General features: G+C 43.4%; 10 protein-coding genes and 1 pseudogene across 14 annotated transcripts; 5 read left to right on the forward strand and 6 right to left on the reverse strand.

Annotated features, from left to right (window-relative positions):
* The first annotated feature begins 5,996 nt into the window (after positions 1 to 5,996).
* LOC102714009 (probable ribose-5-phosphate isomerase 1) lies at positions 5,997 to 7,181 on the forward strand. The gene has a single exon (XM_006653196.2). The coding sequence runs from the start codon at positions 6,065 to 6,067 to the stop codon at positions 6,908 to 6,910; it is 846 nt and encodes a 281-aa protein (XP_006653259.2). The 5' UTR covers positions 5,997 to 6,064; the 3' UTR covers positions 6,911 to 7,181.
* Positions 7,182 to 14,350: 7,169 nt separating this feature from the next.
* On the reverse strand, positions 14,351 to 21,666 carry LOC102714286. The gene is made up of 11 exons (XM_006653197.3): positions 21,364 to 21,666; positions 20,283 to 20,383; positions 20,057 to 20,198; positions 19,569 to 19,730; positions 19,402 to 19,486; positions 18,150 to 18,874; positions 17,957 to 18,065; positions 16,199 to 16,254; positions 15,907 to 16,013; positions 15,733 to 15,820; positions 14,351 to 14,962 (listed from the first exon to the last, which is right to left on the reverse strand). Exons 1-11 carry the CDS (start codon positions 21,565 to 21,567, stop codon positions 14,771 to 14,773), a joined length of 1,971 nt encoding a protein of 656 aa, XP_006653260.2. The 5' UTR covers positions 21,568 to 21,666; the 3' UTR covers positions 14,351 to 14,770.
* Positions 21,667 to 24,864: 3,198 nt separating this feature from the next.
* LOC102721725 (dnaJ protein ERDJ2) lies at positions 24,865 to 30,829 on the forward strand. Its single transcript, XM_015836764.1, has 10 exons — positions 24,865 to 25,098; positions 25,199 to 25,294; positions 26,213 to 26,333; positions 26,423 to 26,529; positions 26,638 to 26,855; positions 27,245 to 27,422; positions 27,524 to 27,643; positions 28,758 to 28,844; positions 29,627 to 29,737; positions 29,861 to 30,829. The coding sequence occupies exons 1-10, from the start codon at positions 24,913 to 24,915 to the stop codon at positions 30,680 to 30,682; spliced, it is 2,046 nt and encodes a 681-aa protein (XP_015692250.1). The 5' UTR covers positions 24,865 to 24,912; the 3' UTR covers positions 30,683 to 30,829.
* An 8,526-nt stretch (positions 30,830 to 39,355) lies between these two features.
* LOC102722006 lies at positions 39,356 to 43,655 on the forward strand (annotated as a pseudogene).
* A 10,332-nt stretch (positions 43,656 to 53,987) lies between these two features.
* LOC102714555 (wall-associated receptor kinase 5-like) lies at positions 53,988 to 59,257 on the forward strand. The gene is made up of 5 exons (XM_006653198.3): positions 53,988 to 54,029; positions 54,260 to 55,172; positions 55,795 to 56,268; positions 57,476 to 57,625; positions 57,703 to 59,257. The coding sequence occupies exons 1-5, from the start codon at positions 53,988 to 53,990 to the stop codon at positions 58,950 to 58,952; spliced, it is 2,829 nt and encodes a 942-aa protein (XP_006653261.3). The 3' UTR covers positions 58,953 to 59,257.
* Positions 59,258 to 60,466: 1,209 nt separating this feature from the next.
* Positions 60,467 to 63,898, reverse strand: LOC102714826 (mitogen-activated protein kinase kinase kinase 1-like). The gene is made up of 8 exons (XM_040523045.1): positions 63,873 to 63,898; positions 63,246 to 63,336; positions 63,075 to 63,137; positions 62,795 to 62,952; positions 62,416 to 62,491; positions 62,262 to 62,321; positions 61,569 to 61,676; positions 60,467 to 60,803 (listed from the first exon to the last, which is right to left on the reverse strand). Exons 1-8 carry the CDS (start codon positions 63,896 to 63,898, stop codon positions 60,612 to 60,614), a joined length of 774 nt encoding a protein of 257 aa, XP_040378979.1. The 3' UTR covers positions 60,467 to 60,611.
* LOC121054181 lies at positions 63,765 to 64,501 on the reverse strand. Its single transcript, XM_040523164.1, has one exon. The coding sequence runs from the start codon at positions 64,289 to 64,291 to the stop codon at positions 63,944 to 63,946; it is 348 nt and encodes a 115-aa protein (XP_040379098.1). The 5' UTR covers positions 64,292 to 64,501; the 3' UTR covers positions 63,765 to 63,943.
* Positions 64,502 to 68,559: 4,058 nt separating this feature from the next.
* On the reverse strand, positions 68,560 to 70,618 carry LOC121054180. The gene is made up of 2 exons (XM_040523163.1): positions 69,409 to 70,618; positions 68,560 to 69,322 (listed from the first exon to the last, which is right to left on the reverse strand). The coding sequence occupies exons 1-2, from the start codon at positions 69,646 to 69,648 to the stop codon at positions 69,086 to 69,088; spliced, it is 477 nt and encodes a 158-aa protein (XP_040379097.1). The 5' UTR covers positions 69,649 to 70,618; the 3' UTR covers positions 68,560 to 69,085.
* Positions 70,619 to 77,900: 7,282 nt separating this feature from the next.
* On the reverse strand, positions 77,901 to 82,831 carry LOC102722290 (NADH dehydrogenase [ubiquinone] 1 alpha subcomplex subunit 2). Its single transcript, XM_006652106.3, has 3 exons — positions 82,537 to 82,831; positions 82,332 to 82,438; positions 77,901 to 78,114 (listed from the first exon to the last, which is right to left on the reverse strand). The coding sequence occupies exons 1-3, from the start codon at positions 82,620 to 82,622 to the stop codon at positions 78,008 to 78,010; spliced, it is 300 nt and encodes a 99-aa protein (XP_006652169.1). The 5' UTR covers positions 82,623 to 82,831; the 3' UTR covers positions 77,901 to 78,007.
* A 3,000-nt stretch (positions 82,832 to 85,831) lies between these two features.
* Positions 85,832 to 104,541, forward strand: LOC107304047 (rac-like GTP-binding protein 2). Of its 4 annotated transcripts, XM_040523173.1 has the most exons (7): positions 85,832 to 85,923; positions 86,011 to 86,285; positions 86,381 to 86,468; positions 86,567 to 86,620; positions 87,178 to 87,265; positions 91,632 to 91,730; positions 101,017 to 101,058. In XM_040523173.1, exons 2-6 carry the CDS (start codon positions 86,247 to 86,249, stop codon positions 91,663 to 91,665), a joined length of 303 nt encoding a protein of 100 aa, XP_040379107.1. In that variant the 5' UTR covers positions 85,832 to 85,923; positions 86,011 to 86,246; the 3' UTR covers positions 91,666 to 91,730; positions 101,017 to 101,058. The 4 variants fall into 4 exon arrangements, 3 of the variants coding, with proteins under 3 accessions (XP_040379107.1, XP_040379108.1, XP_015691761.1); XM_040523174.1 differs by lacking the exons at positions 91,632 to 91,730; positions 101,017 to 101,058 and adding an exon at positions 104,514 to 104,541; XM_015836275.1 differs by lacking the exons at positions 91,632 to 91,730; positions 101,017 to 101,058 and adding an exon at positions 89,740 to 90,119.
* Positions 93,941 to 95,928, reverse strand: LOC107304070 (4-coumarate--CoA ligase-like 9). Of its 2 annotated transcripts, none has more exons than XM_015836407.2 (2): positions 94,418 to 95,928; positions 93,941 to 94,340 (listed from the first exon to the last, which is right to left on the reverse strand). In XM_015836407.2, exons 1-2 carry the CDS (start codon positions 95,860 to 95,862, stop codon positions 94,109 to 94,111), a joined length of 1,677 nt encoding a protein of 558 aa, XP_015691893.2. In that variant the 5' UTR covers positions 95,863 to 95,928; the 3' UTR covers positions 93,941 to 94,108. The 2 variants fall into 2 exon arrangements, with proteins under 2 accessions (XP_015691893.2, XP_015691892.2); XM_015836406.2 differs by having other exon boundaries at positions 93,941 to 94,355.
* Positions 104,542 to 142,790: the final 38,249 nt, after the last annotated feature.

Here is a 142,790-nt window from a genome sequence, read left to right on the forward strand (position 1 = left end):
TCGAAGGAGAGAGATGGGGTGGGAGGAGGGCTGGCGCGCCTAGGGGAGGTTGGCCGGACGGCGACGGCGTCGGTCTGGCCGAGCGGCAGCTGGTTGGGGGTGGCTGGAGAAAATTCATTTTACATTATTAACGGTCAACGAAGTCTTTTCTCATTAGCATTAATCTCTACCAAAAAAATCTAAAAATAATTATATTTTAAAACGGATGAATAACCTCTAGAAAAATACAAACATGCAATAAAAATATCTCCAAATTCACCCAAATGGCTAGCAGTATTCATTTGATCAACTCAAACAGAACAACTTTATCCATTTTCTTGTTGCCGTCCCTAAATGAAATGGTTGTGCTCTTGAATACTCAGTCGTAGAAAGTACAAGGTATAATATTCAAATCCATGCGGTGTCAACAAATTTCTTGGTAGAAAGTGGGAGGATCCAGCAGAAGCGACGCTTTTCAAATGCTTGTTTAGTCAGACAAATCAGGACGGATATTCAAAGTAATATTCTGGTCGAAGCATCGGTCCATCGTCAATGTTGACGATTTCCTTGATCCATTAATTAAGGCTGAGTTTGAGCGAGAAAGATGAGATTAGTATGCAAAGCGAGGTGAAATGTATCATTAGCGCATGATTAATAAGGTATTTATTATTTCAAACTTAAAAATTAAATTAATGTGATTTTTTCAAACAACTATTCTCTATAAAACTCTTAGTAAAAACCCACATAGCCCTCCCCTCCTATCGCTCGGTATACTGGCAGCACCGGTCCTAGAGGTGAGCGCTGCAGCCGCTCTGGACCCAAAATTGCGGAGGGCCCTTCAAATTTTTTAAGTAACATACGCAATATTTTCTATATAAGTATTATTTTCAAATACAATTTAAGGGTTTAGGATAATATATATATATATTGATTATTATTATTATATAGAATGACAAGGATATCTATGTTTAGTTTTCATGTCGGGGTTTTAAAAGGTCAGGATCGGCCCTGTTTATTGGGAGAGCTAAGTCTTCCCGATTTGTTACGTTGGTGGGGATGGTAATTTTTGAATGTCTAAAGACCGTTGAAACCAGTTTTTTTAACCTAGAAAGCCATTTTTTTAATATTAGGATGTACATCATTCTTCTGATGCTGATGGTCGTAATAATCTAGATTTCCACCCTTATATAGGCCTCAAGGACAAATGGAGAGTATAATTATATACACGTCACCACGTAAGCACGCTAACGCCAGCGCGCACACACACGAATGACGGGTTTTTTTAATATTTTTTGGACCATTTTACTTTTTTAGTTTCAAACTCATGGATCTTTTAGTCACATCATCATATTTTGTGTGACCAAATAATAATAACACCAGCGAAAATAATATAATAATATTATTTAACCACGTCAGCGAATGCATACATATATCCACTAAACAGGTATATGCGTGTGAACTTCTTGGATTGATTATGCTCATGCCAAATCAATCATATCAACCATAGATGCGCAACCACAAATTGCATCTGTATCATCTCATGTAAATTTAATTATAAGTCGTAATGTTTATTGGTGATTAAAAGATCATTTATAGAGAACTTTTATAGATGTGTGTTCTCTGTAAAAGGGTTATTTAGTTCTCTTGCTACCATAGTATGTGTAGACGAGAGTATGTTTGGTTGGCTACACGCTCATCAAGCAAGGCTCCACTCATACAAAATTCACCCCAAATCGAGGCCCATAATACAGAAAGGCCGACAACCAATGGGCTTAACGACGATGGTACCGGATAAGAGGAATAACGATAATAATTCATTAAACAATTGGAAGTCTAAAAGCTACTTAGTGCTCTAGTGAAAATCCAGTGGTGATTTGTCTCTTCTGACCTTTGAGTTGTGATTTTGACGGCAATAACCTAGTTGCATATATAAATGAAATTTTTGCCTCATCTTAATGCAAGAACATAGTTTATCAGATAATCGAGGTCTTAGCAAAGCGTGAATCACGCTATGTTATGGTCTGGATCTCTGTTCCAGGCAACATGGATCAGGCTGTCAAGCCTTCTTGATTGGATTCAAGCATCATGAATCATGCAAGGCAACCAAGAGACATGATTATATATCGCATGATGGTCATTCTTTTTTTTTCTATTTCTTTTTGCAAGATGATTTTTCTTCAATTCGAAATTCTTCTGGCAAGCATTCCACACAGATGTACAACTGTTAGTAGAAAAACGTATTTTTACCTCATCAGATTTGTTTTAACTCAACGGTAACAAGTGGTAAATGTACAGTAACATGTATAAAAGGGGAATCTCAGATGAAAACCTTCAAATAAGTGAAAACATTTAAAAACAGGATGTTTTAATGCATGACGTTGGTAAAAATAAAATAATGAAAAATACTTTTTGGATTAGTGATTAAAGTCTTTATTGTCTTAATAAGCATAACAATATTGTATCTCCAAATAAATGTTTTCTAAGACCATGTTTGTTTCAGCTTAGAATTATGTAGCCTAGATTATTGAGTTAATTACTATAGGTTAGATTACTATAATTTGAAGTATGTAATAGATGGTAAGGTCGGTAATTATTTGTGTTTTTAGCCGACCAATAATTTCAGAAAAACATTTAGAGAAACTTATTAGATTATAATATTTTGAGCTCTAGATTATATAAAAGCTATCACAACAGCTTTAGATTATTTTATAATCCAGATTACAACAGTTATAAGCTAAAATAAGCCAGGCCTAAAAGTCTACCAACAAAGGAAAGAGAAATAAATTAAATATAGATGTTCAAGGAAGAGGAAATTAATCCTTCGGACACCCCAATCGTTTCTTCCAAATGGATGAACAGTGAGTTTATCTCTAAGATTCCAAATCCTACGATTTTTCCTTAAAATCCTAGTACCATCCAATTCATTAGACTTTCTTTATATCCAAACATCGTGTTAGAGAGCATGCCAAATAACTTATTCATCTCATACTCATCTATACAATAGAGGACGAACAATCAAAGACGTGGTATACTTATTAATACAAACTGAATTGGATGAGTTGTTGAATATGCTTTCACTGTGTTATACCCGTTATGACCATTTTTGGCAGCTTATCTAAAATTGATCATTCATATTGTTATTTAAATGATCATATAAAATTGATTCTCTATTTATATTAGTCATCACTCTAACAGAACATCCATATTGCATCTAATATATTTTATTAATATTTTATAATCACCTCATCCCATGTTATTAGTGCTCTATTCTTTTGAAATTGGACTTCGTCTTAAAAATTGAGTCTATGATGTAAAAAAGTTGTTCCAGCATATACTCCATCTCATCCTCCAAAAATAGAGCATAATCCATATTGCAAATAGATATCTATATTTGGATGTTCTCTCTATCTCCTCTCCATATCTCAATATCCAATCTCAAGAGAAGAGAGCATGTAACACCTCGGGTTTTTACCAACCTAAAATGCTACACAAAACCCACTAGATCCCAAACTTCACGGAGTCACGTATATAGATTTTATGTGATGTTTTGGTCTATACGTCAAGGGGGTTCAAACTTGGGAGGTGTTGAGATAAATCTAACGTTAAGATTTGAGTTAAGTGCATAACAATCTTATGATTGATATGTGATGACTGAAATGTTATGCTATCATTATTTTCTAATGCACATATATATTTACTTATTTTCTCGTGCATAATTATTGAACTTGATTTCATATTATTATTCAGATTAATTTTCTTCATGTTTCGAGTTGATAATTAAGTTCCTTATGTTGTTTTCAAGTTTTGTGATTTTGGTTCTTTTTCGGTTAACTCAATCAAGTACCATGCGTAGCCATGTAGTGTTTCAATTGATTTTTTTTCATGATCCTTGTTGTCAGCGTTAGCCCCGCTTTCTCAGCTTACCGGTAATGCTACAAGCATGTCCATGTCTGTCTAGGAACGGAACTACTATTTATTGTATTTGGTGTTTATTCATGTATGCCCGGGATGGGAACTACCGTTGAATTAAATTCCGAATATCTTTTCAAAGAAGAGAATTGATTTGTGTTGCTATCCATTCCTAAATATATAATATATGTTTTTAGTTCCATATCGTACTTGTTGAGTATTTTATACTCACCCTTGAGTATTTTATACTCACCCTTGCGTTTTATTTGGTTTTAGGTATCAAGTACCACCGACATGCATGGGTGAAAAGTAGCACCCTATTACTCGATACTTACACACCTCTACCTCTAATTTTTTTAATATATTATGACAATTTATGTAATGATTAGATGATCTCATATATGTGACTACGTGAAGTTTGGGATCCAATGGGGTTTTTGTGTGCTTTATGTACCATTCTAGGTTGGTAAAAACCCGGTGTATTACAGAATAATAACAATGTGAGAGAAGATTACAATATTAATAAAATACATATATAGGATGTAACGTGGATGTTCTGTTAGAGTGATAGCTAATATGAAGAGAGAATATATGGGATACCCGTACTTGGGGTATTCATATATGTATCTATATATAGGGAAGAGAGTATCGTACAAAGTAGGTAATATTATCTTGTACTAGGTCGGTTAGAGTTTGCTTACATTTGGGTTGCATGCCAAGATTGTTAGGCTCTACTATATCTGAGTCGAGTAGGCTTTATTTTTATCAGATTATGTCTTGATCTATAACCCTATCCCTCGCTATATAAGGGGGACAGGGGCTCCCCTCAAAAGGCACATCATATTCAGATTAGCTATTTTCTAGTTGATCAGATCATTATCGAATATAATCGTCAAGCAGGATTAGGGTGTTATCTCGTATATCGAGAGCGTAAACCGAGATAACCATGTGTCTACATCTAACCATTGATCCTTGCACCTCGTTAGCCATCTCATATATTATTGCTGATCCAGATCGTTGATAGAATCTATTTTAGGTTATCATCTAAATAGCAATATGGATAATCAAATGTAGATGAGCTAATGCGAATGCTCTTAGATACAGAGTGACGAGAGAAAACATCCAATTATAAAGTATCTCTTTCTAATATGGAAGATACTCTATTTTTATAATGAAATATGGAGCGGAGCATATGTGAAAATGGTCTAAAGAGTAACTCCAAGAAACTATTTATTTGACTTATGATATCATTTGAATAGCTAAACATGTCTACTTAATAGCCAAATCTAACAAGTCATTTTCCCATTCAATAGATTTCTATTTGTGGATTCCACATGGTTAGGCCCATAAGTCGTTCTCGTGGTCGTTAGAATTTGGAGGATTGAAATACAAAGTCTGTTAAAATGTATATTAATTTAAGAATATGATCTTTTAATATAAATAACTAAGCATGTGTTTAGTTCCCAAAAATTTTTAAAAGACGGGTCATATCAATGTGTACGGTCACATATTTGAAATATTAAACATAGTCTAATTATAAAATAAATTTTAGATTTTGCGTGAAAACCGCGAGACGAATCTTTTGAGGCTAAGTAATCATCATTAGCATATATTGGTTACTGTAGCACTTATGGCTAATCACGCACTAATTAGATTCAAAAGATTCGTCTCACAAATTTCTCCCATAACTACGTAATTAGTTTTAATATTTATATATATTTAATAATTTATTTAAATGTCTAAAGATTCGATGAAATGCTTTGGAAAAAATTTTGGAACTAAACGTGGGCTAAATTAAAATGCATTTGGCTGCAGGAACAAGGCATATCTCAGTCACTACTAGCCAGCGCAATCCTTTCAAATCTCCGTTCCTGTGTTTCCTAGAAAAAAAAACAAAAAAACAAAAACAAAAGAGAGAAAGAGAGGACAAAACTTTTTCTCCAAAAGATACGAGAAATCCGAAAAATGGTCCCCATATAATTGGTCCCTCCCCTCCACTGCGCTGCGCTGCACTCGCACGCATCCCGATGCCTATAAATCCCGCCGCGTCGCCCGATTCGATTCCCTCCCTATCCCCTCCTCCTCCTCCCCTCCCCTCCCCTCCTTTCCCGCCGCCGCCTCCTCCTCCTCCTCCATTGCCCCCCAAATCCACCTCCTCCTCCACCCTCCCACCCCCATGGGCAGCTTCGCCTCCCCCCTCGACTCCGCCCCCGCCGCACTCACCAAACCCTCCGCTGCGGCGGCGGCGGCGGCGCCCGATTTGCCCAACGGGGTGGCGGCGGTGGTGTCCCAGGAGGAGCTGAAGCGGGTGGCGGCGCACCGCGCGGTGGAGATGGTGGAGTCCGGGATGACGCTGGGCCTCGGGACGGGCTCCACCGCGGCGCACGCGCTCGACCGCCTCGGGGAGCTGCTCCGGTCCGGGGAGCTGGTCGGGGTGGGCGGGGTGCCGACCTCGCTCAAGACGGAGGCCCACGCCGCCAGGGTCGGCATCCCGATGCTGCCGCTCGGGGGGGCGACCGCCGTCGATCTGTCCATCGACGGCGCCGACGAGGTCGACCCGGAGCTCAACCTCGTCAAGGGCCGGGGCGGGTCGCTGCTGCGGGAGAAGATGATCGAGGGGTCGGGGGGCAGGTTCGTCGTCATCGTCGACGAGTCCAAGCTCGTCCCGCGGCTGGGATGCACCGGCGCGGTGCCCGTCGAGGTCGTCCCCTTCGGGTGCGACCACACCCTCGGCCTCATCCGCAAGGTGTTCGACGGATTGCCTGGCTTCAGCGCCAGGCTCAGGACCAAGGGCGGCGGGGGTAAGGACGGCGAGTCGGCGGTGGTGCCGTTCGTCACCGACAACGGCAACTACATCGTCGAGATGTTCTTCGACGACGGCATCCACGGCGACCTCAACGACATCAGCGACCGCCTGCTCCGGATCACCGGCGTCGTCGAGCACGGCATGTTCCTCGGCATGGCCACCTCGGTCGTCGTCGCCAAGAAGGACGGCACCGTCGTCATCCTCCACAGGAAGTAGTCGCCCTGCCCGCCGCCGGCGACAATAAGCCAAGATTTTGCACCGATGCGAGGCGGCTCGGCAGCTGGGCTCCTCCCTCCCCCCAACAAGTATCTATTGCTCTCTTCTTTTCTATGTTGAACTTGATGTACGTCTCCATTTACCATGCTTCCTCCTTTTTCATTGGTGAATCTCCTTTGCGTGATGATGACATGTGTTAAATGCGGTGAAGCTAATAACCTCTTGGACTTTGCTCCATGATAATGATAATATCAAGTCAATTTCTTCGCCATCCACGCCTTTCTCCAACTTGCATTTCTTGAATTTTGCTCCTTAGCCATTGATTGGTCCTATGCATTGGATTTGGATGAAGTCCTGAACGTGGTCACAATTCGAGGCCCCGTTGGGGTTTTATTGGATTTTTGCGAGAATTTCAGAGAAATCTGTTCATTTTTCCTGCATAATTGGGGAAAGTCACACACAAGTCGCGCTTTGGAAACTGAATAAAATGTATTTGTGTGGTGGAAATTTCTTGGTTCGATGGATAATCCAATGTGGAGCTGATGGGAAAAATCTGTAGTTATTCTTCGTAAGATGAATATCCAATGAAAGCGAATGCTTATTTTTCTTTCGAAATTTCTCTCTCCATATATTTACTTATTTAGGACAGAAACTGCTAATGTATGGATAAGCCTGTGGCAAATCTTTTGTACTGAAATATATTTTTATTTCAATTTAAATATATTTTCGAGTTGGAAGCTTGCTGCTTCAGTACATCATCTGCTCTGCAGAACAAAAGCAGCTATTCACTCTGTTTTTTTTTCGAAGAACATTCCTGCGACAAAAGAAAAGAAAATGAACATCTGCATTGCACTCGTTTTCGGCGTGCGCACCATCACCATGCGCCCAAGCAACAAGGAGGCAAGTTTCAGCAGCAGCACGCGAGTGTAAGTTCTTGATAAATAAATTTATTATTGCTCTAATACTAAATCTAAAACAAAAGCTCCCCAAAAAAAATCACTCGTGGTGTTGGCGTGCAAGAGTTGCGATTGCTGCAGATGCGGTCTTCTTCTTGTCCTTGTTGGACGCAACGTTAGTTTGACAAATTGCAAGTTGTAAACTCAACTTTGGACCTACTTATGTCTACACAATTTTTCCTCTTTTTTATCAACGGTGGTGAAGGGATAAAATCATTATGAGTATTCCGTATGGCGATGTCATGTTTGGCCATGGCCTGCTTCGTGTCGTGCCGCAGCACAGAAGACGTTACTAGGTCAAATGCAAATAAAAAGCAAGCTAAACGTGCACATTCCATGCAGATTCGCTAAATTTCGTATTACAAGATCTATAATTATGATCTTTTAATTATAAATAGATTTATTTATAAATTAATATATATTTTGTATAGAATACTATTTATAAATTTAGATAAAATTAGAAAATCTTGTCGTATTAAAATGGACATGGAGTAAATTTAAATATCAACTGAGAATTGTTCGGGCATTTCACGAGATAACATTCGGCGGCCCAGAGACGGGTGCCGACCAGTATGGAGGGAGCATCCTTATCCTCGGTCACGACATCGTGTCGTGTTGTCGCCGGCATCGTCGCTGTGGCGTCCACCGGTCCACGATTGCAGAACACGGGCATATGATATGCGGATCGACATTCGAGTTCAGCCTGCCAGTATGCACCTTTTTTATTTTCTCTTTTCCTTTATGGTAAGGATGAAAAATATTGCGTTGCCATTAGGTACTATTCGGCAGCTACCCCCTCGTCACCCCTGATTTCAGATTTTTTAGAAGTGGAACAACTATGACTTTATGTGCATAATACGGAGTAAACTTTTGTTATACAAAGTTGGTATTATTAAATTCTTGTATATAAGTATTTTGTTAGGATTATATTTTTCATCGTTAGTAATGTAATTGTTTGTCAAAATCTCGTCCTAGCAAATTAAATACCCCACATTTTCTAAAATATAAGGACTTTTGAAGCTAGACAAGGTATTTATAAGAAAGTTGGTAGCATTAAATCGGGAAAGTATGTGATTTGTTGAGAAGAGCAAGTAAGTGAGAAAGTTTAGTCCTCAAAGCTTGTGATTAGTTGAGAATAAAATATATGTATAGAAATTATTATTGCGAGTAAAGTGTACTATGGGCCATAGTTTATTACCCAAGTTTTATTTTGGATCACACTTAAACATATCTTTACACGGGTATATTTGCTATTGTTGTGATGTAGATCATGCTGAACGTTTTCTTCTTGCTAGTTGTAATCTCGCTTTTGGTAAATATACGAACTACATGTAAATAAGAATTTGTCGATATACCGAAGCCGATGTGTATGAGATAGTTGATGTTTTGTAAAAATTGTTTGGGGTGGCCCAAACCATAATATTCTCTCCGTTCCATGTTATAAGACGGTCTTACCTAGATTTATTTATTTGTTAATGAATCTAAACATCCATACAAACATATATATTGATACATAAGTGAATATAGGCAAACCTAAAAAATCTAATTAATTTATCTGGTCAAAAGTGAAAAATAAGTTTTAAGGATGGTTTAAAAGTGAAACACTTAGATAGTAAAATATCACCTAAAATACAGTTTACTCTATTATATTTTTAAAATAAATTTTAAATATTAGAAGTTGCTACTCCATCCTTATTGATTTGTAGGATGCAAACCATGTACAACTATGTAAGCCTTTTTGACACTATTCACAATCATGTTTCTCCTGTCATGGCAGGTACCAATGAAAAAAACCAACACGATTGTCATAGTATATAAGAAATCATCTATAAAAACTATTTTTCACAATGAAAGTGTCTTTGAGTAATAATGGTTTTTCCTTTCTCTCTCCTAACTCTATATATTCCACCAATTGTGAGCATACATATGCGTGGTTTAATTTATGATTTCTTGATGTATTGGGTAAAGAAAAGACTTGTTTTCTTCATAAGAAAAATATTTCTAAGTTTTTCCTTCTTTTTCTTCATTAATTACATTGTCATGTCGTCATTTTGTTTATGTGGCAAGCTATTTAAATAGGAACCACCATTAATACACTACTGCGACCGCTCTTAATCGCTTCCCACTTAAAATTCCCTCAATTTTATCCTCGCCTAGTTTTTTGTCTCTATTTGTCTCTGACTTCCTGATAGATATCATGCTCCGATGCTCTGTTTTCTCAGCATTAATCATGCCAAATAACTTGAAAACCTTTACATTTTAAAACGGATGTACGGTAGAATATTATAAGAGAGGAACAGAGGTGACGATTGCTTTCTCTAGTCGGTGGTGTCCGGCCGTCCTCGGCGGCTCGGAGCCGTCCAACGTCGCGTGGCGTGGTCCCTTCGTGGATGCCGGCCATTCGCGTCACGTGGGCGTGGGGCATCGGTTCCTTCCCCGAACCGAGCAGGCAAAGCAGGTTTTTTTTTTGCCCGTTTCGGGCTTGCGTCCTGTCGCTGGCGGAAAGTTGCTGGGCCTTTGCTTGGTTGGTTGGTTAGGGTAGTGGGCTCAGCTGGTATTCTGGTCTGGGCCATGGCCATGGCCATGGCCTTGTCTGCAATTTTTTGGGCCGATCGTGGCATTGCCTGTAGCCTCGGCCCAGTTATTAGAGGATAAGAGTTCGTTTGCATCTTATTAGGAATAAGTTCATCAAAGCTCCCTTGACTTAATCTCGAATCTTGAGTCTGTCTGAGATCCTTAACACATCGATGTATATCACTGAACTCACATAAACCGTTTAGAAAAGATCACGTGACAATATTGATTCTATTTCTGCTTGATTTCGTTTATGTAACGTATAGTGGGGCCTCACAGGTCAGCAGCGCGACACTCTTCTTCCTCTCTTCTTTGCTTCTGTCTCTCTCACCCATGGGCGACGGCGGTCTGGCTAGGGTGCAGGCGGCAAGCGATGGAGACACGGCAAGAGAGAGCGGAGGTGACTGGCGGCGGCCGGTGTTGCGGCGATGGCAGCGGCTGCTCGGGCTCCAGCTTCGTGGACGATGGCCGGGGCTGGAGGCGGCGGCGGCGGCTGCTCGGGAGGAGGATAAGAGTTCATTTGCCTTCACAATCTTATTATGGAGAAGCTGCTCGTTCATTTTTCTTAATAACGGGATTCATTCGTTTCAGCCTTTACTTTATAAAATCTAAATATAATTATTATAGAGATTGCAAGATAGAACACCATAAATTATAAATTAACAGCTTGATTGAAATAAGAATACTATGATGTAGCCATTGTATTCCTTAAAACTAGTAGAATCAAGTGTCGATGCCAAATCGATCGAATTCTGCTCCTATCACCGTTTGCTTTTTGTGTGTTTCAAATATTATTTTCATAATATTGCATTGGTTTATTTGCTAATGTTACACGCGGTGTTCTCTAATATTCCAGCTAATATTTTATAATGATTCATCCACTACAACTCAATGTTTGATGTACAATAAAAATATATCAATTAAGATTTACCAGTATTCATTTCCTTATTTATTTTTTGGTGTTAGATTTAAGGTTTAATATATGTTTTTGCCTTATAATTATATGTTTCGTGACGAGAGCAAGATGTTTTGATCCTCATAAAAGATTTCACGTGATTATACTATCATAAAACAAAACTAAGTTTTAATTAAAATATTTGTATATCACATATAAAACATAGGGTCATAATAGTTGAAACACTACAAAATACTTACTAAAACATCCCAAAAATAATATTTACAAGAAAAAATTCCTTACATGCCCCTGAAAATTTGCTCAAACCCTTCTATACTTGCAAGGTGCAAATAGAGATGGAATACATATTCTTATGCATCCAAATGGTTCACTTTTTTCCATTTTCTTCATATACTTGTTTGCTAAAAATTTGGCGAGCAAAATAAAAAAAAAACCAATACTTTATATTAGTTGCTTTATTTTCCCCTTATGTCCTTATCTACAACAACCCCAATCTCCAATCAAACTAGTCATAGAAACACCAGGATCTCGCCTCTTACATGCAATGAATAATCAAGTTAAAACAAAAGCAAACAAAGAAAAAGGTATGAAAACAGGATGAAAAGAGAGAACTAAAAATGCATTGGCACATAAATATAGGTCAGTGCAGTATAAGGCCCCAATAGGATTTCAAGAATTTCACATGAAACAGTTCAATTCCCATAGACAGAAATCGTGTATTTAGTCTACACTCTACATAGGGCCTGTCAGCTAGCATGGTAGCACAATACACGGAACCGGTGGCTCTAGAACCAGGTGATGACAAGAGGTGGTGCAAAGCCTAAATATGATGTAGGTACAACAAAAAAGAGCAGGCATATCTAGGATGAAGTGGCTATATTTTCAGTCCCTTTCATTGAAGTGGAGAAGATACCAACAAGAAACACCTGGGTTGACAGTCGAACGAAAGTGACCAGTGTGAGCAGCAACATCGCTAGTCAACTAACCATGCTCAGTTCACATAGTGTGGGTACAGTGAAGATCATCTTGTTCAGCCACATTACAGTGCAATTGAATAGGCATGCTTTTGTGATAATCAATTATGCGAGAGCAAAAGGACCATGAGTGATTCAAAGATGAAACATCCAAACTGAACACTATAAGGGAAAGTTCAGACATCAGGGAAAACACTAATTTGGTGAAGAACTGAACTGAGGGTTGTTTGGTTGGTTAATACGACTACATAGAGCCATGGACTACTGTTATGGGATACAACTATGCAATCTGAACCAACCGGACAATTCTTGTGAAACTAATAGTATAAGAAAAATACCTCCACATAGAAATACAATGTGGAGTAGCTAACAAAAATGGCAGCCAAATTCTTGTTTAAGAAAATATTCGGCAACAGACTAACACAATGCAATAATCTGAACCTAATCATGATCATATTTCTGTTGCAAAAACACGGGCAGTGTTTCATCTATCACTCTACACGTAGCATTTCAATTGTGAGGAACAGTAGTTACATTAGATACGAAGCATACGCCAGTCTCAGCTAAACCTTAGAAGAAATCCTGGAGGCCCCGGCCGGCGAAGAAGCGGTCGGAGAGCTCGGCGAGGAGCGCGTTCACGGAGAGCAGCGCCGCCGTGGAGCCCGCGATGACGCCGAGCACGACGCCCGTGGTGCCCACCACCTTTGCGGGCGCCGGCCACTCGATCTCCGCCATCTCCTGCGCGACGCCGGCCCACCACCCTCCGCCGGCCCCGGCCGCGGCCTCCGCCTCCTTCCGCGCCCGCAGCACCTCCTTCAGCTCCGCCGCAACCGCCTCGGGACTCCTCTCCCCTCCTCCCCCCGCCTCCTCCGCACCGGCCGTCGCGGACGCCTCCTCCTCTTCTCGCTCCTGCCCCTTGCTCTCTGCTGCGCCCTTGGAGGCCGCGGTGGCGAGGCGGCCGCGGCCGGCGGCGGCGGAGCGGGAGAGGGAGATCGACGGAGGGCGGAGGGCTGGGAAGGAAGCGCGCGCGGAGGCGGGGGCGGGGGCAGGGGCGGGGGCGAGGAGGCGGGCGGCGAGTGGGGTGGTGGTCGGCGTGGTCGCCATGGCTCCGGTTTTGGTTGGTCCAGCGGCAGGGGAGGTTGCGTTCGGCGCCGGAGATAAGAGTCGAGGAGATGGAGATGGGAGGTCGTCTCCTCTCCTCGGTGAACAGTCCGATCGCTGATCAACGGTCAGATTGTAGAGAGGGGGGGGGGGTGGGGGGGGGGGGGGGAGGCTTGCTTTTCTGGTGTTTCCGTGAGACGTTGCAGAAAATGAAGGGAAAAGGTACAGGGGAATTGCTAGATTTCATGTGACCGGAATTGAACTTCTTTTGGTGTGTACAAGTTGGTGGGTGGGGATTTTGGTAGAGGCAAAGCTTTTCGTCTTCTCCCGCGTCATGGTTAATATAAGAACTACTGTAGCTTTAAAAAATTTTTATGTCACTAAAACCTAACATAGAAACTTATATAATAGTAACACAAAAATATATGATACATCATTAATGTATGGTGCATTTATCATACACTCACCAATATTTTAAAGCTGTTACATAAACACACATGTGACTGTCAATTTTTAGAACCCGCCTACATCACCTATAGTACTCACTCAAAGCTTATCCTCTTCTTCTATGCCTTTGACAACTCAAACTTTAATAGATGACTTAAGGGCTTAGGTTCTCGAGGCAGGAGCCAGGGTATTGGGGATTGAAGGAAGAACATAAAGATGTTTCTCTATGCTTAGAAGGATAGTTATGGTAGTGGACTGGTGGTGATGGTCAGGTGGTGAGGCGATAGAGGTTTTATTGGAGCTAACAGTGGCAAGCAGTGGTAGGGTAGTGTCGGGACAGGGAAGGTCATATGGTTAGAAGGCGATGGGTGATGGTGATGAATTTAGGAAGTGTCGCCTCCTTGCTTAGAAAAGAGGTAATCAAAGGGCTTGTTTTTGCGTGACGTGAAATAAAGAAGAATATGGACAACTCTACTTTTAAGTAGCAGAGATTACTCCGAACTACCTATAGATATACCGCATTCAAAAATGTTTGTGTTTCATAACTGTGATTTCATTTCATGTTGTCACCAGAATACCTGCTTACATTCGAAAAGAGCTACGGTAGGGCATGTAGGCTCAATGAATTTCAAAAAAATAGTTTTTCAGGCATACTCTACAACTTGTCCAATCAAAATTTGCTCTATAGATTCATTCGGCGTTGCCAGCAATCTCTCCATGACATGTATCTAGAAGCAATTGAAGCCCTCAATATCTTTGTATTTGTGGGCATAACAGATGACAAACATGGTCATTCTTCTCCAGCAAAACTATGAACATTTGCATGTACAATCAACTGCCAGGTCAATGTAGAGTAGGCATATTTTCTTCTAGATCATTGTTGTAGATTTTTTCAGCTAGTAGGGCAACTGGCAGGGGATTTCTCCATCGCAGATTGCTCACGTTTCCACTGCAGGTGATAACTAGGGGTGTGCCTTGGACTCACCCCTTTCTGAATGGGTGGCGAGTTCCAAGACTGTAGAGGCCTCCCAATCGGTTGAACAGATGCCAGAAAACCCTGAGGTGCTTCAGCTTTGCGCATTACCTGGAAATAGAATGTGTTAGCATAAGAATGTTGACCACAAGATGGAACTTCCATCAGGTGCACTACTGTGAATGTAATTCAGTAGTTATGCTAGGCAGATCAAAATTACAAGACATATCTGCTTCTTTAGCACTCAAAATTTGTCCCAAAACATAAAGTTCGACACCTACAATCTCTTTTCAACCAATCACAAATTTCTACAACTAGACCTCCTCGCAAATTTCTACAACTAGACCTCCTCGCCTACTTCCTATTCTCAACCAAGCATTACCTTCTCCCATTTAATTCCACCAACTTTCTCAATACCCATGCCCAGCTCTAAAAAAATCGTATATCCTGGAACTGAGGGAGTACTTAAAAGCGCAGTCGTCTACCTACTCCCATCCCCCACGCCACATGCAGTGTGCCCGTCTCGAGAAAACCAAAACAAACCAGGTAATGAGAAAACCAAGCCGTTGGTTAAAAAAAAACTGTTGGACCTTCATACTCAATCCCCAAACCCAGCCCATTCCGAGTCACAAGAGCCCATAAAATAGCGAATATCTTATCCTAACCCAACATCACGTTGCAAAGCACAAACATCTTAGTATCTGATTAGTTTACATAAATATTATTGTCCAAATGAGCATTAAGATCTAATGCTATGACCATGAAGAAAAATACGTAGGGAAATCATAATACTAAAAGAAATCTTAGGCCATAGAAAAACAGAAAATATAATTTATATACTATGAGGTTGAACATGAAAGCACTCGAAGCAGAGGCCATACTGTGAGAACTCTTGAAAAAAATGATGACCCACTCAATGATACAGCCTTCTCAACAGATTCCTTGTCAAAGAAAGTAACAAATGCAGCCCTGCAAGGATATCAGCAAGAAACCAAGGGATTAACAATAGGCAGCTTATAGATGACACGGACAAAATAGGTTGAAAGCACATATACCCTTTAGGGTGCCCAGTAATTGCATCTGTCAATATATTTATCTTAGTCACAACACCGCACTTCATAAAATGCACTGACAATGCTTCCTTTGTTGCTGCAAAATGCACCTGAAACAATTATCCAGAAGGAATGAGTATGTGTTGCTGAGGTTTCTTTATTTACTTGTGTTTGCTGCTGAGGTTTCTTACTTTAGATTTAACAACTAACTGAACTATATGTCTATATATCAAAAAGATTTACACGGAATACAAGGAATTATGGCAATGCCTAAAGAGATCAGAGTGGTTCTTACATTTGTCACGAGAACAGTTCTGGAATCAGTATCCTCCTCTAGATTAGCATGGGGACCTAAAGGAACACAAAAATGTGATTAGGTTGTAGCTAAATCCGTGATATCTGCAGCATATCAAAATCACAATGACTGAGCTAGCATGTACAAGATTAGTAAGGGACACAATGTTCACAATGGCATTGTTCTAGGCAGGGCGTCAATGTCAATTTTAAGGGTGTGGATAGAGATGGGATTGCATGTCCTGTGGAAATAAAAATCTTTTTTTTATTGCTTAACTGAATTACAATATACAGATTTAATTATATATCCAGGGTATGCCTCACCCATCCTAACTGGGCTCTTAATCTTAATTCTAACTTGACTCTTGTAATCAAAACTCCTTATCATAAATTGATTGATACCTTCCTAACTTAAGAGCCCTAATTTTTTTCAAACAAACACATTCCTAACTACTCTATCTTATCCAACTCTGTTAATCTGTTTTGTTGCTGATGGGCACACCAGCCTTCTTGCACCTATAAGTACAGCGAATAAACAAGTTCATAAAAAGGTATATTGTAAATGAAATTCAAAACCTTCAATCATGGAACAGAATTAAGAGATACATAGTTATTTGATGTAAGTTGTGGAACTGGGACTGCTCTATAGTAAATAATGGACCTTTTTCTTAAAATATATGAAATGTGATGACTTTGCCAAATCTTTTCTATCTTGTCATTATTGGTTCCTTACATTTACTTCAGTACTCTACAATAACCTTCAAGTATGCACTTGACATCATTCAGATGCCCATCATATTTCACAATACCATCTCTGATCCAAGGACTTGCTGAGCACAATGGGTACCACTTTGTAGCACCATTGTCCCCACAACTGAATGTGACCACCTCTAATGATACCTTTTGTGGGTAGTTTCCTGGTGATGGTACCATATGAATTTAGGTGAATCATGTCTACATGGGCACTTGTCCAGAAAGAAGACAGACATAAAAATTTAAGTCATGGGGTCAATTGCAGACCAACTAGTATATTATTTTTTATGTTTTGATAAGTAGTTTGTGTAATTTTATCAGACTTTCACACTCTAAATATAACATTGTGCTTATAAAAATATAGTGAAGATTTTACCAATTGAAAGAAAGACATGCAAAATTTATAGAACACTTCAGCAATAAGTTACTGCCTTCCTCTGTGCTTTTGGAAAAAAAAAGGCATTGCGTATACCTTTCTTGTGGCATACTGGCATGATCAACAAAATTAGAAGCTACTTTGATGTAAAGATGGAAAGTATAGCTTGAGAGAACATTGTCCGCATAATTCAGGCAGGGCGAATAAATTATTATCTGTTTCCTACAGCTATATCCAGTGAGAGATATATTTCTCATGGATATGCCTCTCATAGATGTATAAAGGGTCCCCTCATGTTTTAACTAGAAGTGCCTAGGCCCATGAAATCAGGAGACCATATAAAACCACATATTACAGAATTAATCAAAAATATATTGGAGGAAGAAGACCCAAGGATATTTTTGACCTAGGTGATTATTTGACTATCAAGGGCATTATCAATAACTATTGATCGTTAGAATTGCATATTTCCCTGTAGATGGTTGAAATAAAAACAGCAAGCAATGTTTTACATCTCGACCTGAATAACAGCAGACCCTTTTTTCTACATGATTAATTAGCAAGGATATATGCCTGATATCCAAAGGTGATCTACTAGGTTCCATGAATGAGAAAAACAATATAGCAAACCTGACGATAGAACACCTTGCTTCACATTGTTCATCTGCACTTGCTTAGAACGAAGCTTGAGCACATCCAGTTCCATTTTTTTGAGCTTTAGTTTCATATCCAACATTTCCTGCATTAATAAAGAAAAGGGCAGTTTTAGGTCACTAGAAGAGCCCAAGCAGTGAGGAAGTTACTTAAGCAGATAAAAGCTAACATCTTTTATAGGCTTGTTGCAGCAATTTCCACCATCTTCATGTACAGAAGATCCTGTCTTAGATTGTGCCGGGCTGCTAACTTTCTGACTTGGCAAAACTTCAGTCTCTAAATTCCTCTGTGTAGCTTGTTGAGCCAATTTGCTAGAACCTGATACGTGTCCTTTTGTTGATTTACTCACATGGCATACTGGCTCAGAGACTGTTGTTAGTGAGCTATTCACTTCAGAGGTGAATCCGTTCCGACCTTGTAATGGAACACTTCTTACTGGCAAAGTTGAACTGGACTTTTGGCGGATAACATCTCTAACTTGAAGCTGATTACGCTCTATATCACCAAAATTTATCCGACCAATAAACCTGCTTCTATTAGACTTCTCTGCATGCTCATGTGCTTGTACAGTATCAACGTCTGGATAGCTTCTGGGAAATCTTCTGGAATTTGCTTTATCAAATAAATCTCCTTCTGTACTTGAGTTCATACGGCATCTTAGATCATGCTCAGTAACCATTAACTTCGCCTTCTTATGTAGTCCATTTTGAACATGCATCTCATCGCTTTCTGCAGCATGAATATGATCCTTTATGGCAGGCTTTCCTAGCCTATCCCAAACATTGCCACGTTTTTTCATAGATTCTATATCTAGTTCATCATCAGTTTTTACAGACAAAGGAAACCGTCTTGCAGAAGCATTTCTTCCAAAACACTCTTCATGGTGGAGTTCCTCTGCATTACATTTTTCAACAATAGTATATTGATATGAAAGGGATATATAGCCAACCTCAAACTCTGTAAAGAATGCTATATACTTTTGATTTGAATTCATTACGTATTTTCTCAATAAAAAATTATATAGTACAAAAAAGGAATATGTTCCCCTACTGTTTTAAAGTTAAAAAAGGGAGGAATAGGTTACATCAAGGCAGCTTACTGCCATAGTTAGACTTCATTAGATTAACAACAGAATTTAACACTGGAATCATGCACTTAAATATTATTCTCTCCAGTCAACAGTATGCTTGGTTTCACGGTTTTTGAGATGTGACTTTGATCAAATTTTATATTAGAGTAAGTTTATAAAATCTAACGAAGAAGTAAGTTCATGAGATTATGAAAGTAATTTTCAAATAAAATATGTACATGCCATTTTTGTGATTTCAAAGTGTTTTAGAAGTCATTGAAAATCAAAGTTCAACTAGGTATAGTTTGAAGAGTAAAATTGTCCCAGCATTCAGAGTAGGAAAAATGCTTACCTCGTGCCAATGCTTGTGCAGTCCTTGCGGCTACACCAGACTTCAGTGTGGAGAAACTTCTGGCACTTGATGATCTCTGATCTTTCTGCTCTAAGAGAGAATCATAAACTTAGCTGCCACCTTTCATAATAAAGGAGTTGTTTAGAATCAAGGTATAGCATATTGACCTTCTGATCCTGGCCCTCCCAATAACATTGCTCGTCAACCAACCTTTCAGGAGTAATAGTAACCGTTGAACTAATGCGGCGCCGAGCAACATTTTGTCCTTCACTTGAGTCATGCTTCTGAAGGCCATGATGTTCTTGAGGTGATGAGATATCTGAATTTACCTGATCGATACTGGACGAGTTAGATTGAGACCAAAAAATACGAGCAATTTTCAGTAAGTCCTTCAATGTTCACGATAATTAGAACTTCATATATACAATCAAAAAGTCAAACGCTGTATGGACACCAAGGTACAAAAAGGGGTGTTAACTGGCTTGGTCACCAGTAGCAGAACAAAGTTGGCCAGCGTACATCAAATACAAATTCAAATTTTGTTTGTTAATTTTGTATAATGTTCAGTAAATCTAATAACCCACAGCAACCAATCCAGCCCAGGAAACCTATATGGACACTAATAATCACAAGAGAAATGCAGTAAGATTCTTACAATGCGAGTGTCCTCAGAGAGCACTTTTCTGATCTGAAGATTTTTCTTGCAATTATGATTCTGAATCTCATTTGTCTGATCATGCTTGATGCTAGAATTGTCAACCGATGTTAAAGCCTTTTTACTGAGGTGACCCCATAGCCTGCAAGCCAAAAGAAACATAACTTCACAGAGGTAGAGAAAACAAAAAAATACAGGTAACTGCTTGCACGAACAGACAATATACCATGAAACAAATTTGGCGCTATCACCACCAAGAAAGGCCTCCAAGTCATCACGTGCTTGATACTGATGTTTCCCATTACAGACTAGAACAACAATGTATTCCTTCAGCCAAGGAGGAAAACAAAAGAAACTAATCAATCAGAATGTAACAAGCATAACTAATGAAGCAACTATAACATGGGCAACTCAAACGACAGACATTGTATTGATTCCAAGCATCATTCAAAACTCCCAATTGGCAAACCAGCAATATAAAGAGAGCAACATAGTTAAGTAAGCATAGTGTAATTTTAGCACCTATGCCGAAGCATCAATTTGAAGGTGATAGCTAATGCTGGGGCACATATTATCTTTACCATATTCGAACATAATACTCTTCGTATTAACTCAGTGGAATTTCATGTGCCTAGTTCTCTCACTCTGTTTCTTGTATGACATTTTTGTAATCAGATTTTAGTGCCTTTTTTCAGAAGATCAGAGTTTAATTTGAGTACTTACTGCGGTAAGCTAGACAACTATGAATCTTAGCTCCAAAACAACACATCAACATTTCACCATATACACTTACCACTTTATCATACAAATAGTCTATTTGTCATGAGGGGGGGGGGGGGGGGGAGGGGCGCAAAATAGAGATCAGGGCACATCATTTGACACTAAATTTTCCCTCCACCATTCCGTTTATCTAAAAATTGGAACCTATAGCACCAATTGGCAAGCCCCTTCCCATTTCTGTAAAACCAGGATATCTCACTTTCCAATCCATGTCATATCCTACTTCCCAGTACATTCATGCTGCTTCCCCTATCGCCTCTTAAACCAACAGAGCACCGAACAAAATCAACCACGTCTCCACAATCTACCGGAGACACCTAAATCCCCTTTACCAAAAACCGACAGCCCATTCCGCTCGACTCCGACGAACCCCTTCCGCCGCACCCGCACCGCACGCCCAGGCAGCACGAACCACCACCGCGCCCTAGGCTCCTAGGGTTTCCCACCACCACCCGAGAGGAAAAAGGAGAGCGGGGAGAGGGAGGGAGGGGGGGGTTCGATCAGCCGTACGGTCACGCAGCACGTACCGCGAGGACCTCGTCGGTGTACTTGCCGAGGAAGCGGGGGAGCACGTCGGCGACGGCGGCGCGGAGGGCGGCGGCTTCCGGCGAGCGCCGGTCGAGGCGGAAGGACCGCTCGTCGGCGGCGAAGAGGCGCAGGCTCCGGCGCAGCAGCTGCTCCTCCGCCTCCGCCTCCCGCCCCATCGCCTCCGCCTCCGCCTCCCGCCCCATCGCCTCCGCCTCCCGCCGCCGGAATCTTCTGGTCGCACGCACGCAGCGGCAGTGCGGGTGGTTTTATCGTGCGTGTCAGCCTCCGTTGCCTTGCGAGGCAGAGCGCAGGCGGTGTGCTTAATTTTGGGGGCGAGTTTGGATTAGTTTCGCTGATGTTGACAACATGCCTTTTTATTTTTCTTCTATGTTCTATCCTATTTGGACCAGATGAGATGAAGGCATCGATTAAAGGTGTATCTCTCTTCTTTTTTCTTTTTAGGAAAGGCATAACTTAAATAAAGTTCATTTTCTATCCTAACCACTGAAAGATTTGGTTTTAATAGGAATTTGCTAACAAAATTTCGAAGGAACGATCTCGTCAGTTTCTAACCTTAGGATTTGGGATAAGATTTGGGTTTTCTCTTAGTCTCCGATAACATTCGACGAGCCTAAACATCTAAGAATTAGGCTTTTATGCCAATAAAGGGTAGCATGGTTTCACTTAACTTAGTGGGATGATAGAGCCGATGGTGCTCTACAGCTCTAGCAGTTGTGGCAATGACACCATCGCCTAGGCCATAGAAAATGATAAATGCAGTGGGGCGGTGTTAACAGTGGAGGAGTGGTTAGGCGACGAGGCATCTTGGATGGTGTGGAAGCCATCGCCACTAAAAGACAGAAAAAAAATGTAGGGTATTCGCCACTGCTTGGATGGAAGTGGAGTGAGGAAAGAGGATAAAGTGGGAATAGGAGGGAATGGGGGTCTTGTGGCGCCAGTGAGGCTAGGGCAATGACATGCTGGTACAAGGAGGCAGAGGATGAGAGGAAATTGGCGGGAGGAGGTGAACGACAGTGGCATCCGGAAGTGGAGGAGAAAGAAGGAGATGATTTAGAGAGGTTTTGTATGAATCTTGAAGCAATCATGTCTGTCTAAATAAGTTTGAGAAAAAATCCCTTGTGAACAACAGTAGCACGAAGATGTAGAAGTTGGGCGCCCAACTTTTGGCTTTTGGTTCAAAATAAAGAGATGGAGCCATGTTCAAACTACTCCATAACTATACTTCAAACTCCGTTATTAGAGTTAAATTTACAAGTTAAGAGTTATATGCCATACATGCTCTAAGTAAAATCTAAAGGGTCATAGGGTCCGTCTTGTAAGATCAAGCAGTGATCTATAAGTTTTTGTGATGAACAAATTGATGGTTTGTGAATTAAGTGTTTTTGTGATAATTGATTGGGTAGTCAGACCGCAGGTATATGGCCGGTCAGACCGTTGGAACACCTACGGTCAGACCGTAGGTATGTGGGCGGTCAGACCGGCAGGTCAGCCCCAACAGGTTCAATTTTTTGTGATCTTTTCGGTTTCAGATTTGTTCTTCGTGAATTCGACTTCTAGTTGGTTTCTATATGTATGGATACTGTTGTTTTGCTAACAATGAGTTAAGTCAGAGATAGCTTGGTCTCGGAATATGATTTCTTTGTTTAATTCATGTGTAGGTGTCTTGATGCCTCGGGAAAGTATACCGATGATGGATCGAAAGTCAACTTGGAGATAAGATGACGTCTAGCGATCAGATATCATGCGGGATACTTAAGCTAAAGATCAATGCATGTGGTCAGTGAAGATTCCATATGCATATGATGGAGATATTGTGTGCGTATGAGATATGGAGTTGAATTCAGATAGAGTCCAAATTTGAGAAGATTTGTTATATTAGAGATAAAGATATGTTGGTTACGGATAAGGAAATGTTTTCTACGAGATTGAGAGTCATAATTCGTGCTAGATACGTGGGCTTTGCATAGCCACGTCGAGGTGAGCTTTTTGGTGCCGTTTGTGAGAGAAAATTAGAGTTTAGACTCGATTTCGATATTAGATCGAAAGTTTTTGTTAGGAGTTCTTTTTATGCACTTTGTAATTACTAGTTGATCAATAAAAGTCAAGAAATTCAATTTACATCTTGAAGCATTGTTGATCGACATTTTTCCAGGATCTCGATGGTCCAACCGTAGGCAGGCTGACGGTCTGACCGAAGGTATGCGAGCATCCGACCGGCCACATAACGTCGGTCTGACCTGTGGTATAAGCGCGGTGCGATCGGAGACCTCGGTAAGGCTTTTGTGAAGGTAATCTTTTATTTCCGCTAAAAGATTTGTGTTTTTGTTATACCTACCATTCACCCCCTCTGGTAGTTGTTTTACTCTGTTACAATCCTACACGTCTAACTCTCTTCCCAATCTATATTCTCTTGTTTTCCGCATGTATGTTTTTCTAACTGTTAAACGGTAATACATCCGTCCTATAATAACTTTATTTTTCGATTTTTGTGCTCCAACATTTGACCATTCGTTTTATTTGGAAAATTTATAAAAAACTTAAAAAAATAGTCACGTATAAAGTACTATTCATGTCATGTTTTACTATCCAATAACAAATAAAAATATTAATCGTAAAAGAATTTCAAATAAGATGAAGAGTCAAAATAAAAACTGAAAAATGAACTTAATATGGGACGGTTAATATGGGACGGAGGTAGTATGTTTTTATTTAAAATTTTTCTATATAAAAGTTATTTTAAAAAATAATATAACCTCATTTTTACATGATTTTATATGATTAACAATTAATTAATTACATACTTTTCATGTCGGTTCCTAAACATGGTCATAGGCCCCATTCTTTATCTCTTCTATCTGACCGAGATTCTTTTGTTTTTTGCGAGTGTCTTTTCGAACTATGTATTTTTATAAAAATATTCCATAGAAAAGTTACTATAAAAATCATATTAATCTATTTTTAATTTTTTATAAGTAACAATTAATTAATGGCATACTAATTTTTTTTTCATAACATGCAACCTACCGCGGCCATACTCTACAGTCTAGTCCCACCACACCGGACCGTAGCGGGCCAGGCCTCCACTTCCGGTGCCGTCTCCACAGGTCAAAACCACCACCACATCCTCCACTTCCCTCTACCTCTCACTGACATTGCGTCCCCACCGTCTCGTGGTCCGAGGCGGAGTCCGAGCCCGAGCCGAGCCACCACCGCGTCGTCCTATCCCCTCCCTCTCGCCTCTACCACCGCCTCCCCTCCCCTCCCCGATCTCGCCTCACCTCGCCGCGCCGCCGCCACGCCACCCCAGATCCGCCCCTCCGCTCGCTCCCCCGCCGCCAGATCCGGCGCCGCGCCGCCCCGCGCAGCCTAAGGTGAGCTACCCCTCTCTGCCGGCAGGCCGCAGAAAAGCCTCCTCACCCCTCCCCCCTCCACGCGCGCGTGGGATTCCGGTGGTTTGACATGTTTGCTGCTGTTTGCAGGGGGGGTTAGGTTTATCCGGTGGAGTGGTGAGGCAGCGGTAGGGGACCATGGCGGCCGCGGAGGAGAACAGCTCGCTGTTCCTGATATTCATCCTCACCATGATCGCGCTCCCGCTGGTGCCCTACACCATCATGCGCCTCTGCCGCGCCGCCACCGTCAAGGCCAAGACCATCCACTGCCGCTGCTCGGGCTGCCACCGCTCCGGCAAGTACCGCAAGTCGATCTACAAGAGGGTGGGTCGCGGATGCGCGCGCGCTGTCTCTCTCAGGCGCTTCCTCTCTTCAGGGTTGCGTGTGCTTTGGCGTGACTCGTCTTCTTACCTTGGTCTTGCAGATATCCAACTTCTCGACGTGCAGTAACCTGACCATTCTGCTTCTCTGGATAGTTATGATCTTCCTTGTATACTACATCAAGCATGTTAGCCGCGAGGTATGCAAATTTTTCATTTCTACATCGAGCATGTTTTTCTGTCACTTGCAAATGTATGTTCAGTGAGTTGATTCTGTTGTTTTCTTGTGCAAAATTGACACATAATTATTTCTTCAATTAAGTCTTTTCTTTCAGTCAGAATTGTTCTGGGGTTCTATATTTTTTTTTCAATTTACTTAAAATTGTAGCTGCATGAATTAACTTTAAAAGCGTGTTTATGACATTTAGCTACTTGGAAAAGTCCCCATATTAGCGACATTTGCATACTTGGAGCCAACACCATGATGCTCATGTTTGATCACTTCCAACATCAATGAAATGACAGTTCACCAATTTGATGAACACAAGTATTCCTGGCACTTTGGAGATTGGGATACACTCTAAAGATTAGTATGTCACATTGCTGATTTAGTGTCTGTTGTGACTCTTGCCAAAACCACATGTTTTGTTCAAACTATGATTTGACCTTGCTATTGAATGTTTTAGGTATCATTTAATCATAAATTTATAAATTTATTAAAGAAAGGTTGAATTGGAGGTATTGATGTGTTCTACAACCATCCCCACTTTAGTTCTCTGATGGCTACAGATAAGTGTGTGTACGTCTTCTGTTGTCGTCATCGTTTCGCTTACAATTATAATAAGTATAAGCAAAACAACATGTTATCAATTAAAAAAAATTATGGGTGAAACTTCTACATGCGTGTTCTTATCGTTCTAAAAGTACGATAAAAGCAAATGTTGTAAACGAAACTATGATGACCCCACCCCCCCCCCCCCCCCCCCCCCCCAACACCAAATTGACTCCAAAATTAAGCTCTAAAGTTCAAATTTTTGCATATGCTTATATGATGTTGCCAAAACGATGAGGCCATGTATAAATGCTTAACTGGTCTTCCATGTTTTTGGATTTCTTAGGTACAAGTGTTTGAACCATATAGCATTCTTGGACTGGAACCAGGTGCATCAGAGTCCGATATCAAGAAATCATACCGTAGACTTTCTATCCAATACCATCCTGATAAAAATCCCGACCCTGGTAAAGTTTGTTTCACACTTGATAATCAAGTTACTAAATAAGAAATCTAGCAAGCTTATTTTTTTTCTATCGTGCTTCTTCTTTCCCAGAGGCCCACAAGTACTTTGTTGAATTTATATCCAAGGCATATCAGGCTTTAACTGATCCTGTATCTCGTGAAAATTATGAGAAGTATGGTCATCCAGATGGACGCCAGGTGATATTCACATCATTTATTCTTGACACTTGACTTAAAGTTAGACCTGTACATGTGATGTTTCATGGTGTTCGAGACAAAAATTAACATGGTGAATTTATGGTCCAGGGATTGCAAATGGGCATTGCTTTGCCCAAGTTCTTGTTGAATATGGATGGTGCATCTGGTGGAATAATGCTTCTTGGAATAGTAGGACTTTGCATACTCTTGCCCTTGATGATAGCAGTTATTTATTTGTCAAGATCATCAAAGTACACCGGAAATTATGTCATGCATCAAACTCTGTCCACTTATTACTACTTCATGAAGCCTTCGCTGGCTCCAAGGTATCAGCTAATAAGACCTCATTCTAACATATGTTCATTTATTGTGGGTTAACAGGTTGGCTGGTACAGCATGTAGGATGTAGAAGTACTGAGATTTATTTTTGAGTGAATATAGTCATCATCTGCTATCTTGAGCAATACTTAAATTGGACTGTAGGATGCTTAAAGTCTCTGAATGTGCTGTTTGCTACTAGTTATCTTATTTGAGATTTTGGGTCATGGTTCTTAAAACGTACCAGTGTTCTATTACTTTTTTTTTCCTGCTATTTGAATGTCTGAACCATAGACCAAATGTCCCTGAGCGTCACTTTACTGTTACCAGTTCTAGATATGAAAATGCCTTGGTTTTAACATATCTGACCTGTGGAACTATTGGCTGTATGTTGCAGCAAAGTCATGGATGTCTTCATTAAGGCTGCGGAATATATGGAGATGCCAGTTCGGCGCAGTGACGATGAACCCTTGCAGAAACTCTTTGTAGCTGTTAGGAGTGAATTAAATCTAGACTTGAAGAATATTAGAACAGAACAAGCTAAGTTCTGGAAGCAGCATCCATCTCTAGTAAAGGTTGGTCTTTTTTGCTGCTAAGTGTTACTAGTATGACACAAACTGATCTATGTGATATGACAAATCTTGCAAGCTCAATCACCTGTCATCTACTCTTGCAGATGGAGCTTTTAATTCAGGCTCACCTCACTGGAGAGTCCTTTGCTTTGACACCAGCACTACTAAAGGATTACAGGCACATGCTTGAACTTGCACCTCGTCTTCTGGATGAGCTTGTTAAGGTACTTTCTTGTTGCTTAACCTTCTATGTCTTTGTTATTTTCACAACTTACATGTACTGGACATTCTTGTCCTTGTATCGTGTTTCCTCTTTGCCTTCTATGAATGAATCTATTGCAATTTATAGAAAATCTGAAAACTACATGTACTCTATTCTTGTGTTTTGATAGATCTCTTGACATAATTTTTGTGCACTTTTGTCTTCTATAATTGTCTTGGATAATTGGGTGCTTTTTTTTTGTTGCTTAACCTAGCTGTTGACTCATGATATGGTTAGTACAGCAAATTCAGATGGCACGACTGTGATAGGATGTATATCCAATGTTCCGAACTGACTGACTCAATAACCACATATTATATATTTATCGGCTCATATGGGCTGGTTATCAGTTTGATTCAGTTCAAATTTGCGAGAGTGGCACCACATGAACTGGTTCCACAAATGTGCAATGTCTGGAGCTGATAGTTCTTTCTTATTTTGGGTGAAAAAAAACCGAAAACAATTTGTTTTGACTACTTTTGTCTATAAGTAGGTGTATGCAAACAAACTTGTGTAGTTTACTTCACATACAAATGTAATTAGGCACATTATAATATGTGTTATAGGATGCTTGTGCCATAGCAATGTTTGATTTTTTGACTGGGCTGCTACAGACTGTTGCTGCTAAAGTTACCAAACCTCACAGCATCTAATGATTCAAGAGGTGCTTGAATAGTGAGCGGCTCTACTGGCCATGCCTACTGGATATCCATTGCTCAAGCTCTAACTTTCTAACTTCAGCATATTCATTTTTGCTGTTTAAGAAGCAATCAAATGCCTGAGCCAAAATTTGTGTTACTGAAATATTTATGAACCACACATCGTTAGACTTGTGGTCTTGATGTATCAGACTTATTCATTTGAGTTACACCAATTTCTGAAACACGTATAGGAAAAAGATTTCTTTATCAAATCATTGCTCATTAATTTTACTAGTTTGACGGTTTCACGAGAAACAAATAGCCACCAACTCACAATCCTATGTTGATGTAATTCATTTCTGTTTACATGTGAATGAACATACTGTTTTCTGCATTTGTTTCATGTTTTACAATAATATATTTGCTTGCTTGCAGATTGCATTACTGCCAAGGAGTCCCCATGGTTTTGGATGGCTCAGGCCTGCAATTGGTGTAATTGAGCTTTCCCAAAATATCATCCAGGTATAGTTTGAAGTTCTCCATATGATTTAGCTGCAGCCAATCTGTGGTGAATCAATGTTTCTTGATATGTGCATATATGTTGCTTTTAGTTAAACTTGAGATCTAAATTAATTGCTAATACAAATTGAGAGATTACAATTAGGTAGCTTAAGTTATATATTCATTGACATTTTACTTCTTCATTGACTTGTTGAGAAGGCTGTTTTTTAGTGTTTTTTTACCAGGGTAAGTTATTTAACCTTTTAATTACTGAAAGTGTAATGGCATATGGTAAGACTATGTTGTATGGTTCACTTTTTTTTTGTTACCAAATTGTATCCACTTTGGTTGGGTTCACTTGCTCAGAATATCACTATAGAAAGGCAAATATTCAAGCTTGAATTTCCAGGACAGCAATTTATGTACTTATAGATCCATGCAAATACTTAATTAGTTGGTTTCTTGCCCTACATGGCCAACAGCAGCAATGTTATGAACCTGGACCCAAGATATGACTGCTCATTGAAATCGGATTATAATGCTTAGGAAAACAATTATTCATGTTACGTGAGATTAGGTATTTTTCGCCATATAACTGGTAGTGTGCTTTCAAGTAATCTCTGATGGGTGTGTGCGGTATTTCTTGTGTTCTTTGGCTCACTCTGCTGAAGGTTCCATTTTTTCTTCACTTCATCAAGATGGCATTCTTCTGCATATATTCATTGTTGGTGTATTTAGAGAGGTGTTCTTTTATAAGCTCATTTTAGTTGCAGTATAAAGATTTGTTTGCCTGCATATTGTAGGCTGTTCCTCTCAGTGCACGGAAACCTAGTGGAGGCAACTCTGAAGGAATAGCACCTTTCTTGCAGCTACCCCATTTTACTGAAGCGATTGTCAAAAAAATTGCTCGCAAGGTATTTTTGGTTTTGCCTTCTCAGTGAGCAAAATTAAAATGGCAAGCTAATAGCCTGTCTTTGTTAGCAATTTTTTTTAATTTTGGAAACAGAATAACAAACTGGTTTTACATTTGACTGCAGAAAATCCGTTCATTCCAAGAATTCTGTGACATGCCTGTGGAGGAACGTGCCACATTGCTGACACAGGTTGCTGGGATTTCTGATGAAGATGCTCAAGATGTAGAGCTTGTGCTGGAGATGATTCCTTCTATTGAAGTGGATATTAAATGCGAGACTGAAGGTGAAGAAGGGATACAAGAGGGTGATGTTGTGACCATGTATGCTTGGGTCTCACTTCACCGCCGCAATGGCCTAACTGCTGCTCTTCCCCATGCTCCTTCCTTCCCGTTCCACAAGGAAGAGAACTTCTGGCTGCTCCTAGCAGATGCCGCATCAAATGAAGTTTGGTTATCCCAGAAGGTCAGCTTCATGGATGAGACTACCGCTATTACTGCAGCATCGAAAGCTATACAAGAGACCCAGGAAGCACTGGGTGCAAGTGCAAAGGAAATAGGGATTGCAGTTAGAGAGGCAGTTGACAGAGTGAAGAAAGGCAGTAGGTTGGTAATGGGCAAGTTCCAAGCCCCAGCCGAGGGCAATCACAACCTGACCTCCTTCTGTCTGTGCGATGCATGGATAGGCTGTGACACCAAGACTAGCTTGAAGCTGAAGGTCCTGAAGCGCAGCCGCGCAGGAACAAGAGGTCATGTGGCTGAAGAGGGGCCAGTGACAGAAGATGGCATTGAGGAGGAGGAAGAGGAGGAAGAAGAGGAGTACGACGATTACGAGAGCGAGTACAGCGATGACGAGGAGGACGAAAAGAGCAAGGGGAAAGGTAAGGTCGCGAATGGAGTAGCCCACCAAAAGGCAAACTCCGATATAGAGTCTGGCAGCGATGATTGAGATAGTACCATGAGATGTTCAACCAAAGACACTTGACATCGCGGTTTGCCTGTTTTTTGCCCTCTGTGCACCCCCTTGAAACTTGAACATATCACTCACAACTTATAGAGCAATCGGCTATGGCTACCAAAGTTACCATTTTTGTTATACTGTTGTGTTGGATGAATGAGAAATAGTTGAGAATGGGCTGTTGACAACAATAGGTGACCGAGTAAAAATCCAAATCAAATTGAGCGCAATCCAAAAGAGCCCCCTTTGATTTGTAGGAAAATATAGGAACTTTATAGAATTTAAGTATTATAGAACAATTCGTACTTGATTCTTTAAAACAAAGGTTTTAACAATCCTATAAGATTTCTATGGAACAGCTAATGACAGATTTTGGAGGAAAGTTAAGAAAGATGAGATCCATTTGTATGGAAATTTTCTTGAGCCTACCTCTATATTTTCCGTGTTTTTAGGTGTCTCTTTTTATGCATTATAATTAAACAGTCATTTATGTATTTTTCATATGTTTTTTGATCCCTACGGAAATCCTACGTCATAGTATGGAGATCTCTTTTTTATGCAGTATATTTAAACATTAATTTATGTATTTTTCATGTGATTTTTCAATCCTATTTCTTTGAAATCCTAATTATTAAAATCTTCTTTTTTAACCAGTATATACAAATGGTAATTTTATGTATTTTTCACATGTTTTTCGATACCATTTCTATGAAAATCTTGTTTCAAAGGGCCCTTGGCCCCTTATTATGGGCTCATGTACGGTCAGCTGCTGCCGTTGTATGGGCTTTCAACAAGGCGAGTCAAGGACGAATTTCTGAACGGTAACCGAATTGGTATGAAATTAACATACGTGCAACTGGGTCCTGTTTGCATAGAACCACGATACAATAATGCGCACAAAATCCATGTTGACACAGTAAATAATCACTGGAACAGAGAAGGAACTAAACCTCTGTTTATTATTTCCATCCAGAATGAAAATGAAAAGAAATTCAGAAATGCACTGCGTACAACCAAAGCACACCAGCGCACCTGTAATTATGATGTTTCAAAGAAATAAAGGAAAAAAATACAACCCTATAGTCAAATCAAATTTGAAATAGTAATGAGTTTTGGAACTAATAAGAATACTCCATCCGTCTTATTTATAAGATATTTTGACCATATCATGATTTATTCATAAATCGTTCTATATGTTTTATAGATATTTACACTCATCGTAATCTATGAAAGACCAGACCATCTTAAACACTATTATAAATCTGCGATTATTCCATGTCTCCAAACAGAAGGTGGATCGTTCATTAAAATCGCTTTAAGTTGATTACACAATTCGGCCTTTGGTTAATTTGAACAAAACGCTTCTTTAACTAGAATTGCAGTTAATGTACATGGAATCCGCCTCAAAACATCAATTTCAAATATCCATTAATGAGAAACGTATTCAGTATTTTTGCAAATTTTACAACTTGCACAAGCTGAAAAAAAGTCAGGAACTATCTGACTGTCATTCGTTTGTTTTGAAGAAAAAATCAACCGATTTTCAGTCGACAGCACACAAGTTGCACACCGTTTCTGAATTCTGAGTTTTGACCTGCATATCCTGATGAAATTAGTTTGGCTGATGGCACTCTTCAATCAATAAGGCATACAAAAGGACATACAGGAGAACCAAGTAAAAGAAACCTTGACACACCTTAGGTAAAATTAACGTCGTCGTCATCAGGGAAACATGGACCGTCTGATTTTCCCTCTGGGACATTGAAAAACGTCGGATCAATGAACTGGTGAAACCTCCTCTAGATCCTTTAAGAAACTGATTTTACAACGAGGTCCTTCCATTTCCCTTCTCAAAAAAAAAAAAAAATCATTTCCCCCTCGACGATGGGGCATTTAATTATTTGCCCATGCTACATTAAATCGTTTATCAATTTATCACCCTATCTGTCTGTAACACATGTATCCAGGATAATTAGTCGTAGATATAAAAACGAAATAATAAAAACTAGGTAGCAGAAATAATAAATGCATGTTTTAGTTCAGAATAAATTTATCGGAGTTCAGAAATAATAAAAACTAGGTAGCAGAAATACATGGTGTGCAGTCAAGCTTGATTGTATCTACACGTATTCTTGACGATGGATTCATCAATCTGAACAAGCTCAAAGCTTCCACTTCTAGCGATTAGCTCGGATTAATGGTACCTGTATCGAAAGCGATCGTTTTCTAGATGATATGGTTTTACTTTTTCTGTAGACAGTTTTATTTGTAGCAATGACATTGCTATAATTTTAGGAGTAATCTTGTCATTAATGAATTTCCATGTTTATTTTTGTTAGTATGCATGTAGCAAATAAATATACATGTAGTCCTTTGCATTCGTAGCAATATATGAGCCGGTAGATAAGCAGAACTTGTTATGTGAAATGCACAGGCTACTGACTTGAATCGGTGTGCATGTTTGGCGAGAAGTCATGCCATGTGAAGTGATACATGCACATGTACATGTTCATAATGATCTAAAAACACAAGTTGTAAAATAAACTATGATAAAAAATTATAAAATCTACTTTAAATTTAAAGTTGAAAATTCAAATTATGCTTATAAGCATAAGCATAACGAAAAACATAAAAGTATATTTGTGTACCATAAACGTGGGCTTGGTAAAAAGAATGAATGAAAAACTTACGGTGCTCTCTGCTGGTAACATTAGATAGTATGAAGTTAAAAATCTCAACCGTGTCTTTTATGAGTTTTACTAGTAAAAAAAAAGCTATTATGGTCTAAATTGGTTTTACTAGTGAAGCTGTTTGACATGGCGGTCGTTTTGGTTAGTCCTGTTATCAGCACAGTTGCATTCGTATGGTGCCCATCTTTTCGCTTACTTTACGAATAAGCAAAACAATATATTTATAAAAAAAATAATTTATGAATATACTTTTATATACATGTTCTAAATGATCTAAAAATTAAATTTAAAAAATAAATACGAGTAAAACCCCAAATTATATACTAGATGCTAATGAATCTAGACACATTTATAAATTATATATATTTATCAACGAATGAATTTAGACAATTAATGCTAAAATGTCTTATAATATGAACAGAGAAAGTATAATTTAAAGACAAAAATTTAAATTTTGGCCAAGCGTAGGCAAAGACAAGGGTTATTGATATGCCTCCGAACGTACTGGCTGAACATGAGTCAATTTTACTGTAAAGTTAAGGAAATGCTTCGAGTACAGAGCACCTGACCAGTCAATCAATGGTCGGAAAGTACGCGCATTTTTGTTCACACGTGAAGTTCGAAAATTGTACTGTTCAGATGGTTGGTCTCCTATTTTCTAAAGAGAATTCTCTAGATCTTAAGTGTTTTTCTTCGTCCTTTTTATGTTTCTGAATTTTGTCTCATATTCTATATATGTTCACAAGTTTTTTATTTTGATTCTTTCTATATTCATTTTGTTAGTTGATCTTTAATTCTTCTAAATTAGCTTAATGTGCTTTTCTACGGATGAAAGGTAATATATAAAATAGAAGACCAACCATCTTTTTTATAGGAAATAAATATAAATATATTTTCTATGAGATCTTTTATAAAGGAAATACCCACCTTAGTTTGATTTCACATGTGGCTAATTTAGAATAGAATGTTTCTTAGTATGAAGAAGTTCGATGAGGAACTCGCAAATTTTATAACGGAAGTAGGCCATCACTATTTTCTTTTAAAATACTATATAGATGATTATATTGCCCCTTTATAGCACATATATACTACCTAATTAATTAAACACATACAACTCACTGTGAAAGGAATTTAATTATAATAAAATCAAATAGGGCACAAGGGCATGACAAAAAGTTATCATTAACTTTTATGAGACCTGTTCAAAAAGTGAGAATGTTTGATTCTTAATATAGTTGTTCATAAGGGCATCCGCAATGTCCTTAAAAGTGATTATTATATAATAAATGATCTTATATACGTTGTCTTTATATATTGTAAGGGTGGTCATTGTAGCATTAATGACTAAAATAGTACTTACCCATAAAAATAAATACTCTCACATTCTTTTTTATTTGGAAACCAAGCCACTTTGTTTTCTCCTCCATCGATAAGTACGATAGAACTTGTCATAACTAATGTCACCTATAATGTGTCCCATTCATAAAGGCTACGTAGTCTTTGTACATTACTCATGCCCTGAGAAGGTTTTTGCCAAATTCCATCATCATTAATTAACATGAACAAGTCATGATCAATTTGGAATTATATAGTTATTCCTAAAACAAGAATTTCTCTTTTTGGTAACCATTCTTTGGAAGGCGTGGCAGTCCCATGCATGATCGCCCACTTTTTTCAGTCAGTCAATGATTCTCCAACTATTTGTGACCGTATTTGAAATTGTGATTTTCGATTAGTAAAGGAAGAGCATTTAGGGTGCTACGATCAGTATTATGCTCTTTTATGAATTTTACTGCTAGTGAAAAATACTATAGCGTAAATAGTTTATTGTAGTTGTATAAATAGATATCATATGGTCTAAATTGGTTCCTACCGGAGGAGTGAAGCTGTTTAGAGCAAGTTCAATAGTATAACCAACTACTAGCTTTAATTTATTTATAGTCAATCTAATAATCAATTCATATAAGAGAAGTAGTAGAATGCGGTATACCGTACGAACGGTATAATTAATATAACATGCATCTAGTGAACATCCTGTGGTGGAAACAAATAAGCCGCACACCTCCGCGCTGACATGCCATGCATGTCTCCTCCACGACTCCATGTCACGTGTATCGACGTGCCGCACGCGCCTCCTCCGTGTCGCGGCGCCGCACTTCCTCACTCCGCTAATGCGCATCCGCCCCGTCTCCCGCACGTACGTGCATGCCTTGCATGCCGCCCGTCTTCGCCATTGCCCGTGTCCGCCCGTCTCCGCCATCGCCCGTGTCCACCCCGCCTTCGCCATCGCCGCGTGCCGCCGCCTCCACTATCATCTACCCGCCTTCGCAGACGTCGCGTTGTGCGTCGCCACGTTGCGCACTCGCCGTAGCGTGTCGCACGCCTCCACCGCCTTCGCATTTAGATGCGCCTCACGTACCAGTGCATAGCTGGTACCAGATGATACCACTGGTGCGATTCCAGTTGGTATCATCTGGTATCATAGCGTTGTATGATAAGGGAAGCTAAAAAAGTTACAGGTATCACATGGTACCAGGTGGTACTAACTAGTATCATATAGTTCTAAGTGATATCATATGATATCAGTATGTATCAACAGGTATCAATAAGTATCAATAGGTATCGCTTGATTTTCATATGGAAACCTGGATGATACCGATTAGTATCAACATGTGTCAGATGATACCAAGAAGGTATCAACAGGTATCAATCCATTAGGTATTAAGTGGTATCGTATAGTATCAGAAGGTATCAACAGGTATCACTACATATTATCAACATGTATCATATGTTAATAAGTGGTACCATATGATACTATTTAGTATCAACACGTATCATATCGTGCTACCGAGCTCCTTGCCGTTGCGGATCGCCAGCAGCACGTGCCGCGGGATGATCCGGTTCTTCTTGTTGTCGCGCACCGCGTTCCCGACGAGCTCGAGCACCTAGAGGACGAAATAGAAGAGAAGGGGCAGGCGATCTGAATCAGGCCGGGGTACTCAGCGACGGGGGCATGAGTGTGCATGTGGCGAGCATGTGGGCCAAACCTCGGTGGCGAGGTACTTGAGGACGGCGGTGAGGTAGACAGGGCGGCGAGGTAGACTACTCGAGGACAGCGACGAGGTAGACAGGCGCGGCATGGAGACGCGCAGCGAGGTAGACAGCATGGAGGCGCGCGGCGTGGATGAGGCATGCTGTGGGAAGGAGCAGGCGTGGAGGAGGCATGCCGTGCGAAGGAGCAAATCATTAACTGTCCTGTTCGTATGGGATACTGTACGCTAGTTTTTCCGTTCATACAATAGTTACCTACAAAGCATTAATACATAGTTTCACATATCATACACACACTTTGTATTGTAACACGTGCTACAGCTGGCTATAAATTAGTAGCTTACTAATCTTCTTTCTCCTTTCTTATCTCTTTAAAATATATTTATAGCTAGCCTGCTATTGTAGCTGCCCTAACAAACTGCGGTCAGTTGGGTTGTCCACATGCCTCAGAATGTACTGGCTGAACAAGAGTGAATTATTGGTTTTAATTGACTACCTAAAGTTAAGGAGATGCTTTGAGTAGAGAGCACCTGACCAGTCAATGAATGGTCGGAAAGTACGCGCATATTTGTTCACACGAAAACTTACAAAATTGCGCTGTTCAGATGGTTGGACTTCTATTTTCTTATTAAGAGAAAATTCTCTAGTTCTGAAGTGTTTTTCTCGGTCCCTTTTATATTTCTGAATTTCGGCTCGTTCTATGAATATCGATAAGTTTTATTTTGGTTCTTTTTATATTAATTTGTTATTTGATCGTTAAGAATTTTCAAAAACTAGTTGACTGTGCTCTGATATGGATGAAACATAGTATTATAACTTTCTCTAAATAATTACAAATATATTTTCTATGATATGTTTTACAAATATTTTTATTGAAAATATTCACCTTGTTTTGATTTTCACATGTGGCTAATTTAGAATAGATTATTTCTTAATATTAAGAAGTTCAAGGAGGAACTTGCAAAATTTATAATGGAAGTACGACATCACTATTTTTTGAAGTATTATATAGATGATTATACTGCCCCTCTCTCGTATATATGCACTACCTACTTGATTAAACACATACAACTCGATGTGAAAATATTTTAATTTTTAATAAAATCAAATAGGGGATAAGACCGTAATAAAAAGTTGTCATTAACTTTTATGAGACCTGTCTAAAAAATGCAAGTCTCCATTTTTCACCATCTGATCAATAGTTTGATTCTTGCTATAGTTATTCCTAATTAATTAACATGAACAAGTGATTCCTAATAAGAAATTCTCTCTTTTGGTAACCATCCTTTGGAAGGCATGGGATTCTCATGATCGTCCACTTTTTTTTTCAGTCAGTCAAATGATTCTCCGATTATTTGTGACCGTATCCCACTCTACTGGAGTGCCAGCAAATGATAGAATAGCGTGCATTCTTTTGTAAGATGCATGGTGACTTAATTTGTAATGGAAGTAAGATAATGTAGACGACATGCCACCAAAATCTTCGAAATTAAAAATATGCCAGACATCCAACACAAGTTTAAATTAACGGTGCTATTTAGTTGATGTTCATAATTTACCACACCTGGGGTTAAGCAAGTTTGAACATATTAGATGATTATTTGGTTGAAAGTCACATGTATGGCAACATTTATTTTGTATAATCTACGTCCCATGCATGAGCCAGGGAACTTAAAAAAAGTATGATATAGTTTTACTTTACAAGATAAAATGTGGCCAATATTTTGATCACTCCAACTTTCACATGCTTGCCCAAGAAAATGGGGGAAGTAACCTTAGTATATGAACTATAGTCCCCACATCCATGTTGGGTTAGGTATGGAGGCACTACATTTAAACTAAGTACAGCTACCATATGCATGCACCATTTTCTTTATACATTTCCCTTTTTATTGGTGCAACCGGCCATGTTGTGTTTTTATCTGAGTTTATTTCTAGGCTTTGCTTTTATACTGTACAAACATGTATATAAATTTTACTCATAAATTATTTTTGAATCATTAATAAGCGGTTTCGCTTATACTAATTGAAAGCAAAAGGATGGGACTCTTAGTTTTTACTATTAAAGTTAAATTCCTGTCATAGTGTGCTATTAGTTGATTAGCCATCAGCTTTGCTTTGAGAACCTCATGATCTAATGCTGTATATATTTTATATCTATCATCATCATGATACGCGGTTGATCACGACGTAGACTTTATTCATGGCTTTTCTGTTTCGCAGCTGGGTCATCAACCTTGTGTATGTTGGCTAAGCAGATACGCGCAATTAGATAGGAACAAATGCCAGGAGAGAGAAAAAAACGTGCAGAAAAGTTGTAGCTAGAGAAACTCATGGTTATCAACCACTATGTCTATTTTAACTTGGCTTTTCCAACGAGACTGCAAGGGACCAACCTTAGTACCTACCCTAACCTCATACATTAATATGTCTGTGTCCCTGTACACCTCACAAGTCACAATGGAATAAGGCCTTGTTTTAGTTCCTAATTTTTTTTTCAAAAACATCAAATCGAATTTTTGGACACCTAATTACACAGTTATGTAAAAAATCTTGAGACGAATCTTTTAAGCCTAATTAGTACATAATTAGCTATAAGTGTTACAGTAACCAATATGTGCTAATGACGAATTAATTAGGCTTAAAAGATTCGTCTCGCGGTTTCTAGGCTAGCCGTGAAATTTGTTTTTTCATTCGTGTTCAAAAACCCCTTCCGATATCCGGTCAAACATTTAACGTGACACTTCTCCTAAAAATTTTCTCAATCTAAACACCACCTAAGTTCAGGCTTCCACTAGTCAGTATAGAAGTTATAAATGGAGCACATCGACATTGTCTTTGGCAAACAGTTCATGCTAATCAGTACTGCTCTCTTTCAATCAAATCTGGGAGCACTGGAGGCTGAAAGCTTGTATAGACAGAGATGAGACTCTTGGATGCAGTACTTCCTCTGCTCCTACTTGTGCTTTACTCTGGCCCATATTGTGCAAGCTTCCAATGAAATTGTGAGCCTTCCAACTGCTGCCACGCTTGCTAGCTGCCAAAGAAGCTGTGGTAACCTGAACATCGACTATCCCTTTGGCATTGGGTCTTCCCATTGCTTTAGGCAGCCTGACTTCGAGCTCATCTGCGACAACAGTACACAACCACAAAGGATGTTATTCAGGAATAGCACCATTGAGATCATCGGATTCTCAGATCCTGGTAAGACAGACCATTAACTCTATTCAGGTTAACAAAATTTACTCTTCATACCTGCTAATATATTTGAATTTACCCATGAAGTCCTTTATTAAGAGTTTATTTTTATGGCTCAACTATTTATTACCCAAAAATTACCTTACAGCATTGAGGAGCTATTAAAATCAGGCTTTGTTAAATTTAGATATTGAAATTGTACGACACCGCTTTTCTAAAAATAAAAATTTAGATATTGAAATTGTACTACTCATTAGCTTACTCTCTGTTCATTTTCTCTGTCTCCAGCATATATCGATGTTGCCTTTTCCCAAGTCATCTCCATGAAATCAAATGTCAATGTGTATAACATGTCGTGGGATGCTCCTGGGAAATCTTTCATCCTTGGATATGCCGCAATAAACATCACCGGTTGTGACTTTGATACATACCAGTTGGTGCTCAACCAAAACAAAATTGTGCCGGTGAAGCTTTGTTCGGTCACATGCCCAAATGAAAGAATAACAGAGGCCGTTGCTAGGCAGAATTGCAATGGCACAGGATGTTGCTCCATCAGTGTTAACGCTGATGCTAATGGCTACCAGTTTATGTTCATCCGCCATGGCAAGGGTGAGCTCAAACATGATAACATAAGCTCCTTGTGGAACACAATAAATGTAACAACAGTTCAAGCCTGGATTTCATGGGGAATTCTGGACCAACCGACCTGTGCCAGCACCTTGGATAATATGACCAACTATGCCTGCGTTAGCAGGCACAGCCACTGCATGGATGGCTATGCTTCACCGGCTGTTGGTTACATTTGCTCATGTGATGGTGGGTACCGTGGAAATCCATATATACTGGACGGCTGCTTGCGTGACACAGGTAATTTAGTCATCTGTAAGAACTACACAACGATTGTCAATATGATTTTCTTACATCAGAATCAAAATGGCATTACAAAAAGAGGGAGAAGGTAGATTCTTCTGGAGTGTAGTAAAAGTTAGGGATCAAACACAAGCATACACAGAATATCAAACTTTCTAAGTGTAGGCAGGGCAATATGTAATATTCCCTAACGCTAAATATGTACTCAGTTAATCAGATTTTGCAAGTAATTCCAGTAACTTAGTTGTGCTTCATATCCTAAGTTATTTTATGTTTTGTAGGTGGATTTTCAATTATTTTCCCAAACATATATATTCTCCATTTGATTGCAAAGTTGTGCACATGATCAACCTTTTTTTTTTGTACGAGACATTTACCTGGAATTACTTAAATTAGTTACTACACTACACATTTCAATACTTCTGTGATAACTAGAATTACATACAGAATTGAGCGACTAATATTTTAGGAATTTTACCATGCATGACAAGCAAAAATGAGAATCCCAACAAAGATTCAATGTGTATATTTATACAATATAGCATGTGTATCATGGGAGGATAATAGAAAAAACAAATACTTGGACCATAAGATGCTATATAATTCTGTATAAAACAGTAACTCTTGAATCGCCTAATTACCTTTTTAATACAGGATATAATCCATTCCAACAAAAGAAGAACTGCACCAGAAAGTGTGGAAGCATCGATATCCCATATCCGTTTGGCCTAGAAGAAGGCTGCTCCGCAAGGAAACTATTTCAGCTCAACTGCACGGACATGTCATCATCCAGCCTCCAACTCAATGATATTTACCATGTGAAGTATATAAAAGTCAATGAAGGGATTGTGGGTATCGAGGACACGTCATATTTCAAGCAGGATATGTATCAGATGCATGTACTGAAGGAGCCTCAGCTATATATTGGCTCTGGGGAATCAGCATCCGTCCAATGGGCCGTTGCCAATCTTACTTGTCAAGATGCATGGCAAAACAAATCTGGGTATGCTTGTGTTAGCAACAATAGCAAATGCTTGCCTGTGAACTCAACAAACGGTTACGTTGGTTATCGGTGTGAATGTATGACTGGATTTCAAGGAAAACCATATGTCCAAGATGGTTGTAAAGGTTGTCATTTCTCTCTCTCTCCCTCATACACATACATGCACAAATAAGGGAATTTGTAGGCTTTCCCAATAGTACATGATTGTAATTTAGTCAAATACATGGTATTATATAGCAAAAAATTAATAACCATTAGCCGCTAGCAAATATGAGATTGACAAAGGTAGCAATACTTTTTAAAAAATATATATCTCTGATCTTACCATGATTTTGCAGATATTGATGAATGCATGACACCAGGATATTGTAAAGGAGTATGCCATAATACTATAGGAAGTTATCGTTGCATGCCCTGCCCTGATAGAACACAATATGATACCACGACAATGCAGTGCACCTCAACAAAAAGACAAAATCTTATATTAGGTGAGTCCTATACACTATTGATCATGAAATGGATATGAACATAACACGGTATGGCAACCTGAGCTAATGAGCATACTTACTACAGGTATTGTTATTGGGCTTAGCTGTGGCTTTGGCATCTTGCTTGTCAGCTTAAGCACATTGTTTTTCATCCGTAGATGGAAAAACAACATACAAAAGCAACTACGAAGGAAACATTTCAGAAAAAACCAAGGCCTTCTGCTAGAACAATTAATATCTTCAGATGAAAATGCAAGTGATAAAACAAAGATTTTCTCTTTAGATGAGCTAGAAAAGGCAACAAATAACTTTGATCCTACACGTATCCTTGGTCATGGAGGGCATGGCATGGTGTACAAAGGCATTTTATCTGACCAACGTGTGGTTGCAATTAAAAGGGCTAAGGACATTGAGGAAGGTGAGATCAGCCAATTTATTAATGAAGTAGCTATTCTCTCTCAAATAAATCACCGAAATATAGTAAAACTATTTGGATGCTGTCTTGAGACTGAGGTCCCTTTATTGGTGTATGATTTTATTCCTAATGGTTCATTATTTGGTATTCTACATTCTGGTCCAAGCAGTCATTTCTGTTTGATATGGGATGATTATCTAAGAATTGCAGCGGAAGCAGCAGGAGCTCTCTGTTACCTCCATTCGGCGGCTTCAGTATCAGTTTTTCATCGTGATGTTAAATCCTCCAATATACTTCTAGATGCAAACTACACTGCTAAAGTATCAGACTTTGGTGCTTCAAGATTGGTTCCAGTTGACCAAACTCACATTGTCACGAATGTTCAAGGCACATTTGGTTACCTAGATCTAGAGTATTACCATACCGGGCAGCTGAATGAGAAGAGTGATGTATATAGTTTTCGTGTGGTACTTGTGGAGCTACTACTCAAAAGAGAACCTATTTTTACAACAGTGTCAGGGTTAAAGCAGAACTTGTCCAACTACTTTCTTTCGGAGCTAAAGTCAAGGCCAATCAAAGAGATAGTTGCACCTCAACTTCGTGAGGAAGCTAACGAGGAAGACATAAAAAGTGTCGCTTCTCTTGCAGAAATGTGCTTAAGGCTCCGAAGTGAAGATAGACCTACAATGAAGCAAGTTGAAATGAGTTTACAGTTCTTGCGAACAAAAAGATCGATGTCATGCCATGCTGCGCTAGAAAATGGGGAAGAGAAGCAGTCATTCCTACACACAAGGTCTGAAGTTTGTTATGAGTCATTGGCTATTAACATGGGTGGCAGTGCTAATGCTGAGTCTGGAAATAGCCACAAATGCTATAGTTTGGAACAAGAGTTCGTTTCATCCATTGGACTTCCACGCTAAGTCACTATGAGCTACTTTATATATAATCTGAAATTCAACCTAATTTGTGGAGGAAAAAGATAGGATGTTTTTCAATTATAAACAGGTCTCAATTATGCACATCAGCTTCTCACTCAATATGGTTCCCGATCAAGGATTCAGTATATATCTTGTTTATGGAGTCTCATGGACAGTAAAGTACTCGTGCATGTAGGTTTTTCTTGAGTATTTTGCAAATACCTCTATCATGATGTTACAGAAGTTCTCCCAACGGTAAATTGAGTGATGTATGTATCTAGGTATGATATTGTTGAACGATGATACTAAAAGTAAATAAATTCAACATAAGAGTCAGGATAACACTACTTATGTAGTTCTGCAATTGCTATCTGCAGCCTCCATCGAGGTCTGTCACTTTCTATCTCTACTAGCCTTCTCATTCTTATATACCCTTTCCACAAAACAATATATGATTATTAAAGCAGATAAAACAATCCAATTGATTATTAGGTGCCATTCGAGGTCAGCAATTAAATATGCCACACAAATATATAGAAGACGAACAATTAATCCTATAGGATAAGCATACCTTTGAAATAAGGATCTTTTTACAGTGCACCCAAGTTATTATGGACCCTCCATCCAATATTAATCCAATGGCTAATAATTATCTTAGCTCATAGGGGGTAAGAATTATTTATTATCATTAAATGGCAATGAAAACCAATTATTGTGTTCTAATGAGGAATGAAAGGAAGTTTCCTTGTTGAAAATTTTATGAAATTCAAAATATAGTGCAAAAATAAATTCAATTAGTTAAACTAATGATTTTTATAACTCATTTTCATGATTTTGAATACTTTTTAATATGCTATATGATGAACTTTTATATTGTTCGCCTTCAGTTTAAAACATTCAAATATTTTTTTTAAATGCGTTCAATTTCTATTTACATATCGACAACATATGACTTCAATATATAAATTTGTTCATAATATTCTTTTTGTAGTATATTGATTACATGTGTAGTATATATTTTTCTTGTATTGCATGCATGCACAAGAACAATATACATTGGTACTTTCCTTTGTTGGTTAATATATTTATGGTAGGAAATAATTTTTTTTTTGAAAAAAATAATCTATCGAAATTGAATGGCTAGGATTTGTCACAGCTCTCTTACCTCTCTAGAGGTAAGATGGAGAACCCTAAAACATCTCTTGAAATAAACAAGACAAGCCCATACAGAAGGAATCATGTGCAGGAAGGTGGCATGGCAGCAACCATTAGTCCTTGATCCGGCAATAAGTGAATCTAGAATTGGGATTCAATTTACGCCAGCTAGCTCTCACAATCTTCCTATACTGCGTGCATTTATACATCCTCCAAATTGACAAAATTGCAGACAATTAGCTGAAAAAACAAATATGCATTATACTCGAAATTCTAGAGCATTGCTACAGTGCTATCTATATGGATACTAGTTACTCCTGGCACTGGAAGAAACCTAAAGAAAAAAAAAACATTGTTATCATTAGATCATTAGAGATGCATTTGTAACGAGACTACGAGCACTCCACTCGTGATTATTGGGTGCCATGTTGATCTGAAAGACTCAATATGCCCACGCAAAGAGTGAAATAGCAGCCAAACAATCAAAGCAGATCACCATCACTGGAATCACTGGAATTAAACTAAACATGCAAGTCAAAATGAAAAAAAAAAGAATCGTTCCTCATTTCCCCACCAGAATGGGGAGGAATCTAGCAAGGGGCAGCAGGACATTATACCTATTAACACCCCGACGGTACGAGAGACCGGCAGATCGCCCACCATCCCTACCGGAATCAGATGAAAGGGAGGGAGGGGAGAGGAATGTGGTCGGCGGCCTCGTGGGTCGGTCTCGTGGCGGCGAAGCTGGGGAGGAGGAGGTGGTGGTGGCTGGCGCCCTGCAGCCGGTGGCCACGAGCGAGGAGGAGGAGGAAGAGAGGAAGGGAGAAGGGCCGGCCCAGATGCATACCAACTTTGGATTTGTTTGTTTGTTTTCTCAACCTTTTGTGTTTGAGAATATTTAGAGGATTCGAACTGGGATTTTAGTTTAGTTTTGGAATATGAATTCAGAGGAAACGGGAGAAAATTGATGAGGTAGATCTATAGCAAGCTTTGGATAGATTTAGGGGCTATTTGTTTTCCCATAACTTTTTTTTAAGTCCCTGTCACATCGAATATTTAGACACTAATTAGAAGTATTAAATACATGCCGTTAGGAAAACTCACCCCATATTCTGGACTATTTAGCGAGATGAATATATTAAGCCTAATTAGTTCATGATTAACAAATGTGATGGTAAGTAAATATTTGCTAATCGTGTCTTAATTAGGCTTAAACAATTTGTCTAATAAAATAGTCTTTATTTATGTAATTAGTTTTGTTATCAGTCTATATTTAATACTCCTAATTAACATCCAAACATCCAATGTGACAATGGACTAAAAAAATCTCTGGATCCAAACAGCCACTTAGCTTTTGTTTCTAAGGCACATAGGGCCTATTTGGTTGCCACCTTGGTAGAGTAATCGAGGTAGCTCTATTTGGGTATGTGTCTTTCCTGGATTAACTGACATAGTGTTTGGTTGGTTGTATGTATGAAGGCTATATCTACAAGATGTTGTGGATGCAGTTTGTAAAAATGGTGTTTGGTAGGACGTTTGGACCAGAGTGCAGTCAACTCTTGATAGGTATTTTGAGGTTGCCACGAGGTTTACCACAATTCGTTAGTGAACTATGTCAAATCAATTATCTTTCATTTTCGATACACCGACATACATATCCAAATAGTCTTGTGCAGAGTAGAGGGTAGGAATTGCTATGACAGCAAGCCTAAATTATTGATTTCAACTAAGTGGTTTTTATTAAAAATTAACTAATGTATATATATACGTATCTATATATATTTGTATATATATGCGTATATGTTCCGAAATGATGTATTTGTGCCAGTTCTCAACACTTGCTGAACATCTCGTAACGATAGGTTGGATGTAGTAGGCGATTGCAAATGACAATACAAACATCACTTAACCATAATAATAGCTGATAAAATTATTCCGTAACAAAACACAAGCATGCCCATAATCTAGTTTGCTTAACCATTGCTATTAGATCATTTACACTAATAATCCAGCGTCACAATACACAACTAAATACAACATGTAATATCAATTTATTGTAGACTTAGTGCTGTCGATGGGAAGGAGCTCGTTCGTATCATTCAAATCGCTAGTAATGAGAAAAAAAATTGCAAGATATAATACAATAGTACTGAAATTCTAGAATGGAGTAGTTGGCCTTAAAATTTTGAATCCAGATTCCAAGAGAGGAGATGACCTCAGAATTTTAATAAAGTATTGCATTGCTTGTCATCATTGCAAAATAGAATAGAAATATATTAGAAGAAACAAGAAAATGCAACAGAATGGTGAAACATAGATAAAGGAACATCGTAAGCCATCTGGACAGATGGCAAAAGATCAATAGGATTAGTATTTGTTCTTGTCGGTACTAGAAAATGCAACCGAATGGTAAAATTGAGCACAAGTAAGAATGGAAACATAGATAAACCATAGTCCTAGGCCATATCTTATTGAGCACAAGCAATGCAGAAATTAAAATGGCAACAGATTGTGAGAACAAGGAAATTGTTCTTATCAGGACCAGGAAAAGGGCAACACAATGGTGGATAAACAATAAACCATCATCCAAAGGCATCTCTTTTTGACTAGAAATCATGCAGAAATTAAAATTAGAGGCAGAACAAGTGCTGAAGGGTGATACAAAGAAATAATGGACCAAACCTTGGGCATGACAGGATTGTAAGCACTGCATGTAACCATCAATAATTCTAACCTCTCGACAAGCAAATCAACCAAACATGAAACATTCATTTGAGTAGTATTGGAAAATCAGTAGATCTACCAAGAACAGATCGTAAGCAGTACTAACCTAGCATGGGAATAATAGATCACATGCTACGGAAACAAAGAACATAAATATGGTCACTCAAAATTTAATCTAGAAATATCAACCAGAAGATCTACTAGATCCATGAGAGGATGGTCACCGAGCAGATCCGGCCCCTACTGCTAGGCGACGAGCCGCTGGCACGAGCGCTGCCCTTGGGAGCAGCTCAACAAAACTCTAGCTTTGCACGAGCAATTCTTGGCTCTCGACGACATCAGGAACAGAGGAGGCGGAGAAACGGTGGAGGCGACAACATGTGGTAGATCTGGCTGCTACTGCTCAGCGAAGAGCTGCTCGCAAGAGCATCACCCTTCGAGCTTGCAAACCTAGCTTTTCACACGAGGGAAAGCAACGAGGAGGGGAGCCGAGGGGGTTTTGCCTCCTACGCGAGTGGTGCAGCACTGCACCCGCATATGCAGGCTAGCTGTATGTGATGGGTCAAACTTGCTAGCGAAGCCGGACTCAGTCTGGCACGAAGCCCCTTTTTACATCTAACTGGTCTGGCTGAGGACTGAGCTCAGTCAACCAAACATGTGAAATTTTGTATGCCACATGCGGACCAGATACGGCCCAGACAACCAAACAGGCACACAGTGAGAATTCAAAAACCACTCAAAAGTTACCTAACTCCCAAACCCAAACCCTTGAAAATAGAAAAAAATATTATTTTTCCATGTACTGGGAAAGAGAGAGAGGACACTGTCAGGTGCTCTAATCATTCGGTAGAGGGTAATTAAGCATTTTTGTTATGAACATATGAATTAAGCTGCACTTATCTCAAAGATTTGGATGTCTAAGATTGCTTGTTCATGTGAACCTATGTTCTTAATTTACTTGCAGTCAACAACACTGTCTTGTGCAGAATTTTCGACCATCAGCTCGGGAAACACACGATTGATACAGCTGCGTCCTTGCGTTACGTAGCTTGACTTCTATCGGGCTCAACCGGCCAATGAATTCTTGCTTCCACCAAGGCCGCGTTCGGCAGAGCCAACTGCTCCCTCTATTTTACAATATTTTACGATGTAAGACTTTATAGTCTCATCTTGATTTATATATGGACGTTAAATGAATCTATATATATATATAAATTATATACATTTATCAATTAATAAATTTAGGCAAGACTAAAAGTCTTACAATATGAAACGGATGTACCGGTTAACTAAACTTCATCGTTTTCCGCGCACACGCTTCCCAAACTACTAAACGGTGTATTTTTTACAAAAAAAATTTATAGAAAAATTGTTTTAAAAAATCATATTAATCTATTTTTTATTTTTTTTATAATTACTAATTAATTAATTATATACTAATCTATTGCTACGTTTTTCGTGCCAGGTAACTTAACTTGCCAACCCCACCGGCGAACGTGGCCTAAATCACTCATCATGCATGGGGCAAATATTAATTAGTTCGATGTCACTAGCAGCTACCCCTTCGTTTCGTAATATAAGACTTTCTAATGAATCTAGATATATATATATAAATTATATGCATTCATCTATCGATGAATTTAGATAATATTAAAAAGCCTTATAATATGAAATGGAGGTAGTGCAGATTAGAGATCGATCACAGCAACCATGTCAGTGATGTTTTTTTTGAACAAAGTATATGTACACAGTTTTCTTATATCCGAAATAGAGTAAATGAGTAATGCCCCACGATATTAGAAACGATTTCCTGGGTTTTATTTTTATGGAGACCCCGTTTGTAACATCGAGGGGAGGTCCTATAGATCAAAAATAGGCTGTAAAAAGTAATTTCACGGGACGCCCTCTAGAAGGTCACACAGTCGTCGTCACTAACCGTGTTCTTTTACACGTCAATAAGCATGTTGTTGTATAGATAGAACTTTTTTTTATAGCTATTTAAATGTATAAATAATGTAATTAACTATTACAAAGTTGAAAAATCTATTTTAAAAAGGTAGCATAAATTTTTATATAGAAACTATTTATAACTAATATATCGTTTACCACTTCGGAAAGTTTACATACAAGAACTGACGAAAAGTTTGAGAAAAAGCTAGGAAAAAATCATAGCATAATAGAAACTGATTTTTACATGCGCCCTGCGACTAGCACTCCTTGGTGTATTTTTACTATCTATCTTTTCTTTTAGCCCGTCTTTAAAAATGAGAGGGCCTCGTCAGAAAAAATGATTATTTAATGGTACCGTCTACTGATCAAATATTTAATCAGTGTTATTGGATGATAATATAAAGACATACACCCAAACCAAAAATCTCGTAAACGCCCTACCCCTACCTCCCCCATACATTACGCGGATGAATAAAAAATCAAACGTTTGATCAATAACAAAAGTATTATTTAATTAGCGAAACCATCCTATTTTTATTTTACCCTGTCAAATTTTTATACTGCTGCCCATGTTTATCTAAACGTTCGGACTGCATCAAATCAAACATGCTGCTAATTTGTGCGCTCGTTTAAACGTCTAACCACACAACCATCCATCGGAATCTGTAACGATCAAATGTGAAGGCCCAGAGAGACAGTCTAGAGGGAGGTAAATAGGTGTCCTGAAAATTCTTTCAAATCGCAGCAGTCAGTACAGGGGCCGGACCATCCGGTCGGCACTCTCGGGTTGGGCCGAGAGCTCTGGCCGGACCGTCCGATCAGTGAAAAATACAGACTTGACAGTCTATCTTTTCGGTGATGTTTCTGGGAACATGATGTGATTGTGTGTGTAATAAAACAGCAGAAAGATCGCAGGAACAAACAGACACACGGAATCATAAGAATAAAGACACGAGAGATTTATCCCGAAGTTCGGATCTTTCGATCCTACTCTCCATTGAGGCGCTACTGCGAGCGGGATCTCTCTCGATCCTTTCCCTCTCTTGGCTTCCTCCCACAAGGCCAACACGGGTCTCCGAATTCACAACTAGGGACTAGCAAGCCCTTCGATCGACCGCCATGGTCAAGATCAAGGCGGCTTGCCCAGCCCTAGATTGCAATTCGCTCTACCCTGCAGCCTTCTATGAGAAAGCACAAGAATCCACTATCAATCTTACCTATTCCCTTGCGGATGTTAGGCACCAACCTTCACAACTTGCTCCCAGGCGATCCACACGAATCGGAGGCTCACGGGTGACGTCTATCCGTCTAGGAGATCAATCTCCAAGAGTAATAGGCCACCTTGACTCCACATGCATTCATCAACGCCCAAGAATGAACACTCTATCACTCACTAACCTTAACACTCTCTCTAAGACATGATCCAACGATTAATCTCTCTAGGAGGTGTATTGGGTTAGTGGGGAGGCTTGAGAGGTGCTAAACTTTCCCTAGCAACCAGAAAACTCGAACAGAAAGCCTCACCAACGGCTAGATCTCAAGAGCCCCTTTTATAGGCTGGCGGACGTCACTTAGCCGTTGGAAAAGAAACCTAACCGGACCGTCCGGCTAGGGGGTCGGACCGTCCGGCTGACACTTAGCTCACTCACTCAGAGTAGGGGCTGGACCAAGGTCCGGACCGTCATACCACCGGACTGTCCGGCTGGGGGCCGGACCATCCACACACTCGGCTTGAGCAGGGGCCGGACCAAGGACCGGACTGTCCTGTCACCGGACAAAGGGCCGGACCAAGCAGAAACCGGACCAAGGACCGGACCGTCCTGTCCCTGCTTCAGGAAAAACAACATAGGCTACAACTGGACCTAAACTTACTCCAGGATGCATGCAGAGATTCCAGTGACCCCTCTTAGTAGTACGGAGTTCCTACGACTCAAAAAGAAAAAATGAAATACGCCTTCGAGCGCGTTCGTCTTCGTAGAGCCGTCGCTTCGGGTCACACATGCTCTAAGTTTTATCAAGTAATCCTTCAATCGAATTGATCCTTTAAAATTCTCTGCAATCACAGCTCATTAGCGCACACATGCTTGGCTAGCATTGTCATTAATCATCCAAAACTTCGTTTAGGGGCTAGATGCACTTTCAAAATATAGATAATAAATAATTTTATTACTAAATCTCGAAAGAAAATATATTCACCTTATGAATCTTTTGGCCACGCCATTAACATTAGCGTGGCAAGACAACGCTACCACGCAAAGTATCTGGCGTGACGTGATACGCCACTGACACTAGCATGACAAATTTGTCTTGTAAGTCTGCCATGCCAACCAGCTTGCATGATAGTATTGTTTTGCCACACCACCAACACTAGTATGACCAAAAGGTTTACAGCAAAAATATTTTTTCTTGATGTTTAGTAAATAAAATTACTTATTAAAAATGTTTAAAAAATAAAAAAAATTCAGCGGTTGACAGAAGGCACTTGTGCTACTTAGAGATGTAGGGACCAACTTGGTGCCAGTTAGAGATGTAGGGGCCAGCTACGACCTTACATATATGTACTCGTGTGTGACGGCTTGCAATATAAAGCTCTATACCAAGGGCTATCACAAATAAAGTCATCACAAATGAAGTCATACACAAGACATATTATCTGTGTCGGTTAGGTTTTAATTTGAGGTCGCTGCATATGAAAGGCAAGACATATAAATGTGGGCCTGTTTGGAAAGCTCTTACTGCTGCAGTTTTTCTCATAAACTGTTTATGTTAGAAATTGTCCCAAACGGTCCACAGCTTTTGAGAATATGTAGTTATAGATTTTAAAAAATAAACAGTAAATATTTGTTAATGACGGATTAATTAGATTTAATAAATTATATTGCAATTTTCTGGTGGAATCTAAAATTTGCTTTATTATTAGACTATATTTAATACTTTAAATATGTGTCTGTATAATATATTTGATGTAACAATTAAACCTAAAAATTCTCCCCAACTAAACAGCACCTGTATAGCCACCATTCCACCAACGACTCTCGTGTGACCTTGCTGTACGCGTCAACTTGTGCTGTGTGGCTTTTTGACCAGGCTAGACCTTGACGTACGTCAAGAGGCAGAGCTGCTCCGTGAGAACGATCGGTACCAAACTTTGGGTTCGTACTATGTTTCTTGGATTTTTTTTTTGAAGTTGACAATAATTTAAGGATTCAAATTGGGAGTTGAATTTATTCCCGGAATATGAATTTAGAGGAAACATGACAAATTGATGAACCGGGCTTTACGATTTTTTTTTTTGGGGGAGGGGGTAGATTGAGTATTATTGATTCCTAGGGCACACAAATAATTAAAGTCAATTATCAGGCTGGTGAATATCAACAAAAAGTAGAGCATAATCAATTCAGCGGAATGCAGTTATCATAGGTTGTAGCAACCATTGGTTGAACAGTATGTGGCGCCTGAAGTGGGCAGGTGTTCCACCGTATTGGAAAAATCCAATTATATACCATGCACATGATGTTCCAAGCATAATACAGCATTGACAAACTTTAAGTCCATTACATGCTTTCTTTCTTTTATACCATCACCATACAATCACTTGGCACAAAATTGTTCAATACCCATAGTAACATTTACCAGCCAAATCGCTGAGCCAATCTCACTCACTGCTGTAATTCATGTCTCCAAAACCTTGGTTAATTGGAGATCACCTAGTGCCGTAACCAGATCATGCGCATCTTTATTTATTTATTTTTTAGATAACGGAAGTTTTTATTGAACTCAATCAATTACGTCGACATGATACAAATACACTAAGAACGCTTCCAGCGTCTGCATCTTTACGCCTAGCCAGGGACGGATTTAGCATGGGACGGCGGAGCTTGAGCCCCACTACCTCTGTTAAAGTCATTAAAGCCACTACGAAGAGCTTCTTAAAATTTTATAGCAAAGATCAATAAAAAAGAAGGCTGAAACTCTAACTTATTCAGACCCCATAATCTTATTAGCTAGATCCGCCACTAGGCCAAGCGCCATACGGGAACGGCTCCCCATCAACTGCATTCAAAGCTTGCACACAAGATACACTATCAAGTTCAATAATCGCTGGGTCATGAAACCAATTAGCTGCTAGAGACAGGCCTTCACAACAAGCAGTGAGCTCTGCTTCCTCCAGTGGATGAGCAATGCAGGAGTGATCTCCAGGAGGACAGTTCCACACTTCAAATCAATATCCTGTATGACAACCGCCCCCACTCTCCTAAACATGAACCCAACAAAAAGCTACCATCTACATATTTACCATTAGTGTTACTTCCAGGCAAACTTGGCAAGGTTACTGTCCTGTTAATGGCTTTGCAAAATTGCTAAAAAAATATTTAACTCCCAACACATATTTCAAATGTAAACACGTGCCAAGTGTTCTACTTACCTGTCAGAAGTCTTGTGCATGACCACTATATCAGATCCAAGCTCACACGGCCAAACTCTTAATTAAACTCCCTACTCCATGGGGGTAGAAACTCAGAATACTTGCTTTGCAGCTGGTTGGCACTCAGGTCCTTGGAATGTCAGCATCCAACGGTGACATGGTGGAAAATGTGCTTGCGGAGTTCATATGTTTGCTTTGGACGACTGAAACCTTATACAGATAGAACATTGACTGACCACGAGTCAATTACTGGCTGCAATTGGCTACTTTAATGTGGAAAAAGATGAGAAGATGCTCCCAATATAGAGATCTTGCCCAGTCAGTCGGTCTACTAAAAGGTGGTGTTGAAAGAATAAACCCATGTACAAAAAGAACACAATTTGGTTCACATCAAGAATCAATAATAGTGATGCTGATTGAAGTGACATACCTGATAACGATCCGTATGGCTGTATGTAATCTTGCACTGATCTTGACCAAAAAAAAAGAAAAATTCAAGACTTGGCATTTTGGTTCACACTTCTTAGATGGCACTGACAATTAAAGCAGCAAGACCGTAACCTAGATGTATGAAGCCCATCATTTACCCATTTGCAACACTTCTCCCAGTTTTTCCAATCTAAAGCTCAAGCTCTGAAACTTTTCTAGTCTAAGAAAGCTAAGCCTACCTGAGTGGTGAAGATGAGCACCTTCAGTTCAGCGCTTCCTCTGCTACTGCTTGTTATGTTCGTTGCTGTGAATCCAATGGCGAAATCATCTAGCGTGCCAGGAAATCAAGGTATCAACAGCACCGGTGTTCATGCTGCGGCCACTCTAGGTGGTTGCCCACAGAGCTGCGGCAACCTGACTTTTGAATATCCATTTGGCATTGGCTCCAGCTGCTTCCGGGACCCCGACTTCAATCTCACCTGCGACAACACGGCAACCTCCCCAAGGCTCTTCCTCCAGGATGGCACCACAGAGGTTGTTGACAGTATTGATGTTACTGGATATGGTAGATCCTCAGATTACCTCTTTATGCTTGTTGACGTCGATATATCCCATACTATCCCTATGAGACCAGGTATCAACACTTACAACATGACCTGGAAAGCCCCTGGGAGATCTTTCTCTCTTGAATATGCCATGCTAAACATCACTGGCTGTGACTTTGATGTATACCTGGTTGATCAAAACAGAAATAGCAGCGTAATGCTCTGTATGGTTACTTGCCCTGACGAAGAAATGACGGACATGGTGGCCAGGCAGAATTGCAATGGAACAGGATGTTGCTCAATCTGGTTAGAGGCTAGTCTCACTGCGTTCCAGTTAAAATTTGTCCGCCATAACAATGTTGAGCTCAAGACACACTCTAACCAAAGCCTCCTATGGAACAGAATCAATATAACAACTGTTGGCATGAACCTTGGGTGGAGTATTGTGGATCAACCAACATGCGCCAGAACTAGGGATAATATGACAAACTATGCTTGTGCCAGCAGCCACAGCAAGTGCTTTGATAGCTATGTAACAACTGAGTTTGGTTATCTCTGTGGATGTGAGAGTGGATATTGGGGGAACCCATACATACTCAATGGTTGCCAGCGTGATAACGGTAACTTACCACCCTTTGAAAACTATGTGTGCATGCTCAGAAAAAATATATATACGTGAATAAACATTTATTTGTACCTTTATAGTGATATCCACCGTTGATTTATGAGTTCTGCTATCGGTAGTATAAATAGATATGATCTATTGGATTAGACAAGATGAGCTGTTTAGATTGATTTCTACTACTAATAGAGACCATTCTAAAACAACAAAACATTTTTCGTGTAAGAATTAGAGAAAGGTTTCAACTAAACATAGGCATTGATATGCATAATTCATGGGCACAAGTTCAAACAAAAACTTGTCCAAAACTATGATGCATCTATGTTACGTATATAAACAAGACAAATACATGCACTATCTTCTGTTAAAGAAATACAGTACCTTTGTTCAGCTGTGTAATAGACATAATTTTTTTTTGCATAATTTGTTCTGTGCACATAGTAGAATATGTTATACATCAGTATATATATGTAAAGGTTTTTCTTTTTATGAGAAATGAAGTCCATAGTATAACTTTTATTATACCGACATTAGAAATTAAACCATTTTCTTAAATGAAATAACTATGATATTATATATTCAAACATATGTACTTACTACCTTAATTTCATGTAAAACAGGATATATTCCAGCTCAACAGAAGGCAAACTGCTCACGAATGTGTGGGAACATCAGTGTTCCATTTCCTTTTGGATTAGAAGAAGGGTGCTTTGCAAGGAGGCTATTTCAGCTCAATTGCACAAATGCAACATCCTCCAGCCTCCAATTTGACGACGAACAACAGGTGGCGTATATAAATATCAGTGAGGGTCTTGTAGGCATTAGATATACATCTTGGTATGAACAGCTGGAATTTAAAGTGTATGTAGCTAAGCAACCGGAACTCTATATTGGTTCTGGCAAATCATCCTCTGTGCAATGGGCTGTTGCCAATCTAACGTGCCAAGAGGCAAAACAGAACACCTCTGGATATGCATGTGTTAGCATCAATAGCACATGCTTGGCCGTGAACTCTATCGATGGCTACATTGGTTATAGATGCAAATGTTTACCTGGCTTTGAAGGAAATCCATATGTCCAAAATGGCTGCCAAGGTTCTCTCTCACACACATTCATGCAGTGTTTACATTTACCTGTCAGGCAAAAATTTATATACTTATAACACTAAGATTTCAATAGTGCTACAGAAAAACAATCTTGGATGCTATGCCTTTAATATATGCTGGTTGTGATTCCAACAGTGCTGGTTATACAATTTGATTGCATTTTACATAGTACTGACAAGTACTCCTATACAGGAGCAACTGAGAAAGGCCTAGGCCATAGAGGTTTCCATAAAGACAACGTTATAGTTCAAATTCATATATTATATAATAATTTTGACAAAAAAATGTTATTATGGAAACAGTGCTGTTTATAGAAAAATATATTCAGTATTTTAACTAGCATGCACAATCAACGCATAAAAAGGACAGAGGAATTCTGATTTTTTATCAGCCCCTCCACAGAGATGAATACTATGTAAACTTATAGTTCACATTCCTCTGCATTTTACAAATTGTAGCGAATAGCATTTCCATGCTGTTGTTTTTATATGCCATGCCTTTATGATTCTGTTCGCACCTAAAAGCAGAATCTATTTTTTTCCTTTTTATAGCAAAAAACAGACAAAACATACATGTTGTCAAGCTCTTTTTAATAAAAAGTTCACCTGAATTAATAAAAAATATGATTGTAGCTCCTCCTGTCCTGCTATTAACACCGGAACTCATAGCTCTCTTGGGTTAATCTAGGATTTTTTTTTTTGAACGATTCATCAACCCGTGCTTTTTCACATGCTAGTGCTTGCATCACCTACCTAATATATTTGCAGTCATATTTATGTCAGTATTACCAACATTAAGGGGCATCTACAAATTTTAATCATATTAAATAAAATACCTTGATCATACGAGCCTTAGAAGCGGTAGCTATTGTCCACTATCTTTTTAAAGAACACCTGTAACTATTTTATGTGCATGGCTTCCAATGAAATGCCATATTTACAGATTCTTGCTTTCATTGGAAGAAAACAAATAAAGTGATGCTTGGATTCCAATTGCATCAACTATATGTGTACTCTGATTCAAAATATTAAAGTGATAATTTCATATTAAAGTGATAATTTCAATCCTTTTCATATCCAAAGCATAAGGTGTGGGATTTCTAGGAGAGTATAAGGGAAGTTATATCCAAAGCAGCTGTACCATGTTCCTTCAACGTTTGTCTTATCTTACTAAGTTGATTAAGTTGTGGGTGCAGATATTGATGAGTGCAACACACCAGGCATTTGCAAAGGAGTATGCCATAATACCATTGGAAAATACTATTGCACTGATTGTCCTTATAAAACAAAGTATGATACTATCCAGATGCAGTGCATTTCATCAAAAAGCCAAAATCTTCTGTTAGGTGAGTTATATGCACATGCTAATTTCACAATGAATATGATTTAGACAAATCATGGCATATTAAGGTGCACATTACAGGTATCACTATTGGGCTTAGTGCTGGCTTTGGCATTCTACTTGTGAGCTTAAGTGCAACATTTATCTACCGTAGATGGAAAAGGGACACCCAAAAGCAACTACGTCGGAAGCATTTCCAGAAAAACCAAGGCCTCCTCCTAGAACAACTAATATTGTCGGATGAAAATGCAAATGACAAGACAAAGATTTTCTCTTTAGATGAGCTAGAGAAGGCAACAAACAAATTTGATCCTACACGTATCCTTGGTCGTGGAGGGCATGGTATGGTGTACAAAGGCATTTTATCTGACCAACGTGTAGTTGCAATAAAAAGGTCTAAGCACATTGAGGAAGGTGAGATCAGCCAATTTATTAATGAAGTAGCTATTCTCTCTCAAATAAATCACCGGAATATAGTAAAATTATTTGGTTGTTGTCTTGAAACTGAGGTCCCACTATTGGTATATGACTTCATTCCCAACGGTTCATTATTCGATATTCTACATTCTAGTTCAAGCAGCGATTTTTCTTTGTCATGGGATGACTGTCTACGAATTGCAACGGAGGCTGCAGGAGCTCTTTGTTATCTCCATTCAGCAGCTTCAGTATCAGTCTTCCATCGTGATGTCAAGTCCTCTAATATACTTCTAGATGCAAACTACACTGCTAAAGTATCAGACTTTGGTGCTTCAAGATTGGTTCCAATTGACCAAACTCACGTGGTTACAAATGTACAGGGAACATTTGGTTACTTAGATCCAGAATATTACCATACTGGGCAGCTGAATGAGAAGAGTGATGTATATAGCTTTGGTGTGGTACTTGTGGAACTACTACTCAGAAGAGAACCTATTTTTACAACAGTGTCAGGATCAAAGCAGAACTTGTCCAACTACTTTCTTTGGGAGCTCAAGGTGAAGCCAATCAAAGATATAGTTGCACCACAAGTTCATGAGGAAGCTACCGAGGATGAGATAAACAGTGTTGCTTCTCTTGCAGAAAAATGCTTAAGGCTCCGAAGTCAAGATAGACCTACAATGAAGCAAGTCGAAATGACTTTACAGTTCTTGCGAACAAAAAGGTCAAATTCATGCCATCCTACTCCGGAAAATGATGAAGAGATACACCTGTTGCAACCTATAAGGTCTGAAGCTAGTTGTGAGCAGTTGGCTATTAACTTGGCTCAAAGCACCAACTCTGAGTCTCCAAATAGCCACAAATGTTATAGCTTGGAGCAAGAGTTCATTTCATCAGTTGGGCTGCCACGATAGGTCGCTCAGAGCTGCTATATAATATGAAATTTACACTGGGCTGTGGAGAAATAGGATAAGATGTTTTTCAATTATAAACAGGTCTCAAATGTACGCATCAACTTCTCAAGCAATGTGGTCTACCATTTGTATTAAATACTATCCCTATATTAAAGCACTTACACTGATATTGTAATTGATCATACGTATATTGAGAGGATGCATATACTTCTATCATACATATTACAAAACTTTTATTCCGTGGATAAATTGAGTGACGCATGTATCTACTATCTAGGTGTGAAATGTTTGGAAGAAAGCTACTAAAAATTATATGCATTTCCAACACCTGGGTACCACCACCACCTATGCAGTTTTGCAACAGCCATCTACAGGCTCCATCAAGACCTGGCATTTCTAGCTCTCACAATCTCCTCTACCTATCGACGGATGTGAAACATTACGTGATTATTAAATCTGACAAAACAATGAACGAGCACTCCCCCATGCGATTACTAGGTGACATATGAGACAAACAATTAAGTGTACCACAAAATGGATATGCAGTAGACGAACAGATTAATCAAAGAGTATCGGTATAACTTAAGCAAACAAGACGAGCCCTGTGCACGACGGTGGCGCGGTGGCAGCAACAAATCGTCGTCGATCTGGAGATGAGCAAACCCACAACCGCGACCACAGGGAAGAAAGATGATTGGAAGAGAGGGATCAAGAAAAGGAGGAATCACAAACACCTTTTAATGGAGAAGAAGAAGAAGAAGAAGAAGAAGAACCCATCCCCACCACCGGAGCAGGAACCGGATTAGGAACAGGTTAATACCTAGTCACAGCTCCACCTCCACGAGGGATCTCGCGGCAGCGTGACCGACACACAGGGGACGCTGGCTAGAGCAGATCAAGGCAGCGGACCACGGTTGCTTAGCGGGAGATCTTCGAGCTGATAGGCCGGCGCGGCGGCGGTGGAACGGACGATGAAGTTTCATCCGTAGTTTTCATACTCTGTTTTTAGAACAGAGAATGGGACACATGAGTGGTTGTGATGCTCTAAGTTGCATTAGGAGCAAACTTAAAATATTTAAATAAAGTATATGAGATATATATATATATATATTGATATTTTAGTAGGATAAAAAGATTAAAATATTATGGGACAAGTCCCTCCACCTCTCTCGCTTCATTTTTTAATTTTTGAAACGGTGAGATGGAGGGTGTGGAACCCATTGATACGTGGATCTCACGATATTTATATATGGTTTGACTGATATTTAGATCTAACATATTTATTTTAATATTTAATCTTTTAATTTTGTTTATAATGATTATAGCTTTACACGGGACCGAGTCAAATTAGCCGTATTATAGTGTCATGGTAGCGAAACTGGACTTAATACTGACTTAGAACTTTATTTGCACCGGTTTTGGGAGATTCGTTCTATTTGGTTTTGTGCTTGAGACAAAAATCGAACTCGTTCGGTGGTTAAAGGTGGCAAAATGACCTTTTCTCCATCAAATTGTACGACAATTCAAAATTTATAAAATAAAGTACATTATATACAACGAGAAATAGTGATCATTCATGGGTGGCTATACATCGTAAAATTACTGAACCAGTTTTAGAGCGAAGATCTCTTCATCACTGACCTTATTGAAGTTTTACCGTCAAGATGCCATTATAGACATTATTGACCGTATTGACCTATTCACGAAAGGATGATCGAGCAATTTGGATGCATAAGGTCTATCATCTGGGTTTAGCCTTAAACACTGGCTTATAAAATCACGAGCCTCCTTGGAAAGGTACTCTGGGTTATCTGGTGGCTCCTCCCTTCCGATCTTAAACAAAGCTTGTGTCTGCAGAACAAAAGTTGCAGGAATAGGTGGAAAAAAATATATAACAGTAAAAGAAGAATTTGATATAGTTGGCATGCTTAATTTATCGACCTTAAACTAAGAATTATTACCTGCTCTATTTTATAATGTAGGTCGTAACTAGATTTATATCGATGGTAATAAATATAAACATATATAAAAATAATATACATTCATAAATAAATGAAACTATACAGGAATAGAAAATCTTAGAATATAAAATAGAGGTGGTATATCTTACTTGCTCCGGTTCTATAATACTTGTCATTTTGGGTGGGGCAAAGATCAAATCTTAAGGGCCTATTCGTTTCAAAGGATTTCCAAAGAAAAAGTGTAGGAATGTGAAATCCTATGGAATGTATACTGTATCAACGTTCATTTCAAAGGAATGCATCTAGGGAAAACTATAGGAAAATTTCCAATCACTTCACTATTAGGGGCAAAACATAGGAAAAAAAATCCACTCTAACCCCATTTTCACAGTGCTAAAGAAAAAATCCTATGTTTCTCAATTCTATAGGTTTGCGCATGCATTCCTATCATATTTCTAATTTTTTCTATTCCTATTATTTAGAAATCCTATAAACGGAATAAGCCCTAAGGCTTTAACTATGAATAATTTTTTATACTATTTACTTTTAGAAGTAAGAAGACTATATCTTAAAAGGCACTTCAATCTATATAATAATTATATATATCGTACAAAACAACAAGCAGTAGAACAATTTCTAACGAAGAATAGCTCACCCATTCCAAATTAGGATAAGGATGTTCACGTGTCAACATCTCCAGGACTGTGCAACCCAGACTCCATATATCAGCTGGTGTTCCATACGTCTTTTTGTGACTGACAACCTGAAAGATTCAGTGCGTCCATTTACAATGAGCCAACAGGATTAGGCAGTGCTCGGTATGGCCGTATGGAGCTTGGTCATACGCCGTATGAAAGGTTACACGCCGTACGCAAAATGAGATAGGTCATAAACGTAATATTAATTAAGTATTCCATCTGTTTATCGTTACAAGAACTTTTAACATTAACTAGATTTATATATGTGTTAATGAATCTAGACACATATACAAAATATATATTGATACGTGGATGAATCTAGAAAACATAAAAAATCTTATAACATGGAACGAAAGGAATATTAAAAAAGGTTTGGTACAAATAACTCAATTCAACGGTTTGAGAAATACGCAGTTGCTAGTAGCTTACTACAGATGGTGGTGTCCTTTTCTTAGTAATTACTGCCAGAAGTATGTTAATATACGCAAAGTATTTCAATATATGCCACTGATTGTGAGGAAATATTTTACTACTTTTTTTGTGGACGAAATATCAAAGTAGAAAATAATAGTAAGGTGCCAAAAGAAATCTGAGCATATTTATTCTGTGTCTCCGTGAACCTCATCACACAAGCACGACGGTATATATACCTCGGGTGCCATCCAATAAACGCTTCCTTGGCATGATTTAAGTGCGGTGAATTTGCCAATCTGAATGATAATTGATAAAACAAGTGCAAAACAAAGTCAATAACATAAATACAGTTTCTTTCCTCGACATAAATACATATTTCACAAGGCAGACCTCCTTAGCGAGTCCAAAGTCAGCAAGCTTCACAGATCCATTCGCATGCACCAGTATATTGGCACATTTGACATCCCTACAAGAATTTCAATCCACTATATAAACTACAGGTGTACACAAATATTTGCAAACCAAATTGAGAAATTCACTGAGAAATTTGTTTTTGAAAGAAGCAGTGAGCAATATTTTAGAAATCTCATTTATATAACTTGTTATAAAACTAGCCCCGAAATTAATATCGGCAGCTACAACTTCATGTCCTAATTAGAATCCGACTACCTACACATATTAAACATAAACTCTAACATATGTCACAAATCAGGGATACATATCTAAAATGACTATATAGTACAGAGACATATGAACATTACGTACTTACCGATGAACGATGTTTCTATCGTGGAGGTAACATAACCCATCAAGGATTTGTCTTGTATATCGTGAAACATGAGAATTTCGCAGGCGATATTTCTGATACAAGGATGCAAGAGATCCTTGCGACACTAGTTCAAGGAAGACGTACAGTTTCGAGTCCTCCTGCAGTAGTCACACAATGAACAATCATGAACCTTTGAAAGAAATTATATTTTAGGAATTTGATTATATGCACCAAGCTGTAGTATATATTACTGCAACATATTAATATAAAAGTAACTTACTTTGTCAGTGCCATAGTACTGCACAATATTACTGTGGTCCAGACGACTCAGGAGTGCAATTTCCTAATCAGATGAATGGAAATCAGTAGGTAATTAATCTCAAAATACACCATTTGCGAAGTACCAACAGAATATAATGCAGATATTAAACAAGCATGTAGCGATGCCAACCTGCTGAAGCTGTAAAATGCAGTGTTGTGCATCGCCGTAGCTGCCTTGATCATGCAAGTACACTTCTTTGACAGCAAAGAAGACTCCCTTACTGTGTGAAACATCGTATTAAAAGATGCAGACATATATAGAAGAGAGACTTGTCAAGCATGACATGAGAATATTGAATGTAGAAACAGGCTACAGTAAAGTTTCTTCTCTATTCTGATCAGAATAACAACACTAAAGCTAATTAACATATATTCCCACAAAAGAACAGAGCAGAAAAGAAACACTAGAGCCCCCTTTGAATTGGATGATTGGCAAAGGAATTTTGGAGGATTCAAATTCCTCTAGATATTTTTCTATGTACCTTTTGATTCATGGGAAGAAGATAGGAAATTTTTCATAGGAAAATAAGCAAGAGGGTGGACCTTTAGAAACTTTTACTTGGCTCGTCTTTTCATATGATGTAACCAAAGGTCGGAGAGCTTGCTAATTCAATTCCAACGTTTTTCCTATTTAGCTAGTCTAAGAATAATCTACCCTTTTACCTCTGAAATGTTACACCTGAAAATCTATGCTAAACAAAAATATACGGACAATTTACTTTATACGCTCCAAAAATTCCGTGTGCAAGCTAAGCACATGTGCAGCCAATCCAAAGTGTTCATCGAGTAATCAGAAATCTTTCATCCATGGGAACGGATGCCCTCGAATTACTTGGTGATGCCCTCGAAGACCATCCCGAAAGATCCACGCCCCAGGAAACGGCCCCGACTCCACGACCGGACCTTCCTCCTAACCCTCCCGTCCAGCCGGATGTAGAACATGGACTCGCTGGTCGTCCTCGTCGTCTCCTCGTCGGTCGACTCCGACAGCGAGGACCAGCAGGTCAGGAATTCCTCCGACGACCTCTCCCATGGACGCATCTCCTGATCCGGTATTCTCAACGATATTCTCACAGCATCCTGTTTAGATGTAAGATCGCCGTCGTCCTGCCGGCGCGCAGAAGCATCGGCGGATCTGGTCGCGGGAGCATGGCTGTTCTCCTCCTCTCGCGCCATGTGGAGTGTGGTGGGGGAGAGAGCTAAGGCGTGGGTGTCTCTGAGGAAGAGGGTGAAATTTGGATGCTGGAGTTGGAGTTGGAGCTGCCCATGGTGACTGATGGGTGTTTAGCGGGAAAATAAAAATTTTTACACGTCACGTCGAAAGTTTGATTGGATGTCGAAACGAGTTTTTGGATACAAATAAAAAACGAATTTCATGGCTTATTTAGAAACCGCGGGACAAATCTTTTGAGCGCAATTAATCCGTCATTAGCGTATATGGTTTACTGTAGCATTTATGACTAATCATAAACTAATTATGCATAAAAGATTCTTTTCACGATTTCTTATATAACTGTGTAATTAGTTTTTGTTTCATCTATATTTAATGCTCTATTTAGGCGTTTAAAAAATGTGATATTTTTCGGGAAAATTTTTAAGAAATAAAGAGGGCCTGACTGAACAACAATGTGAAAGCTTGACTTACGTTGGATGACTTTTGGTAACACATGTGCCTGGATATAGAATGAGATTTTTTACTGTACGCCAGAAAATATGTGAGCCAATCATTATAGATTGACCCAAGGGCTAGGCCTGTTTAGTCCCAAAAACTTTTCACAAAAATATCATATTGAATCTTTGGACACCTAAATAAAACATTAAATATATATGAACAGTAAAACTAATTATACATTAATTATACAGTTACGAGGTAAATCGTGAGACGAATTTTTTGAGTCTAATTAGGACGTGATTAGCCATAAGTGCTACATAACCAAAATATGCTAATGACAGATTAATTAGACTCAAAAGATTCGTCTCGCGGTTTCCAGGCAAAATCTAAAATTTGTTTTGTAATTAGACTACGTTTAATACTTCAAATGTGTGTCCAAAAACTTGATGTGATGTTTTTGCAAAAAAAATTTCAAACTAAACAAGGCTTAAGATAAATCTTACCTCTTAAGTGGTAAGATGCATGTCATTTATTATCATTCGAAAGCTTACTATAAATTACTACAAAGCAGGAAGAAACAAATATTTCCTTGTGTGTATGATAAAAGTATTATTAATAATATGCATTAATGTACTAGTAAAATTAAAGTTTTTGAATGGAAATTATAATAACCTGCTTAGTGAAATCTTATTTAATTTTTGTCCGTTCAGTTTATTCTTGAGTTATGAAGTAATTCAAACATTGAGTTATAATTATTTTTGTTTTGACAAATAAAATTTCCATTATAATTATAAACAATTGAAATACAAATGGCATGAGTCATAAATAAATCCATTTTAAATTTTGTAATTTTCTAGATAACATACCATGGTACCATACTATAGTCACTTTGAATTCCAAAACTTTAATATTTTTTTAAAAAAGAGGTACGGTGTGGTGTGGCATGTATATATTGCGTGCATGCATAACATATGAGGGTTATAATTATTGCTTTCCTTGTTAGGCAGTAGTATTTGTGGAAGGAGAGACAAGGATTTCTTTAAAACATAAATCACCAAATAAACAACGGTTAGGATTTGACGATAGAGTCTTAATTACCTCTATAGAGGTAAGGTGGAGCAATCTAAAAGCTCTCGTCGGGGAAAAAACGTAAGAATACGTGCAAACGGAATAGAGGGTAGGATATTTGACCTAACAGACACTACCTTAAAAAAAAAAGGAAAGTCAATTTTGTAGGTCCCACTGTGCTAGCGATTGAATTTGGGTCATCTTTAGTAAGCATGGCCTGAGAAGAGGGCATGGGTCACCCATAAAAATTAATTTTCACGACAGCCTATCGAAAACACCTAGAGAAATAGAGAGAGGTATAACACGAGTGGCTGGTTAAGGATGAGTACACAATGCGATTAAGTTTCTCTCGCCAACCTCCCTCCCTCCCTCCCCATCACTCACCACTCCCTGCTTCGGTTCTCCCTTCGCATCAATGGTAATAATACTAACCATACTAGGATTTTTCAACCTGAATTGTTTCAAACTTGGCTTTATGCAAACCTCAACCCTATTATCATTCCTGGTACTCGTGTGCATTTAAGTACATATCCTAGTTTGGCTTGCTGGGTATAGTGGAGTAGCGGGTGATAGTCAATCTTACTCAGGGGCGGATTTAACATGGGGGCGGCGGGGGCTCGAGCCCCTCTACCCCCGTTAAAGCTATTGGAGCCCCACGAAAACCTCCCCCTTGAAATTTTATAGCAAAGATCAATAGAAACGGAGGTCAAAACTCTATCTAACTTATTCAGACCCCCCTAATCTCGTTGGCTAGATCCACTATTGATCTTACTCAATTTGTCTCCCTTAAAAGAGCTTTTGGAGAAAATATCCTTGATCAAGTCTTGGCTTATACCCCATTTGAGCGCAGGTAAAGTTAGAGCCACAGGCCCACTAGTCCACTTGTCCGTGAAATTGAAACTAGGGTTCCCCTTCCTTCGGAACTAGCGATCTTAGTTGACATGTCATCCCAATAACACCAACATTGGTAAAAAGGAAAGCAATGCAAGGGCGTAGAGGCTAAGCCTAAGATACACAGCCCGGGGAACCAAAGCTTCATACTCACATAATGCTTTGGGCATAATCTATCAAGAGGGGTGTGGAGACATACAAGAGTTATATATAAAAGGAGCATGCACGTGTAACCATTGTTGGATGGGGCCTGGGGCATGGCTGCCCCTCCCCCTTTATATTTTAGTGTTTTATCTTCTTATAAGTAAGAAGAGTGTTCAAGCCTACAAAATATATATATGTAGGAAATACTTGGCACGGATGTCCGAGTGGTACACCGCTAGTGAGTAGGCCATGTCCATCATAACTTCAACAATAGCATCTTCAAGAAGCTCATTTAACCCAACTCGAAGTAATGCCAAAAAACATGGGCGTAGAGGCGGCACCACCAAGACCTATCGGACAATGAACCTAATGCTTGCTCAGGAGTGACGTTGTCCCGTGGACCGCTGGGGGCGGCTAAGGGGTATTAGCAATATTATAGATTGTATACTAAGTATAGTTGTTTGTATTTGTTTCTATGTTTATCCCCTCTAATTGAGGATCATGTAACCTCATGTACACACAGACATACATATATATATATATGGTGGCACTACACAGCGCGCCACAGAAGCGTTGTGCGCTACGAAGCAACGTAGCGCATCACACAGCGACCAACCAACCAACATCCACGTCATCCCCCCTCCCACCCCCCGAACAAAGCTAGTGGAGTTAAAAAATAACTGGCAGATACGAGTGTTGAGTTAAAAAACAACTTATATTACGTGGGGTGTTTACTATGATACACTGTGAAGTTAAAATTTAATTGATGACAATGTGAAAGGAATGTATTGTTTGAGGAGTTAAAAATTAACCGATGACCTCCACAGCTTTTAGTCTCCATGAAGGTTTGTGGAGTTAAAAATTAACTAATGGCAACGTGAAAGAAATGTGTTCTTTTACTGGTTCATTTGTAGTCATTCGATGTGTAGTTAAATCTTAACTATCATTCAGAATGTCTGCGTGAGATTGCTACCTTCGAAAATGAAGTAGTTATTGCGATGTTGTACTTGTTGAGTTAAAAAATAACTTATCGAAGGTAATGACAAAAATACTTTCGTCCATGCTTAACATATGTTTGAGTTAAAAAAAACCAACACACATGCCACTCGGCACCAAATAAACAATTACCTGGCTCAGTAGGCGATAAATTAAAAATTTGCTGTTGTCAATGATGACCGAAACCTTTTCATCATGTTTGAGTTAAAAAAATAACTCATATGTCGTGTTTGATTACAAACATAGCTGGAAAACATCAAGTAAGCAAAAAAAACCTCAAAATATGATAGACCATTCACTTATCACGTCGCATAATATAAAGTTTATCACCCTTATCAATAATAGTAAAAATATATACATTCATCTTACATAAAAAACACATAAACCTAATTATTACTGTGCACACACGCAGTATGTTGTTGGGTCCAAACATTGCTTCCAGATGTTTATGACATATTATACATTCCACAGAAAGCACACAGTCGGTTTCATCTACACCAATCATATTCATTGACCAAAAAGCCCCAAGCGTGTACCACCAAGAACCCTAGCGAGGTGTGTGAAAAACCCGTTGTGGTCGCTGATGCTGTATCTGAAGTTGAGTTGCCGAAAGAGTTTACCTCCGCGCGGTCCTTCTCAATCTCCTCGAGTGTCGCGATCCGAGGGCTCAGAAGCCTGAGAGCTCAGGACTTTGCGTCCGAACGAGCCTGGATCCGCTGCAAGAACAAGAGAGGAAAGAACCAAATGAGAGGGCCTAGGGGAAACAAGTCGGTCAAATACTTACCCGAGAAGCAACGCAGACTCGCGGATGTGCTTCTCCATCAGCGCTAGGTCATCCTCCTCAGACTAGGGGTTGACAATCAAGCTCTCCCGGCATTCGGCCGAAACCTCCCAGGAGAGCCTAAAGGGTTGCACCATCGCCTCACCGAACTCGGTCAGTCGGGGAACCGCCCGAGGGATCTCCTTCGGGGACTCCTCGCTCGAGCTTGGCAGCGGGGTCCTAGGTCGAGTAGGAGGCAGGATCTCCGCTCGAGAAGGGGTCGGGGAGGCTGTCTTCTTCTTGGCCTAGGGTTTCTTCGGCGTCGACATCCGAATCGTTAGGTCGGGGGCTGACGTGGGAGGAGTGGGATTAGTCGGAGGCTGGGCCACGCTCGCCTCGGCTGATGGACCAGCCAGGTCAATGTCGCTGGACCTCCTGGATGTACAAATACTTTGAGAATGCAAGCATTCAAAGAAATAACTATGGGTTTGATGAAGGCTTACCGTGTCCCTTGCCGAAAGAAGAATTGCTTTGTCGGCTTGAAGGACCGGGACGACGGCGTTGGTTTGGCAGCAATCGGTGCGTCGCCTTCTTTAAGAACCTCCAAGACCTCGAACTCGGCGTCCGGGTCACTAGCCAACCTCTGCGACGCTGGCTCATCACTTGACGCCACTGCCGCTCGTTTTTGTTCGGGCACGGCGCGCCTAGGCGAATGTGACGGGAATTGGTGGTTGTCCTATAAAACAAAAAGATGTCATCAGACATCGGAGCTCAACGTGTACGAGTGGAAAACAGAAATCTTCTCGAATAGAGTGCGCTTACCACTGGTGGCTGGAAGCTGGCGTTGAAGGGCCTAGGGAAATCCTCGGCCTGAGTTGGGATGTCTATCCTGGGTGCGCAGAGTCGCCTCACACGAGCGGTGAGATCGACGGACTTGATCATCTCCGGTGATTCATGAGTCGGGTCAGTTTCGCCCATGTAGTCTAAGGCGAGGTGCACTCGGTCTTTCAGCGGCTGGATCTGGCGGCGGATGAAGTGGTGCACAGCCCACACGTCGGTCATTCCTGTCTTCCACACGACGTCGACCAGATCGAACAGCGCCCCAATTTGGGGGGCCTCGTCGGTGGTCGGGAAAAGGGACCACGTCTCCTGGACGACGGAAGCATGGTGACGAGGACAGCACCATGCTGGACATACACGAGACGCCCTCAACTCCAAGCTACAAATTGTCACCAAGATGGACTCCAAGTTCGAGTCGGATTCAGCTGAACTCCCTGCACCAAAATGGCGATATCTCCCTCATCCGGCATCCAAATGTGGTGTTCTTCGATGCGTTGGAACCATGACGATGAGACACTTCTTTTGGTTCTGTTCCTAGCTTGCTTCGTGGATCATTCTGTGTGACCACAACAATCTGCTGTGTCACCTATTTTGGGCCTTTTCGGGCTTTGTATCGTGTCAGGCCTTCGGCCCATGTTGTGGATGCCCCTTTGGTGCACCCCCAACCCTAGATTGCCCTAGGTTAATAAACTCAGCAGCCGCCATCATTTAGACTCGGGTTTTTCTTAGATTAATCTGTCAATAATAGTTTCACCATCATCGGTTTGTAGAACCCCAACTTTTGTGCTTAATCATTCATCTGCATTCCTATTGAGAGTTGCGTTCTTTTGAGTTCTTGCTTGTGTTCTTCGTTTCGCAGGCAAAGATTAGCCTTCTTGGCGAGGTCAACCGGGTTGTGACACGGTTGATAACCAGAGGAGTCGTGGTGCTAAGATTGCAGGGTTCGAGTTTGTTGACTTGAAGCCGAATCAGTGTGTCGTGCTCCGCCCAAAACGTGTTATCCTCACGTGACGGAAGATTGGGCCACCCTAGTTCCCATCATGTGGCCAATGAAGGCAGGAAGAGAATCCAACTGGTTTGTGCAATAGAACCACTTGGAGTGTCATCCCTTCAGCGAGGTGCGCATGGGAATGGTAAACCACAGCTTATTGCACCCCTCGCGCAGCTGAATCCCGGCACCCCCACTACAATGGGCTTTTGCCGGTTCGGCTGTGGTTTTACCATGAAGAGATGGCAGAAGAGATTGAAGTGCGGAGGAATCCCAAGGAAGGCTTCACAAATATAAACAAACAAAGAAATTTGAAGAACAGAGTTGGGTTGAGATGATGGAGCTCGAGTTTGTAAAAGTCGAGCAGGCCACGGAAGAAAGAGGAAACCGGGAGACTAAATCCCCTGTCAAAGAAAGAAGAAAAAATGATGATCTCGACGGAGTGAGGGGGTGGGGAACATCTCACCGGAAGCCAGTCACCATTCGACCACGGGTTACGCCGGGAACAACTTCGCCCTCTCTAGCGTCATCACCTCCCGATCTCTAGCGGTGGATTTTTTCCATGCGGCCAGTGGCAGTTCCACGCCATCATCTTGAGGGGAGGCCATCTAGGCTGATCCTCGCATGAGCGCTAGAATGGGGCTAGAAGCAAGGGCAAAGGAGGCTGTGGAATGGTGGCGACGGAGCGAGGAGAAAGAAGGAGAGAAGTATCCCAGCGCCTATAAATAGGTTGCGCCTCTTGGACTCTTGGGCCCAACGGTCAAAAGGGATTTCAGCCTAGCAATCGAGAATGTCTCATCAAAACCAACGGCTAAGTATTATTGCATCCCTCAAACGGGTTTAACGGACCGGAAATTGAAAAGACTGGTGTTGGTGTAGTGAATACTGTGCCAGTCTCAAGAGTGTGATGGGGTTATGTTTAGCCTAACGGTAACATACATTTCAAAATCTCTTGCAAAATTGGGAATCAACGGTGCACCCGCTATTTGGGTTAGGGTTGTATTTACACAGGCACTTCTTGATAGCTCTCGTGGCACTTAATAGCGCTTTTCAGCCTATGCCTAGTAAACCCGAATATACTCGGTACTAACTACTCAGCTGTAACGGTTAAGCAATTTTCGCAGCAACAACAGATCACTCAACCAGACCTACCTACGTACTTCAGCATTTGCCACGCCACTACTAGCATTGCCAATTTTAGGCTACGCAGAACCTCGGAGAAGGGCGATGAGCAGATCAAGCCGTCCGGCCGGCCCCCGCGATAACACATACAAATTGGTCGATTTGCATCGTCTTCACATGCTGCTTGCAATCACGGAACGTAACTTTGGAAATTTCGGTTATGCCGGTGGGGTCCGATAACCACTACTAGAGAAACCGTTTTTGCAAACGGACCGGAACGATTTTCGCATGCGTTGCCCCAACCGCATGCGCCAATTCGTCTGTGAAAATGCATGTATTTGCATGCGACCAAGGCACCCGCATGCGAAAATCCGATTTTCACATGCGGACGCTTAAGCCGACCGCATGCAAAGAGAAAAAATCACGAAAAAAATAAAATTCCAAAAATAATAAAAAAAGAAACAAACCTAGTGCTTCTGTCGGCTCGAGCTCACGCAGCCGCCGCTTCCGCTCCCGTCGTCGCCGTTGCCAGTCGCCCGAGACTACCGCCGCAGCCACCACCCGAGACCGCCGCCGCCGCTGCCCCCGAGACCGCCGCCGCCACCCGAGACCGTCGCTGCCGAGCACCAGGCACCGAGCTCCACCGCAGGGCGGGGGATCCGGCCCTCCCGTGGACGGCACCGCCGGATCCGCTGCCCTTAGATCCGCTAGCGTCGTTCATCACGTGGACGACACCGCCGGATCCGTTGAGCCGGGCCTCTTGACGACGACGCCACCCGATCCGCCATCGCCGTGTGCCCGCCGCCTGCCGCCGAGTTCCTTCCTAGGGCGGCGGATCCGGCCCTCTCGAGTGGCGTTGTCCGATCCGCCGCCGCACATCGCCATGCCGGCCACCCTAGGTCCACCGTCGAGCGCTGAGCTCCTCCCTAGGGGACGGATCCGGCCCTCCCGAGGACGGCGCCGTCGGATCCGCCACCCTCGTTGTCGGATCCACTGCCCTCATCGCCCGTCGATGCCATCAGGTTGCCCGCTGTCGGTGAGAGGAGAGGAGAGGACATGAGAAGAGAGGAGAGGAGAGAAAGAGGGAGAGATAGAAGATAAAAGGGAGAGAAATAAATGGGTGGTTGAAAAATTTGAAATATTCAGGAGGGAAAGAGAGAGGAGGACTAAAAAGCTACGGGTATTTTTACATGTGGGCCATCTAACCGACCGCATGCGAAAATAGATTTTTGCATGCGGCTATTTAAGAGGACCGCATGCAAAAATAATTATTAAAAATATTAATTTGGTATTAAGTGAACTTCGAGTCGAATTTTAAGATGCTAAATGAACTCATGTGAAAAGTTGTCAAAAGAAAAGTTGTAGAACTCATTGTGATCTACCATTTTCCTTTTGGTCATTTCACCATCCGAGTTTGATTGAACTATATAAAATTTGAATTTTTAAATAGAAGAAAATCAAATATTTTTTGTGTAGTAAATTATTTGAAATGAAAAAAATTGTCAAAAACAAAGTTGTATAACTTATCAAGATCTACAACTTTTGTATTGGTCATTTTTCTATATGACTTTGTTTGAACAGTTTGAATATGTTTCAAATTATGACAACTTCAAACAATATTTTCAAATACTAAATGATTTCAACTGAAAAAGTCATTCATAACAAACTTGTATAACTCATCAGGATTTATAACTTTTATTTTGGTCATTTCTTCATCCGACAAAGTGATTTGCAAGATTATTCATAAAATGTATAGGTCTTATATAGTTGTATAAAAACTATATAAGAGATGTACATTTTATGGACAATCTTGCAAATCACTTTATCGGATGAAGAATAATCAACATAGAAGTTATAGATCTTCATGAGTTATACAATTTTGTTATTGATGACTTTTTCAAATGAAATCATTAACTATTTCAAAATATTATTTGAAGTTTTGAAATTCAAAATTTTAATTGATAAAACAAAGTCACAAGAAAAAATAGCCAAAATAATGCCAGCAAGAACACAGTTACATGAGAGAGCATGGTTTTAGAAACATTTAGGAAAAAAATCATCCAGTTTGGAGTTCATATGAGTGAGATACACTAGTTTCAAATTTTTCAAATTTTATTTTCGCATACGGCTACTTAAGTGGCTCGTATGGAAAAATCGATTTTTCCATGCGGGCGCTTATGTGAGCCGCATGTAAAAATAAGCTCATTTTTGCATGCGGCCCTCTTAAGAGACCCGTATGGGAAAATCGATTTTTCCATACGGACCACTTAAGCAGTTGTATGGGAAAATGATCCTCTATTTTTGCAAACGCCACTAGTTATGGTCCGTATGGAAAAATGAGGAGGCCTCGTACAGAAAAATGACTTTTGTAGTAGTGAACTTTATTATTTTCCAAAAATTTTAAAATTGTCATTTCTATTTTCAGAATTCATACATTTGGTGAGAAAAAGATCGTTATTAGCATTTGAATTTGAAATTTTTTTTCAAAATTTCTGAGAAAATTCCGAATACGGAAATTTCGGTCCCCCCCTCCTCCGGATATAAAAGTGTGTACCAAAATTTCAAACCCCCTGCTCGCAACACCGAGGTTTACTCCCCATCAACGCATCAACGCGGTCTCAATGGCTTCACAATAAGATTAGTTCTCCATCCAATTCCGCACGATAACTAGAATTGATGATCATGTGTTTAAGCTAAGTTTATGAGAGCATCTCCAATAAAAAAACTAAAAATCAAGTCCTGAAAATATTTATTAGAGGCCTCCTAAAAATTAATAGACCTAAAAAATACCCCAACTCCAACAGAAACTGAAAAATTGAATCTTAATAATTAGGTCATATTTGGATCCTTTAGTCCCTACTTTAGTCTATACTATTTGGTTCAAGGAACTAAATGGTGACTAATAAGTAGTTAAAGTACGGACTTTTCAGCACAATCTCCTCTCTTCCAGGTGGTTGGGTGGGACCGGCTGGCTTTTAGTCTCTTTAGTCCCAAATAAGCACCTCATTTATGGACTTTTTCTAGCATCTTCAAATAGAGACTTTTTAATCCCTCATGCCTAGGATTTTAGGGACTATAAGGGCACCTCCAACGCAGCTCTTAACAGAGGTGCTTATAAAAAAAAACCAGGTTTTTATTCCGGCAAGGTTCTTGGAGTAGGAAGCCGATGCTTCACGCGGCGCCGATGCTTCACGGGCGCTCCAAAAAAATTGGTTAAAAGCTGATGGCGTCGGCGCTAGAATCAGTCAACGAACCAGAAAAATTGGAGGAAAAAAACAAACAAGCAGCTACCAAACAAACAGAACGCACACGCATATCTTCAAATAAGCCAACAAACATGCATATATCTTCAACAAATCCGGCAACAAACAAGCAACGGCTAGGACGACTGCATCAAGCTTAATAAAATGATTAAATTCTAGGCTCATCCAGGAAACAAAGAAACAACACAATACTTCACCTGTGAAGCATCTGCTCTCTCCTTTCTCTCCTTTGCACACAACACATGGAATCCTACACAGACACTACATTCATGGAGTTATTGAGTTCTCATTCAGCAAATGAGATGCCAGAATCATGTCCACAAGCACCAAACATTGATGCCTCTATTCCACATAGTCACAAGGCGCCATCTTCTTCACCAAGGATCAAAAGAAGCGCCAAACTAAAAATAAATGTATAAGAAAGGATACATGAATCCACGTTTTTACGCACCCAAGCATAGGTATTCTATAATCATCACCGGCTAGTTCACCATCATTAGACTGCAATATGAGTTGAGACTTTAGATAAAAATACTAGCAGAAATTGATAACCAAGAAAACAATCATAGTTCATAACGAAAAACAGAGGGGGCAGAGCTGCACGCGCACGACCATATGATTATTCACCCGAAAAAACTGAGTTAAGTTTGTAATAGTGTATACTTTTAATTACTCGCACACTTTTTTTTTCCTGAATAACACAAGACGATCTACTGCAACTAAAAATGCAAAGATATTAAATAGAAAACAAAGCCACCTTCACATGGTTTCATCCAGATCCAGTCCGATCCAACCATCTTCCACTTGCAGCACTAGGAGGGGGATGGGGAGGAGAGGGGAGGAGGCACTGTCCAGGAGGAAGGATCTGGCATGGATCCAGCCGAGCTCCGCTTTCTTTCACTTGCAGCTCCAGTTCAAGCAGAGTGTAGAACGTTCGAGAGGAGTAAGTTTTGGCTGTGACAGAGCTGGGTTCAGACAAAATTAAATTTGTAGTTGGTGACAGGGAGAGAGGCAGTAGATGTTGCATTGGAGAGGGTTGGTGGTTAGATGGGTGATACAAATGGTAATCATAATTTTAAGCATTTGTCCAAGTCTCTAGCATTGAACTAAGTAGGCTCTTAAATGCTTAGCTTAATCCTGTTTTAAGCACCTCACTCAGCACCAAGGGTTAGAGTTGCCCTAAAATAGAGGTACTAAACAAGAACCAAACAGGACCTTAGTTATTTGGCCTCCAGTAGTTCATCTCTCGGGTGAGAGGGTCCTGTGGCCGATCAAGTGAGTGAGAGAGGCCCAACAGCGCGCTGCTATATAGGCCGGCACTTTTTAATATAATATTTAAGTTTATTAGAGTGATAAACAGTGTCGAACAGGTTAGCCTATACATGAACTCCTTAGACCAGTTTAGCCACTCCCAGAGGCCCCACGTTATTAGGAAAATAAAAATGAACAAATCTGCCTAATCATAATAGTTCAGGTCCAAATCAGAGCCCATGTCTCACGTCTGTATCAATGGTAATTATTAGAGTAAATTTTGCCGAACTAAAGATATTTTAACCAACTACCGCAAAATTTATATTTAAGAGCATCCCCAACAGCTTATCTAAACTTGGTCCGCTATATCTTAGTTTGGATGGTCATCTAAAATAGTTTCATCATGTATATATTTGTGTGCTCCAGCAGATCATCCATATTAGAGCATCTATATTCTAGTCTATTATATTTTATTGATACATGTAACCATCATGCATTTGTTTCATGTTTTATAGTGGTCAAAGTGGGGACATTTGAGTTTTAGATGATAGAGAGAACATCTAAATATAGATATTGTTTCTCCTGATATAGAGGACATCTAAAAATAGAGGATTGAATAAATGTTCTGTTGGAACACTATTTTTACCCTCCATCCTCTATTTTAAGATAGATGATGTGATAGAAAAGCTGTTGGGATGTTCTAAGCTAGTGAATCACAAAACTACATGTTTAACTTCAAATTTATCATGTAACTACATATTTAAAATATTTTATAATAAAAAGGCAATTGCTATGGAGCTGTCTGCTATTTTATTTTCTTTTCAGCCAAATTTATATCCGTTCGATATATGTCAAGATTCGTGCACCCTTGACCCGATAGAGAGGCGCAACAGTATGCTGCTTGTCCATCCAACCACACGTGTCACGTTGTTGCTACAGTGTAAAATCAGATCCGTGTTTTTCTCCTCCATTCACGTATCAGAGAGAGATTAGCTGGTGCTTCTCAACGATGACGATGCGGCGATGCGACCACGATGCTCCTGCCGTCTCCTCCGGCGAACGTGGAGCCTGTTGCAAAAAATCTGCGTGAGCTATGTTGACGAGTTAAATGGTTATTCGGAGGAAGACCACAAAGGTAACCGTACTTTTCGGTTTTGGTTATGTTTATAAAATAAAAATATAATTTCTAATCTTAAGTTTTTGTTGATTTTTTTTAAAGTTTATTTTATAATCTTTTTCGTACCACTGAAAACACGTATATAAAATTTTTATTTATACATTATTTCTTCTATGTAAATATATCGTTTAGCATTTTTAAGCCGGTGAAAGAGAGTTATGGAACTCGCACTGGTCGGCAAGGTGGCCAACAAGGGAGGCACAATGATTCATTCATGTGGTGAGCTAGATGTTCTATGGTTTGAATGCCGTATCACTTTTGTGTATCCACATTGAGTTAAATAAATACAATAAATTTTGCTAGCCACATCAAAGTCCAACATCTCCCACTTGGGTAAAACATTTAATCAATAAACGCCCATGGCAAAAATTAGTTAGCACCAATTTCATCCAGCTATCTTTTTGGTGGTGGTTATCCTGTTTACGGCCTTGAATTATGACTCAGCCAAACACCCATCGCATGTGCAGTACAGTAGTTCCGTAGGAATAACTACAGCTGTTTATTCAAATGCAACAACGTCAAATTATCGAGAACAGATGTTTTTTTTCGTTTGGTGTCTTTACCCGTTTTAGAAAAAATTAGACCATGGAATCACTACCATTCTTACAACACATACTGGAGGATATACGAAGACCACAAGAAAAGAGTAGCATTCTCAACAGTAGGTTGTAAAGATCAGCACTTAATTCGACATGTCATAGATCATATGAGAGAAGAACAACCACTGCAAGCGTTTCTCTTATTTGGGAACAAATTAAGTTGAAAAAAAAATTATCTCAATTATTTGGATTTAAGCGACCCCCCAGCCTTGGCAAGCTCCTCCAGCTTACTGTCAATCTGTGCTTCTGTGAGGCCATCCAAGCGCACGCACCTCTCCACGCCCAAATCTGATCAGTAGACAAGCACATATTACAATCAAGGGGAAGCAAAAAAAAATGCATTCCAGATAGCAACAGATAATTCTCTAAGGCTTATATGTACTCAATTTAAACTCGATTCCAATAGCTGTTAAGATGTACACGAACCAAAACAAGGAATAGACAGAGATGAGAAAGAAATTATGTCACAATAAGACCGATGAAAACCTCAAGACTTCAACAGTTCAACTCAAGTGTCTTTTCTCCCAATTCTTCCTAGAATGATACATAGTAACAGACCTAAAAAATATACAAGTTATAACTTGGAAAAACAATATGCACTATTAATAATACTAGTAATCTACCCGTGCATTACACCAGACATATAATTGATGATGAACTGCATAAGCCCATAGAGAAAAGAAACGGTTTTTTAAGAGAAACCACTTGATTTTTTATCTGATTTTTATGGAAGCAGTGCTTTTTACGTTACGTGGGGTGGGGAAGTGGACATGCAACTCCACTTTTAAGTAATAGAGATATAAATCTGAAAATACATTATCCTAACAAAACATCCATAGATAACATACAGTCAACAGTCATGCAGAAATCCATCTAGAAAAGATTCCAACACATGTTTTTCCTGAGAGGTGAGAAAATTCTCATCACCAACTGCTTTCATAGAAACAGATCATTGCTCAAATTTAGAGAGCCTAGCTGATAACCACAGGTTGTTTAATAGGGCAAAATCTTGGCCTGCCATAGCATTCCAATCAAGGTTCTAAAAGGATGATAGGTCCCGACGCATCGGATTTTCTCCCTACCAAATTTCTTAGTTACCATTTGTACGACAAACATCAAAATAGTCACAAAGGGTTGTATTTATATTGCAGGGCATAATATACGCTAGACATATTTGTGGTTTCCATAGCTAAAAGCCTCTAAAAAATGAATTTCTGAATAATTGAGCACTGTTTAGTGCTCCCTCTGTCCTAAAATGAAAGTTCTACTATGAAGCATGCAAATTATTAATACTCGTAAACAATATCAAATGGCTATGAGAAAAATAGTAGTATTTATTTATTTTTTTTTCTTCTAACTAGCTGAATGTCCATATGCTTTGCTATGGATAAAAGAAAAGATATTATAATATTGCCTAAAATAAATAAAATATATTTTCCATGAAATATGTTACCCATCCTTTTGCTATTCACCTTATTTTGATTTCACGTGTGGCTAACTGATTATCCATTTATAATTCATTGTTTTTAATAGTAAGCAGCTCAAGGGCTAATTTGCAATACTTACAAAGGGTGTAGGTGTGGACAAACTTCCTTTTAGAGGAGCATAGATATACATTACTATTTGTTCAGTATAATTTATTGCATATTGTTGTTATGGTTAGGGTCATTATTCAAAATCTTGCTTTGGAGATTGTAAAAGGCATAAACAACTTACATTTTTGGGTGTACGGAGTATTTTAGTATTGATCAATTCAATTACAAGTTCCTTTTTTTAACCAGGATGGCCAAATTCGATTACAAGTTTAGACATAAAAACATTTTGGGCCATTTTGTGTTCGGGATAAGTAACTCAGATCTTAATTTTATAATCAACATATGCGGTTATAAATGATGAGGCATATCAGTCTACATCGCATGACCCCCAAATAATATAGTACCGAGCACTATAGCTATATTTATAACAATAAGCAACATAAAGTCAACTCTGCTGGAACTGAAACTCCAAAACATTATATTATATCAAGGTTACTATAACCACAAAGAAGTATGGATCATAATGATGTACTACCCCAAAGAGAGTAAACAGTATTTGAAAGGTCAAGGGTAAAATACCTAGTTGATAGTTTGGGGGGTTAAGTAGTCAACCTGAGATAGTTCAAGGGATTATGTAGACTTATTCCTACATCTATCAGAGTAGAGAGTCCATATGTGCAATTGTGCATATTCCAGTATATACTGGGGGTGTTTCTATGTTTTAAAGCATTGTGGCTTTATTGACTGGGTTAAGGCAATGTGGAGTTGACAAGTCACCACACTTCCTTATCTGATTTCCATCAGATGATTGCACCATTGAGTATATGAAATAGGAAGAGCGATGATGTTGATAGTACAGTTGAGTAAAGTGATGGTCCAGTTCCTAAGAAATGGTTTTAGTAAACATTATTGACTGTTCTAAAACTTGGCTCTACATGTGGGGTCACCACCCCAATTAGGCATTAGATGGTGAGTTCGGCAGCTAAGTATCCTTGGGGGCTCTTCTGGCTATTACTTTAGTGCTCTACCGTCTATGTTTTATGTAATAGGCTCATTAATTGCTTGGAATTCACTAGTCACATTGGACCTAGGCGCCTCTAGGTAGGTCCGGCACTCCGGCCCTGCTGACCCTCTAGCGCCTAGTGCCTTTTGTGAACCATGGTTATTGATTAATCAAGTTGGATGAGGAGATTATTGGTCAAGTTTTAACATAAGCTTATTAGCAATATCATCAAGTTCCCTTGTAAATAAGAATGATCAGCTCTTAGGACTAGTAACATTAAAATACCTTTGGTCATGGTTGTGTAAGGTGGGATTATGAGTTTATAACCCTAACCATCTTAGTGATCCCAGCGTGTAAAAGGAAAATTATCATGACAAAAAATATTCATTTTCTCTTAATTGTTTGCTAGGTTAGCCTAGCTTTGGGCTCTAAACAATAAGCAACCTCCCTGCCTTAATTTTCCTCACCTCCACCACCTGTGGATACCTACAACTATGAGCTTCCAAGTTCTGAAGGTATTGTCAACTCAAAGCCACACTCCTTCCCTCTCACATTATGGTCAAGAAATTCAATCTTCACAACATAGACAACTCCATCAGGATACTCTTCCATCAAGCACTATCATTTATTTATATTCACCAAACAAAAGTTGATGTTTTTGTGATTTTCAAAATAAAGCAATATTTGGGCTTTTAAGCTATCAATTCTGCGAATTGGTCTTTTTAAAACCTAAACTTGGGGCAAACATCCCAAAGCTTCTCTAGTTGCTCTTAGCAATCATGAAGACTATTCAGTTTTGGTTGCAAATGTGTTTATGCCTTAAATTAGAAGTTGATCCTATGTCTGTACTGAATAGTAAATTATACTAGATCCAGATCCAGTGTAAGCAGTAGTTCAACTGAACGATTGCATGCAGCCATGCATAATACCATTTTGGCTGTGTGTGGCAGATAAAAGCAGAACAGAAATAACATTAGCAACTGGCATGGAACATTTTTCTTGTCAAAAACAAGAACATACGAGAGAAACCATGCATCATTCGTTTGAAGAATTAGGGTGATAGGGTCCACAGTAGAGTGACTTGAACAGAATCAACAGATGATATTAACTATCACAAGAATGACTAGCACTAGGATACATTGCTGTGCCCTGTTTTGTTATTCTTCTTCTCTAAACCTTGTTTATTCAGTAACATTGTCTTAACATTATATCATGGAGAAACTTAATGCTCCCATATAGATATTTCCCATTAAAGAAAGCATTCATCCAACCTAGGCCGTGTTCGCCCCAGGGCATAAAGTTAACTTAACCTCCTTATTTTCCACGTGCACGCTTCCTGAACTACTAAACGGCGTATTTTTTGCAAAAATTTTCTATAGGAAAGTTGTTTTAAAAAATCATATTAATTAATTTTATATTTTTAATAATTAATTAATCATGTACCAATCTACTATTACGTTTTCCGCGCCGGGTAAGTTAACTTATCACCCCCTTACGGCCTTGCCCGAACGCGGCCTAATAATATTCCCTCTCAGACATTCACGCATTCTAGTACTCTCTTCTTTTTTTATATGACACCATTAACTTTGATCATTGTCTTATTCAAAAAAATTATATAATTATTAACCATTAATTATGTTATGATTTGATTTATTCCTATAAGAACTTTAGGCATGACTTATAATTTTGTATATTTGAATAAACTTAGACTCAAGCGGCAGATTTAAAAGTCACTGCCGTCAAATTAAAAAAACAGAAAGAGTATTCAACATGAGCAGTGGAACCTTTGATGAGCCACTCCAAAGATAACACGGTCCAGAGCTCTAACCTAGACATTCCAAGCCGCGGAAGGTAAAAAAGGCAATGCCAAGAACCGCTCAAGATGATCTAACCCGACACATTTTCACCTATCAAGGCTGGATCTCGGATTCCATGGGGGGAAAAGACGAGACCGAGGGAACGCGTACCGTAGCGCGCCCACAGCTGGGGCTCGACGCCGGAGCACTCGCGGATGAGGACGGGGAGGGTCGGGTTGCGCGCCTTGATGTCCCCGTAGTTCTTCTTCACGAACTCCCTGCAAAAGGAACCACCACCACCCCATGCCGCAGCAGTCAGATCGGACCTACGATCCCAGAGAGAGACAGAGGCAGGACGGGGAACGGGGCTGTGTACCGCGCGGGGGCGCTGGCGGGGGAGGACTGGCAGAAGAGGAAGCGGATCTCCTTCACGCCCCGGGAGAGGTTCCCTCGCCACGCCATGGCCGCCGCCGCCGCCGCCGCCGCCGCCGCTTCTCCCCCTTAGCTTCGGTTTCGCCTTCGGCTTCCTCCTTTTCCTGGTTGTTCGCTGCTGGGGATCAGAGTTACGGAGGCAGGTTGGATTGGATCCACGCCGTCCGATCTCCAACCGACGGCTGGGAGGGAGTCCGCTGTGGGATGAGGTCACTAGGGTTCGGTCCCTTTACAATGACAAGCTAGCAAACACGATATTATCCCTAACGATGGGTTTGGTTGATGGACCAGGGCCGCGTTAGGCAAGGGGTCTGTTAGTTAACTTATCTGATACGAAAAACGTTGTAATAAATTAGTACATAATTAATTAATTATTAATTATTAAAATAGATTAATATGGTTTTTTAAACAACTTTCATATAGAATTTTTTGTAAAAAATAGACCGTTTAGCTGTTCGGGAAGCGTGCGTGTGGAAAACGAGAGAGATAAGTTAACTAATATGTGGAGCCGAGCGTGGCCTAGGTGGGATAGGTCGGCTCTATTCCTATTTAGTAGGATGAGTTGGTTCTATTTTTCTGTTTGGTTGGTAGGATGGGTTGGACCCTGTTTTTTGTTCGGTTGGAGGGATGGAGTGAACCCATCACCTGTTTGGTTGGAGAGATGAATTTGGGATGATTGGATGTGATTACCTCTCCATAATGAGTTGGTGAGGTTATCTCTCACATCCAAAATAAAATATTTAGTCCTAGGATTAATATATGAATAACCTAAAGTAATTAAATGTATAATTATATATTTAAAATATTTTAAATAATTTCAATAAAATAACATGGACATTTCACAATAATACATGGAATCACATATGTAATTTCACACAAATAGAGACACAGAAATGACAAGATGACATAATTTTGCAATTTAAGATATCACATAATACTAGAAAGTCTTCCACATAATACATCACAGAGTCTTACACATAGCACCAAATTAATGGTTAACGCATAAACCCATATGAGAGTGTACAAATAGTTCATAATAGCAACATAACTCATCTTTCTATGAAGATGGTATCCTACATAACACTAGGAAACTTCTCAGTGATACACATAGCAATCCAATCAAGTTTGTTGGCAAATGGAAGACCATTGAAAGCTCTAGCAATATAAGGATTAGCAACCAAATAATGATAAGGATTAGCAACCAAATAATGATAGTAGAAGGATATGTGATGTTGCTCAAAACCAGGAAGGCTATTCAAGTTGTCCCACAAATCACTAGGCAGTTTATTTCCAACTGTGCTAGAATTTATGATTGCATTTGCTAGTTTGTCACTAGCTCTGTCAAATGCACCAATCAAACCCTTATCATCATGATCATTTGTCTTCTGTCTCTTTGGCTTGCTGGTTGAAGATCTTTCGTCATAGTCTGTTGTAGTAGGATTATCATTCACACCATTTTCTGTACCCTCCACATCTTCATTGCCAAGAACTGAGCTCGAGTCCTTTGCAAATTTTTCTGTAGCTATGGTGCTACCAAAAATGTTAAGCATCTCACCATAGTTGATAAATAGGCCTATTAAATGTTTTAAGCGGTTGATTTTTTTATATACGTTTAATCGTTTGTCTCTTATTTATTTTTTTTAAAAAATATGTAAAACTATATATACACATAAAATTATATTTAACAATAAATAAAATGATATAAAAATAATTAATAATTATATAAATTTTTTAATAAGACGAATAATTAACGTGTATAAAAAAGTAAAGGCGTCAAACATTTAGAATAGAGGGAGTAGTATTTTACCATTGTTTAACTTCCGACGTATTCCCAAATATCTTTGCCAATTAGTCTACTCAGCATAGGTAAAATAAAAAAAAGTCATTAGCACATAATCTACCCTACAGTGGAACAACTCAGTTTACTCATTTACTTAACTCATTGGACAAATCCAACGGACAGAATCATCTGCATCCATCGAACGGCTCAGATCTATTCCTCGCACGCACCTCCTCCATCTCCACCTCCGTGACCGCGTACGCCACCTACGTCGCTACTCGCCATCCCCCTCGGGAGAAAATTGCATATCTACCATCGTAAACGGAGGGATTCGCTAAAATGCCATTATATAAATAGGCTTCACCCAAATACTTTCCAAGTGCTTGTGTGCTTTGCTATTTTACCATTTCTGTTTTTTTCCTATTGTCCCTCCAACTTATTTCATCCATCTGTGTCACACATACACTATATGCTCCTAATTTTTTATCGCACAAGAGCACGCGAGGTTGACGCTCTCTATTTTTTCTCATCGCACAGGACGACATATTTTTTTTATTTGTCAAAAATGAGTAAATAAAAAATACAGTGAGAATGGAGAAAAAATACGCGTGCGACAAAAAAAGAAAATATGCCGTCCTGTGCGATGAGAAAAATGGAGAGCGTCAACTTCGCGTGCCTCTTGTGCGATAAAAAAATTGAAAACAAATAGTGTATGTGTGACATAGAAGGAGAAAATGAGTTGGGAGGGACAAATTAGGAAAAAAACATTAAATTGGAGTTAACAGCTAAAATGATAAAATAGTAAACCGCACGTAGCACTGGTATGATATCTGAGCGAAACCTATTTACGTAATAACATTTTACGGTGGTAGATATGCAATTTTCTCCCCCCTCGGCCGTCGCCTCCGTCAGCCGCCTCCTCTCCCGGCCGCCACCTACGCCACCCCGCCTCGGCCGCCGCCGACCAGCCTCCGTCGCCTCATCGGCCACCCACGCCGGAGGACGCGTACACCGCCTCCTCGGTCGCCCACGCCGGCCGCCGCCTACGCCACCCAGCCTCGGCCGCCGCCGACCAGCCTCCGTCGCCTCCTCTCCCGGCCGCCCACGCCGGAGGACGCGTACGCCGCCTCCTCGGTCGCCCACGTCGGAGGACGCGTACGCCGCCGCCTCGGACGTCTCCGTTCGCCGCCTCCGTCGCCCACGCCAGACGCCGCATACGCCGCCGCCTCGGACGTCTCCTCGCCCACTCCGAAGCCGCCGTCTCGGCCCCCGCCAGCCGTCCCCGCGTCGTTCGCCGCCTCCGTCGCCCACGCCATCGCCCCCGCCGGCCTCTCCATCCCCGCCGTCGCCTCGCCGTCCTCTCCATCCCCGTCGCCTCGTGGTCCCCGGCACCGTCGCGGAGCCAGCACCCCAGCCGCCGCCGGCCTCTCCGTCCCCGCCGTCGCCGAGCCGTCCCCGGCGCCGTCCTCTCCATCCCCGCCGTCGCCGAGACGTCCTCTCGATCCCCGTCGCCTCACGGTCCTCTACATCATGAACTAATAAAATTGTATGGTCAGTCATCAGTTCATCACCAAATTTATCCAAGAGCATATGATGCGGCGGCTCAAGAGCATCACCTCTTTATCGCTCGTTTGCTAGATCTCCGCCACCGTCATTCTGGCCGCAGCTGCATTTGGTGTAAATAGCGTGGAGACGAACCGGAGATTCGTCTCGTGGTTCGTTGCGTTGGTTTGCTTGGTTGTTTTTACTGGCTTCCGCTTTAGATGGGTTGATAAAAAGAAAAGTGTGCATTGGTTGAAGGCTGTTGCGCCACCAGGTTAGTGTAAAAAAAGCACATTGTCTTTTCATGGTCACTGCTGTTGATTTATGCAGGCATGCAGCCTGGAGGTTCGCCAAAAATTCTTGGCTTGAAGGTTAATTTGTTCAGAGAAAGATGTGACCTCTTTTTAAGCCTTGCAATGTTCAGAGAGCGTATGTACCATTTCTGATGTTGCTTCTTGGAACGCAGGATTACATCCCCACAGTGTTCGACAATTTCAATGCTAATGTTTCAGTGGATGGGAACATTATAAACCTGGGATTATGGGACACTGCTGGTAGCTGGTTCTTCCATTGCTCTCTCCTTAGCTGGGATTTTCTTCCTGCTGTTGTCCAAACTCTGAACCTCGATTGTTCTTTTGTTCGATTCATTCAGGGCAAGAGTATTACAGCAAGTTGAGGCCACTGAGCTACAGGGGAGCTGATATATGTGTGCATGCACTACCTAAATACATGATTAGATGTGGATTATTTATTTATCGGTGCCTTCTTATGATACTCTGTTCAAGACTGAAAACACTGATAGAAACTGATAGCGCAAAAACTGTGTTTTATTGAAAATATATGGCTTGTTTCTTATATAGTAATTTCATCAATAGTGTTTCAATACTTGTAGAATTCTTGAATTGCTCCAGCTGCACAATTTGTTACGCCGTGAATTGTTGTGAAAAAAAATTATCGTTTTTTGAATATATTAGCAATCTAATACATCCAATTGGTTGGTGGATGTAGACAGTTACCCCATTTGAGATCTCAACATAGAAATTTACAGGAATAATACTATTTTCTTATAATTCTTTTTTAAGGTGTCAACAATTATCTATTGCTCCAGTTGTTTCTTGCAACAGCCATCTTTGACATATGTGTCAACAATTTTTTGGATTTTTTTTGCTTTGTTAGTCAGAGTATATTGATGCCTACAGGTACAAGCTTTAGTTTCGCTTCGGGCGCTATAATTGATTTAGTTGATGTTGATTGTTTTGACAGCCTGGACCGAGGGATGCACCAATGCAATGCTTCATCAGGAGGAACAAAAAGAACTCAGCCTTCTTTCTTTATCTCAGCTTAACGCAAGGTAAGTCAGCTTGGATAATTTTTGCTTCCATCATGCTTTTGGCCCAATGTTATTATGAATTGTGTGTGGCTTTGTAGACTGAGGGAAAATTTAACCATTTGCCACTCTTACGGGTGGTCTTAATCTCATGTGTCCCACATGTCATAGACACATGAGAGTGGCAAAAAGTTAAGACCACTCGTAAAAGTGGCAAATAGTTAAATGCCCCACTGACGGAGTCAACATGGTTTCCAGATTGTTCTTTTGGTTTAATTAACTATGCCAAGTAGACAAAATAAAAGCATATTAACTGACTTTCGGGTGGTTTCTGTTCTATCACTGATCAATTGCACAATTAAATTAAATCCTGTCTATACTATATCAAATTGGAGTAGGTAGTAGCACGGTTATAAACACAAAAAAAGTTTGTCTGCTAATGTTGTCAAGGTCTTTTCTATGTATGGCTTGTGGGTCATGACATGCGATCTAAATGTACTTAATCTTGTTTTAAAACAAGGACTTTTTTTCCTTCTTTTTATCCATTACAAGTCACAACTTTCTTTTACAGTGACCCTCACACCTACTTTGCTGCCCATCTACATAATTTAAGGGCTTAATAAGGAATATTTGACTAAGTGACTTTGGTCTTTGGTATCGTCTTAAACTCTTATTGGCCATCATAAATTTTGAAAGCATTAACCGTTTAACATACTATAATCGATCAAGTGAGAGGCTAGGTAACCATGATGCTGCGCCACCAATTACACGGTGAACTTTGTATGATCCAAGTATCTGACAAAGTATAACAATCAAAACCTTGTCCATTACTAATAACTTTTTTAATCATTTAGGCGCATTATTATTATGTGCTGCACGTGAATTCCCCTGTTTATTGTTAACTACATGAATTGTGATCGTATACACAAGGGTGCAGTACAGCCTAAACCAAGGAATAAACACAGTACAACCTAAACCAAGGAATATGCACAGCAACTATTGAGTTGATCTTTCCTATGTCAGCTCTCAGAAATATAAGTTAAATTATTAGGTAAACAGAAGGTAACTAGCTATCGCTTCAGGCTACAGTACTATGGACTTCATGTTTTTGAGGGGATGTGTGTGTCAAACCTGATGGGTGCTTATTGATATTAGAAGGTTAGGCACAACTATGTATCTTTGATAAGTTTAAAATTCTAGAATGACTCTAAGCACCCCATGGACCACTTTATTTTGTTGACTGATATTCTGAGTGTGAAGATTGTGAACCTTATCACATGATTGAGAACATGTGGTTATGAAATTGTGATGCGGTCCTCTTGTGTTGGCGGCTACATGAAGGTTTATTTCTTTAATACAATTATTGCTTCTAAGTATCAGACTGCAAAATATGTCCTTCAATTTGTTTGCGATTTTGCTTCCTCACATATTTCTTAAAAAAATATGAATATTGCCTTTTCAGGTACTTCAAATTTATAGATTTATAGAGTAGATTAGAGCAAATGTTCCTGCTGAATGAATTGACTACCTTTCTCTTTGACTATGACATGTTCTTCTGTCCCTTGTCCCTTTTACTGACCCTACATTCTCTCGTTTTTTCGTGCGTACGCTTTATGAACTGTCTACAGTTATGTTTTTTGCGAAAATTTTCTATAGGGAAGTTTCTTCAAAAAATCATATTAATATATTTTTAATTTTTTATAACTATTAATTAATTAATCATGTACTAATCTATTGCTACGGTTTTTGCGCCGGATTATAGTGGTGCAGATGATATGTTTATAGTGGTGCAGATGATATGAAGCTAATGTGTAGGTACTGTCATTCTTTTCTACTAACATGTATAATGGGGTTTTTTTTTCTTTAGTTAGAGGAATTATTGTGAGAGCCACCGACAAATAACTTTCTTGCTTTGAGCACATGTATGTTTGATATATGACTTAAATCAAATTAAAGTGTAATTACATATATTTTGAAAAATTAATTTAACTAACATAAACTTAAATAATGGATGAATATAAATATTATAATACCGTAGCGTTAGCACGGGCATATTAGCTAGTTAATTGATTGGATTGGATCCACGTTGTCCGATCTCCAAGCGACGGCTCGGAGGGAGTCCGTTGTGGGATGAGGCCAGTAGGGTTCGGTCCTTTACTATGATAACATAGTATTTTTGTCCTTGTTTACCCTCTCTATTTTGAGACAACAGGAGATTAATGCAGTCACCTGGCTTTGAAGCATGGATAGCTGTATAAATATAAATTGTTCCCTATGCGTTTGATACATATCAAACACATATCAGATGAATGATATAATCGTAGGGATGGCAATGGGTCGGGTCGGGTACGAGCGGAGCAGTAACATACCCGACCTGATACCCACCCGTCTATACCTAACCTGTACCCGAATTGGCTAGCGGGTAAATTGTTGTACCCAAACCCATGCCCGGGCGAGCTCTGATAGGCCGCTGACCCCCGTCGCTCCCTCCCTGACAGGCGAGTTCTCACCATCCCTCCGTCGCCGGCCTATCGAGGAGATCATCGGCCTGCCGAGGAGACGCTGAGCTGCCGAGGAGACGTCGGCCCATCGCCGACCTGCTGCCTGCTTGCACGTCGGTCGCTTGCCGCCCGCTCGCCGCTTAAAGCCCCAGGCCCCTAGATCTAGAGAGTTGAGACTTGAGAGAATGAGAGGTAGGTGAGAGAATGAGAGCCTGAGCCTGAGAGACAGAAAGAGTGAGAGGTGAGGCCGTGACCTGTGAGCGGTGGCTATGTAGTCTATACAGATTTTGGATGGAGTTAGGCTTTCATTTCTGTGTATATATGATGGGCCAAGTGGGCTAGAACAGAAAAGTCTATTATATATCCTCTATCTAATTTTTGGGTCAGGTACAGGTTATCCGCGGGTAAATTTGTTACCCGGTTGCTACCAACTATATTATCGGGTTGCGGGCAGGTATGCCCACGGGTAAAAACTAGCGCCTATACCCATACCCGTCGGGTCGGATACACGTGGGTACCCATATCCATGGGCACAATTGTCATCCCTATATATTCGTATGGAATACTCCTAATATGTGGAGGTGTTTTTCATGTCCTTCAAATTAAAAATATATTAGTTGAATGATGTATCCGCATAGAGTACTCATAATATACGTGGGTGTTTTTCATGTTTTTTTAAAAGTAAATTCCAATACTTTTCATTGACTTGAAAAATATCATCATTTCAAGTTAGGGGTGAAAATGGGACGGATATTACCCGTCCGACCGTCCGCCCGAATTAATTCGGGACAAATTCAGGTCACCAAATCGGGTATCCGGAAGATAATACGGATTTCGGGTCGGGTTCGGGTATTTTTTCTCGGATACAAATACGGGTTCAGGAACGTGGTATCCGACGGATACGGGTTACCCGGCAAAAAAAACGGGTATTACTCGGTTAAATATCCGGATATAACCCGGATAGTTATAGCCCACCAAAAGCTCATGTTGCATTCACATACAATTAAAATCCAGTAATAAGAAAACATTATTCTAAGTGTTCCATATACATGTACATTAATTTTACTTCCTGTTCATATATACTACCATACTAATGATATAATTTAATGAATCAATTATATTTCCTTACAAGCTTTGCTAATGCTAGTTGTTACTTCCATGATATAGTTGTATTTAAGATTTATGGAATAGTTGAATAGCTATTATATGTGATATATATAGTTGTTGTTTTGATTTGATATCCGAATAAGTATTCGTAACTGAGATCACTCGTATCCGTCTTAGTACGTATCCATTTCGTATTTGTGCCCGATATTATCCGTCTTCGTATTCGTATTCGACAATATTCGTATTCGACCCGATCCCGAAAAGAAAATATGGGTTAGGATACGGGAAAGATGCTATCCGGCCATACCCGGCCCGGTTTCACCCCTATTTCAAGTATATGAAAAATCTTGCTTATAATAATCAAATAACCAGTCCATCCATCCTAAATATAAGGCATGGATATCTTTTAAAAATTCAACATTAAAATAGAAATATACTACTTTATCTTAGCATAAAAGTGAAACCAACACCACGGTCGTTTTGCTAAAATTAAGCATAAACAGAACAACTTATTAATGATAAAAAATAACTCATGGGTAAAACTTTTATATATATTGTTACAATCTAAATAAATGTTAGATAAAAATCCTCTAGCGGGGCTCTAGCACCCTCCATGCTGGATCTCCCGTGAAAAATACGGGGGAAGAAGAGGGGGACCGAAGGAGGCTCAAGCTAATCAGCACCTCAACTTTAGGATGCTGAATATGTCACCATACACCCCTTATCCGCTAAACCATAAATATCCTTTAAGGGCAAAACCACTTTTTATGTGATTTTTACAGGCTTCGAACAGTCCGGTACTGCAGTCCATCGTAAAGACAAGCTTCGATCAAACACATTGATGAAGCAACCAAGAATGTAACGAGTACTCAAAAGGAAAGGTAACTGAGACGATCATAAGCTATTTCTTGCGACTTACCTTCCGAATTATGAATATGAATCTGAGCTCAAAAAATGGACGTGATGCGGCAACGAAGCTATTCTGAGAATCATTTGGCTAATGCTTACAAGCCAGAGTTTGAATTTTTGGCATTAAATTTGAAGTATATTTTGGGTTTATCATCTTAGTTTATTTTTAACCTTACATTTTTTTATCGCTAAGAGAACACATATATATTTAAATTTTTATTCACAAATTATTTTTTATTTGCAAATATATTATCTGGCTTTTTCCCTAAATAAACCAAACAATCACCCTCTAAATCATGTTCTATAAAAATTATGTAAAATTCCTGCATTGAAGATTACATGTTAATACCTATGTCTTAAAATAAATGTACTTTTATACATGCCCCTAGACAAACAACAACTACCTCCGTTACAAAATATAAGCATTTCTAGTTTATTTAGCATAATGTCAAGATATTCCTCTCTGGTTACTTTAGTTATCAATTTTCAAATTTTGGATTGATTAAACATCTGATTAAGTCTAACAATTGAAATAACTAAAATCATAGGAACCACTAAAAAAGTACTTGTATTGTATTATAAAGTTTAAATCATAAAAATGCTTATATTGTAAACGAGAGGAGTATCTCACGTACGAAAGCAAACCTTTTTGGGACAACCCAATATGGTACCACGAACCAACAAACAGCATCATGTTTGCACAGAAGTGGCAAAGTGCAGCTGCATTAATACACAAACTAACTGAACAGCAGTACGGCTTAATAGATCGAGGCAAGCGTGTTGATTGATTGGGTGTTTTATAAAAAAAAAGCAAAACAATATATTTATAAGCAAAAAATAATTTATACATAAAAATATTATATATGTGTTCTCATTGATCAATACATGGTGGAAAATAAACTTTTACGAAAAAAATCACAAAATCAACTCTAAATAAAATTAAAAATATAAATTTTGGTTGTAAGCGTAGGCGGAAAAAGGAGAATGCTAGGAGAGCAATGCAACAACAGGCGCAGCGTTTGCAACGCATAGGGGTGGATAACGAGCCAGCTCGGCTCGGTTCGGTTCGGTCTAGCTCGTTAAGATAACGAGTTGGCTCGGCTCGTTATCGTAACGAGTTAAAAACCTAGCTCGGCTCGGCTCGTTACAAAGCTCGAGCTGGCTCGTTAGACTCGTGAGCCATGCATGAAAAGTTAACTTAAACAATTTTTCAATAAATTATACAAGTAAATTTTTAGTTCAAACATACAAATCATATGAAATTGTATCTAAATATTAAAGTTTGAACAAACAAATCACATGATGAACCTATGAAGTATTGAACACATACATTCCGGGATGGAATCAATGAACGTCGGCGAATCGCTTATCTTTGGTCTAGCTCGTTAGGCTCGCGAGAAGCTCACGAGCCAACTCGAGCTCACTCGTTATCTCTAACGAGCTAAAATACTAGCTCGGCTCGTTAGAAAAATAAAACGAGCCGAGCCGAGCCAAGTTTGTCACGAATCGAGCGAGCTAACAAGTCACGAGCTTTCTGTCCATCCTTGGGAACGCACCACACTGCGTGCTTTTGTCTAAACAGACTACTCTGAATTTACAGTTGTCATACTAATTTAAATATATAGACTGTCTTTATTTAGACATATAATATTTCTAGCTATTAATCTGAACCTAATGTCATAGACAAACAGAGGCAAAATAATCCTAGAGATTAAAATCCACTCTCACAAATATAGGTTAATTTCATTTTGCAACCTTGCATAATAAACACGCAATGATCCGGCAGTATGCATCTATACATATGAATCCGGATCCTCTACATTGCTTGCTGTATAGAAACACAATAGAAAAACACAGCTAAGAAAACTCACAGCTAAGGAGAACATCTAAAAAAAATAATATTATGAACATTAACTGAATACAGGGCGCACTATATCGATTAATGTCAGCTTTCTATTTTGACCCAACGGCAACGTAATGTCTCAGATACATGTTACTCCCTTTCTTTCATAATATAAGATGTTTGACTTTTTTTAGTTATAATGTTTGATCATTCGTTTTACTATAAAAAATATTGATATATCATTTATTTTGCTTGTGACTTACTTTATTATTAAACGAACTTTAAACACGATTTGTCATTTTTTTATTTGTACTAAATTTTTAAATAAGACGAATGGTCAAACGTTGTAAAAAAAAATCAAGTATCTTATGTTATGAAAGAGATGTAGTACTATTAAATCTACTTCCACATTACATATACCCACTGAACCACTACCCAGTGGTACTAAATTTGCCTGCTGTTTCCTGATGAAGCACAGTGATTATGGCTGCTAATAGTAACAAATAGTTAAGCTGCTGCCGGTTTAATCCTCTGGACGAACTCGTCCCTGAGCTGCCTCCTCAGGATCTTGCCGGACACCGACTTGGGGATGGCGTCCACGAGGTGCAGCGTCCGGACCCGCTTGTACGACGCCACCCTCGCCGCCACGTACGCCATCATCTCCGCCTCGCCCTCCCCGGCGCCCCGCCGCCGCACCACGCACGCCACCGGCACCTCGCCGGCCTCCTCGTCCGGCACCCTGCATCCATGCACGCTACAGCCACGGTGGACATGGTACTTACTGATCCGATTCGACATGGCGGCAGGGGAACGTACCCGAAGACGGCGGCGTCCTCGACGGCGGGGTGGGAGAGGAGGATGGCCTCGAGCTCGGCGGGCGCGACCTGGAACCCCTTGTACTTGATCAGCTCCTTGATCCTGTCCACGATGAACACGTCGCCGTCGCCGTCGATGTACCCGACGTCGCCGGTGTGCAGCCACCCCTTGCCGTCCACCGTGCGCTCCGTCTCCTCCTTCTTCTTGTAGTACCCCTGCATCACGCACTGGCTGCGCACGCAGAGCTCCCCCGGCGTGTTCGCCGGCAGCGACCGGCCGGTGTCCGGGTCCACGAACTTGACCTCCAGGTTGGGGAGGATGAACCCGACGGAGCTCCTCTTCGCGGTGTGGCCGCCCTTCTCCGTGTCGTCGCCGGCGTGCGTGAGGGTGATGCAGCTGTGCTCGGTGAGGCCGTACGCCTCCTCCACCTGCACGCCGGGGAACTTGCGCTGGAACGCTGCGAGGAGGTCGGGGGCTAGCGGCGCGGCGGCGGTCATGACGGACTTGAGGGCGAGCCCGGACAGGTCGAACTCGTCGGCGACGGGGCTCTTGACCATCGCCAGCATCACCGGCGGCACCAGCGGCGCGAACATCACGCGGTGGTCGACGAGCGCGCGTAGGAAGGTGCGGAGGTCGAAGCGGTCCATCACCACCACGGTGCCCTTGTGCCGGAGCGTCGCGCAGCAGATGCCGGTGATGCCGTAGATGTGGAAGAAGGGCATGAGGCCGAGGGCCACCACCTGCCCGGCCGTCTCCGGCCCGACGGCGAACATCGACGAGCAGAGGTTGGACACCAGGTTGCGGTGGCTCAGCATCACGCCCTTGGACACGCCGGTGGTGCCCGACGAGTAGGGGAGCGCGCACAGGTCGGACTGCTGCGCCGCGTCCACCGGCACCACCGCCGCGCCGGTGCGGTCCGCGGCGGCGAGGAGCTCGTCCCAGCTGATCGCCCCCGGCATCCGCTCCTTGTCGCCGATGCCGATCACCGGAACGCCCGCGTCCTTCACCTTGTCGAACGCCACCTCGTTCGCCACGACCAGCTTCGCCTCGGAGTCCTCCACCTGCTTCTTGATCTCCGCGGCGAGCGCGCGCGGGTTCACGCCGGAGAACACGGCCCTGGCGGACATGATCCCGAGCGACACGACGGGGTACACGGCTAGGTTGGGGAGCGCGACCACGACGACGTGCCCCTTCCGGATGCCCACCGACCGGAGCGCCCTGGCGAACCGCGCCGTGTCGCGCACCACTTGCCCGTACGTGTACGACCGCCCGCCCGGCGCGGCCTCCACGAGCGCCACCTTGTCGGCGTAGGCCTCGGCGCCGTCCAGCACGAACTCCGGCACGGTGACGCCGTCCGGCACGGCCACCGGCGGGAACCTGCTCCGGAAGATGTGCTCCTCCTCCCCATCCCCCTCCCCCACCACGGCGATGGCCGCGTCGCCCATGTCGAATTGCTGGCTGGTGCAGGCTTCTCGTCAGGTGGTGCCAGGGACCATGGCCGGAGCTCGGCCATTTGTAGAGAGCGGGGCGAGGAGGAGAGGCGTCGGCGAGGAGTGGCGGGAGGAAGGCGACGGCATGGTGGTGGTGGCCGTTGTGGTGAGGAGGGTACAGTTCTTGTGTGTTGCCGAGAAAAGTGGGGTGTAGGTGAGGTTTGGTTGGATCGTGGCCTTTCGGCTTGGAAAGAGTGTGCATCGTGGAATGCCGATAGAAATGGGGAGGATGGATGGTAGTATTCCCTCCGTTTTATATTATAAGATTTTTTAGATTTATTTTAATTCATTAATGTGTTAATGTATATGTTTTTTATATGTGTCTGGACAAAGTTAGAAAGTCTTATAACGTGGACGAAGAGAATAACTGTTATGAATTCATTGCCTATTACAGTTAACGATCATTTGATGGTTTTCTTGGTACATTTTTATGGGTCCGTCTAGTGATCAAATGTTTGAAAATTTTAATTCCGTCAATCAAATCTGGTCACTGTTGTTGGACGATAATTTGAAGGCGTATACGCAAGTCAAAAGGCCCATACACGCCCTCCCCATGCCCCCATGCATTGTACACGTGTTTGATAGAAGAACAAAAAATCAAACGTTTGATCAATAGCAAAAGTGCATTTTTATATAGACGACAATTACAATTTTTGCCGGTGGTTTGAATCGTTATTGTAAAAATGTCTTTAAAAAGTTACAAATATGTACTATAACTAGGGGTGAAAACAAGCTAAACCGAGCCAAACTTTGCTCGGCTCGTGAAAGCTTGGTCAAGGAGAGGCTTGGCTTGGCTCAGCTTGATAAACAAAACGAGCAAAAAAGCAGCTCGGCTTGCCTTGTTTCAAAGCTCGAGCCAGCTCGAGCTAGCTTGGTTAGGGATGCCGGCGGTGCGAGGGCCGTCGAGATCAAGCAACACTGGGGAGGGAGGCCGGAGCTGGCGTAGCCACACAAGGGAGGGAGGCGGTGCCGTGGTGACCAACAACTCCTCTTGTCGCAGTCGTGCTTGCTGTCTCAGTCTCGGTGTGACGGCGGTGTGGCATCATGAGAAGCTAGGAAGGGGATGGAAGTTTCTGTTGTGTGAGCACATAATAGGTTAGGGTTTCTCTTTCTCATGGGCAGATAACTTGTTAATGGGCTAGGTTAGTTTGTTCACAGCTCGACAAGCCTACTGAGTAGCTTGCGAGCGGCTTGCGAGCCAGCTTGGGTTCGGCTTCATTTGCAAACGAGCTATGAAGGCAGCTTGAGCTTGGCTTGTTTAGTTTTCGAATCGAGCTGTGCTTCACGAGCTCGAGCCAAGCTCGAGACGAGCTCACGAGCCCAAGCCTTTTATTGTCACACCTGGAGTTTTATCCCAAGCCTAAAATCGTAAAAAGGAAATTGTAAATAACAATTGGCTTAATTAACTCAGGAAAAATCCCTCTAAAAGAAATTAATTTAATTAAATCAGGGTTCGCAAATCGGTTAACTGGATTTAAACTCAAATTGAAATATAAAATTTGGCCAAACAAATTAATTTAAATCTTGGCAAAAGTGAGGCTTTTCTTTTCCTCCTTTTTCCTTTCTTTTTTTCCTTCCTTCCCAAATTGGCCCGAAGTCCAATTGGCCTCCCCTTCCTTTTCTTTTTCCTTTTTCCTTTTCCTCTCCTCCTTCCCGGGCCGGCCCAGCCGAGCCGGCCCATCTCCCGTTCCTCCAGGCCGGCCCAGCCGATCGGCCTCCCTCTCCCGCGCGCGCGCCTCCTCCCTCCTTCCTGGGCCACCGCTCGGCCCAGCTTCCCCGAGCCACCGGCCCAGCTTCGCCAGTCCGCGCCTGCGCCGCGGTGAAGTCCGCATCGCCTCCCCGCGCCGGTCGAGTCCGTGCCGTCTCCCCAACGGCTGCGCCCGCAACGGCCACCGCCAATCCGCCGTCGGGGTCGACTCGGTCTCCAACCACCGCCTCCGCCCTAGCCGCGCCGTGTCCCCTATAAAGCCTAGTCGCCGCGCGCCACCACACTCGTTCCCGTTCCGCCGCCGCCCCCAACCTCCGTCGCCGTCGCGTCCAATCTCACGCCTCGTTGCCGGTCACCACCGCGGAGCACCGTCACCACCTCCGCCCGACGTCGCCGACTTGCTGCCGCCCCTGTCATCGCCGGCGGGCATCCCCAGCGCCCTCGCTTCCTCTCGCAACCCGTTCGCCGCCGCACCCGGTCTCACCGTCGCCACCCCCGACCCCATCGCCCGATTGTCGCCGTCCGCGCCGTCGGACGTCGCCACTTGTCCCGCCGCCTCGCCGACCCGCCGCCGTCGTTTCCATCGCCGATGAGTGTCACGCCCGGAGTTTTATCCCAAGCCTAAATATGTAAAAAGAAATTCGTAAATGACAATTGGCTTAATTAACTCAGGAAAAATCCCTCTAAAAGGAATTAATTTAATTAAATCGAGGCTCACAAATCAATTAACATGATTTAAACTCGAATTGCAGAAGTATAAAATTTGGCCAAACAAATTAATTTAAAACTCGGTAAAAGTGGGGTTTTCCTTTTTCCCTCCTTTTTCCTTTCTTTTTCCCTTCCTTCTCAAATTGGGCCGAAGTCCAATTTTCCTCTCTCCCTTTTCTTTTTCCTTTTTCTTTTTCCTCTCCTCCTCCTCGGGCCGGCCCAGCCGAGCCGGCCCACCACCTCTCCCCTCGGCCGGCCCAGCCGAGCAGGCCACCGGCCTCCCGCCCCTCCCGCGTGCGCCTCCCCTCCGCCTGGGCCGTCGGCCCAGCTCGCCCGCTCCCGCGCCCGCGCCGCGGCGAAGTCCGCCTCGCCTCCCTCCTTCCTTGCGCCATTGACAGGCGGGTCCCACCTGTCAGCGACCAAGCTTCGCCAGAGCCCGCGCCGCGCCGCGCCGCGCCGCGCCAGCCGAGTCCGCCGCCGCCCCGACTCCTCCACCGCGCCGCCGCTGCAACCTCCGCCGCAACCGCCGCCGCCGAGTTCGCCGCGTCGTCGACTCGGTCTCCACCGGCCGCTCTGCCCTAGCCGGCGCCGCCACCCTATAAAATCCCCGCGCCGCTGCCCCGCCGCCACTTTCCCCCTCTCCGCCCGAAGCTTCCCTCCGTCGCCGTCAGCCGCCGATCTCCTCGTCGGCCGTCCGGCGTCGCCGCCTACCCGCGTCACCACCTCCGCCTCAGCTTCGCCGACCTTCCGCCGGCCTTCGTCGCCACCGTTGGTCGCCGAGCTTCCTCGCCGCCTCCTTGTCCTCTTCGCCGTCGTGCCGACTTCGTCGTCCGCGCGTTGCCGTCCGCGCTTGCGACGTCGCCGCCCCGCTCCGTTCGCCATCGTCCGTCCCCCCTCCTCGCCGAGGTGTTGCCGTCGCCGCTGGTGAGCTCTCCTCTCCTCTCTCCCTCTTTCTTTCTCCTCGCGCCCTCACCGCCATCGTCCGTCGGTGAGCCCGCTCTCCTCCCTTCCTTTGTTTCTTCGTGCCACCGCGAGTGCGCCCCGCCGCTCACCGTCGGCCGACGTCCTCCGCCGCCACCCGGCCACCTCTCCGCTCCTTCTCGGTCGCGCGTGCCAGTCGTCCTCCTCCGCCCGCAACCAAGCGGCACGCCGCCGCATCAGCGCCTATGCCCGCCTCGCTCTGTGCCGCAGCCGCGCTGCGCGTCGGCCTCGCCGTTGCCCTGGCCGGGCATGCGCCGCTGCCACGCCGCTGGCCGCACCGCGCTGTGCCACCGCACCGCCGCCGCCAGCTGCTCGCCGGGCCGGCCGCACTCGTCGAGCCGCACCGCCTCCCCTCCGTGCGTGCGCCGTTCACCATCGCCGTCGGGCGCCATTGCCGCCGTCGGCCATGCGCCTCCTCTCTTCCTCGGTCACCGCCTAACCGCCGATCTTTAGCGCCGCCCCTCGCCGCGCCGTCGGTCGTCGCCGTCGTCCGCTGTCGTCGCCGCCGTCCGCTGCCGTCGCGCCGACGTTGCCGTCCACCGCTCGCCCGGCCGCCTGCCGCTTTTCCCATCCGTGCCCCACAACCACCTCCTCCGCGCCGTGCGACGCAAAGTCGTCGTTGCGCCGACGCCGCCGCAAGTCCCCGGCCGCCGTCGCCACAGTTTCCCCCTCCCTCCATCCTCCTCTGCCTCCCCGTGCACGCGCGCCGCTCCTCCCTCCTCTCCCCGTCGGATTCCTTTTCTCTTCTCGGCCGTTGCCGTCGCTGGCCGTTGTCCGTCGTGCCACCACGCTAGCGCCGCCGAGCGATCTCCATCGCCGCCGCCGATCTACCTCGTGCCGGCCGTCACCACCAGTCCTTGGCCCTCGCCGACTTGCCGCCGCCGTCCTCGTCGTCGGTAAGCCGTCGCTGTCCTCTCTATCCCTCTCTTTTCCTCTCCGCCCATGGCCGCCGGAGCCGACGCCGCCGCCGCATTCTTGTGCGCTTCGGCCGTCTCCGTCACCCGTCCGCCAGCCGCCACCCTCGCCTTGCTGTCGCCGACGCGACCTCGCCATCGTCGGAGCGCCGCCGCGCTCGTCGCGTCACTGCCGTCGCTCTCCCCGAGCTGCCACCGTCCTCCTTTGGCGCCGCCGCTCTCAGCGCCGCCGTCGGTTCTCGCATCGCCGTCCGACGGATCACCGCCGCCCGTCACCGGACGGGTGCGGAGCTCGTCCTCGCCGTCGCCGTCGCGCCGTTGTCGCCGTCGCGCCGTTGTCGCCGTCGCCGTCGCCGCGCCGCCCGCAGCTCCCGTCGCCGGCCGCGCTCGCTGCTCCCCTCGCTGCTCCCCCCTCTGCTCCCCTCTCGCTGACCGACGGGGCCCACCCGTCAGTCACCCCGCGCTCCTCCTCCCTCTCTCCTCCCGTGGGACCCGCGTGTCAGTCTCCCTCCTCCCCCCTCTCTCTCTGACAGGTGGTCCCCACCCGTCAGCGCCTCCTCTCTCCTCGCTGACGTCAGCAGCCCCATTAATTGCGCAATAATTGATTTAGGACTTTTCTGTTTAGCTTAGAAACCCAGAAAACTTCTAAAATTCATAAGTAATTCATCTAGTCTCCGTTTAGGTCCATTCAAGTTTCATTAAATCCAGAAAAATGCCAAGAATCCATTAAAAATAGTTTCTTTCTCTGTTTCAGTAGTTTTATAGCCTGTTTTTCTTGTTTTGCCTTGTTTGTCGTAGGTTTTGACCCCGTCGCAGCGTCGTTCGTTCTCGAAGTCGTCGCCGAAGTTCCTCGTGGGTCTAAGCAAGGCAAGTGGCACCCTTCTTTGATCATATTGAACCTATGTTTATAAAATTCCTCGCTTTACATTCAAACATGTATTGTATTCAAATGTATTTACTTTATTCATCTATTGGGCATTGACCTTTATATCCGTTGATTCCCACTCATTATTATTGTCATCCCAGGGTTAATTTGACTAGAAAATAGGCTTAGGCAATGCTTAGCCATGCTTAGTTCAACTAGCTCACCAATTATTATTTAATTATTTGTTAGACTTTGATAGACCTTTAATGGTTTTGATCATGGTTAATCTCCTGATGTGGATTAATAATAAACTAAAATATTGCTTATGGTGGGCTGTGGGTGCATGGTTTTGAGAGTCGTGGCCATGGCAATTAAGGACCGGTTCTCAGGAAACCCTGAAGGTCTTACACGTACTAACCACAAGCCAGAATGGGCAACGGTGAGACTCGTAATCTAGCTTGTCCCTATTCGACGTACCGAGGCAAGGGTAGGCGTGATGGAGTATGGACGGACAATCGTGGTGTAACGAAAGCCTCTGCTGCTTCCGGGTCTGTCAAGGCACAAGAGGGGACTGCCCGACTTGGTGTAAAGGAGGGGGTGAAACCTGAAGTGTGGTGCGATTGTCTAGGGAGGGTTAGGTGAAAGGTCTTATCATGGTTTCCGTACTGAGGTATCATGGTGATACGTTGGGGCATGGTAACATGCTTGGCAGCCATGTCTTGTGGGTAAAGTTGTACATCTCTGCAGAGTAAAACTATTCGAATAGCCGTGCCCGCGGTTATTGGGCGAACTGACAGACTCACTGGGATTAGTTGAACCCCTTTAATAATGTTATTAATCTTGGAACTGGTTTGACCCTGCGCAATGTGGTGTAACATTGGCAGTGGTTTGGGTCTGTCGCAACGTGGTTTAACGTTGGGCAGAGGGTTGACCCTGTTGCTACGTGGTGTAACGTTCGATAGCGGTCTGGGCCTGTTGCAACGTGGTGTAACGTTGGACAGTGGATGTTTATTTTAAATGTTACTTTACTTTTATTTCAGTCTATTTTTATCTACAGTTTTGCTAAATTACTGCAGCCTTGTGCAATTTAACCTTAGCCTATTCCTTGTACCCTATTGCATTCCTTATTCTCCCTTTCTTGGGTGTTACTTGTTGAGTACGGTGGTTTGTACTCAGCCTTGCTTACTTTTTCCCCCACCAGAGCAAGTGCCAGAGCCTGAGTCAGAAGGTTGTTCCGAAGGTTGAAGTAAGGTTCAGTCCGCCGTCGAGAGTGCCTGTGGTGTGGAGCCGTCTTCGCCAGCTGATGCTGAAGACTAGATGGTTTAGTTTGTTTTCCTTTTCCGCTGCATTTCGATAGATAATTATTTTTATTTGTTTTTAAGTCGTGGAACTGTGTATTAATTTGTCATAGTGTGTACTCGGGCTGATGCCTGGACCGAGATTTAATACATGCTATTGTTCAGAAATTTGGTGTAAATTTCTGGGCATGACAATGAGCCTCTCCGCTCCCCTCTTCCCCCTCTTTTCCTCTCCACGGGATGCCCGCCGAGGCCGTTGCCATCACCCCTCCGCTTGCCGTCGCCCTCGACTCGCTGTCGCCGACGCAACCCCGTTGTCGCCGGAGCACCGCCGCCCTCTTGTCGCGCCGCCGACGTCGCCCTCCCCGAGCCGCCCTCCTCTCGGCGCGGTCGGCGTCTCCGTCACCAGCTGTCGCGTCGCCGCTCGTCGGGTCATCGTCGTCATCGTCGCCGCTCTCCGCCGTCGCCGCTCGTTCCCGCCGTCGCCACCCACCGCCGCGCGCTCGGTCGGCTGCTGCTTCCCTCCTCTCCTGGCCGAACTCCTCTCCCCCTCCTCTCTGTTCCAAGGCCGCCGATAGGCGGGCCCCAGCCGTCAGCCCGGTCTCCCCCTCTCCTCTCTCCTCCCCTTGGGCCCAGCCGTCAGCCCCTCCTCCTCTCTCTCCCTCACCGACAGGTGGTCCCCACCCGTCAGCGCGTCCTCTCTCCTCGCTGACATCAGCAGCCCCATTAATTGCGCAATAATTGATTTAGGACTTTTCTATTTAGTTTAAAAACCCAGAAAACTTCTAAAATTCATAAGTAATTCATCTAGTCTCCGTTTAGGTCCATTCAAATTTCATTAAATTCATAAAATTGTCAAGAATACATTAAAAATACTTTATTTTACTGTTTCAGTAGAGTTTGTGCCTGTTTCATTTATTTTTGTGCTTTGTCGCTTAGATCGGACCCCACCGAAGAGCCGGTTTACTTCGAGATCGTCGCCGAAGTACCCCAGGGGCCAGAGCAAGGCAAATGACACTCATCTTTGATCATATTGAACCTATTATTGCAAATTCCCCGCTTTATTTATTCAAATATGCATTGTTTTAATTAAAGTATTTACTGTATTTATTTTTGGTAAACCTTATTATTATGCCGTTGCTTATCCAACTTTATTCATGCTGGACCAGGGGTAACTTGATTAGAGTTAGGCCTAGGTTAATGCTTAGCCGTGCTTAGAACAAGTAGCTCATGGGATCACATTTAATCATGCTTAGTTCTGAATAGCTGTAATAATGATTCATCACCCGGTTCGGGTTAATGTCTACTAAAATATTGATAATGGTCGGCTGTGGGTGCATGGTTTTGAGAGTCGCACCCATGGCAATTAAGGACCGGTTCACGGGAAACCCTGGAAGTAATTAAGTGCTAACCACATGCCAAAATGGGTAACGTGAGATTTGAAGCATGGCTTCAAACTATTTGACGTACCAAGGCAAGAGTAGGCGTGATGGAGTATGGACGGGCAATCGTGGTGTAACGAAAGCCTCTGCTGCTTCCGGATCTACCAAGGCACAAGAGGGGACTGCCCGACTTGGTGTAAAGGAGGGGGTGAAACCTAAAGTGCGGTGCAATTAAATAGGGAGGGTTATGTGACGGGTCCTATCACGGTCTCCTTTCCGGTATGCCATGGTTGTATGTCGGCGCACGTTCAAGTGTAGTGGAGTCGTGTCTTGTGGGTACAGTAGTACACCTCTGATCAGAGTATAACCTATTCGAATAGCCGTGCCCACGGTTACGGGCGACCTCCTAGCTTTAGTGTGATTAGTGAACCTTTAATGACTCGGGTAAACTGGTTTTCACTCGGGACTACTGCAACGTGGTGTAACTTTGAGTAGTGGTTGGGCCTGTCGCAACGTGGTGTAACGTTGGACAGTGTTTTGGTATTTTTACAACTGTTATTTACTTATCCTTTAATTTATTCAATTACCTTTATTCATTTTAATCTCTGTTATTTGTTAAACTGCTGCTTTATTGCAACTAACCTTAAGCTTGTCCTTGATGATCCTTATGCATAATTTATTGCCCTCTTTTCCATGCTACTTGTTGAGTACGGTAGTTTGTACTCAGCCTTGCCCAATTTCTCCCTTCAGAGTTAGATGTTGAGTCTGGTGGAGAAGACTCTCATAAGTGAGCTGGTCTACCGTCGAAGCTTTGCTTGTGGACTGGAGCCTTACCCGCTGGAGCTAGTCTACTTTTCTTTCCGCTGCATTTTCGTTGGAATAAGTGTTATTTTCAGTTGTTTCTAAGAACGATGGTTATGTAATCAACATTGTCTTTTTGTGTACCCTGGCTGGTCCTGGACAGGGATTTTAATACACAATTAAGTTCAAAAATTCGTGTGAGGAATTTCTGGGCGTGACAAGTTGGTATCAGAGCCTCCTTTGACCGTTGGATCAGCCCAATGGAAACCCTAAGAGCCCTCTACTTTTTATGTTTGTGCATTGTTTGCGAAAGTTAGAGTGTTTTGAAAATGGGTTAGTGGTTTTCAAAAGCGTGGGTCATTTAAAAAGACAAACCCCTTTGGTTGAAAAGCGTGAGTAAATCGATTTACGTGTAAAACTTTATTTACTTTGTTGCTGTTATGGTTTATTTATCTTGAAACAAAATTTTGCATCCCTTGATTCTAAATCCTTGCGTTCTTTAGATGGCCAACCACCCCTTGTTCCGCCATGAAAACGGAATGACTGGATTTGTGGCAGAGTTGGCAAGAGTCTCCTTCACGGCAGGATACCCCTATGAGCCGGTGTACACCACAATCTACCCTCTCGAAGGCGAGTTTCCCCATCGAGTCAGATTGGAGCTACATGGAATCCCCGGTTTTCTCCCTAACATGGAATCGGAAGGAGCCGGAGGCTCGCATGAGCATGCCTGCCAGGAGGCTGCTTATAGTCTAATGACAACGCTCAGGGCTCGGCATGACCTGACGTTTCGTCATTCGGCTTACCGCTATCACCCTGGCCGTGGACCCAATTCCATAGTCAATAGGTTTCGGTCTGCCCGGAGTGAGCAAGACCCTACCTTCGATAGGATGTGCACAGTGCTGCAAGGCCTCGACCAGATGCACCACGACCTTCATGAAGCATCCAAGGCCTTGAACGACGCCAAGCTCACCCAGATTGTCCGTCTGCAAGATGAGATTGATCGCCTCAAGACGGAGAACGCCAGACTTAAAGGACTCCCGGAACCTGGTGGTGCAAGGCTTCGCACCACGGCAAGGAAGCGAACTCGCGGGCCCCCGAAAGTTCAGTCTTACGCTGGTACCGCGGATGAACCAAGACCACTGATGTAGATAATACCAATCTCTCCGACCCCAGTGCCCGAGGAAGGTGTCTCCCCTTTCAACGCTGTAAGAAACCGCAATGGCACTGTCACAGTCCCAACAGCAGTGAGTCCGCTTCTGGTGAAGATGAAGATGGTCTCTGCAACAACTCTAGGAGCCGTTCCGTAGACGAGGAAGAAGATCCGTCTCCTGCCGTCGATCGTTGCTCTCCTTCCGTGCCCTAGACGTCGCCTTTAGCTATGTTCTTAGTCGTTGTGTGCTAGTTTTGGTGTGTTAGGTCTGTTTCGCTTGGGGCTAGTGGTGAACCATAGCAGTAGTGGGGTTATGGTTGTACCGCCAGGAGTTGTGTGGTTTTAAGTGTGTTTCTTAAGCAAGACAATTACAGTTCATTAATTAAATAAAGCCCCTGTTTGCTTAGCTGTTTCTTTTTCTTCTTTCTCTTTCTATTCCCCCTGCCCCTGCAGATGGTGAACACTCGCAACGGTAACCGCGACACCGACCAGTCCAGCACCGGAGGACCTCCCCCACCTCCTCCACCAGAGAACCCTTCACTCGCTCAGATCCTCGCTAGCCAGACACAGATGCTCACCCTCATGATGCAGCAGATGAAACAACAGCAGCAGCAACACCGGCAAGTGCTACAACAGCTCTTAAACCAGAACTAGAACAACCAACAACATGGACCACACCCAGTGCAGTCCAAGTTGCCAGAGTTTCTCCGTGTTCGTCCTCCGACCTTCTCAAGCACTACCAACCCCATGGAGACAAATGATTGGCTCCATGCTATTGAAAAGAAGCTCAACCTACTACAGTGCACTGACTAGGAGAAAGTCTCCTTTGCCGCGCATCAACTGATGGGTCCCGCCTCTGCTTGGTGGGATAATTTCCTGGTTACCCGCACTGCTACCACGGAAATAACTTGGGCGGAGTTCTGTCTCAACTTCCGTAAGGCCCATATCCCTGATGGGATAGTCACACAAAAGAAGCGTGAGTACCTTCATGAATTTAATCGCCTAGCGCGATATGCCCCCGAGGATGTTCGCACTGATGCCGAAAGGCAAGAAAAATTCCTCGGAGGTTTGGATGATGAGTTGAAGAAGCAGTTGCTCTCGGGCGACTATGCTGATTTTGAGAGACTGGTGGACAAGGCCATCCGTCAGGAGGACCACCACCTCCAGATGGACAAGAAGAGGAAGGCCTCAAGTTCAGGTCAAACCAGCCGTATCCGCAGAAGCCCTAGTTCCACACCGGCCCACATCCTCAGAATCAGCAGCACGGGCAATCCACCTTCATTGTCCGCCAGCACCGTCCCTTCAACCCGAACAGTTTCAACAACAACAGTGGCTCGTCCCAGCGTGCTCCACCTCAACGCGCTCTCCCGGCGCCAGCTCCCCGACAACAGAATGCTCCTCCACCAACATCTCAACCTCCTCCAACCAGGAAGGATGTAGGTGCGAAGCCTGGAGTGTGCTACAACTGTGGCGACCCAGGTCACTTCGCCGACAAGTGCCCGAAGCCGAAGTGTAGCGGGCAAAGGTTTGTGCAAGCTCGTGTTAACCACGTCACTGCAGAAGAAGCACAAACCGCACCAGAAGTAATACTGGGTACGTTCTCTGTCAACTCCGTACCTGCTACAGTACTTTTTGATTCTGGTGCTACGCATTCTTTTATTTCAAGCAAGTTTGTGGGAATGCTTGGGTTAAGAAGGAAAGAGTTAAGAAACCTGATGCGGGTTAGTACTCCAGGGCATAGTATGTTTTCGGACCTTTATAGCCCTAAAGTGCCCATAGAAATCCAAGGGACACCGTTTCTAGTCAATCTCATCCGTCTCGAATCTAAAGATCTAGATGTCATTTTGGGAATGGACTGACTTACCAAGCATCAAGGAGTTTCTTAGGACTTGCAGGCTATTACTGCCGGTTCATTGAGAATTTCTCGAAGATAGCCAAGCCAATGACTCAGCTGTTGAAAAAGGAAGAAAAGTTCAGATGGTCTATCGAGTGTGACAAGAGTTTTGAAGAGCTTAAGCAAAGATTGGTGTTAGCACCTATGTTGATTTTGCCAGATCAAACGAAAGACTTCCAGGTTTACTGTTATGCCTCCAGATCAGGGCTTGGATGTGTGCTAATGCAAGAAGGAAAGGTGGTTGTTTATGCCTCTCGTCAGTTGAGACCACATGAGGGTAACTAGCCGACTCATGATTTGGAACTAGCAGCTGTAGTGCATGCCCTAAAAATCTAGCGACATTACTTAATTGGTAACAAGTGTGAAGTGTATGCGGATCATAAGAGTCTAAAGTATATCTTTACACAGTCGGATTTTAACCTCCACCAGCGAAGATGGTTAGAGTTGATCAAGGATTATGATCTAAGTATCCATTATCACCAAGGAAAGCAAATGTAGTTGCAGATGCTTTGAGCCGGAAAAATTACTGTAGTGCCGTTGTATTAACGGAAGTTTGTGAGCAGTTACAACAGGAGTTTGAACGACTAAATTTGGGTTTAGTCGAAGAAGGTTTTGTGGCAGCCCTAGAAGCGCAGCCCACATTGGTGGATCAAGTTCGCCAATCCCAAGCAAATGATCCGGAGATAGCCGAGCTAAAGAAAAATATGCGAGTTGGTAAAGCTCGAGTTTTTTCAGAAGATGAACATGGAACAATCTGGATGGGAAACAAGTTGTGTGTACCAGATAAGAAGGAGTTAAAGGAGTTCATCCTTCAAGAAGCTCATCAAACCCAGTACTCTATTCACCCCGGGAGTACCAAGATGTATCAAGACCTCAAAGAAAAGTTTTGGTGGGTCAGCATGAAGAGAGAAATTGCAGAATATGTCGCCTTGTGTGATGTTTGTCAACGAGTCAAAGCAGAACACTAAATGCCAGCAGGACTGTTACAACCTCTGCAGATTCCAGAATAGAAATGGGAAGAAATTGGGATGGATTTCATCACTGGTTTACCAAGGACCGCTGCGGGTCACGACTCAATTTGGTAATCGTTGATCAATTGACGAATGTCGCCCATTTTATACTAGTTCACACCACTTACTCAGGGAAGAGACTAGCCGAGATTTTCTTGGCTAGGATCATGTGTCTACATGGAGTACCTAAAAAGATTGTTTCTGATCGAGGAAGTCAGTTTACTTCAAAGTTTTGGGCAGAAGCTACAGGAAGAGTTGGGAACCCGACTGAATTTCAGTACCGCTTATCATCCGCAGACAGATGGTCAGACAGAAAGGGTAAACCAGATCCTTGAAGATATGCTCCAAGCTTGCGCTCTTGACTTTGACGGAGCATGGGATAAGAATTTACCATATGCGAAATTCTCCTATAACAACAGTTACCAAGCCAGTTTGCAGATGGCATCGTTCGAAGCTTTGTATGGACGGAAGTGTCGTACACCCCTCTTCTGGGATCAAATCAGAGAACGTCAAGTTTTTGGGACTGAAGTTTTAAGTCAGGCGAAAGAAAAAGTCAGAATAATCCGTGAAAGGTTGAAGACAGCTCAAACCAGACAGAAGAGTTATGCGGATAATCGTCGAAGGGACCTAGCCTTCGAAGCAGGTTACTATGTGTACCTCCGCGTCACACCTTTACGAGGAGTACACTGGATTCAGACCAAAGGAAAGTTGGCACCACGGTTCGTGGGACCATACCGAACAGTGGAACGCAGGGGAGAAGTTGCATATCAGTTAGAACTCCCTGCTAACATGGCCGGAATCCATGACGTGTTCCATGTGTCGCAGCTCAAGAAATGTCTGCGTGTGCCTGAGGAACAAACCAACTCCGAGCACATCGACCTACAAGAGGATTTGACCTACGTGGAGAAACCAGCACGGATTCTGGAAACTAGTGAAAGGAAGACTCGGAATCGTGTGATCAGATTCTGCAGAGTTCAGTGGAGTCACCACACAAAAGAAGAAGCGACATGGGAAAGAGAAGATGAGCTCAAGGCCGCCCATCTGCACCTCTTCGCCAGCACCTCCGAATCTCGGGGTCGAGATTCCGTTTAAGGGGGATAGGTTTGTCACACCCGGAGTTTTATCCCAAGCCTAAAATCGTAAAAAGGAAATTGTAAATAACAATTGGCTTAATTAACTCAGGAAAAATCCCTCTAAAAGAAATTAATTTAATTAAATCGGGGTTCGCAAATCGGTTAACTGCATTTAAACTCAAATTGAAGAAGTATAAAATTTGGCCAAACAAATTAATTTAAAACTTGGCAAAAGTGAGGCTTTTCTTTTCCTCCTTTTTCCTTTCTTTTTTTCCTTCCTTCCCAAATTGGCCCGAAGTCCAATTTGCCTCCCCTTCCTTTTCTTTTTCCTTTTTCTTTTTCCTCTCCTCCTTCCCGGGCCGGCCCATCTCCCCTTCCTCCAGGCCGGCCCAGCAGACCGGCCTCCCTCTCCCGCGCGCGCACCTCCTCTCTCCCTCCTAGGCCGCCGCTCGGCCCAGCTGCCCCGAGCTGCCGGTCCAGCTTCGCCAGTCCGCTCCCGCGCCACGGCGAAGTCCGCATCGCCTCCCCGCGCCGGCCGAGTCCTCGTCGCCGCCCCAACGGCTGCGCCCACAACGGCCACCGCCGAATCCGCCGCCGGGGCCGACTCGGTCTCCAACCACAGCCTCCGCCCTAGCCGCGCCGTGTCCCCTATAAAGCCTAGTCGCCGCGCGCCGCCGCACTCATTCCCGTTCCGCCGTAGCCCCATTAATTGCGCAATAATTGATTTAGGACTTTTCTGTTTGGTTTAAAAACCCAGAAAACTTCTAAAATTCATAAGTAATTCATCTAGTTTCCGTTTAGGTCCATTCAAATTTCATTAAATTCATAAAATTCTCAAGAATACATTAAAAATACTTTCTTTTACTGTTTCAGTAGAGTTTGTGCCTGTTTTATTTATTTTTGTGCTTTGTTGCTTAGATTCGGACCCCACCGAAGAGCCGGTTTACTTCGAGATCGTCGCCGAAGTACCCCAGGGGCCAGAGCAAGGCAAGTGACACTCATCTTTGATCATATTGAACCTATTATTGCAAATTCCCCGCTTTATTTATTCAAATATGCATTGTTTTAATTAAAGTATTTACTGTATTTATTTTTGGGTAAACCTTATTATTATGTCGTTGCTTATCCAACTTTATTCATGCTGGACCAGGGGTAACTTGATTAGAGTTAGGCCTAGGTTAATGCTTAGCCGTGATTAGAACAAGTAGCTCATGAGATCACATTTAATCATGCTTAGTTCTAAATAGCTGTAATAATGATTCATCACCCGGTTCGGGTTAATGTCTACTAAAATATTGATAATGGTGGGTTGTGGGTGCATGGTTTTGAGAGTCGCACCCATGGCAATTAAGGACCAGTTCACGGGAAACCCTAAAAGTAATTAAGTGCTAACCACATGCCAAAATGGGTAAGGTGGGATTTGAAGCATGGCTTCAAACTATTTGACGTACCAAGGCAAGGGTAGGCGTGATGGAGTATGGACGGGCAATCGTGGTGTAACGAAAGCCTCTGCTGTTTCCGGATCTACCAAGGCACAAGAGGGGACTGCCCGACTTTGTTTAAAGGAGGCAAGTGCGATGCGATTAAATAGGGAGGGTTATGTGATGGGTGCTGTCACGGTCTCCTTTCCGGTATGCCATGGTGGTATGTCGGCGCACGTTCAAGTGAGTGGAGTCGTGTCTTGTGGGTACAGTAGTACACCACTGATCAGAGTATAACCTATTCGAATAGCCGTGCCCACGGTTATGGGCGAACTCCCAGCTTCACTGTGATTAGTGAACCTTTAATGACTTGGGTAAACTGGTTTTCACTCGGGACTACTGCAACGTGGTGTAATGTTGAGTAGTGGTTGGGCCTATCGCAACGTGGTGTAACGTTGGACAGTGTTTTGGTATTTTTACAACTGTTATTTACTTATTCTTTAATTTATTCAATTACCTTTATTCATTTTAATCTCTGTTATTTGTTTAACTACTGCTTTATTGCAACTAATCTTAAGCTTGTCCTTGATGATCCTGATGTATCATTTATTGCCCTCTTTTCCGTGCTACTTGTTGAGTACGGTGGTTTGTACTCAGCCTTGCACAATTTCCCCTTCAGAGTTAGAAGTTGAGTCGGGTGGAGAAGACTCTCAGGAGTGAGCTGGTCTACCGTCGAAGCTTTGCCTGTGGACTGGAGCCGTACCCACTGGAGCTAGTCTACTTTTCTTTCCGCTGCATTTTCGTTAGAATAAGTGTTATTTTCAGTTGTTTCTAAGAACGATGGTTATGTAATCAACATTGTCTTTTTGTGTACTCTGGCTGGTCTTGGACAGGGATTTTAATACACAATTAAGTTCAGAAATTCGTGTGAGGAATTTCTGGGCATGACATTTGTCCAACTCTAACTATAACAATCATCGTAGTAACATCCTTCGTATATATGGTAATTATAAGTTAGTGTTTTGTATGAATGCATGAGTGATGCGAAGGTATATATCCGATTTTTCAATAGATTCGATTTGGTGGTGTAAAGACATTCATGAGGCTTGCGATAGCGATCATTGTCGCGCCCGGAGTTTTATCCCAAGTCTAAAATCGTAAAAAGAAATCCGTAAATAACAATTGGCTTAATTAACTCAGGAAAAATCCGTCTAAAAGAAGTTAATTTAATTAAATCGAGGTTCGCAAATCGACAAACTGGATTTAAACTCAAATTACAGAAGTATAAAATGTGGCCAAACAAATTAAGTTAAAACTCGGCAAAAGTGGAGCTTTCATTTTCCCTCCATTTTCCTCTCTTTTTCCTTTCCTTCTCAAATTGGGCCAAAGTCCAATTTTCCTCCCCATCCTTTTCTTTTTCCTTTTTCTTTTTCCTCTCCTCCTTCCCGGGCCGGCCAAGCCGAGCCGGCCCATCTGCCCGCTCGGCTGGCCCAGCCGAGCCAGCCTCTCGCCCCTGTCCCGCGCGCGCGCGCCTTCCCCCCCTCCGCTTGGGCCGTCAGCCCAGCTCGCGCGCCGCGCCCGCCCGCGGAGTTCGCGCCGCCTCCCTCCGCCTTTGCGCCGCTGACAGGCGGGGCCCACCTGTCAGCTACTGCGCCAGCGACCGCGGCCGCGCCGGCCGAGTCCGAGCCCGCGCCGCGCAGCCGCCGCGCCGCAACCGCCGCCGCCTAGTCCGCTGCGTCGCCGACTCGGTCTCCAACCACCGCCCCGTCCTAGCCGGCCTCCCCGCGTTATAAATCCCCACCGCCGCCCCGCCGTCACCCCCTTTTCCTTCTCCGCCCGAAGCTCTCGCTGCCGCCGCGCTGTCCTCCTCCGCCGCCGATCGATCTCGCGTCTCGCATCTCGCCGCCGGTCGCCACCGCGGAGCGCTGTCACCACCTCCGCCCCGCCGTCGCCGTCTGGTTGCCGCCCCTGTCGTCGCCGGTGAGCATCCCCAGCGCCGCGCTTCCTCTCGCCACCCGGTCGTCGCCACGCCCGACCTCCTCACCGTCGCCGATCGATCTCCGCCGCCATCGCGGATCGACCGCGCCTACTCGCGTCACCACCTCCGCCTCGACCTCGTCGACTCACCCGCACGGTCACCGCCGCCGGTGAGTCTCCTTCCTCCTCCCCTCTCTCTTTTCCTTCCCGGCCGACCGCCACCGAGCCGCACGCCGTCACCGGACGTGTGCGGTGCACGTCGTCGCCGCCGCCCGCCGCTGTCGTCGCCTTCGCGACGCCGTCGTCAAGCCACCGCCACCCGCGCCCGTGCGCGCCCGCGCTCATCGCCCGGGGCCGTCGTCACCGCGCCAGTCCGTCGCCGCCGCTTTGCCTGGCTGCGCTGCGTGCGCCGCCGCCTCGGTCGTCCGCCACGCGCCGTCGTCGGACGCCGGTCGTCGCCATCGCGCCGTCGCCGTCGTGCCGCGCGCCGCTGCTGTCGCCGCCGCCGGCTGCCGCCGACGGCCGAGCTGCTCTCCCCGCTCCCCTGCTCTCTCTCTCTGACCAACGGGTCCCACCCGTCGGCCACACCTTCTTTTCCCTCCCTCTCTCCCGACCGACGGGTCCCACCCGTCAGCCACCGGTCGCCCCCTTGCTCTCTCCTCCCCGGGACCCACCTGTCATCCACCCCCACCCCTCTCTCTCACCGACAGGTGGACCCCACCTGTTGGCGCGCCACCTCCCCTCCGCTGACGTCAGCAGCCCCATTAATTGCGCAATAATTCAATTAAGGTTTTCTGTTTAGTTTAAAAACACAAATAATCTTCTAAAATTCATAAGTAATTCATCTAGTCTCCGTTTAGGTCCATTCAAGTTTCATTAAATCTAGAAAAATGCCAAGAATCCATTAAAAATAGTTTCTTTCTCTGTTTCAGTAGTTTTATAGCCTGTTTTGCTTGTTTTGCCTTGTTTGTCGTAGGTTTTGACCCCGTTGAAGCGTCGTTCGTTCTCGAAGTCATCGCTGAAGTTCCTCGTGGGTATAAGCAAGTCAAGTGGCACCCTTCTTTGATCATATTGACCTGATGTTTATAAAATTCCTCGCTTTACATTCAAACATGCATTGTCTTATGCAAATCTATTTATTGTATTTATGTATTGGGCAATTACCTTTATATCCGTTGATTCCCATTCATTATTATTGTCATCCCGGGTTAATTTGACTAGACTTAGGGTTAGACAATGCTTAGCCATGCTTAGTTCAACTAGCTCACCAATTATTATTTAATTATTGTTACACTTTGACACACCTTTAATGGTTGTTATCATTATTCAATTCCTAATGTGGATTAATACAACTAAAATATTGCTTATGGTGGGCTGTGGGTGCATGAGTTTTGAGAGTCGTGCCCATGGCAATTAAGGACCGGTTCTCAGGAAACCCTGAAAGTCTTACACGTACTAACCACAAGCCAGAATGGGCAACGGTGAGACTCGTAATCTAGCTTGTCCCTATTCGACGTACCAAGGCAATGGTGAGCGCGATGGAGTATGGACGGGCAATCGTGGTGTAACGAAAGCCTCTGCTGCTTCCGGATTCCCCAAGGCACAAGAGGGGACTGCCCGACTTGGTGTAAAGGAGGGGGTGAAACCTGAAGTGCGGTGCCATTATCTAGGGAGGGTTAGTTGAAAGGTCTTATCATGGTTTCCGTACTGAGGTATCGTGTTGATACGTTGGGGCATGGTAACATGCTTGGGAGCCATGTCTTGTGGGTAAAGTTGTACACCTCTGCAGAGTAAAACTATTCGAATAGCCGTGCCCGCGGTTATTGGGCGAACTGACAGATTCACTGGGATTAGTTGAACCCCTTTTATAATTGGATTAATCTTGGAACTAGTTTGACCCTACGCAACGTGGTGTAACGTTGGCAGTGGTTTGGGTCTGTCGCAACGTGGTTTAACGTTGGACAGAGGGTTGACCCTGTCGCTACGTGGTGTAACGTTCGATAGCGGTCTGGGCCTGTTGCAACGTGGTGTAACGTTGGACAGTGGATGATTATTTTAAATGTTACTTTACTTTTATTTCAGTCTATTTTATCTGCTGTTTTGCTAAATTACTGCAGCTTTGTGCAATTTAACCTTAGCCTATCTTTGACACCCTATTGCATTCATTATTCTCCTCTCTTGGGTGTTACTTGTTGAGTAAGGTGGTTTGTACTTAGCCTTGCTTACTTTTTCCCCCACCAGAGCAAGTGCCAGAGTTTTAGTCAGAAGGTTGTTCCCAAGGTTGAAGTGAGGTTCAGTCCGCCGTGGAGAATGCCTGTGGTGTGGAGCCGTCATCGCCAGCTGAAGCTGAAGATTAGATGGTCTAGTCTTGTTTTTCTTTTTCCGCTGCATTTCGATAGATAATTGTTTTTATTTGTTTTTAAGTCGTGGAACTGTGTATTGATTTGTCATAGTGTGTACTCGGGCTGATGCCTGGACCGAGATTTAATACATGCTATTGTTCAGAAATTTGGTGTAAATTTCTGGGCGTGACATCATCACCTCTGAACCGCTAAACGTGCATGTCTATTTCATATCTATCACGCTCTCATGTAGTTGATCTCATCATAAAGGTTTTTCTTATGGAAACAATTGAAGAATTCACAGGAACAAGGAAAACACAATCCAAATTACATGTGAATAATTAGGCTCACGAATTTGGGGTTACATAAACCGATCTTAGGGCGAAGTGGGCGTTTGAGCTTGGCTAATTTGAACTCTGGCACGGTGACGCCTTCCGGCATGGCCATTGGCGGGAACCTGCTCCGGAAGATGTGCTCCTCCTCCCCATCCCCCTCTCCCACCACGGCGATGGTTGCGTCGCCCATGTCGCAATGATGGTTGGTGCAGGATAGCTGATGTTTGATAGCACTATATAAGCCACCTCGGGATTCTAGCCGTTGGTGAGGCTTCCTGTTCAAACTCTAGGGTTCCTAGGTGTGTTCTAGCCCCTACCATGCCTTCCCCACTAATCCTAACACTTCCTAGTGAGATTAAAGCAAAATTTAAGTCTAGGCTGTTGAGTTTAGGGATTGGTGAGTGATCATGAGTGTGCAAGAGTTCTTGAGGGTTCTTGAGTGGTCTTGAGCGTTCAGTGGATGCATGTGGAGACGTGGAGGTCTATTACTCAGTTCAAGCTCCTAGACGGATAGGCGTCGCCCGCGTGCCTCCAAGCTTTGTGGATCTCCCGGGACCAAGTTTGTGAAGGTTGTTGCCTAACCTTCGCAACGAAAAAGGTAAAATTCTAGTGGATTCTTGGTCTTCCCCTTAGAAGGCTGCCGAGTAGAGCGGATTGCATTTGAGGGCTAAGCAAAGCGCTTTGATCTTGACCTTGAGGGTCGATCAACGACTTGCTAGCACATAAAGGCGAATCCGGAGACTTGTGATGACCTTGTGGGAGGAAGACAAGAGAGGAAAAGGATCGAGAGAGATCCCACTCACGGAGCGCCTCAACGGATAGTAGGATCTAAGGATCCGAACTTCGGGTAAAAATCTCATGAGTCGTTCATTGTGCTTCTCTCGAGTTTCAGTTGTTTCATTGATCCTTTTGTGTTCGTACTTCGCACACACGCACTACACGTTCTCAGGAACTTCACCAAGAAAGGAGGGCTCAAAAGTCCTCACTTTCTCTGATTGGACGGTCCGATGTCCATAGCCGGACGGTCCGGCCAGAGCTCTCGGGTCAGCCCGAGAGACCAGACCGGACGATCCGACCCCTGAGCCCGGACAGTATGGCCCTACTAACCGCTGTGAATTGAAGAATTTTTCAGGACACCTATTCACCCTCTCTAGGCTGTTTCTCTAGGACTTCAATTGGTATCAGAGCCTGTTCTTCTAAAAAGGCTTAATCGCTTGAAGTGATCCAAGATGGGAGACAAGACTAGCGATGTTCTCTATCCTCAAGCCACGCCCCACTTTTTGATGGCACACACTATGGGGCGTGGAAACACAAGATTGGAGATAATTTCTTTTTTTCCCTCCTTCCTTTTTGTTTTGTTTTCTTTTCCCCTCCTTTCTTTCTCCCTTTTTCCCTTTTCTTTTTCTATTCTCTTTTTTCCCTCCCTGGCCGAAGTTCCCTCTGCCTCCTCCCTGTTTATGCGATCTCCCACCCTGCCCAAAGATCACACATCTCCCCGACCTCTCCCTGTGTGCGCCCAACTCCTTCCTGCCTGGCCGTGAGCCCCCACCTCTCCCTCTTCTCACGTTAAAATCAATCCCAATTAATTAGGACTCTATTTCTTATCCCTTTGAAACTTTATCTATTCCCTTTTTATAGGGGATGGATTCCCTGATTGATCTCTGGTTTTTCTCCTATAAATAGATCCCAAGCCCGCACTTTTCCCCGTCCTTTTTCTGCCTTGCCGGCGCCGCCTCCTGTCCAGCAGCGAGCCACCGACAGCCCTGCTGCTCCCTATTCGCAGCATGTTGCTGGCTGCTTTTCCTTCCCCCGAATCTTAGGTTTGCATGTCTTTTCCTCGTGCAAATCAATCTAAATTCATCTACCGTTTAATTGTTTAGGTTTTCTAGACGAACAACGAGGAACAAAAGCAATCCGTCGCTGATATCTCCACCAAATCTCAGGTTCACATATGTTTTGCTCATGGGAATCAATCTATTTTTGATCTACCGTGTAATTGCTTAGATTTTCTAATCTAATTAGCTAGCGTGAGATTGATCTATAGTATGAAATTCAATTTCGTAAGTGTAGATTGATTTTACGTTAAAGTCGTTTAGTTTCAGTTTAGCAAGTCGTTAAATCTTGATTTAACAGGTCGTTCAATCCTGTCGTTATTCCGCTAATAGTTCACGGTTTTGCGTTTCGGATCTGATTCGTCGCATGAATCTTTGATTCGTGCACGATTTGATTCTATTATGCGAATACGTGTGCTGTTCGCAAATTTCCTAAGCCGCGGCCCAACCAGCGCTCGAAGCCTCCATCACCTCGTTCGGCCCACTCCTTTTCCCTCTCCTCTCGGCCAGCAGGCCACCGGCCTAGCCAGCCGGCCCAATTCTCTTCGGCCCGTCTCCCCTTCTCCTCTCTCCCGTCCTGGCCTGCTCTCCTCCTCTCTCCATCCTTTCCCTCCCGCTGGGCCGGCCCAAAGGCCGTAGCTCACTGGCGCCCTAGAGTCCGGTTCACCTTCCCCTGTCCTGGCCACCGATAGGTGGGACCCACTTGTCAGAGGTGTCTCCCTCCTCTTTTCGCTGCCCCCGCGCCGCCGCCGACTTTCCCTTCCCGCACCCGAGGTCCGTCGCCTTTTGCCGTCGATCGATCTCGCTGACTGCCACCTCACCGAGTCAACTCCACCCTCAACGCCGCCGGTGAGCCGCCCCGCACTCCTCCCCCCTCTTTTCCTCTTTCCACCGCCGCCGCCGGGCTACCCGTGCCGTCGACGGGTGCCGAGAGCCGCTCGTTGTCGCCGCCGCATCTCTACCCACCGTCGTTTCGTGGTCGCCGTGCCATCGCCACCGACCCGTGCCATCGCCTCCCGCCACCGCGCGACGCCATCACCTCGCCGCCGCCCACTTTCCCTCCACCCGAACCCGACATCATCGTCGCGCCGCCACAGCAACCCCATCCTCCTTGTCCTTCGCACCGCCCACGCTGGTGCTGCCCACCGTCGCACCGCTTGGCCGACCCCGCCACCACCATCCTCGCACCGATGACACCGCTCCGCGCCATCGCCGCCGCCATCGGGCACTACCCCCGTGCCACCGCCTCTCTCCCGTGGCTGTCGCCGTCACCCGATCGTGCTGCTCGCCGCCACTCCGAGCCACGCAACCCTATCGCCACCTCCGCCTCCTCCACGCCGACTCGTCGCCGCCGTTCTCGTCGCCGGTGAGCGGTCACCATCCTTTTTTCCCTCTTTCTTTCCTCCGGGCGCCATTGCCAAGCTGACGCTGCCGCCGCACGTGTGCGCACTCCGGTCGTCATCACGCGCCTCCGCCCGCCACCACTTACTCCTCACCGCCGCCGAAGAGGCCCCACCATTGCTGGTGCGCGCTGGTGCCCACCTCACCACGCCGCCGTCTCCCCGAGCCGAAGCCGCCTTGGGCCAGCTCCGCGCCGCCATCACCGTCGGCAGCGGTGCACCACCGCCTCTTGGCCATCACCGTCGTCTTCACCGCGCTGGACGCCACGCCTCCGTGCCACCGGCCGCCGACCGCCGCCGCCCGGCCACTCCCTTCCCCCTCTGCGCCGGTCGGCCGCTCCATCGCCCCCTCCCCTGTTTCCTCCCTATGACCGGTGGGGCCCACCCGCCGGTCACCACCTCTCACCGGACCGTGGTGCCGGGTTGTCAGCCCCTCACCCTCACCCTCACCTCTAGACAGTGGGCGACGCCTGACAGCTATACCTCTCACTCCCTTTCTCTCTCCTCATGGGCCCACGTGTCATCCCCTCATCTCCTCTCTCTATGACTGCCGAGTGGGCCCTCTGTCAGCCCACTCTCTCCTCTCACATGTCTCACTGCCCAGTAGGGCCCACCTGTCAGCACACCCTCTCTCTCTCCCTGCTAACGTCATCCCTCCAATTAATTGCGCAATTAATGCATTAAGGTTTCTTTTTATCTTAAAAACACAGTTAATCTTCTAAAATTTACAACTAATTCATCTAGTCTCCATTTTAGTCTATTCAAGTTTCATTAAACCTAGAAAAATATCAAGAATTCATTAAAAATAGTTTCTTTCTCTGTTTCATTAATTTTATAGTCTGTTTTTGCTTGTTTTGCCTTGTTTGTCGTAGGTTTTGACCCAGTCGAAGCATCGTTCGTTCGCGAAGTCATCGCACAAGTTCCTTGTGGGTCTAAGCAAGGCAAGTGGCACTCTTCTTTGAACACATTGATCCCAGGATTATAAAATCCCCGCTTTACATTCAAACATGCATTGTTTTAATCTATTTATTGTATTTATCTATTGGGCAATTACCTTTATACCCGTTGATTCCCACTGTTTATTATTGTCATCCCAGGGTTAATTTGACTAGAAATAGGCTTAGGCAATGCTTAGCCATGCTTAGTTCAACTAGCTCACCAATTATTATTTAATTATTAATTAGACTTTGATAGACCTTTAATGGTTATGATCATGATGAATTTCCCGATGTGGATTAATACAACTAAAATATTGCTTATGGTGGGTTGTGGGTGCATAGTTTCGAGAGTCGTGCCCATGGCAATTAAGGACCGGTTCTCAGGGAACCTTGGAAGTCTTAGGTATACTAACCACAAACCAGAGTGGACAACGGTGAGACTCGTAGTCTAGCTTGTCCCTATTCGACATACCCAGGTAAGGGTGGGCGTGATGCAGTATGGATGAGAGTCGTGGTGTAACGATGGCCTATGCTGCTTCTAGATTCACCTAGGCATAAGAGGGGGCTGCCCGACTTGTTGTAAAAGAGGGGGTGAAACCTGAAGTGTGGTGAGATTGTCTAGGGAGGGTTAGGTGAAAGGTCTTATCATGGTTTTCGTACCGAGGTATCATGGTGATACGTTGGGGCATGGTAACATGCTTGGAAGCAATGTCTTGTGGGTAAAGTTGTACACCTCTGATCAGAGTAAAACTATTTGAATAGCCGTGCCCACGGTTATGGGGTGAACTGATAGACTCACTGGGATTAGTTGAACCATTAATAACCTGATTAATCTTGGAACTGGTTTGACCCTACGCAATGTGGTGTAATGTTGGTAGTGGTTCGGGTCTGTCGCAACGTGGTTTAACATTGGATAGAGGATTGACCCTGTTGCAGTGTGTTGTAACGCTGAACAGTAGTTTGTGCCTGTTGCAACGTGGTGTAACATTAAACAGTGGATGGTTATTTTCAAGTACCTTACTTACTTTTATTCGGTCTATTTTATTTACTGTTTTGCTAAATTACTGCAGCTTCGTGCAATTTAACCTTAGCCTATCCTTGTCATTCTATTGCATTCATTACTCTCCCTCTCCTAGGTGTTATTTGTTGAGTACGGTGGTTTGTACTCAGCCTTGCTTATTTTTTCCCCACCAGAGCAAGTGCCAGGGCCTAAGTTAGAAGTCAGAAGAAGGTTGTTCCCAAGGTTGAAGTGAGGTTCAGTCCGCCGTCGAGAATGCCTGTGGAGTGGAGTCGTCATCGTCAGCTGAAGCTGAAGATTAGATGGTTTTAGCTTTGTTTCTTTTTCCGCTGCATTTTGATAAATAATTGTTTTTATTTGTTTTTAACTCGTGGAAGTGTACTGATTTGTCATAGTGTGTACTTGGACTGATTGCTGGACCGAGATTTAATACATGCTGTTGTTCAGAAATTGGGGTAAATTTCTGTACATGACAGGTTGTTTTGCACAGGGATAGGTGATATGCTGGATGATGAAGAGGAACTCACTTCAGCACAAGAGCTTCTCATACACCGTAATGCTCAAGCAGCAAGCGTGATCTTCAACTCCTTAAGCCCCAAAGAATTCAATATGGTTAATCAACTTGATGAGGCTAAGGAGATTTGGGACACTGTTCGAGTGGCCCATGAAGGAACAAGGGGAATTCGAGAATCAAGAATCAAACTCCTACAGGGCAAGCTTGGAAGGTTTGTCATGGAGGACGACGAGATGCCACAAGAAATGTATGACCAGATGATGGTTATAGTGAACAAGATCCGTAGGCTTGAAAGTGAAGATATGACGGATGATGTTGTGGTGAAGCGCTTGCTCCGGGCCATCTCACCAAGAAATCCAACCTTGGTGACTTTGATCCGTGAGTCAAACGGATTCAAAAGAATGACACCTAGTGATGTGCTTGCAAGGATTATATCACATGAGCTCTTGGAGGAAGAAGCCAAGGAGATGAAGAAGTTTGCCACCACTTTCGCTCAATCCAAAAACAAGGTAGTGGCCTTCAAGGCGAAGAGAGGTAGCTCCAAGGCCAAGGAAGAAAGTTCAAGTGACTCAGAGAGCAAGGATGAAGAACTCGCTCTCTTGGTCCACAAGCTCAAGAGGTTCTTTCGCAAGAAGATCTATGGGGGACAAGATGAAGACCGATAAAAGAGCCAATCCAAGAAAGCTTGCTATAAATGCAAGGAATTCGGGCATTTCATGGCGGATTGCCCCAAGCTTGCAAAGAACAAAGAAACCAAGCCAAAGTTCTTTAATAAGAGACCCGGAAGGGAACACATTGGAGAAGAGTGGTTCTCAAGTGATGATGAGGACGACAAGAAGAATGAGTCTAAGGCAAGTGGCTCCAAGAGTGGAGACATCGCCACTGTGCCTATCTCATCAAGCACGGAGTGACTCTTTGTCACGCCCTGAGTTTTACCCTAGCCAAGAAATAATTAAATAATGCATTAAAAATAATTTGTTAATTAAAGTTCAGGAGAAAACCCAGTGTAATAAATTAATTTAATTAATTGGAAGCTTTTCGGATATTCTAAAATGTCCCGAAAGCATTTTAAATTATTAACAGGATTTATATTTGAATTGCAGTCAGTAAAATTTGCTTTAATAAACTTAATAAAAATCGGCAAAATTGGAGGCAATTTCTTTTTTTTCCCTCCTTCCTTTTTCTTTTCTTTTTCCCTTCGCCCTTTTTCCCCTTTTCCTTTTTTCTTTTCTCTTTTCCTTTTTTTTCTCTCCTGGTCGCACCTCCTCCTCCTCCTCCTCCCTGTACGATCCTCTCCTCCTCCTCTCCAAGCCATGCAGCCTCATCTCTATCTCCACCAAAAAAATCAATTCCAATTAATTAGGACTCTAAATCTTATCCCCTTGAAACATTATCTATTCCTTGTTAATAGGAGATGGATAACAAGATCTATCTCTAGCTTTCCCCTATAAATACCCCCCTACACCCTTGCCTCTTTTCCCCGTCTCCCTCTCCCGTGCATCTCCAGTCGCCCCTTCCGCCTCCGCTACAGCTGTGCTGCCCCTATCCCAGTAGCTGCGTAGCAAGCCGCTAGCAGCCCTGCTGCATCCTTGTTCGCAGCACGTCGCCGGCTAGTCTCTCTCCACCAAATTTCAGGTTCGCATATATTTTATTCTTGCGAATCAATCTAAATTAATCTACCGTTTAATTGTTCAGGTTTTCTAGCCTAACAGCGAGGAACAACCACAATCCGTCGCTGATCTCTCCACCAAACCTCAGGTTTGCATACGTTTTATTCATGCAAATCAATCTATCGTTAATCTACCGTGTAATTGCTTAGGTTTTCCAATCTATTAGCTAGCGTGAGATTGATCTACGGTGCGGAATTCAATTTCGTAAACGTAGATTGGTTTAACGTTAAAGTCATCTAATTCTAGTTTAGTGAGTCGTTAAATCTCAATTTAACGGGTCGTTAACTCCTGCCGTTGTTCCGCTAACAGTTCACGGGTCCACGTATCAGATCTAATTTGTCGTACGGATCTCTAATTCGTGCATGATTTGGTTCTGTCGTGTGAATGCATGTACTGTCTGCAATTTCCCGAGTCGTGTCCCAACCGGCGCTCAAAGTCTGCATCGCCTCCCTCGGCCCACTCCTCCTCCCTCTCCTCCCGGCCAGCAGGCCACCGGCCCAGCCAGCCGGCCCGCTCAGCTCGCCTCAGCCTCTCTCCCATCCGCCTCTCCTCTCTCCCGTGCGTGGGCCGAGCCACGGCCCATAGCCACCACGCGCGCGCCAAGTCCAGGCCGCCTCCCCTCTCCTCCCGGGACGCTGACAGGTGGTCCCCACCAGTCAGCCCCATCTTCCACCTCCAGTCGGCGCCTACGCCCGCGCGCGTCGCGCCCGCGACTGCATCGCCGCGCCGCCATCTTTGTTTGTCTCGACCTTTGCGCCTTCGCCCGCCGGTCATCGGCCATCGTCGGTCGTCCGCCGCCCCACCGTCATCGTTGTCCACCCGGTGAGCTCTCCCCTTCCTCCTCAATCTCTCCCTCGGCGCCCGCCGTCGCGTCGTTCCGCGCCGCCCGACATCGTGTCGTCGCGCCTAGCCGCCACGCCGTCCGCGTTACGCCGCTGCCCTGTCGCGCGCCACCGCTCTCCGCCGCCTCGCCGTGGCTCCCGTCACGCCGCACCTCGCCGGGTCGCCGCGTCGGCGCCATCGCGCTGCTGCTCTCCCTCACCACGCCTGTGTCGCCGTCGCTTCGGTTGCGCCGTCGTCATTCGCCACTGCTCCGGTTGCGCCGTCGTCATGCGCCGCCGCTCCGGTCGCGTCCGCCGCTCGGCCGCCATGCTGCGTCGCTGCTTGGCCGACACCACCACCTCACTCCTCCCTCGTGCTCCCGCTGCTCGCCGTCATCACCGCGTCGCCTCGCCGTGCCGCGCCAAGCTTGTCGCGGCTGCTGCCTCACCCACGCTGGCTACGCTCGCGCCCGTGCTTGGCCGCCGCTCGCCGTCATCACCGCGTCACCTCGCTGTGCCGACCGCGTTGCCGCTCGCACTGTTGGTCACCGCCCTGCGTCCACGCACCCCGCCGTCGCGCTGAGCTACATTGCCCCTCGCCTCGCCGGTTGTGCCTCGCCCGTGCCGCCGCGTCGTCGGTCGAGCCGCCTCTCCGCCCGCGCCGGCCCAACGGCTGCGCCGCAACTGCCGGGCGTCACCACCAGCCGCAATCCGTGCCGCCGCTAACCACCTCCCGCTTTCGCCGCGCCGCGTCCACCCTGGCCGCGCCAACGACCTCCCCGCCCTACGCGCGGTAGCCGCCACCTATAAATCCCCCTCTCCTCGAGCCGCCGCCGCCTTTATTCGCACGTTCCCGAGCCGTCGCTGCGCCCATTGCCTCGCCACCGCCAGTCGAGCTCGCACCTCACCTCCGGTCGCCGTCGCGGAGCTGCATCATCACCCATTCCCGTTCGACGCCAACTCGCTGCTGCCCTTCGCGCCGCCGGTGAGCATCCTCTTCCCCTCTCCCTCCTTTCTCTTCCCCTTCGGTAGCTGCCCCCGGCGCATGTGCCGCTGCCATGCGCGTGCGCTGCTGTTCGCCGCCGATGCGCCACCCTGGCGTCGTCTCCCTTGCCGTCACCACAGCGGGCCCCCTCGGTCGTTGCCACCGCGCCGCGAGACGCCAAGCCGTCGTCACGCCGACACCGCCGCAGTCCCCGGCCGCCATCGTTCCCCTCCCTCCATCGTCCTCTGCCTCCCCGCGCACACGCCATGACGCCAAGCCGTCGTCGCGCACCGCTCCTTCCTCCTCTCCCCGTCGGATTCCTTTTCTCTTCTCGGCCGTTGCCATCGCTAGCCGTTGTCCATCGTGCCACCGCGCTAGCGCCGCTGAGCGATCTCCATCGTCGCCGCCGATCTACCTCGTGCCGGCCGTCACCACCGGTCCTCGGCCCTCACCGACTTGCCGTCGCCGTCCTCGTCGCCGGTAAGCCGTTGCTGTCCTCTCTATCCCTCTCTTTTCCTCTCCGCCCGTGGCCGCTAGAGCCGACGCCGCCGCCGCATTCTTGCGCGCTTCGGCCATCTCCGTCGCCCGTCCGCCAGCCGCCACCCTCGCCTTGCTGTCGCCGACGCGACCCCGCCACCGTCGAAGCACCGCCGCGCTCGTCGCGTCACTGCCGTCGCTCTCCCCGAGCCGCCGCCGTTCTCCCTTCGGCGCCGCCGCTCTTAGCGCCGTCGCCAGCTCTCGCGTGGCCACCCACTGGGTCGCCGCCGCTCGCCGCATACCCGCCGGTCCGCGCCGCCGTCCGCCGGTCACCGTCCTCAGCGTCGCCGCCCGCTGGTCATCATCGCCGCCTCCAGGGGCCGCCCGAGCCCGCGCGCCACTCGGCTCGGCCAAGTAGTCCCCTCCCTCTCCTCTACTTTGACTCACTGACCGGTGGGGTCTGCTTGTCAGCAAGCCCCACCGACAGATCGGCCCACGTGTCATCCCCTCAATCTCTCCTCTCTCCCACTGACAAATGGGCCCCAGCCGTCAGCCTCCTCTCACTCCTGCGCTGACGTCATCCCTCCGATTAATTGCGCAATAATTGATTTAGGACTTTTCTGTTTAGCTAAAAAACCCAGAAAACTTCTAAAATTCGTAAGTAATTCATCTAGTCTCCGTTTAGGTCCATTCAAATTTCATTAAATTCATAAAATTGTCAAGAATCCATTAAAAATAATTTCTTTCTCTGTTTCAGAGGTTTTTAGCCTGTTGTTCTTGTTTTGTCTTGTTTGTCGTAGGTTTTGACCCCGTCGCAGCGCCGCTCGTTCTCGAAGTCGTCGCCGAAGTTCCTCGTGGGTCTAAGCAAGGCAAGTGGCACCCTTCTTTGATCATATTGAACCTATGTTTATAAAATCCCCCCGCTTTTACATTCAAACATGCATTGTTTTATGCAAATCTATTTACTTTATTTATCTATTGGGCAATTACCTCTATACCCGTTGATCCCCATTCACCATTATTGTCATCCCAGGTTAATTTGACTAGAATTAGGGTTAGTCAATGCTTAGCCATGCTTAGTTCAACTAGCTCACCAATTATTATTTAATTATTGTTGCACTTTGGTACACCTTCAATGGTTGTTATCATTATTCATTTCCCGAGGTGGATTAATACAACTAAAATATTGCTTATGGTGGGCTGTGGGTGCATGGTTTTGAGAGTCGTGCCCATGGCAATTAAGGACCGATTCTCAGGAAACCCTGAAGGTCTTACACGTACTAACCACAAGCCAGAATGGGCAACGGTGAGACTCGTAATCTAGCTTGTCCCTATTCGACGTACCCAGGCAAGGGTAGGCGTGATGGAGTATGGACGGGCAATCGTGGTGTAACGAAAGCTTCTCCTGCTTCCGGATCTACCAAGGCACAAGAGGGGACTGCCCGACTTGGTGTAAAGGAGGGGGTGAAACCTGAAGTGTGGTGCGATTGTCTAGGGAGGGCTGGGTGAAAGGTCTTATCATGGTTTCCGTACTGAGGTATCGTGGTGATACGTTGGGGCATGGTAACATGCTTGGCAGCCATGTCTTGTGGGTAAAGTTGTACACCTCTGCAGAGTAAAACTATTCGAATAGCCGTGCCCGCGGTTATTGGGCGAACCGACAGACTCACTGGGATTAGTTGAACCCCTTTAATAATTTTATTAATCTTGGAACTGGTTTGACCCTGCGCAACGTGGTGTAACGTTGGCAGTGGTTTGGGTCTGTCGCAACGTGGTTTAACGTTGGACAGAGGGTTGACCCTGTCGCTACGTGGTGTAACGTTCGACAGCGGTCTGGGCCTGTTGCAACGTGGTGTAACGTTGGACAGTGGATGATTATTTTAAATGTTTACTTTACTTCTATTTCAGTCTATTCTATTGACTGTTTTGCTAAATTACTGCAGCTTTTGTGCAAGTCAACCTTAGCCTATCCTTGATACCCTATTGCATTCATTATTCTCCTCTCTTGGGTGTTACTTGTTGAGTACGGTGGTTTGTACTCAGCCTTGCTTAATTTTTCCCCCACCAGAGCAAGTGCCAGAGCCTGAGTCAGAAGGTTGTTCCGAAGGTTGAAGTGAGGTTCAGTCCGCCGTCGAGGATGCCTGTGGTGTGGAGCCGTCATCGCCAGCTGAAGCTGAAGATTAGATGGTTTAGTTTGTTTTCCTTTTCCGCTGCATTTCGATAGATAATTGTTTTTATTTGTTTTTAAGACGTGGAATTGTGTATTAATTTGTCATAGTGTGTACTCGGGCTGATGCCTGGACCGAGATTTAATACATGCTATTGTTCAGAAATTTGGTGTAAATTTCTGGGCGGGACACTCTTCCTCAACATGAGCGACGACGACAACGACCATACGCCATTGTGCCTCATGGCGCAAGGGCGCAAGGTATTACTTGTTCCTAAGCATAGTGATGAAACTAGTGATGATGATGATCTAGATCATGATGATGATGATACTATGCCTAGGAACTTTAGCAAACCCGCACCCATTCATATTGCTAAGCTCATGAAAGTTTTAGAAAACAAGAAAAGTTCATTTGAGAGGCAAGAGGAGCTTCTTGTTCAAGGGAGGATGAAAAATGACTCTCTTGAAAAGATTCTTTCCAAAAAAAATGAGAAAATGGATGATTTATCTAAAAAGCTCATTTTAGCAAATCAAACAGTAGCCAATCTTGAGGATGTCAAAGGAATTCTTGAGGAGACAATTGTGTCCATGAACTTGAGGCACAAGAGTCTTGCGAATGAAATTGACAATCTTAAGAGCAACCTCTCTAACCCTATGGACAACACTCAAGTCAATGCTTCCCTTGAGTGTGAAAAATGCAAACATATTGACTTGAATCTTGTTGAGACTAACAATGCAGCTCTCAATGAGTTGAAGAAGGAGAATGAGAGGTTGGAGACATCGGTGAAGTTCGGATGCATTCAAACTTACCAATCCAAGAAAGCCCTCTTCAAGACTATTACTACCTACCACAACAAGGATAAGCGTGGTCTTGGATATTCCCCCGACACAAATGCTAGCTCAAAGAGAGTCGTGATCAATGGTAAATCATGCCTAGCATTTGTGAAGGAAGGGGAGTCAAATGGTGAAGAGGGAGGCAAAAACATGCTTGAGAATATGCAGCTCGGACAGGGTCGGACAGTCCTACCTGGACTCTCTGTACTACAGAGAGGGCCGGTCGGATGGTCCGGTCCTTGGGGCCGGACGGTCCGGCCCAACCCCTCTGTTATCTAGAGCGACCAGGCTAGACAGTCCGGCCTGGGTCTGCTAGTCTGACCAGACCCCTCTGTTTGACAGAGAGGTCCAACCGGACAGTCCGACCCCAGCTGGGCAGGAAGACAGCCCAAGCTCACCACAACTCGTGAGGATCTGGCTAAGCGTAGACTTCTCTATGGCTCTCGTGAGATCATGAAGAAAAACCATGGACATGTGGTTGCTATCTTCATTGGATCAAAGCAAGAGAAGCGAATGCCAAGCATATGGATTCCAAAGGAATTGATTGATATTGTGAAGGGACCCAAACTTAAACAAGATTGGGTACCTAAATTGCATGCTTGACCTGTCTTTTGTAGGCATACTCTTCCGGTGGCTCAAGTTGGTCGATCGATAGCAGATGAACAAACCATATGACTAGAGAAAGTAGTATGTTTACTTTACTCGACGAGAATGGCGGAGATCACGAAAATATAATCTTTAGAGATGACAACTGTCACGCCCAGAAATTTACACCAAATTTCTGAACAGTAGCATGTATTAAATCTCGGTCCAGGCATCAGCCCGAGTACACACTATGACAAATCAATACGCAGTTCCACGACTTAAAAACAAATAAAAACAATTATCTATCGAAATGCAGCGAAAAAGGAAACAAACTAAACCATCTAATCTTCAGCTTCAGCTGGCGATGACGGCTCCACACCACAGGCATTCTCGATGGCGGAATGAACCTCACTTCAACCTCTAGAACAATCTTCTGACTCACGCTCTGGCACTTGCTCTGGTGGGGGAAAAATTAAGCAAGGCTGAGTACAAACCATCGTACTCAACAAGTAACACCCAAGAGAGGGACAATAATGAATGCAATAGGGTATCAAGGGATAGGCTAAGGTTAAATTGCACAAAGCTGCAGATTTAGCAAAACGGTAGATAAAATAGACTGAATAAAAGTAAAGTAACATTTAAAATAATCATCCACTGTCCAACGTTACACCACGTTGCAACAGGCCCAAACCGCTGTCGAACGTTACACCACGTAGCGATAGGGTCAACCCTCTGCCCAACATTAAACCACGTTGCGACAGACCGAAACCACTGCCAACGTTACACCACGTTGACAGGGTCAATCCAGTTCCAAGATTGATCAGGTTATTAATGGTTCAACTAATCCTAGTGAATCTGTCAGTTCGCCCATTAACTACGGGCACGGCTATTCGAATAGTTTTACTCTGCAGAGGTGTACAACTTTACCCACAAGACATGGCTCCCAAGCATGTTACCATGCCCCAACGTATCACCACGATACCTCAGTACGGAAACCATGATAAGACCTTTCGCCTAACCCTCCCTAGACAATCGCACCGCACTTCAGGTTTCACCCCCTCCTTTACACCAAGTCGGGCAGTCCCCTCTTGTGCCTTGGTGAATCTGGAAGCAGCAGAGGCTTTCGTTACACCACGATTGCCCGTCCGCACTCCATCACGCTCACCCTTGCCTTGGTAAGTCGAATAGGGACAAGCTAGATTACGAGTCTCACCATTGCCCATTCTGGCTTGTGGTTAGTACGTGTAAGACTTCTAGGGTTTCCTGAGAACCGGTTCTTAATTGCCATGGGCACGACTCTCAAAACCATGCACTCACAGCCCACCATAAGCAATATTTTAGTTGTCATTAATCCACATCAAGAAAATGGGTAATGATCAGAACCATTAAAGGTCTATCAAAGTCTAATCAATAATTAAATAATAATTAGTGAGCTAGTTGAACTAAGCATGGCTAAGCATTGACTAACCCTAATTCTAGTCAAATTAACCCTGGGATGACAATAATAAATGAGAATCAACGGATATAAAGGCAAATGCCCAATAGGTAAATAAAGTAAATACGTTGGAATACAATGCATGTTTGAATGTAAAAGCGAGGGATTTTATAATCATGGGATCAATATGATCAAAGGAGGGTGTCACTTGCCTTGCTCAGACCCACGAGGAACTTCGGCGGCGACTTCGGGAACGGACGACGCTGCGACGGGGAAAAACCTACGACAAACAAGGCAAAACAAACAAGACAAGCTATAAAACTACTAAAAACAGAGAAAGAAACTATTTTTAATGGATTCTTGGCATTTTTCTGGATTTAATAAAATTTGAATGGGCCTAAACGGAGACTAGATGAATTACTTATGAATTTTAGAAGTTTTCTAAGTTTTTTAACTAAACAGAAAAGTCCTAAATGAATTATTGCGCAATTAATGGGGCTGCTGACGTCAACACCAAGGAGAGAGGAAAGCTGACAGCCGGGACCCACATGGCGGTGAGAGAGAGAGGGAGAGGGGAAGCTGACACGCGGAGCCCGCGTGGGAGAGAGAAAGGGAGAGAGGGAGTGAGCTGGCAGGCGGGGTCCACAAGGCAGTGAGGAGAGGGAGTATGACGGGTGGGTCCACGTGTCAAAGGGGAGAGAGAGGGGAGTGGGAGGCTGGCCGGCTGACAAGTGGGGCCCGCTCATCAGTGGCCCTGAACAGAGGAGGACGGGGCGGCCTCGGCCGAACAGAGGGGAGAGGCGGCGTCGGCCGGGCGGGCGGCGGAGGGCGGCGACCGGCGGACGATGGCGCGGGCAAGCGGGCGACGACGGGCGGCGGCGAAGGAGAGCGGCGCACAGTGAACGCCGGCGGTGGGAACGACGACGGCTAGGCGGCGGCGATCGAACGCGATGCATGGCGGCGACGGCCGGGCGGTGCGTGCACAAAGGAAGATGAGGGGGATGCAGTAGGGCGGCGGTGCGGGAAAGCGGGGGCAGCAAAATGACGGCGACGGCGGCGAGTGACGCAAGGCGACGGGCGGCATCACACGGTGCCGGGGCGATGGCGACGGCGCACGGGAGGTGGAGGTGGGCGCCGACAGCGGCGGCACGGTGACCGTGCGGCGACGGCGAGGCGAAGGCGATGGCGACGGCGCTGGGGCGGTGCGTCGGTGGCAGCGAACGGAGCGCGCGTGCGACGGCGACACGCGTGCCGGCGGCGGCGACTAAAGAGGAAAAGGGGAAGGAGAAAGGAAGGGGGATGCTCACCGGCGGCGATGGAGGTGGCGGCGAGTCGGCGAGGGGGAGGGACGGGTGACGGTGAACGGAGTAGAGGCAACGACGACCGAAGCGCGAACGGTGGCGCGCGGACGACGAGGTCGGGCGCGACGGCGGGGAGGGCGAGAAGGCGACGAGGGCGCTCGAGTGCCCTACCGGCGGCGATGAAGATGGCGGAAAGTCGGCGAAGCCGAGGCGGAGGTGGTGACGCGGGTAAGCGGCGACGTCCGACGGTCGACGACGAGATCGATCGACAGCGGCGAGGAAGCGTGGTGCACGGGTGAGGCAAAAAGTGGCGGTGGGGCGGAGAGCTGGGGGTTTTATAGTGTGGCGGCACCGGCTAGGGCGGGGTGGCGGTTGCGGAGGAGACTGAGTCGGCGACGAGCCGGATTCGGCGGCGGCGGTTGCGGCGGAGGTGTTGGAGTTGGCGGCGGCACGGCGCGGGCTCGGTCCGGCCGGGCGAGGGAGGCGAGGCGAACTTCAGCGGCGTGCGGGCGCTGGGCCGAGGTGGGGGCGAGCGAGCTGGGTCGGCGGCCGGCGGCCCATGCGGAGGGAGGAGGGTGCGCGCGGGGGGGGGGGGGGGGGGAAGGCCGGCTCGGCAGGGCCGGCCTGGAGGGAGAGGTGGGCCGGCTCGGCTGGGCCGGCCCGGGAAGGGAGAGGGGAAAAGAGAAAGGAAAAAGAAAAAAAGGGAGGAGGAAAATTGGACTTCGGCCCAATTTGAGAAGGAAGGGAAAAAGAAAGGAAAAAGAAGGGAAAAAGGAAAGCCCCACTTTTGCCGAATTTTAAATTAATTTGTTTGGCCAAATTTTATACTTCTGCAGTTTGAGTTTAAATCCAGTTAACCGATTTGCGAACCTCGATTTAATTAAATTAATTTCTTTTAGAGGGATTTTTCCTGAGTTAATTAAGCCAATTATTATTTACGGTTTTCTTTTACGAATTAAGGCCTAGGATAAACTCAGGGCGTGACAACAACAAAGGGAATGTAATTGACTTAGGTAAAATTGCCATCTCCAAAGACAATTCCCTTTCCAACGTCCTTCTTGTCGAGTACCTAAGCTATAATTTACTTTCGGTTTCTCAATTGTGTAAGCTTGGATTCATTGTCTTTTCATGGATATAGATGTTATCGTCTTTAGGAGAGATGACAAATCGGAGGTGTTTAAATGTAGATTAAAGGGGAATCTCTATCTTGTCGAGTTCGACAATGATAGGGTTAACCATCAATCTTGCCTAATTGCCAAATCAACCCTAGGATAGCTTTGGCATCGCCGCCTTGGCCATTCCGGGATGAGAAATTTGTTAAATCTTCTAAAGGGTGAGCACATACTCGGCATATCTAATGTATCTTTTGAGAAAGACCATGTATGTAGCACTTGCCAAGTGGGAAAGCAAGTTGGAACATTCCATCCCGCAAAGAACATCATGACGACTACAAGACAATTGGAGTTATTGCACATGGACCTCTTCAGACCAATAGCTTATCTAAGCTTGGGAGGTAATAAGCATGGTCTAGTAATTGTTGATGATTTTTCTCACTTCACTTGGGTTTTCTTTCTCCATGACAAAAGCAAAACTCAAGAAATCTTTAAGAAATTCACCAAGAGGGCGCAAAATGAATTTGAAGTGAAGATTAAGAGAGTTCAGAGCGACAATGGAGGAGAATTCAAAAACACTCAAGTTGAAGAGTTCCTTGAAGAAGAGGGAATCAAGCACAAGTTCTCCGCTCCATATGATCCCCCTCAAAATGGGATTATGGAGAGGAAGAACCGGACGCTCATTGAGATGGCTCAGACAATGCTTGACGAGTACAAGACACAGGATATCTTTTGGGCTAAAGCTGTCAACACCGCGTGCCACTCCCTCAACCGTCTATACCTCCACAAACTACTCAATAAAACTGCATATGAACTTCTTATCGGTAAAAAGCCTAAGGTATCCTACTTTCGAGTCTTTGGTTGCAAATGTTTCATTCTTAGAAAAAGACCTAGATTTTCTAAGTTTCCATCCAAAGTAGATAAAAGTTTATTACTAGGATATGAGGCAAATGCACGTGTCTATTGAGTTTTCAACAAATCCATCGGAATTGTTGAAATCTCAAAGGACGTGACGTTTGATGAATCTAACAACTTTCAAGTAGAGCAAGTTGAAGTAAATGATGCAGAAATTGTAACTTCAAGGGATGATATAGACAACAAAGCATCTGGAGATGTGAGACCCCGGGAGGTTGAGGGGGAGCAAGAGCAAGAACTAACGCAAGACCCCTCAACTCAAGTTGATCAAGTACAAGTTGGTGATGATGGTGAAAATAAAGACCTTGGGGATGGGATTGATGCCGTGGGCGCAAGCAAATTGATCAAGCTCAAGCCCCCACGGTGCACTTTCCTCAAATTCACCAAGTTGTACAAAGGGATCATCCGGTTGACAATATCCTCGGCGACATGCGTAAAGGGGTAACAACTCGCTCTCGTATTGCAAGCTTTTGTGAAAATTACTCCTTTGTTTCATCTCTAGAACCGGAAAAAGTGGAAGAGGCACTTGGAGACCCAGATTGGGTGATGGCCATGCAAGAAGAACTCAATAACTTTAAGAGGAATGAAGTATGATCACTAGTGGAGAGGCCCAAACAAAATGTCATCGGCACCAAGTGGCTCTTCCGTAACAAGCAAGATGAACATGGAGTCGTTTCGCGCAACAAAGCCTGGTTAGTGGCGAAAGGCTTCACCCAAGTTGAAGGACTTGACTTTGGTGAAACTTTCACGCCGGTTGTTCGCCTTGAGTCCATTCGAATTTTATTAGCTTTGCCACTAACCACAATTTCAAGTTGTATCAAATGGATGCCAAGAGTGCTTTCTTGAATGGGCCAATCTTTGAATTGGTGTATGTGGAGCAACCACCAGGATTTGAAGATCCAAAGCACCCCAGGCACGTCTACAAGCTCCACAAGGCTCTCTATGGGCTCAAGGAAGCCCTTAGAGCTTGTGAAGAATTAAGTAAAATCATGACCAAGAGGTTTGAGATGTCGATGATGAGGGAGTTGAAGTTCTTCCTCGGATTACAAGTGAGACAACTCAAAGACGGCACATTCATATCGCAAGCGAAGTATTTGAAGGACGTCCTCAAGAAGTTCGATATGGATGAAGCCAAACCCATCAAGACACTGATGCAAATCAATGGGCATCTCGACCTCGATATCAATGGTAAGGATGTGGACGTGAAGGTATACCATTCTATCATTGGTTCACTCCTCTACCTTTGTGCATCTAGGCCCGATATCATGCTTAGTGTTTGTATGTGTGATTGATTTCAAGCCGCTCCTAAGGAGTGTCATATGATGGCTGTTAAGAGAATCCTAAGATATCTAGTTCATACTCTAAACCTAGGCCTTTGGTATCCTAAAGGGTGTGAATTCGAGCTAGTGGGATATTCTGATTCGGATTATGCGGGATGTAAGGTTGATAGAAAAAGTACCTCGGGGACATGTCAATTTCTTGGGCGGTCCCTAGTCTCATGGTCATCAAGAAACAAAATTTCATAGCCTTATCCACCGCCGAAGCCGAATACATAGCCGTCGGTCCGTGTTGTGCCCAACTCCTATGGATGAAGCAAACCCTCCAAGACTTTGGATACTCCATGACTAGGATCCCCCTCCTTTGTGACAATAAGAGTGCTATCAAAATAGCCAATAACCCTTACCAACACTCAAGAACCAAGCATATAGACATTCAACATCATTTCTTGAGGGACCATGAAACCAAAGGAGACATTGTCCTAGCCCATGTGAGAACCAAAACCCAACTAGCTGACATCTTCACTAAGCCATTAGATGAGAAGAGGTTTTGTAAGTTGAGAAATGAGCAAAATATCTTGGATTCTCGCAACATTGCATGAAAACTGGCTTAATTGCTAAATAACTAAGTCAATTTCATGCATATGATAGAACGACGTGAGTCTTCGTATTTTTAGAGGTCAATTCTTCTATAGAATTGGTCTTATATACCAGGAGTAAGGCTCAAACATTCCCCCATACCAAAATTTCAAAATCCTTGCTTTGTGAAAATGATTGTGAAAAATTTGAATGGTTTGTGAAAATCCTTTGTCTAGATTACGAAAATGTTGATTTTTGCTTGAGGATCATTGTTATGTATTGTTGATTGTACTAATCCACAAGCAAAGTCAACAAACTTCTTAGCGCCTTGCTTCAGCTTCTTTTGCTCCTCCCAGTCTGCTTTGGACCGGACTATCCGCCCCCCAGCTAGACAGTCCGACCAAAGGTCTCGGCCTGCCTTCTTAGAGGCGGCTGGATGGTCTGGCCACTAGGGTATAAATTGTAGGATCGTAAAGAGCCTTTCCCACCTGAAAAGCTAGCCATTGAGGTGAGGGGCTCCCCCACTTATATCCTAGGTCCTTTGCCCCCCCATAACCAATGTGGAACTATTCAATAATCTCCCCCTTCACACATTGGTGTCCCTCAAGCCTTCACCGCCCCTTCACCGTATCCGGGCCCCCACCGATCCATGGTCCATTAGGTATATAGGCCCCGCAGGCACCATACAGTCCATTGGGCATTCACACACTGTGTCTATCGGGCCAGAAATGTTAAACTAGCCAGACTCTGATACCAATTGTAAGATCGTAAAGGGCCTTTCCTACCTCAAAAGCTAGCCATTGAGGTGAGGGGCTCCCCCACTTATATCCTAGATCCTTTGCCCCTCCACAACCAATGTGGGACTATTCAACATAAATACCTTGAGAGGCCGACCTAGAGTCAGTTTTTCTCAAATCACTCACTCTCTCTCTCTCTCAAACCCCAGCCCTCTCTCAACTCCCTTGAGGTGATTTCTTGATTCCACCGTCAAAACTCCGTCGGGCTTCACGTATTTTTTCCTTCCATTCGAAGTGAAGAACTCACCCCCGCGACAAGCTTCGACGACTCTCGACTTCAGATCATCATGACTCGTGGAAGTAGCCGCAATTTGCTAGAGAAGCAGCGCAAGCAGCGCCAAGATCTTGTCTCCACCTCAGCAGAGTCAGATGGCGATAACTCCCCGCGGGTGCAGTATCCAAGGGGGAGGATTGGCAAGAAGAAAGTGGATGAGGTTTCACCAAGGAGGAGGGGCAAGAGAACTGCCAACCGCCAGCGCCCTAATGGTAGAATTCGCATTGAGGAACCATCCTCCTCTCCTCCTCCTACCAGGTCAACTCGCAGGGCTTGTGATGCTCAAAGGCCCAACCATGAAGCCGCTGTGGGGGCCATCCGCCTGTACACCAAGCCTGTTTTGACTGTAGCTATAGGCCATGAAACTCCCAGGAAGGTTGTCGACTATCTGAAGAACATGTCTAGAGCAAGGACTGACCGTGGGAAGGCTTCTGAGCAGCAGTTAGCTTGCAACTTGGATTATTGATTCTATACTCAAGTGCAAGTAGACTGGTACAACTCTTTGTTCCTTGGGAGGAAGAAGTCCTCCATCATGGAGATGAAATGGATTGACTGGGACTTCATGCAAAAGCAATCCAATCAAGTGGCAAAGACCGCTGTCAATCTTTGCCATCAAAAGAACATTGATGCCTTGATGAGCATGGCGTACAACTGGAGTGAGGAGCTTATTGGGCAATTTTATGCCAGCGCTTACTTTGAGGACAGTGATGATGGCTTAGAGGAGCAAGTCAGATGGCTGACAGAGGGAATTGAGTATTCCATCACCATCTCTCAGTTTGCATCCATTTTTGGACTCAATGCTGTAGATCTTTCGAAGGCCGATCTCCACCTTCAGCCCGCTCTCTCCCAGGAAACCATCAAGAGACTCTATGTGGATGACAGTACCAAGGTGACTTTGGGAACTGTCAAGGGACTTCTCCCTCACTTTGACTTGCTACTAAAGATGATCAAGACCACTCTCTCTCCCAAGAGTGGCAACAAGATAGCTCTCACAGCTCGCCATGCCGCCTTGCTTTGGAGTATGCGCGCCTCTGCGCCACCTTTCAGTGTGATGAAGTACATATGGAACGAGATTCAGGAGATTGTGCTAGATCCCTCCAAGGGTTTAGCCTATGCTCCGTTCCTCCATCAGATGATTCAGAGGGGGAGTATGTGCATCATCCCTATCGCCCTAAAATCCCTCAAGCACCGAAGATTTCTGGATCCAAGGGCAGGCCAGTTGGTTTTTCATCTTAGCCAGTTCGCACCACTTCGAGTTCATCTTCTTCACCTATCACGATTGCACTCTCCGCGATCTTCGGCCTTTGCAAGAAGAATGCCATGAAGATCAAGTCCAATGAGCGCAAGATTAATCAGATTCTGCGGGACAGCAGTCATGAGATTCCTCAAGAGTCCGAGGATGAAGATTACATTGACCCTTTTGTGGCTTATGAGGCTGAGTTGGCAGCAAGGGCAGCCGGTGCTTCTTCCTCCCGCACTCCTCAAGATGATGACAACGATGAGGATGACGATGACGAGGATGATAATGATGATGATGATGCTGATGATGATGAGGAGTGATTCTCTCATTCCCCCCTACATGTTTCCTTTTTGGTGTTTTGATGCCAAAGGGGAGAAGTTGTAGGGAATTGAGAGGGGTCACATTTCTTTCCTGCTGACAGACAATGTCGGCCGGACTGTTCGCCCTGGAGCCGGACAGTCCGGCCTCCCCCTGTCTTTCACCCACCTATCTAAAGTCAATCCTTTATGTTTGTGTCGCTGGGTTGTAATGACTGTTAGTTGCTAGCACATACTTTCATTTTCTTGCATGTGTGCTTGATTGCGTGTATGAACTTTTAAGTTCTTGATGTGGTTTAGACTTAAATGCTTTCATGCATAAGTATGTTTATTGTTCGCACACATCTAGGGGGAGTGAGATCTTGTGATTCTCTGCTATTATTTTGTTTGTGGCGTGACTTGACAAGAATTGTCATCGATCACCAAAAAGGGGGAGATTGAAAGTGCATCTAGCCCCTAAGGCAAGTTTTGGATGATTAGTGACAATCCCAGTCAAAGCATGTGGGCGCTAACATTTGAGGATGCATAGTTGTTATAAAAGTTTATCTCATGCATGGAATGCGCAAATTTGATTAAAAGCGAGAAGTGATCCAAGTGGCTTATAGCGAACGGAATCAAGACGATAAGAAAATCTGTACTATTAAGAGGGGTCACCAAGTTGATACATGCATCCATGAGTGAGTAATGAGTGGTAGAGGCTTGTGTTAGTGTTATTATAGAGAGCCTGGACCGGACAGTCCGACCCTAGGTTTCAGCTAGAGCTTAAGTGTAGGCCGAACGGTCCGGCCCCTGGGCCCGGACAGTCCGGCCCTTGTAACTTTATCCAACGGCTAGCTGAATTTGACAGCACTATATAAGCCACCTCAGGATTCTAGCCATTGGTGAGGCTTCCTATTCAAACTCTAGGGTTCCTAGGTGTGCTCTAGCCCCTACCAAGCCCCCCACTAATTCTAACACTTCCTAGTGAGATTAAAGCAAGATCTAAGCCTAGGTTGTTGAGTTTAGGGATTGGTGAGTGATCATGAGTGTGCAAGACTTCTTGAGGGTTCTTGAGTGGTCTTGAGCGTTCAGTGGATGCATGTGGAGACGTGGAGGCCTATTACTCTTGGAGTTCAAGCTCCTAGATGAATAGGCGTCGCCTGTGAGCCTCCAAGCTTTGTAGATCGCCCGAGACCAAGTTTGTGAAGGTTATTGCCTAACCTCCACAAGGAAAAAGGTAAAATTCTAGTGGATTCTTGGTCTTCCCCCTTAGAAGGCTGTCGAGTAGAGCGGATTGCATTTGAGGGCTAGGCAAAGTGCTTTGATCTTGACCTTGGTGGTTGATCAAAGGATTTCTAGCACCTAAAGGCGAATCCGGAGACTCGTGATGACCCTGTGGGAGGAAGACAAGAGAGGAAAAGGATCGAGAGATCCCACTCATTGGAATGCCTCAACGGAGAGTAGGATCTAGGGATCCGAACTTGGGGTAAAAATCTCATGGGTCGTTCATTGTGCTTCTGTCGAGTTTCTGATGTTTTGTTGATCTTTTTGTGTTCATCCTTCGCACACACGCACTACACGTTCCCAGGAACTTCACCAAGAAACGAGGACTAAAAAATTCTCACTTTCTCTGACCGGATGGTCCGGTGTCCATAGCCGGACGGTCTGGCTGGAGCTCTCGGGTCAACCCGAGAGACCAGACCGGACGGTCTGGCCCCTGAGCCCGAACAGTCCGGCCTACTAACCGTTGCGAATTGAAGAATTTTTCAGGACACCTATTCACCCCCTCTAGTATGTCTCTCTGGGACTTCAGTCATATGGTTTGTCCTACCGGCATTTACCCCGAGTGCAGTGCCCTTTGTTCAAATATATAAGATTTAAATCTAATATATATAAAAGCAGGTAACTTTGGTTTATTAATATGTAACATTGGTTTTGTCATATCCAATCCGGTTATGTCCTCATCCTACTCGTTTGGTTGATAGAAAACCGTTCTTTGTTGCACCCATTCATTAGACCTAATTAACTTAGCTTTACTCACCATAATAAACAATGAATTGAACCTCTGAGGACAAAAAAAATTGATATTGAAAGTTTGGCATACCGAAAACAATTTATAGTATTTTGTAACCGTACAACACTCCCGTTCTTGGAAACCAAATACTATATAGAAAATTATTAGCACTCGTTTGCTGATCTACACGGTACATCTTATCACAAGAGGCATGCATCTCTAGATTTGAAAACATATATACTTTATGTACGATATATTGTTTGTCTTATCAGTGTTGCCAATAGTATGAAACTTCATAAGTATAGAAAATGATTTCTTCTTTAAATAATTGAATAGACATAGATCATCAAATTCAATATAGCCAAAAGTATTTAGAGAATATAAAATCTAACATATTCATCTCATGGTGGTTTAGCAACAAAACTAACATGTTAATTACTAGTTGTGGTATAGATATAAGTGAAGCATCCCACAACTATTCTTTGTCACACAAAATATCATTCAAATCATTTTGTAACAAAGGAATTTCAGCGGATGGTTCCACTAATGGTTGCTCTAAACTATCATGAAAAGTGGAAAATTGAAATTTATCATTGGCAAACTAATGTTGCTTAATTTTAATATAATTAAATTTACTTGTCTTACACTCCTCGGATGATCTAGACACGTTGTCAATTAAAACCTCTTGAAGCAGACATGGAGCATTAGGTGTGTCTTCTTTCCCTATGACTTTCTTATCTGTCATAGCAACTTAGTTATTTTCGGGAACTTGAAAAATATTAGTTCTAGCAAGAGGTCATGCACTTTGTCATTTTGTAGTAATTCAGGTTTAGTTGCATGCTTGATAACATTTGTGTGTCTATACATTTCCCAAAACCTAATTATTTTTAATCTTATCTTTTCAACAAGAGCCGTATGTACCAATTTGAATTTACGACCATTTTGTTTAAAAGAATATGTATTACCAACATCATTATGCACTATCATGATAATTTACTTGGGGAAATATAGGGGCTGTTTAGATGAAATACTCAATTTGCCTAAGGTTGCCATAATATTTTAGCTAACTTGCCTAAGGTTTGGTTAACAAAAATGGAGCCACACTTTAGCTAGCATGTGACAAGTGTGCTACACTTTCTTGTGTCATTGACATGTGGGCCATGTATATTGAAAATGGAATCTTGTCACAAGTGTAACACAAACCAAACACACATCTAACTTTGTCAAATTTGGCTAACTTGAGGTGTGGTAAACTTAGGCAAGTTGTGGTAATCAACCAAACAACCCCATACTCTCACAACTCTGCTTACCTTTATCTTACCACAAGATTTGAACCAATAAATGTAATTTAGATGAGTATGAGGTTGTGGAGGCAGCCTAAGCTTCCTAACCAAATCTGAACTTACAAGGTTGCTAGAGCTTCCCCCATCCAAGATAACATGACATGCTCTATCCTTAACCACTGATCTTTTATTGGAACCAATTATGATATTGTTTTTTTTTTTTTGCTCTGCTTTCTCCATGTGAGAACTTTGCAATTGTCACAGCAAAGCACTCACATTGTTCTGCAAAATGTTAGTAACAAAAGAAGGGAGAACATGGAGTTGTTTCTCTAATTTATACACTTCATCTTTGCAAGTAGAATTCTGACATGGAGAAACAAATTTTGCTCACATAAACATTTTGATGTTATTCTATGTTTTAGACAATTTATAATGTGAAGACGATATTAAATTTTGACACCATATAATGCAAGGGAAGTTAAAACACTAGCATCACTGATAATGTTTCATTTCTCACACATGTGACGCTGAGCAATTATTTTATCAGTGACATCTTCCTAATTTATGTATGCCTCGGAACCACATCCATCACATTTAGGAGGGGGTGATGCAATATTACCATCACTTATTGATGCCGTGTTTAGTTTCCAAAAATTTCCTCCAAAAACATCACATCGAATCTTTGGACACCTAAATTGAGCATTAAACGTCAAAACTAATTGCACAGTTATATAAGAAATCATGAGACGAATTTTTTGAGCCTAATTAGTCCATGGTTAGCCATAAGTGCTATCATAACCCACATGCGCTAATGACGGATTAATTATGCTCAAAAGATTCGTCTCACAGTTTCTGGGCGAGCCGTGAAATTCGTTTTTTCGTTCGTGTCCGAAAACCCCTTCCGATATCCGGTCAAACGTCTGATGTGACACCCAAAAATTTTCATTTTGCCAATTAAACACCCCCGAACGTGTAGTAGCAATTTGGTAGAGCACTCGCCCAACTTTTTTAGCTCGTAGTTGTTCTTGATTTGACCTGCCATTGTCAGTGGACGATAAGATGTTATGGTATATGGTTGATGTTCTTTCATCAATTGTTCGTATTTAGTAGTGATGGTTCAAAGGTCCCGGGCAGCCTCTACTGCCTTAAGTCGGGCCTCGAGATTGGCTACTGTGGCACCGGTGCTATTACGTACAGAAATTTCTCACACGAATTTCTGAGCTTAATTGTGTATTAAAATCCCTGTCCAGGATCAGCCAG

Source organism: Oryza brachyantha, chromosome 4, assembly GCF_000231095.2.
Source record: "Oryza brachyantha chromosome 4, ObraRS2, whole genome shotgun sequence".
Taxonomy (NCBI): Eukaryota; Viridiplantae; Streptophyta; class Magnoliopsida; order Poales; family Poaceae; genus Oryza; species Oryza brachyantha.

Excerpts from the sequence above, each read along its gene's own strand:
- LOC102721725 (XM_015836764.1), top strand. The coding sequence starts at position 24,913 with ATGGCGGCCGCGGAGGAGAACAGCTCGCTGTTCCTGATATTCATCCTC. Across the intron at positions 28,845-29,626 it reads TTTCCCAAAATATCATCCAG|GCTGTTCCTCTCAGTGCACG; the intron begins GTATAGTTTGAA and ends TGCATATTGTAG. Across the intron at positions 29,738-29,860 it reads TCAAAAAAATTGCTCGCAAG|AAAATCCGTTCATTCCAAGA; the intron begins GTATTTTTGGTT and ends ATTTGACTGCAG.
- LOC107304047 (XM_015836275.1), top strand. The coding sequence starts at position 86,247 with ATGCAGCCTGGAGGTTCGCCAAAAATTCTTGGCTTGAAG. Across the intron at positions 86,286-86,380 it reads CAAAAATTCTTGGCTTGAAG|GATTACATCCCCACAGTGTT; the intron begins GTTAATTTGTTC and ends CTTGGAACGCAG. Across the intron at positions 86,621-87,177 it reads CTACAGGGGAGCTGATATAT|CCTGGACCGAGGGATGCACC; the intron begins GTGTGCATGCAC and ends TTGTTTTGACAG.
- LOC121054181 (XM_040523164.1), bottom strand. The coding sequence starts at position 64,291 with ATGGCGCGAGAGGAGGAGAACAGCCATGCTCCCGCGACCAGATCCGCC.
- LOC102722290 (XM_006652106.3), bottom strand. The coding sequence starts at position 82,622 with ATGGCGTGGCGAGGGAACCTCTCCCGGGGCGTGAAGGAGATCCGCTTC. Across the intron at positions 82,439-82,536 it reads CCCGCCAGCGCCCCCGCGCG|GGAGTTCGTGAAGAAGAACT; the intron begins GTACACAGCCCC and ends TTCCTTTTGCAG. Across the intron at positions 78,115-82,331 it reads CCAGCTGTGGGCGCGCTACG|ATTTGGGCGTGGAGAGGTGC; the intron begins GTACGCGTTCCC and ends TCTACTGATCAG.
- LOC102714009 (XM_006653196.2), top strand. The coding sequence starts at position 6,065 with ATGGGCAGCTTCGCCTCCCCCCTCGACTCCGCCCCCGCCGCACTCACC.
- LOC102714826 (XM_040523045.1), bottom strand. The coding sequence starts at position 63,898 with ATGAACACTTTGGATTGGCTGCACAT. Across the intron at positions 62,492-62,794 it reads GATAGAAACATCGTTCATCG|GGATGTCAAATGTGCCAATA; the intron begins GTAAGTACGTAA and ends AAATTCTTGTAG. Across the intron at positions 61,677-62,261 it reads TTTATTGGATGGCACCCGAG|GTTGTCAGTCACAAAAAGAC; the intron begins GTATATATACCG and ends TGAATCTTTCAG.
- LOC102714286 (XM_006653197.3), bottom strand. The coding sequence starts at position 21,567 with ATGGGGCGGGAGGCGGAGGCGGAGGCGATGGGGCGGGAGGCGGAGGCG. Across the intron at positions 19,731-20,056 it reads TCTCTGAGGACACTCGCATT|GTAAATTCAGATATCTCATC; the intron begins GTAAGAATCTTA and ends AGTATCGATCAG. Across the intron at positions 18,875-19,401 it reads TGCACAAGCATTGGCACGAG|AGGAACTCCACCATGAAGAG; the intron begins GTAAGCATTTTT and ends AATGTAATGCAG.
- LOC102714555 (XM_006653198.3), top strand. The coding sequence starts at position 53,988 with ATGCTGATTGAAGTGACATACCTGATAACGATCCGTATGGCT. Across the intron at positions 54,030-54,259 it reads TGATAACGATCCGTATGGCT|ATGAGCACCTTCAGTTCAGC; the intron begins GTATGTAATCTT and ends TGAGTGGTGAAG. Across the intron at positions 57,626-57,702 it reads AAGCCAAAATCTTCTGTTAG|GTATCACTATTGGGCTTAGT; the intron begins GTGAGTTATATG and ends TGCACATTACAG.
- LOC107304070 (XM_015836406.2), bottom strand. The coding sequence starts at position 95,862 with ATGGGCGACGCGGCCATCGCCGTGGTGGGGGAGGGGGATGGGGAGGAG. Across the intron at positions 94,356-94,417 it reads GAGGACGCCGCCGTCTTCGG|CGTGCATGGATGCAGGGTGC; the intron begins GTACGTTCCCCT and ends CCGTGGCTGTAG.
- LOC121054180 (XM_040523163.1), bottom strand. The coding sequence starts at position 69,648 with ATGACCGACGTGTGGGCTGTGCACCACTTCATCCGCCGCCAGATCCAG. Across the intron at positions 69,323-69,408 it reads CCAGCTTCCAGCCACCAGTG|GACAACCACCAATTCCCGTC; the intron begins GTAAGCGCACTC and ends TTTGTTTTATAG.